Here is a 122,448-nt window from a genome sequence, read left to right as displayed (position 1 = left end):
GGGGGGGTCCCTCTTCCTGGGAGGCTCGGAATCAGTCTCCCCCACACCCCCATTGGGTCTCCCACGTTCCGCCAGAGCCAGGACCCAGGGGCCTCACCGCCTCACCTCGCAGCCGCGCTCTCAGGGCCAGAACTGATGCTGTCCGTCAGTCAGTCTCCGTCAGTCCATCAGGCCCGAACAGATGCTGTCCGTTGAGACACCGCTACTTCCTGGAGAGGATTTCTTTGAAAGGAAAATAAAAGATTAAGAGATCATTTAGGGAGCTGGCGCGAGTTCGATGTACTAGAAAGTCGGGAGGACCATTTACTGGCACTAAATAATAGATGGTGGCCCGAGAGCAAATGACACGGAGGAGGGGAGCGAAGGCGGAACCTGGTGGTTCCTAGGTGCCTCCCGGCAGAAGGGGAAGAAAAGCTCATCCCGCCCCCCCCCCCACCTCCTGCTCCTGACTCCTGGTGTGTGTGTGTGTGTGTGTGTGTGTGTGTGTGTGTGTGTGTGGTTTGGGGGTTACACCCACGGGTGTTCAGGGCTCTGCGCTCAGGGATCCCCCCCCGCCCCCAGCCAGGCGAGGGGCCCATCAGGGCGGCCTGGGATGGAACTTGGGTTGGTGTGTGCCAAGCCCGCACCCCCGTGCTCTGCCCTCGCTGGACGGGGGTCTTTCTCCCTTCTTTCCCCTTCCTACGTTCTTACGTCTCTTCTCTTGACCCTCCCTGTCGCCAGGCCCCCAGGGGTCAGCGTCTCCCCCATTTCCCTTGCAAGGAAAAATTAAGTACAGACACCCAGGGCCCACGCCAACGTCTCCAGGAAGGCAGAGCTTCCCAAAGCAGATGATGCAGGGCCGGAGTGGTAGTCCAGCGGGGAGGGCGTTTGCCTTGCATACAGCCGACCCAGGTTCGATCCCCGGCATTCCGTAGGGTCCCCCGAGCACTGCCAGGAGTGACTCCTGAGTGCAGAGCCAGGAGGAACCCCTGAGCATCGCCTGGTGTGACCCAAAAAGAAAAAAAAAGAGTGGGTGTTGCCTGGCACCCTGAGCTGGAACGATGGGGGAAGGGCTGCTGTCAGCGTGTTGGCTTAGCGAAGGAGGGCACAAAGCGCTGAGTTTCTTTCTGGAAGATGGTGGGGGGCGTCCTGACCAAGCTCCAGGGCCCCCAGGCTCACGGGCCCACACAGGGACGGGCCCCAGGCTGCGACTCCGCGAGCACCCCAGAAGTAGCCCTCCAGAGGCCGAGGGCAATCACCCCCAACTCCCCCAATTCGCAGATCGAGAAACTGAGGCTGGGCAGAGGAAGTGGCCGAGCACAGTTCCCAGTCCCCTGGGGCCAGGAGGCCCAGGCTGTGGGTGAGCCGAGAGGGGGGGACCGGGCGGCTGGGCCCAGCAGCTCCCCGGTCCCCACCTCCAGACTCTGTCACCATGGCAACGGGGCCTCCATTTCGGGTGTTTGCTGGAAATTTGCATTTTAATGGAGATGTAATTAGAATTAAAAAGCCGGCCCTGGAGGGGGACAGGAGCCCCCACCTCCATTTCTATAGGAATCAGAACCCGTCCCTGTCCCCGGCTGGACACCTCAACCCACCCCCAATCCTGACATCTCTAGGACCGCAGGGGGGGAAGGGGGGCTCCCAGATGGGCACCCTGGGGCCCAGAGCAGGACAAAAGCCTCAGGGCGACCAGGTTCTGACAGGTGGGGCTCGGATCCCCCACCCGAAGCAGCACGGGGGTTTCTGCGGTGGGCTGGGGTCGGGGGTCCTTCCCCACTGGCCCTTTCTTCTCCCTGTGGCTTCTCAGCTTCCCAGTGTCCCAGGGACATACCCGAGAGGGGACAGAGGGGCATGAGAGCCGAGTCAACACAAAGGACTCCTGGGACCTTCCCCCACACACACATCCATCACATCAGCATGGAACCTTCCAGAAGCTTCCCCCATGTCTCTGCTCAGCTATTCTTGGTTGTTTTTTTTGGGGGGGGTTGAAGGGACCACGCCCAGGCATGCTCAGGGGTCACTTCTGGCTCATGCACTCAGAAATCACTCCTGGTGGAGCTCAGGGAACCATGCGGGATGCTGGGGATCGAACCGGGGTCGGCCAAGTGCAAGGCAAATGCCCTCCCCGCTGTGCTGTCGCTGGGCCCTGCTTAGCTCTTAAAATCCACCCCAGTGGGCTGGAGAGAGCAGAAGTTGGAACTCAGGCTTTGTATGAGGAAGACCCTGTTTCCCCCACCCCTGCCCCACCCCCACACACCATCAGGAACTAGACAACCCCCCAGCACAAAACCCCGGGCAGCCTCTGACATGCCTGATCATGCCAAATGAGAACAAGCTGAGGGCCACCCTCAGACTCTTTCAGAGTGTGTGACCCCGACATGTGAGCACCTCGGCCCCTTGGTCACCCCCAGTCCCACGCCCATACGCTCTGATCCCCTGGACTCTGGTCAGCTGGTCACAGGGGACTGCAGGGGTGGGCTGGTCCCTTCCACGCATCTCCCCCAGCACCCTTCAAAGGACCCCCGGAGAGCACTGCCAACCCTCATCCACCCCCCCCCAGGATGCTCAGAAGAACAATGTGACACCCCCTCAGCGCCCCGCTGAGCCTGCCTCGGGCCCTCATGTGACCACCTGCACCACACAAGGACTGGGACGTGAGGGCGTGCAGGTGCTGAGGGCATGCAGATATGTCAGAGTGTGCAAGTATGTCAAGGCATGCAGATAGTACATGAGGGTGTGCAGGTACATGAGAGCATGCAGGTATGTCAGAGGGAGCAGGTTTGTGAGAGCGTGCAGTTACATGAGGGCATGCAGGTATGTTAAGGTATGAAGTTATTACGTGAGGGTGTGCAGGTATGGCAGAGGGGGCGGGTATGTGAGGGCATGCAGATGTGTGAGGACATGCAGGTACATGAGGCATGCAGTTACGTGAGGGCATGCAGGTACATGAAGGCATGCAGTTACGTGAGAGCATGCAGGTACATGAAGGCATGCAGTTACGTAAGGGCATGCAGGTACATGAGGGCATGCAGTTACGTAAGGGCATGCAGGTACATGAGGGCGTGCAGGTATGTGAGAGTGTGCAAGTATGTCAGGGCATGCAGGTAGTACCTGAGGGCATGCAGGTATGTGAGGGTGTGTAGGTACGCGAGGGTGTGCAACTATGGCAGAGGGAGAGGGTATGAGAGGGCGTGCAGATGCGTAAAGGCATGCAGGTACATGAGGGCATGCAGTTACATGAGGGGTGCAGGAATGTGAGGCATGCAGATACTAGAAGGTGCACAGTATGTGATGGCGTGCAGGTATGTAAGGGCGTGTGGGTACATGAGAAAGTGCAGGCATGTAAGGACACACAGACATGAGGGGCAAGGTGGGAGGGGAGCGCAGGTATCAGCCCGTGCCCAGGGCAGCCTTTGCCGCTGGGACAGGAGCCGTTCTGCTCCCACAGGACTCTGCACAGTCACTCTGTAACTGAGGGCCCCGAGACTAAGAGCAAGAGCCAAGATGGAAAGCGCCCAGCCTAGCTCAAGCTCCTCTCCAGACCAGACAAGGGGCCCTCAGACTCCGAGGAGCGTGTCTCCCCGTGTCTCCATACCACGGGAACCCACCACCACCCCGCAACCCGGGGAACCTGGATCCGAGGGCCCAGCCCGGTGACAGTGGCACGGAGGAAGGCCAGACTGACAGCCAGCCAAGAGCAGAGGCCGGAAAGAGCCACGCCCGGTGGTTCAGAAGCAGATGGTGCAGAAATGGAAAAGCACTTCAAAGCCACCAAGATGGCTGGGGTGCGGGGAGAGAGCCACAGGAGGGAGGGGGTGGCCACTCCCTCCCCTGCCAGCTCTGGAGCCCACTCCGAATTCCATTTGGGCTGTCAAAGGTGGGATGGCCGGAGGCCAGGGACCCAGGGAGCCGGGGTGCTAGCGACAGAGGAGAAAGGACTCAGAGACACGAAGGGAGAGGCCAAAGGCGCAGAGAAGAAGGCGGCAGACGCCAGGAGACATCGATGAGAGAGATGAGGGCAGAGAAGCAGAAGCAGCAAGCAGCTCCCGGGGCGCACCCAACACACGCTCACACACACACATACACACACAAGTACTCACACACCATGCACACAGGCGCACACACACTCACACAAGTATCCACACACCATGCGCACACACACTCACACAAGTACCCACACACCTTGCACAAACATGCATACGCACACACTCACACAAGCACTCACACATCATGCACACACACACACACACAAGTGCCCACACACCATGCACACACAGGCACTCTCACACACTCACACAAGTACTCACATGCCTTGCACACACATGCACACATATGCACATTCATACAAATACCCACACAGCATGCACACACAGCACAGTCTCACACATTCACAAGTACCCACAAACACCGCACACGCACACAACACGCACACACTCACACATGCACACACCCTCTCATACCCGCAGTTGAGGGCTACACAGGACGTGGGCAGGTGATCGGGGACCAGGACAGAGAAGTTCTGTGGACACTCCATGCGGGCGCTCAGGTACCCCCATCCACGGCGAGGCACAGAGCAGGGGTCACTGCCTGCTGAGCCTGTGTCCTTGGGGCCCAGGGCAGTCCTGGCACTTCTGAGATGCCCAACTGGGGGCCCCTGGTTCATGTCCAGACTGGGCCTGGCCTGTCCCCTGTCTCTGTGCCCTGACCCCCAGTGCCCCTGCTGGGCACCACGTGTCACCCACGGGGTCTGCTCTGTGCAGGAGCTATTCAGGGGGAGCACCCCACAGTTTCTGCACAGCTTTGGTTTGTTTTTGTTTTGTTTTGTTGTTTTGTTTTTCGGGTCACACCCGGCGACGCTCAGGGGTTACTCCTGGCTCTGCACTCAGGAATTACTCCTGGCGGTGCTCAGGGGGACCCTATGGGATGCTGGGAATCGAACCCGGGTCAGCCGCATGCAAGGCAAACGCCCTCCCCGCTGTCTGTACAGCTTTGGGGAGGCGGCTCATCTCGTCACTGGGCAGCCAGCTGACCCCGCTCAGCGTCCCCGCCCACTCCTGTCCAGGCCCAGGGGCACTCACGCCCAAATCCCTCTCACCTTCGCTGTGCCCAGAAGCCCCAGCCCCGGCACGAGGGAACGCTGTCCTGGGGCGCCACCTAGCGTCCATCGGGTGCAGAGTCCGGCTGCTTCCCGCCGCTGGGTGGTATCTGGAAGGTCATTTGCCCTCCCGAGGGGCAGACAGACATACCCCACGGCCTCATGGGCATCTCTACCCGGTTTCCCCCCGGCGCCCCCCATTCAACCTTCTTCCGTGGGCTCCGAGGAAGTCTTGCAGAGCCTTCCTGGGGATCAGCAAGCAGGAACAAGGAAAGACCCCCCACCACACACACACACACACGTACACACACTGACGACACACACACATACACACACTGACGACACACGGTGGGTACCGGGAAGAAGAAACAGCGAGTGAACATCACGCAGAAGAAAACAAGCTATTTTTTTTTTCGTGTTTTCTTGAATCCCTGTGAATTACAGTTACACCTGATTTTGTTCCAGCACCCATTCAAGTATCCACTTCCCTCCCTCCACCAATGGCCCCGGTTACACACACACACACACACACACACCACCAACCAGTTCTCTTGCTCTTCACTTCACTGCCTTTTGCATTCGTTATTCCCTCTGAAACCCAGCCACAGCCATGCTTAAGACCACTCTCCACACGCTTGGACGAGCCTCACGCATGAAGGAACCGGCAGAGGAACCCAGTAGCTAGGCGTTACACCCACCACCTGCCCCCGGCTGCCATGTAATCCCATCAACAGCCAAGACCCAGAAACTATAAAACCAAGCTCCCGGAAGAGAACAGCGCTGAGTCTCCTGCCCCCGCGGCTGGTTGTCCCCACCGGGGCCCCTGGGGGGGGGGGAGCAGGTTGAGTTTCCCTCCCTGCCCTGAGCAGAGCCCCGGCAGCTGAAGACCTCCGGAACCAGCCACAGCCAGGCTTAAGAACACTTTCCACATGCTCGGATGAGCCTCACGCATGAAGGAACCGGCAGAGGAACCCAGGTGTGCGGGACCCGGGGCTGAGATCTCCAAGGCTGCTCGGATCGGGACTGAGCCTCCTCCACCCAGACCCCCATCTTCCAGTATCCTGGCTCATTCCTGAGTGCATGAGCCAGGAGGAACCCCTGTGCATTGCCAGGTGTGACCCAAAAGCATAAAAAAAAAAGCCCGCCATTTCCCAGGTTGCTAGCAACTGAATAAAACTGATTTTCACACATCAACCCTATTTCTCTAGTAACTGGCCTTTCAGCTACCAACTCCCAACTTTATTACTGAATCCAGTAACAAAGAAACCTCTTTACACTGTTTTTAAAAATCCAGAATCAGGGGCCAAAGAAACAGTAAAAAGGGTAGCACTGTCCTACCGTTGTTCATTGATTTGCTTGAGTGGGCACCAGTAACATCTCCATTGTGAGACTTGTTGTTACTGTTTTTGGCATATTGAATACATCACGGGGAGCTTGCCAGGCTCTGCCGTGCGGGAGGGGTACTCTCGGTAGCTTGCCGGGCTCTCCGAGAGGGATGGAGGAATTGAACCCGGGTCAGCCGCATGCAAAGCAAATGCCCTATCCGTTGTGCTATCGCCCGAGTTGGATTCTTGACACTCCATATGGTCCTAGGAGCATAGTCCTAGGTCCCTGAGTGCGAAAGCAGAAGGAAGCCCTGAGCCTCACTGAGTGTGATCTGAAAACAACAAAAATTCCAAAATCAGTCCTGGGTTGTGGCCCAGCAGTAGAACACTGGCCTTAAATGTAGAAGGTTTTTGTTTCCCACAACCATTAAAATAATATATATATATTTATTTATAGGCAGGGTCCCAAACAGATTATTTGTGTGTATTTATCTCTATATATTTAACATGTCAGAAACTAAATTTTTTTAATTGAAATATTTTTAAGTTCACATATAACAACAAATCCAATGCAGGCTAACATAAATAACATCTCTTTACGTAAATAATTATATTGTCCCAAACTAAAGGAAATAATGGAAAAACAGTGAGAGTTTTTCTGCATTTTTGCAAATGTCTTTTAATGTTTTGTCCCAATGTCTTGCTGAACGGAAGACAGCTGCATTCTCCAGCCGCAAGCGCTCTAAGTGATTCGTTCGCTTCGGTTGAAGTATATGAACAAAGATCTAGCCTTAACATTTTCCTTAAAATCAAGAACACTGGGGGACTGGAGCAATAGCCCAGCGGGTAGGGCGTTTGCCTTGCACGCGGCTGACCCGGGTTCGATTCCCAGCGTCCCATATGGTCCCCCAAGCACCTCCAGGAGTAATTCCTGAGTGAAGAGCCAGAAGTAACTCCTGTACATCGCCGGGTGTGACCCAAAAAGCAAAAAAAAAAAAAGAAAGAAAAAAAACCAAGAACACGGGTAGAGCACTTGACTTGCACACAACCGACCCCGGTTCGATTCCCGGTACCCCACATGGTCCCCTAAGCCCCGCTGGGTGTGAGCCCCTCCCGCCCCCTGAAGAATAAATCAAAAATACTAAACGTTCAGGTTCAGCCGCAGCGGAGATGAAAGATGCTCATCTCAGGGGCTTAGCCTGGGCTAATTGCGGACGACTTCCGGGAGAAGGCGTGGCCAGACGCGCCCAGAAAACGTCCAATCGAGATTGGACCATCGAGGAGTCCTTCTGCTCCTTAACCCCGCCTCCATCCCCGCCCCCTCCCCCGAAAGGCGCATGCGCCCCACGCTGACGGCTTCTTCCGCCCTCGGGGGGGGGGGGCGGCCGAGGCGGAAGTGACGTGGGGCGTGGGGCGGTACCGAGCCCGGCCATGTCGGCGGCCTTGCTGCGGCGGGGTCTGGAGCTGCTGGGGGCGCCGGAGGGTGAGGGGGCGCGAGGGGGCGCGGGGTCGGGGTGGGCGGGCGGCGGGGAGCCCCGCGCGCGCGCCCCCGACCGGGTCGTGCTTCTCTTCCCCTTCCAGCCGCCCCGGCGGACCCGGCCCCGGCGAGCGCGGCCGCGGGGAAGCGCGCGAAGCGGAGAGCGAAGGCGGCGCAGGCGCAGAAGCTCCGGAACTCGGCCAAGGGGAAGGTGCCCAAGTCGGCGCTGGGTGAGCCGGGCGCCGGGGTGGCCCCCGGGCCTGCGGGCCTGCGGAGGAGCCTGCTGCGCAGAGGGCGGAGGCCCCCAGGCTGAGGGCGGTGCACGGAGCTCCGGGGTGCCAGGGCTCACCCCGCCATCCCCGCCTCCTCCTCCTCCCCCCTCCCCCTCCTCCTCCTCCTGCTACCGGGCCCGCGCCCGGGGGGGGTGGGCCACTGGCCAGACTCGGGTTTCCAGGGCGGCCGCCGAGCTCTAAGCTCTGAGCTGCTCCCGTTTTAGTGCTCCCTGAAAAAGCCTCTGGCCGGCACCGCCACCCTCCCCCGCCCCGGCCATCCAGCGAGGTGACAACTGTACCCATCATCAGCCTCAGCAGAAGCATCTGGTCCCGGGCTGGGGACGGAGACGGGGTCAGGGTCGAGGTCGGGTGGAGCGCGTGCCTGGCCAGCACGAGGCCCTGAGTTACCGTGACCTAGTGGAACGTGCGCAGAACACCCGGCTGCTTTGGCTTTATTTGGGGGGGGGCGGGGGGTGGGGTTTAGACCCGGCGATGCTCAGGGGTTCCTCCTGGCTCTGCACTCAGGAATCACTCCTGGCGGTGCTCAGGGGACCCTATGGGATGCTGGGAATCGAACCCGGGTTGGCCACGTGCAAGGCAAACGCTCTGCCCGCTGTGCTATCGCTCCAGCACCAAGCCCGGCTGCTTTGGGAACTTGGGGAACTTGGCACGGATGCTCCCCTCCATCTGCCGTGCCCCTGCAAAACTCCACTCATCCTGAGTCTGCAGGATCCCTCCCCACAGTGCTCTTTGCTCCGCTTATGCATCACAGGTCTCCCCTGCCCTGGAAGAGCCTGACACACACACACACACACACACACACACACACACACACACTCTGTTCCCGTGGTCTCCCCTGCCCTGGAAGAGCCTCACACACACACACACACACACACACAGTGTTCCCGTTACCCTCACACACACACACACACACACATATACACACAGTGTTCCCGTTACCCTGATGACTGAGCAGAAGGCGGTGGGGGGGGGGGGGAGGTGGGACGGGGGGCCCCCAAAAAGGAGTGGAGCTAGGGGAGCTTCAGTGGGGCGCGTGGCGGGCCTGGGGACGGGATCTGAAGGGCTGTCTCCTGCTTGTGCCCACAGCGGAGTTCCAGAAACGCCAGAGTCGGGGCCACCTCAGGGAGAACGTGAAACTCCTGATGGAGGCGCGAAGCCCCGTGGCTGAGGCTGTCACCCGGCAGGTGTGGGCACCGTGGGTCGGACCCAGGGGAGAGCTAAGAGGGGGGCAGAAGGACCTAGGGCAGTGGGGGGGGGGGGTGTCCCTGGACCCTGGTCACTGTCCACTCACACACCCCCTCCTCCCTCCCAGATCCTGCGGCAGAACCGTGGTCGCAAGGCTTGTGATCGGCCCGTGACCAAAACAAAGAAGAAGAAGGCGGAGGGCACTGTGTTCACAGAGGAGGACTTCCAGAAGTTCCAGCAGGAATATTTTGGCAGCTGAGGGTCCGGAGGGAAGGGGCCAGCCTGCCCTGTTACTGACCATGGGACGCGGGGAAGGGCACATGTGGGCCCCGAGGCCACCCCAGCCTGATGAAGAGGGTGGGCCTTGGGCCTAATAAAAAGCGGGCTCTGGCCCTGCCGTGTGCTGGCTCTGCCTTAAAGGGGGTCTTCTCCCCAAGATGCCCCGCCAGAGTGTGAAGCCAGTCGGCTGACAGGGAGGCCCTCACTCTCTCAACCCCCGCTGTGTCCTGGGGGAGGCTGAGGGCTTTTTCTCTTGACATGAATCTGCCTGGGCCCGTGTAGCTTTGTTTTATGTAACAGGAACTAGAAGCCTGACAGTGCCCAAATGGGACAAAGAGGCAAGTTAGAGGTGAGGTCTGGGGTACTTCTGTGGTGAGTTACGGATCCTGCGCTGGCATAATTGTGACTGTCACCCGATACACGATGCTGGTTTCATCTCCAGACCACATAGGGTTCCTGGAGCCCCCCAGAAGGGATCTGAGCTCAGACCAAGTCTGGTTTGACACTGGAACGGATTCAAGCCCAGGCCAGCTGGCAGTGGAAACAAACACCCAGTGGTTGGTGTGCCCCGGCATCTCCTGACCCTGGGCCTCAGCTAGGGGGCATCCTGCGGGGCCCTTTTTCCTTCCTTCTCTGCAGCAGGAAGACCCCCTGCGAGGGGGCAGGTACCAGGGGCAAGGCCTGCCTCCCAGATACAGACCTGCCAAGAGCATCCTGAGTCCACACTGATCACCACTGTAAAGGGTAGTGTGTTACCCAGGACAGTTCTAGGGACCAGCCCCAGGGCCATGACAGTTTAGTAAAGCTGCCACTTGCACTCGGGCCTCTCAGGAGTCTAGGAACTCAGGTTTCAGCCTGGTGGAGACACTGCCACAGGTCCCTCAGGATTCCAGAAACCTGAGCTCAGGCTCGTAGTGGGTGAGCAAATCCGCCCTCCCCATCTTCCTCCAGTTTGTCATCTGAGTCCTCATTGGGGAGCCCTAGCACGTAATCCCGAAGGATTAAGGCCCAGATCCTGAGCATTTGCAACCCTTCTCAACTTAGTTAATTCCAGAGACCCTGGGGGTAGGGAGATATTTCAGCCCACCTGCCAACCAGCTTAGTCCTGCAGCTGGCTTCTAGTAAATCAAGAGACCAATGGTGCTTATGCTACAAAATAATTTATTACAACACCAGCGCAAGCCTATGTACAAGCACACTCCAGTCTAGCTAGGGCACCCGCTTCTTGCCCCTGGCCCTGCGGACCTCCTCCATCAGGTCTTTCAGGTACTGGATCTCCTTGGCCAGGGAGTCGGCGCGCTCTTTCAGAGCCTCGTTCTTCTTCTCCAGCTCTCTGCACTCGCCCGTCAGGGCCTCCTGCTCCGCCCGCTTCTTCTGGCGGTACCTGGTGGCTGCCGTCTTGTTCTGCTCCATCTTCTTCAGCTTCTTGTCTAGCTTCTCGCCCTTGAGCTTTGCTGCCACCATCCTCTCCCCAGGAGGGTCGTAGGGCTTGGGGCGGGCAGGGCCACCACAGAGGGCACCTGGGGAGGAGAGCAGGCCCCTACTGGGCGAGCCCCTGGTGGCAGGGGGGCTATGCTGGGGGGAGCCCAGGTAGGAGTCGGGGCTCATGCAGACGCCGCTGTCGTTGTCTGAGGGGGCATCTTCCTCCTTTATGCACAGAGAGATGGCAGTGGCGGGGGCCGCGGCATCGGGCTTCCTGTCCCCGGCAGCGATCACCACCTCGCTGCCCAGCTCTAAGCTAAAGGCGTGGTCTGGAGTGGAGGGCAGCGGGCCGGGAGAGGGGGGCAGCGGCTGCAGGAAGGTGAAGGGGGCAACCTGGTCTGCTTTCGGGGAACTTTCTGGAAGATGGCCAATGGGGTTCTCGACCTGGGGGGGCTCCTTGTCACTCTCCTGGAGTGGGTCAAAGAGGCCGCCGGTGTCCAGCGTGGCTAAGAGCTCGTCGGGCATGTCCAGGTCGCCGAGATTCAGCAGGCTGTCGAAGTCAAACTCCTTCAGATCCATCTTCTCCACCATCCAGTCTGTGCCCGAGAAGGCATCTTCTAGAGGGGCGGGGGGAGGGGGCGCGGGTCAAGCACGCGGCACCGGGTCGCCGCCCCACCCCGCCCCCACCGCGGCCACGGGGCGCCGGCTCACCCTTGCCGCCGTCCACCGCCAGCCACTCGGAGCAGCCCGCCCTAGCCTTGTCGCCGGAGAGCCCATGGGGTCTGAAGTGCTTGGCCACCTCCAGGTAGTCGTCCAGGAGGCCGAGGCCCTCTTCAGCCCCCAAACCCGACGGGTCGAAGGGGGACATCAAGTCCCCCCCCAACACCTCGCTGCCCAGGAAGCTCATCTCGGCCATGCTGCGGGGCTCGGCTGCCGGACTCGGGGGACGTGCTCAGCTCGAAGGTGTCTTTGTCGGTGACAGCAACGCTGCTGCTCAAGGCCGTGAGAAGCCTGCGGGGGGGGGGGGCACCAAGACCCCGGCCCGTGAGTGGGGGGGGGGCCGCCGGGCGGGGGTCAGCCCCGCAGCAGCCGCCGCCGCGACCCGGCGCCCCCGCTCGCCCCGCCCACGTGGCCGTGACTCACGCGCCGCCGCCCTGCCCCGCCGCCATCTTGGCCCCTGCCACGTTTCCCGGGGGCGCCGGGGCCGCGCGTCCCCGAGGCTCGTAAAAGCCGCTTCCCTCCCCGCGACGCCCGAGCGCCGCGCCCCTGCAAGCCGGAAAGGCCCCGCCGCGCCCCGGCCCTGCTCCCCGGCCGCCCCCACCCCCACCCCCACCCCCGGGCACGCCTCGGTCCTTACGCCATGGCTTAAGCCGCTGGGGGGTGCCGCTGCAGAGCCTGGTGCTGCTGCCGCCGCTGCAAAGGCCGATGCTGCCGCAGGCACTGCTGCCTCTAATGCGCCATGGCGGCTGCGGACCCTGTGGGAGCGGAGGAGACAGGCGCGCGCTCACGACACCACAACCCACATCGGCGGACGGAGGAGAAATGGCCGCGCCTCGCCCGACGTGGGTCTATTTATAGACTTGGCGCCGGCCGGGACGCATCACTCCCCGCGCGGTCCTTCCGCCGCGGTCACGTGACCGGGTCTTTTCGGCCCTGCGTTTCCATCCCGCGCGTGCCCGCCCCGGCAGCCCACCCCCGCACCCCATGCAACAGTTTTTAATAGCCCAGGCGTAGCCGCGGAGACGAAACGAGGAACTTTCAGGGTTTCACGACGTTTTTAAAAAGGCGCACTACTTTGCAAGATGGAAACGTCGCCCTTCCCTCTGCCGCCAGGGGCGCGGAGGGATCTCAGACACCTTCATTTCCGGTGTCACCTCGAAGCCTTTCAAGGAAGGTTTTTTTCTTTTAATTGTGAAGCGCCAGGGGCGGCAGCCTCGTAATCGCGCGAGATGCTGTAGGAGAGCGCGCGTGGCGCTAATTGGCCAGGCACGATGAGTCATAGTTATCTCCCTCGGCTATTGGCCCGGGCTGAGCGGGTCGGCGCGAGAACGGGGCGGGGTCGCCGGTTCGGTTCCCGCCGCCGGGCTCGGGCGTCGGTCTCCTTGTCCGCGCCTTTCCAGACGCTTTGGCCGCTTCGGGCCGCGCTCGCGGAGGCGCCCCGAGGGTTGGAGCTGCGCCAGCGGACAGAGCGTGCCGAGGAGAGTCCGGCGCCCTCCACGGCCCGCCATTGTCGGGTCCTGTGGTGGCGGCGACCGCGAGCTCCTTTCACCTCCGTGATCCGCACAACTCCGATTTCTGTGAGAGCTGTGATGTGCTCCCCCCGCAGAGAAAGTTGTAGGAAAAAGCGACGTGGGAAACTGCGTATCCACCACAGAGTCGTCATTATCTTCATCCGACAAATTTTCAAGATTTAAAAAAAAAAAAGTGGGAAGGTCCCCGGGATGCCTCACACAGGCCCAAGCCTGCTCCCCGCGGACCCTTTTCTCGTCAGTGTCGGCGGGGACTAGTCAGATGCCAGGTGCAGTCCAGGGTCGGAAGGAGCTAGGTGGCAGGTTTCAGGACAAACCTGGCTCTGCCACTGCCTGGACGTGTGGAAAGCGACGGAGCCGTTTCCTCCTCGATGAAACATGGCTCACCATGTGCACCCTCAGCCGAGCACCCTCAGCCCCGGGCTGAAGTGATTATCGCCAGGATCAGGACTCGGGTGTGACTCGACCTCCAATTACAGTAACATCATCCTGCTTCCTTGGCTTTTGTCACGGAGATGAAACCAACTATAAACTGGCTATGCATACAGGCTCTGAGGGTTCTAGAATAATCTTTCTTGGCCAAGAATCCCTCCCTAGGCAGGGAGATAGTTTAAAGGGTTAGGCGCTGCTTTGCATGTGGGAGCCCCAGGTTGGATCCCCAGCACCTCATGGTCCCAGAGCACTGCCGGCAGTCTCTGAGCACGTCCCAAAAAATAAAATTCCTGCCTGAGCACACCTGTTCAAAGGCCTAACTTGGGCCACTCAGGACACGTGACCTTTTTGTGCCATCAAAGGGCAGCACCTCCAGGAGACAGAGAAAGCAAGACAATGCCCGTTTTGACGCTGCTGAGATCATGGAAGAATGACTCTGCAACGTTTCTGTCATCTCTGCTAAGGATGACACTGGAGAGCTGGTGGCATTCTTGTGTTTCAGGCCACACTCCAAAGCCAAAGCTTTTGCATGTCATGGAAGCACATCCCAGCTTCATTTCCTTCCTGCAGGAGAAAGAGTTGATGGTTGTCTCTGTTTTGGGGGCAAAACTGCTTCTCTGTGGACCTTGCCAAGGCAGGATAGATCAGTGACTGAATTCTTTTATTCTTTTTGCAGTGATGCACAGGGGTTACTCCTGGCGGTGCTCGGGGGACCATATAGGATGCTGGGAATCGAACTCAGGTTGGCCACGTGCAAGGCAAACGCCCTACTGCTGTGCTATTACTCCAGCCCCTGAATTCTTTACCTGTTAAACACAGCAGGCTCTGCCAGAGTGGCCAAGTGATTGGAGGGTAAGCTGCAGGATTAACCTCGGAGACCAAGACTTTACAGTGGGGTAGAGTGATAGTACAGCCAACAAGGCGCTTGTCTTGCACACAGCTGACCCAGGCTGGGTCCCCCGACACCCCATATGGTTCCCCAAGCCCATAAAGAGTGATCGTTGAGCATACAAGACCAGAACAAAACCAAAAAAATTGACTGAGATCATCAAAAAGAAAACACAAAACACAGCGGGTAGGGTATTTGCCTTGCATGTGGTCGACCCGAGTTCCATCTCCGGCATCCCATAGGATCCTCCAAGCACCACCAGGAGTAATTCCTGAATGCAGAGCTGGGAGTAACCCCTGAGCATCACTGGGTGTGACCCAAAGCAAACAAACAAACAAAAAAAGAATCAGCAGCTGAAGGCTCTGACCCAGCTCTGACCCTCGCAAGTGCCAGCTGGGCTCCCGCCCGAGTGTCCACTCCTTCCCCAGCTCCGCCTGAAGCTTTGGCAAGAAGGCTGGTGTTCTCACCAGGCGCACAGGGGCCCCTCCACGAAGTCTGGTCCTGAAGCTAATTCCTCTTCAGGAGCACTGGAGCTCTCAATATGAGTACTGGGAGCTCCCCAGGCAGCTCAGAAGCAGGAACAAAGGTCGCGAGCTGCAGCTAACAGGAGCCTCGCGCCTCTCCAAACCCACATGGAGTCTTCCTTTATTGGAAAAAAGTCACAACCAAGCATCTGAAGAAAAATAGTTTTCCTGGACTAGCGATCTTTTTCAAACAGAGCAGATCAACATACACTTTGGAATTGCTCTGGTTTTCAAGATGAGGCGGCTTTTTAAGCTTTAGGCGAACCTCTAGGATTCCCCCGAATGTTTAGACTGAGCACGAGCGGATGCTCTTACTCAAGACCACAGTTACTGAGAAGCAAGATGGGTGGAGTGGGGGTGAGAGGAGGAAGTTCCCCAACTTTCCCCAAAGATTATTTTAAAGTGACTGGGGGAGGGACATATTATCCTCTTCCATCCAAAGATCCGCCACGCATGTGGTGTGTGATGTGCCCAGTGGGTGAAGGGTTGGAACTGCTCTGCCTACGGCTTCCAGTGATGCGCTTTGGGGGTGGGGACAGCTGGAGTTGACCTGGGCCTCCTGTGTGAAAGGCATGCCACCAAAACCAAACTGCGCCTCCCCAAGAATGGCACGACCTCTGCTCTCCTGGCCTTGCCCCTCAGATCCCAGTGGGTTCCACACAACATCCCCTCTCCCCCTTGTCCTCTGTACTAGGGCTTCTCACCCCTGCCCACTTGCTTCCTTCCCATGGTCACCGAGTCTCCTCGTGCCCCCCATACCAGACCTTTCCCCTGTGGTCCCTTGAACTACCCAGGGGCCCCCAACAGAGAATCACTGCTCTACACCCATCACTCCGGGTGAAACTCGGCATAGAGATTTTCTAGCTCCAATTTGTTTGGGATCTTTGCCTTTTCTTCAGGGCCACCAGTGGTGTTCAGGGCGACTCCTAGAGGTGCCGGGGACCGAGCCCAGCCTTCAGCGAGCAAAGCATGCCTTCGCCTGGGGAGCCACTGCCCAGGCCCCTGAACTCCGCTTTGATTCTGACAGCCTCGGCAGAGCTCTCCCAGGCCTGAGTGCTGCGCTTCTCTGTGGGCCCACTGAGTCACCGGAGCGACTTCTGCGTGCATGTGAGAAGAGGCAGGAAGAGTCTCCCCACACAACCAAGGCTGGCCCAGTTCTCCACCCCACCCCAAGCCCACACCCAGACCGGCGCCCCTCCCTGAAGTTCCAAGGGTGGCCAAGGCCCCACTGCTCTTTGCCGTCACTCCGTGTCACGGCGCAGGAAGGGAACAGCTGCGGAGCTGCGGCGGGCTCACAGGGGGAGGCAGTGAGAACAGGAAGACAAGAACTGCCTAGTGGAGGCGCAGATGAGACACGGGTCACCAGCCACGGCAGAAAAGACGACACAGGACAGGCAGCTGCAGACACTGTGTATTCGCCACCCGTCCCTCGGCGCCGGCACACTGCGGGAACAGCGCGACTCTACGGCGGCCACGCAGGGGCCCCCACGGGCTCTCCCTAGCACCCGTCTCCCCCGGGGCCGCGGAGGACAGCCTCTGGAGGTGCCCAGACATGGTGGGGAAGGAGGGGCCGACGGGCCTCTCTGTGCTCTAAGGTGAGACCCATGCAGGCGGGGCCCGGGCACAAGGTCGCAGTCCAAACCAGAGCTGGGCTCCAGCGCCACCACCTGGGACCTGCATGGCTAAGGCCGTGTCCTCGAGGATCTCACCCGAGTTGGCGACAAGGCCAGGAAATGGGTGACCACATTCTCCCGCAGAGGAGTCCCTGGCCACCCCTCCCCTCCAGGGCTCGCCTGCCCGTGACTGTTCCCTGCTCTGCACTCTCCCGGCTGGCCACTAGGACACACCCTCCACATAACCAGGTGCCCACTGGATCCTGCACCTCACTGCACCCTGGGGGGGGGTGGGGGCGCGGCTGCAGGACCAGCCACTCTGCAACACAAGTGAAGTGACAGGACGGGGAGGGGAGGAGGGGAAGAGACTTCTTTTCCAGGGCCCCGGCTCAGAGACCTGCTCCTCCGCCGCTGCGACCCCGAAGCCTGAAGACCGTCAGGGTGGTCGCTCGGCTCAGCCCAGGCCGGCCTGGGAACTGCCGCCAGGACTCTGCGGGACCCTGCGCTAAAGGCAACATCCTGATCAGGCAGAGGTGACCCGTGGGAGAGAGCAGAGAGAAGGCACAAACGAGGGGGGGGGAAGACACGGAAAAGAGGGACAGAAGCAGACGCGGCCGACGACACCGAGTGGTCCCAGCTCGGGCCGGAGCCCACCTGCCCAGTTCATCCAGAGAGAGCCGGAGCCGCGGTGGGGGGCAAAGAGCACAGTGTTGTGTTTGGTAACAAAAATAGAAAGGGCTGCGTGAGAACAGAACGGAGGACGTGGATCTGATCCGCGGGGCGTGACAGGACGGGACGTGACAAGGGCCATGACCAGCAGACAGGAGGCCCCGGGGGAGCCTGGGAGGCACCAGCTTCACAGCCAAGGGTTTGGAACGGACCATCCGGGGCCCGCGCCCACCCCGCCCCTCCCCTGCCCTACGTCTGCAGCAGCACCTCTGGCTCGGACAGCGAGGAGTACAGGGTGTAGCCCAACTCGTCTATCTCTTCGGGGGTGAGCTCTGCGAACAGATTCACCTTGGGGTTCAGGGCGCTGGGCAGGACCCCAGCCTCCAAGTAGCTGATGAGCCCCCTGAGGGCCTGCAGGAAGCGGTCGGCCAGCATCTCCGCGGACCAGTCGGTCTCCTCCTGGGCCAAGTGGAGGATGACGTTGGTGAGCTGGCTGGCAGTGAGGTGGCCCAGGGCGGGGGTGGACTTGCAGATGGCCTTGAGGATCTTGAGGCACAGAGAGCGGCAGCCCAGGTCGGCCTGGTCCAAGGCCCGCAGGCGAGCCGTCTCGGCGGGACGCAGGCTCAGCCGCCACAGGTTGTCGTACTGGGCTAGTCGATGTGGCCTGGCCACCAGGACGGTGTCCCCAAGGGTCACCGACGGCAGAAAGTCAATGACGAGATGCTTGTCCCGCTCATACTGAACTTCCAGAGTCAGGGCCTCGGGGGGCGGGGCGGGCCGGATGATGTAGTCCAGGAGGGAGCCGATGGCCGGCCAGTTGATGGAGCCGGCCACGACCTTCTCAAAGGTGTCTGCCACGGTCTTGGGGGACAGGTAGCCCCCAACGACACAGCGGTCCCAGTAACTGCTCCCACGGGGAAAGTACTCGGGGTTCTCGCGGCGGACCAGGAAGAAGCCAGGGACGTTCATGATGGTGTCCTCGCCCGGGATGCACGACCAGAGGTTCTGCTCCAGCACGAGGGGCACGATGAGCTGGATGTGGTCAGCTGTCACCACCTGCGGGGACGGAGCGCAACAGTTGTGACGCGTTTCACCTGCTCTCGAGATGCTTCCCCAAATGCAAGTCCCACACTCTGGCCGCCCCAACAGTAACGGGGAATAAGAACTCCGCGACCCACGTCAACTCAGTGGTAGGGAAAGCTGGGTTCACGGGCGCCCCTACATCTCAGAGCATCAAGCGCACGCAAGAGCCCCGTGCCCTGGCAAGGAGGCCTGGCAAGGAGGGAACCAGAAAGCACGGATAAACAGGTTTCCCAGAGCTTCCTTCCGGGGCAGAGTTTGCTCCGGGGTCCAGGTCCCCCACCCTGGGGGTCCTCGGCAGCAGAGACCTCCCCCCAGATCTGCGGTGAGAAGCGTTACCTGCAGGTCGTCATAGAGGCTGCCGCTCAGGTACATGTCCCGGAGCGGCATGTCAGGCAGCTTGGCCCGCAGGAAGCTCCGCAGCTCGGCACATATGTCCACGGCAGCTTGCTTGGCCCGCGCCTGCTCGCCGGCGGGGATGGCCGCCCGGTCCCGGTAGTAAGTGAGCAGTTTCTCCTGCAGGGACATGCGGAGTCGTGACTTCTTCAAGTCTACCTGGCCCTTCCTGGCCAATGGCTTGGGCCGGGGCGGGCAGAACGTATCTGCCAAGGCAAGAGAGAGGCACGTGAGCTCTTCCCATCCTTGCTCGGATCTCGGCCCGAGTCCGAGAGTGGGGGGCAGGGGCGGAAGCCCCCAGGAGCATGGGTTTGCCGAACGCGGGCAGGGCGGGGCCTCACCGGTCTCGAAGGCGGAGGCGTCCGTGGGCAGCGCCTGCAGGGACCGGCTCATGCCCGTCTTCATGTCCTTGTTCAGCAGCCGCGGGGAGCCCATCCAGTTGGGCTCTTCCCAGCTCCTCTTCCCGGAATGGCCCAGGCGGGTGGGGCTGGTGGGGGCGCTGATGGCCCGGTCGTACATCTGGGAGCAGAGGGGACAGTGCTGAGCCATGGACCCGTGGTCCGGCCCCGCCCGCGACTGTCTGCCTCTAACTCTGCTCTGGGGACAACTGCATCGGAAATGATCTGGTGAGATTTACCCAAAATGCCACTGCCCGGCGATACCTTCACATCCAGATCTATTTTTTTCTCTTAGGGATGGGGGGTGGGGGGGCTTGGAGACCACTTCTGTCCTGTGTTTGGGGTGCTCCACATGCTGCCAGGGATCAAACTGGGGTCAGCTGCATGCAAGACGAGCGCCTTAACCCCTGCAGATCTCTCTGGCTCTGTCTGGAAAGACTTATGTAATGAGGATCTATAAATACCTCCAAACCTGATTTTTCTTTTTCACTGAAAACTCCTTTTTGTTTTTCCCCACACCACCTCAATGAATGCATGTAAACTTCCCATACAAAGATGCATTTGCTAACTACGGAACTCGGCATGGTACGAAAGGATCACAATGCAGAGTACCAAGTCACTGATTTCACACATATTACTCAGTGCGGTGACCATGCCAACCTGTCCCAGGCCCTTAGCAATCGGAACAGTGAGGGGACACACGAGGAGGAAAAACACGAAGACGGGAAGACAGCGAGAGTGACCAGGAGGTCACCGGCAATTTCTAATTCTGTATCTTTCCTGTGTTCTGGCCTGCACCAGGGAGTGCTCGGGGCTTCCTCCTGGCCCTGCACTCAGGGATTACTGGAGGCGAGCTCAGGGAACTTTCTGGGATGCTGGGGATCGAACCCACCGGTCACGTGCTTGGCAAATGCCCTCTGCACAATCCTGTCTCTCCGGCCCCTCTGCTTAGAGCTGTGATGTTTGCCACATAGTTCGTTAGCAGTGAGGCCACACTCTCTGTGTGTTCATCTCTCTGGGACCAGATGAACCGGCCTGAAGCCGGTTCTGAGCTGGCCAACACTGAGCCCGCCCCGCCTGCACTCCCATTTGCAGTGCTCTCACAAACACCAGGACGAGAAGCAGCTACAAGGTGCTCACAGCGTCAGGGTCACAAACGGCGTCTCAGGAAACTGGGACTGGGAACTCACGACCCTACCCCGCTAGGGCCGTCACTGCATCACCCCCCAGCCCACCCCCACAGCACTCTAGCCAGAAGCTCCGGGGCAGCCCTGGCGCCGACTCGCTAACCCCCAAGGCCAGGGCCCAGCCACGATGCCCCGCGCCCCGGGGTGCCCAGCCCTCCTGGGCTGCAGGCACTTACCCTCTTCACCGCCAGGGTGGCGATGCCCAGCATGGCGGCGCCGCCCACGCCCAGCACCAGCCGGGCATTGGAGAGCACAAAATCAATGGCCGTGCCGATGCCATTGTCATCCTTCTTGCCCTTGCGCTCGCCGGCGCCCGCCATGGCTCACCTGCGGAGGAAGCCAGACAGTCGTCAGCACCGGGACCGCCACGGCAGCCCTCCGCCTCGCACCCCCGCCAGTTAGAGCCCACGGCACGCTGGGGACCACCCTGGCAGGCACCGGAATACCCAATGCAAAGGCCTTAACCTCTGGTATATCTCTCTGGGGAGGACAAAGTCCCACGATCAGCGCCGACAATCAGTCTCACTCACTCGAGCCCCTTCCCAGCGTGACACTGGGACCACGGTGGATCTACTCTCTGAAGGGCCCGAACTAACAGATTCCCCAGGGCCCATGTAACCCCACCCATCAGTTCACACAGAGGCTTGCCAGAGTCCCAGAGAAAAGAACAGAAAAGCCCGGGCTCCCGACTCCTAGCAGGAGGCTTCTTTGCTTTCTTTTCTTTTTTTTTTTTTTTTTTGGTTTTTGGGCCACTTGTGGCTCTTCACTCAGGAACCACCACTCCTGGCATGCTCAGGGGACCCTATGGGATGCCGGGGATCGAACCCGAGTCAGCTGCTCTGTACAAGGCCAACGCCCTCCCGCTGTCCCATCTTTAGGAGAGGGAAGAAAACAGTCCCTGGAGGTAAGACAGCAGCAAAGGGTACAGCCCCATCAGAGCAGACGCCAGCAGGAGTCTCTCAGGCCGCTCCGAGTCCCCATGACCAAGGGTGGGGGCAGGCGGTGTGGGCAGCAGAGGGAGTGCCGGCCTCAGGAGCGGAACCTGACACCAAATGCGCCTGAGCCTCGCTTCAGGGCTGGCGACTGACCACAAATGAGCTCCTGCAGCACTCGGCCATGGAAACTGGAGAAACGGGCCGGAGCGATAGCGTCGCGGGGAGGGCGCTAGCCTTGCACACAGCCGGCCCAGGTTCTATCCCTGGCACCCGGAGCCCACTGGGGGATGACCCAGAGGTAGCCTGAGCATCACCGGGTGTGGACACTGCCCCCACTGCAGAAACAAAAGAGGGGCAGGGGGGAACATGCCTGGATCACAGGGCTGTCTCGAGCAAGACCCATCTGCCAAGACACGGTGGGTGACGCTGTACCTGCTGTCCAAGCCACCCCGTCATTTGCACCCATCATCTCCGCAGACCCCTCTGCCTCAGAGGGCAGCACGTCTAGACCATGTGCTGGCTCAGACAGCCCCTAGAGTCGCAGGCCGAGGCCTATGGAAACACTTTCCTGCACGAGTCTTTGTTGAACCACTTTAACATTGGTTTTTAAAAAAAGGTTTTTTGGTTTGTTTTTGTTTTTGTTTTTGTTTTTTTTGCTTTTTGGGTCACACCCAGCGACGCTTCAGGGTTCCTCCTGGCTCTGCACTCAGGAATTACTCTTGGGGTGCTTGGGGGACCCTATGGGTTGCCAGGGATTGATCCCGGGTTGGCCACGTGCAAGGAAAACGCCCTACCCACTGTACTACCGCTCCGGCCCCTAAATAAATGTTTTTAAATTTATTTGGGGGTGCCAAGTTATTGGGCCACATCCAGCAATGCTCAGGGGACTTATGCAGTGCCAGAAATTGAACCAGTGTCAACCGCAAGAAACACAAGAGCCTTAACCCTGGTATTCTGCCCCTCCTCAAAATTTTTTAAGGCAGCAGCGCAAGGAGCACTAAGCTGGTGGGCAGGGCTGCCACCCCTCAGGCGAATGAGTGACTCATGAAGAGGCCCAAGACAGACAGGGGGAGAGGTTGATCAGGATCCAGAGGGAGGTCAAGTCAGAGTCATGTCTGCATGTGGCTAGCATCAGAGGGTGCCCTGAGCACTGACAGGGCGTGTGTGTCCCTCCACTGCGGGGCCCTTCCAGTAGGACCCTCAGGCCTTCCCATTCAACTGCCAACTGTTGCCTGAAAACTGCCAGGGGCAGTCCCAGACCCCAGCTGGGAAGGCCTCCCCCCACCCCCAAGAAAGAATGCCTATCACCCCAACATTCAGGGGATGACAGGAAATGGAGGGCCTGCAACTTCCTGGGATGACAGTGCAGAACTATGGAAATTCCAACTTGTTCCACGGGCAAAGGGAAGGCGTTCTGGCTCGGATACACGTGAGGCAGCTGGCGCAGACCCAGCGTTGGACGCTCGAGCATGTGGGCATTCTCCACATTCATCCCCTCCATGCCAGCCTGCCTCACGGGCAGCTCCAACGCTCACACAGAAACAGGCAAAGGTTAGCACTGGCCTGCTGCCCGGGGCGGCCAAGTTCAGGCTGTGGGCCGGAGGGGGAGGGCAAAGGCTTACAGGGGTCCCACCAACCTCATCACGTCTCCCTGAACTATGACCAGAGCTTCCTGGAATTTTTTTTTTTTTTTTGCTTTTTGGGTCACACCCGGCGATGCACAGGGGTCACACCTGGTTCTGCACTCAGGAATCACCCCTGGCGGTGCTCAGGGGACAATATGGGATGCTGGGAATCGAACCCAGGTCGGCTGCGTGCAAGGCAAACGCCCTACCTGCTGTGCTATTACTCCAGCCCCAGCTTCCTGAATATTTTGATTCACTGGGGCAACATCCCAGAGCCAGCGAAATTCAAAAGAGCTACGAGCCCTTGAGGCCAAGAGAAAGTATGGGAGGCAGGCACGAAGCAGCAGACCCGGGTTCGATCCCCGGCACCCCATATGGTCCCCCGAGCCCCATCAGGAATGACCCTGAGCACAGTTTGGCCCCCCCAAAAATACAAAGTCAAACAAACAAGCAAAGAGCTACTGGCCTGGGGCCGGAGTAATAGTACAGTGGGGAGGGCGTTTGTCTTGCATGCTGCCGACCTGGGTTCAGCCCCCGGCATCCCATATAGTCCCCCAAACACCGCCAGGAGTAATTTCTGAGTGCATGGGCCAAGAGTAACCCCTGAGCCATCGCTGGGTGTGGCCCAAAAAAGCAAAAAAAAAAAAAAAAGAAAAGCTACTGTCCTGAGGGACTGGGGGCAGGGTGCTGAGGTGTTTAAGGAAAGACTAGTGCTCCCTGTCAGTGCTCTCTGCCAAGTGTGGAGGGGGGCCCCTGTGGGAAGAGCCTCTTAGCGGCCTGTTAGGGAGGTGGTCGGGCAACCTGTAACCCACTCAGTCGAAGGAGCCCAGGGCCACAGATATCTGCTCGGCCTGGCCCTGGCATGCTACAGGAGGCGCTCAGGAGAACGTCATCCCCAAGGATCCTCCACCAGCTCTCAGCCCCACCCCCCCCCTCCGCAGCCCACACACCCTCACACACGGACACCCCTGGGTGCCCCCCTTCTTGTCGGTCACATCTCTCAGCTTGTCCCCCATGTGGTCTCCACCCCAACCCCCCCTCCATGTCAGCCCCCCAATCACAAAAAGCCACGACAGGGGTGACAGCACAGCGGGCAGGGCGTTTGCCTTGCACACGGCTGACCTGGGTTCAATTCCCAGCATCCCATATGGTCCCCTGAGCACCGCCAGGGGTGATTCCTGAGTGTAGAGCCAGGAGTAACCATCACCAAGTGTGACCCAAAAAGCAAAAAAAAAAAAAAAAAAAAAAGCCACAACAGCTCCCCACTAGTGATCTCACAATCTCAAAGGGATTCGGGTCCTCGGGACCTGGTCCAGCCTCAGCTTAGACGACCTGTCCTCCTGGGGGCCACCAGCCATGCCAGGCGACCTGGTCTCCTGGGTTCCACCAGCCACGCCGGGCTTGATGCCCCAGATGGCCAAGCGTGGGTCCCACCTCCTCCCCGGGGCCTCTGGGTGCCTGCTCTTGCGCGATGCCCTCTTCCCTCCCGCCATCTGTGGGTGCCAGCCCCCAGGCCCAGCCCGAGCTGCCCTGAGTTCCCTAGGGCACTGATGGGCCTTTTTTCCTCTCTGCCAGCAGGAGACACGGCTGGCTTAAGCGCTACCTCTGACTCAGGGTGGGGCCACATTCCTTCCGGGACACTTCGGGGAGGGGGGCACAGGTTCGGACCCCAGCACCCCATATGGCCATCCAAACATGCCAGGAGTGAACCCTGAGCACCGCCAAGTGTGGTCCAGAAACCAAATCACCACCACAAAAAAACAGCGCTCACAGCCCCCTGCTGACCCCATGGGCTGGGGACCCGCCGCCTCTTCCTTTTTTTTTGGGGGGGGGGGTTTTGTTTCTTGCTTTTTGGGTCACACCTGGCAATGCACAGGGGTCACTCATGGCTCTGTACTCGGGAATCACTCCCGGCAGTGCTCAGGGGACCATATGGGATGCTGGGAATCGAACCCAGGTCGGCCGCATGCAAGACAAACGCCCTCCCCGCTGTGCTATCGCTCCAGCCCCCACCACCTCTTTCAAGCTTCAAAAGGGCCCCGAGAGCCAGGCATCTGGGTCCCCGTCGGACAGGAGGGTATGGGAAGCCTAGGAAGGTCTCAGGATCGGCCCGCAACCCAGGGCCATCTACACGCCGAGCAGCGAGGCCCGGGTGGGAGCTTCAGAGCATGTGGGGGCAGAACCCAGTTTCGAGTACGAAGTCATGATGTGCGCGCGGCCTAGGACAGCCAGCGAGCAGGGACAGAGTCGGGGCCACTCTCTGCCAGCGAGGTCACAGCTGGCCTGATCTCCGCCCAGCCCGGGGCCTCCCCGAGGTCTCTTACCACATCGGCGAGGCAGCGCCAGGGGCGGGCAGACGGCTGGGCACACGGCGTCTCCGCCCTCGTTCCCTGGGGCGCAGGGACAGGAGAGGGGCCTAGATGATCCCCCCCAGTTTGCTGTGAAGGAAGACCAGGCCCTTTTCCAGCTGCCTCTCCCGGGCCGCGGGGTCCTCGAGCTTCTGGTTCTTCCGGAACTCGCGGCGGATGGAGGCCAGGTAGAAGCCCCGGTCAGTGTAGCGCAGCGCCCGGCCCTGGCGCAGCAGAGCCCGGTAGAGACTCAGCACCGCCTCGCGGCTCCAGGGGGCCATGGGGGATGGGCGGGGGCTGGGCGTCGAGCTGCGGGAAGGGCAGACACCAGCATCAGGTGAGGTCCGGCATCAAGTGAGGTCTGGCAGCGACTCTCCACACCTTCCTCCCCAGGTCCCAGTGTGCTGGACCCTGTGACAGGCAGGGCTGCCCTCAGCCCTGACCCCACTCCCCAGCAGTGACAGGCTCTACTGAAAGGGCTTGGCGGCTGCCAAACCGGCCACTGACAGGCCATGTGACTTTGGACAGGGCTGCTACCCTGAGCCTCAAAGCAGACACATCCAGGGGGGTCTCAGCCACACAGGCCTCCCTACACCGCCCCCCTCCAGGGCTCATAACCCTTCACCTCTTTATCCTGCCTTGCCTAGAACTGAGGACCGGGCAGTACTTTGCCCACAGGACTGGGATGAGGACTCGGGGGATGGTGGGTGGAGTCGCACTCTTTCTCCTGGTTAGCAAGTGCTCAATAAACAGCAGATCTAGCAGCACACACAGGCTACTACGAACCCGGGGGTCAGGACTGGCGCTGTACCCAGCACAACCAATTGGAGGAAGTGAGGAGGGGTCCGGGAGATGGGGGGGGGGGGGGTGAGGGGGGCTAGCCGGGGCTGATGGATTCCAGGCACCACATGGTGCAGCCTTGGAGCCCCCAAGCACCCGGGAGGTGGCCTGAGTCAGCACTGCACCCTTGAACCCTTGCACCTGTGCATCCCTGAGCCTCCTGGGCACTGCCTGGGAGCCCCCCACCAAAAAAATTTTAAAAAAAAAAGGAAGCTGGTTCAGACCAGTTAACCCTCATTCTTCCTGCACCCCAGCCCGGCGCCTCCCTCTGACAGCACCTTCCTTCCACTAAGCGCCCCGGGACCCCTCACCCCGGAGGCAGCAGCTCCCCGAGGGGGCGTCACGCACGCACAACTGGCCCGGGGGATGGGGGGCGGCCCCGGACCCCGCACTCTGGGAAGCACCAACGCGGGACCAGCGCCCAGCGGGGCAATCCACACCCGAGCTCAGACCCCCAAGAGGAGGGCCAAGAGGGGGGGCTACCCCGCGCGGGCCCCCCCGTTCCGGAAGCGGGGACCAGGGGGGTCGGCCAGGCAACGGAGGCGCGGACTCGGGGTCCCGCCGGCCACCCCAGCCCCCGGCCCCACCCCCACGCCGAGTGCGGCACGCCCGGACCGGGCGGGGGGTGCGGGCCCGGCGAAGGGCGCTTTGTGAGGTCGGCGGCGCCGCCACGCCGGGCCCGGCCGCGACCCCCCCCACCGGCGCGTCCCCCCCCCGGGGAGCCCCGGAAAACTGGGCCGGGCGGAACCGGGGCGCCCCCGGGTGCGGGGCGGGGCCCGGCGCGGCCTCCCGGGACGGACGGAGCCCGGGGCCCCGGCGGCCGGGCCGCTCGCTCACCCGCGGACCGCGCGCGCCTCCTCGCCGCCTCGGGACTCGCCTGCCGCCGGCCACCGCTCCCGGGGTCACTCACCAACATGGCCCCTTCACTTCCGGGACGTGACCTTGCGCGCCGAGCCCAGGGGCGGGGCTGAACCCGGCCCGGAGGCGGGCCGAGGCGGGAGGACTTCCGGTCTGCGCGGCCAAGGCCTTCCTCCCGGGGGCGGGGCCGGCCCTGAGGCCCCGCCTCCTCCCCGATGGCACCGCCCATCGCCCCGAGCCCCGCCTCCAGCTGTCATCAGGCCCCGCCCCCTGAAGGGCGCGTGCGATGGTTTCCCGAGTGGGCGTGGCCTCTTGCCGGGTCCGGCCGGCCCACCCGCAGGAGACCCCCACCCCTCCCCGGAATCCAGTGGCATCTGCTGATCCCGTGCTGGGCCTTGAGGGTTCCCTGGAGGAAATCCGGCACACCTAATAACATGACTTTCTTTTTTTTTTTGCTTTTTTTTGGGGGGGGAGTCACACCCGGCGATGCACAGGGGTTACTCCTGGCTCTGCACTCAGGAATTACCCCTGGCAGTGCTCAGGGGACCATATGGGACGCTGGGAATCGAACCCGGGTCGGCTGTGTGCAAGGCAAACACCCTACCCGCTGTGCTATTGCTCCAGCCCCGACTTTCTTTTTTTTTTCTTTTTTTTCTTTTGCTTTTTGGGTCACACCCACCGTTGTTCAGGGGTTTCTACTGCCTCTGCACTCAGGAGTCTCTCCCAGCGGTGCTCAGGGGACCCTATGGGATGTCGGGGATCGAACCTGGGTCGGCTGCTTACAAGGCAAATGCCACCCTCCTTCTCCCCCCTCCCCCCGCCACATTGTACTATTGCTCTGGTCCAGCATGACTTCAAAAGCTCTTTCAAGCCTTAGAATGCTTCTTGCTTTTTGTGTCACACCTAAGGATGTTCCAGGGGTTACTCCTGGCTCTGCACTCAGGAATTACTCCTGGTAGTGCTGGGGGGACCCTATGGGATGCTGAAGATCGAACCCGGGTCGGCCGCGTGCCAGGCAAACGCCCTCCCCACTGTACTATGGCACTGGCCCCTAATGCTTGCTTTCCATCCTTCCCAGCCTTTTGAGCCATCTTGCCAGCCTCTGGGTACTGTCTTATTGTTCTTTGGTTTTATTTAGGGCTATATCTGATACTGCTGAGGGTCTGGCTTGGTCCCTGTTGGTGCTGGGGTACCAGTGAGTCCTGCGCTATTTTCTAGTTAATCCATTTCCGACGCTCATCGATACTCATGTGTGACCCCTGACAGTGCTGGTGGATCATATGGAGCCAGAGATCAAATCTCATCAGCCAGGCAGGCATCTTACCTTGTACTGTCTCACTGTCTCTCTGGTCCAGGAGTCTTCACAGAACCTGCCACCCCACCCTCCCTGTACCCACCCCTCCATCCCGCCAAGGAATGTTCATCTCTTTAAAAAGAGGAACTTGGGAAGTGACATCTGCACTTGTTTGTTCATTGCAGCACTCTTTACAATAGCCAGAAACTGGAAGAAACCTGAATGCCCAAGAACAGATGACTGGTTAAAGAAACTTTGGTACATCTACACAATGGAGTACTATGTAGCTCTTAGAAAAGATGAAGTCATGAAATTTACATACAAGTGGTACAATATGGAAAGTATCATGCTAAGCGAAATGAGTCAGAAAGAGAGGGATAGACATAGAAAGACTGCATTCATCTGGGGGATATAAAGTAACAAAGTATGAGATTAATACCCAAGAATAGCTGAGATCAGCACCAGGAGGATTACTCCATAACTTAGAGGCCAGCCGGGTATCCTAGAGGAAAGGGCAGTTCAGATAGAGAAGGGAGCACCAAATAAAGGATGTTTGGAGGATCCTCCCAGGAGGGGAGATGCATGTCGAAAGTAGACTATGAACTGAACATGTTTGCCACTCAATGCCTCTTTTGCAGACCACAGCACCCAGGGAGAGAGAGAGAACAGAAGGGAATGCCCTGCCACAGAGGCAGGGTGGGATGGGAGGGATGGGGGTGGGAGGGATATTATCCATGGTGGTGGAAAATGGGCACTGGTGGAGGGATGGGTATTTGATCATTGTATAACCAAAACCCAAGCACAAAAATGTGTAAACCTACAACTGTACCTCATGGTGTTTCACTGATAAAAATAAAAATTAAAAAATAAATGAGGAACTTGGGGCTGGAGTGATAGCAGAGCGGGTAGGGCGTTTGCCCTGCACGTGGCCGACCCAGGTTCGATTCCCAGCATCCCATATGGTCCCTTGAGCACCGCCAGCAGTAATTCCTGAGTGCAAATCCAGGAGTAACCCCTGAGCATCGCTGGGTGTGACCCAAAAAGCAAAAATAAAATAAATAAATAATAAAAAGAGGAACTTGAGGGGCTGGAGCAAGCCTTTTACGCAGTTGACCCAGATTGGATGCCTGGCATTCCATAGGTTTCCCTGAGCACCCCCAGGAGCAATTCCTGAGTGCAGAGCCAGGAGTAACCCCTAAGCATTGCCGGATGTGGTTCAGAAAAAAAAAAGAGGAACTTGACACTTAGGAATCAGGTCCAACTGGCTCTGGGTTGGTTGCAGCTGGCAGCGTGCCTAGCCTCAGTGTGGGCATGGTTAAAGGTGTCCAGCTTGAGGGGTGTGACCTTCCTCAACAATCTGGTCGTGGGTCCGTAAGGCTCTAAGGTGCAAAGCACTGCTTTGGGCATTGCAGAGGGTCCTCTGGGGTGGAGGGGGGTGGGGGAACCAGCTCCAGAAATCCTGGGTGAGAGGAAGGAAGAAATGGGAGCACCCGGGTTAAGGCAGTTAAGGTGCCCAGAGGGGCGTCGGGAGCAACCCTGAGTGTTGAATATTAACCCTAAGTGCTTTAGGCTTCATCAGTGAATTGCCCCCTTTCCTCCTCCCAGAGAAGCTTACGCTCTTGCTAGCATCCCTAATTTAGCTAAAGATTATCTTATCTTTAGGGGCTGAAGCGATAACATGCATCCCATATCATCCCCCCCACCCCAGCACCGCCAGGAGTAATTCCTGAGTGCATGAGCCAGGAGTAACCCCTGTGCATTGCCCGGTCATGGTCACGGTCCTCCCGTTGTTCATCGATTTGCTCGAGCGGGCCCAGTAACATCTCCATTGTGAGACTTGTTGTTACTGTGTTTGGCATTTCGAATACGTCACGGGTAGCTTGCCAGGCTCTGCTGTGCGGGCGAGATACTCTCGGTAGCTTGCCAGGCTCTCCAACAGGGGCAGAGGAATCGAACTCGGGTCGGCCAGGTTGGCTGCGTGCAAGGCAAATGCCCTACCGCTGGGCTGGAGCTCTAGCCCCATTGCCAGGTGTGACCCAAAAATAAAATAAAATAAAAAATAAAGATTATCTTTAACCTTTCCTTTGTGTTTTACCTCTCATTGTCACAGTTCCCCAAGTCAGTCTTGATTATTTATGAGTCAAAACTTTCTGGTAATTCTGAACTTTGTATTTGTACTGCTTTGTATTTGAAGTGCTGTATATTGGTACCCGCTTTTCTATTTAGCCTTTTATACTTTATTATAGCCTTTTTATACTTTACTACAGAGCAATGTTCTTTGGCTACACACAGAAAGACCATTAATGCTATGCTCCTGATATTTGGGAGTTGATTGACCTTGAAATATATCTACCCCTGGGCATTCGTCATGGTCACGGTCACGGTCCTCCCGTTACTCATCGATTTGCTCGAGCGGGCCCAGTAACATCTCCATCGTGAGACTTGTTGTTACTGTGTTTGGCATATCGAATACGTCACGGGGAGCTTGCCAGGCTTTGCCGTGCGGGCGAGATACTCTCGGTAGCTTGGCGGGCTCTCCGAGAGGGGTGAAGGAATCGAACTCGGGTCAGCCATATTGGCCGCTTGCAAGGCAAACGCCTTACCCGCTGTGCTATCGCTCCAGCCCCCATCATAATTACCCGACTCAGGCTTCAGTTGTTATTGTTCCTAATACCCCAAAAGAGAGGTCCTGCCATGGGACTGGAAAGGACCCAGGGCGAGTGGTGAAGCTCCCCTGGCATTGAAATGGAACAATCTAGAAAACATAAAGGCATGATCTTGATGCAAGCTGTTATGACTTAAGAGACAGCACCCCCAAGGGGAAGGACAGGCCTGAGGACTTAGTCTGGAATTTACGGTAAAAGCCTGGCTTGCTCTCAGAGCCCAGACAAGTAAGTGTTGGGATCTTTGTCTCTTACCGTGTTTATCCAAACAAGTATTGGTAACATATACAGCTAGAGGGAAAGATAAAAGCAGTGTAGATGTTCCTGGGAGACAGAGCATCCCCTTGAGTTACTCTCCCCAAGAGAATTTCCTCTGCCAAATGTTTATCTCCGTAAATGATCAATCACACCCATGTCCTTCCCTCAAGCCCCCTCAGATGTTCTATAAGTAAGCTAGCAGCTCTGCATTAGATGGGCCATTTTTACCATCAGGCTGTGGTCCTCTGTCTCCCGTCTGCCTGTCTCCCAGTTTGTCTCTCTGCTGGAGAGGCCTGGGGAGGCGGCTCTGGGCCACCGACCACGCAAGCATCATCGTCTCGGCACCGCGCCCACATTTTCTTTTGGGAACTCACACCTGAGCACCACCAGGTGTGGCCCCCTCCTCCACCAAATGGAAAAAGCAAGAAGGCAGGTGCCGGCGGACCATACAGGGCAGAGGGACGGGCGCCCCAGATGGGGGACAGGAGATTCCCCCAGTCCGAGGAGCGGGGAGCTGGATGAAGCAGGAAGTGGCATCCTCGTGGGGGCGCCAGGTGTAGGAAAGGAGCCTGCAGAGGTCTGGGGTGAAGGATGGGCACTGACTCCGCCCCCCACCGTTGCCCCCCTGACCCCGGTCTCTGCCCCCTCATGTCACACAGCAGCTCTCCCATGTGGCTGATGGCCAGGGCCTCCACTGTGAATGCAAGGATGGGTGTGGTGTCCCCTGGCTCCTCCTGGGGACTTAGTGGCCAGGCAAACAGGTGGCAGGGGTGCTATTCTGAAGACTTTGGGGTCACCTTCAGGGACAGTCTTGCATGACTGAAACACACGTGGTGGGGGCCGTCAGGGTGCCTCTCAGCCCTGCGCCAGCCTCAGCTTTGGACGGGCGGGACTTTCTTCTCTCTCCTCACTTGCAGAAGCGAGCCTTGACTTCTGCCACAGGTTAGACTTGAGAACAAGGCGGGGTTGGAGCAATAGCACAGCGGGTAGGGCGTTTGCCTTGCACGTGGCCGACCCGGGTTCAATTCCCAGCATCCCAGATGGTCCCCTGAGTACAGACAGGAGAAATTCCTGAGTGCAGAGAACAAGGCCTGAAGACCAGTTTAGACCAGTCCAGAGGCTGCAAAACTCCGGGGGAGGGGGAGGGTTGGAGTGATAGCACAGCAGGTAGGGCATTTGCCTTCCACGCAGCCAACATGGCCGACCCGGGTTCGATTCCCAGCATCCCATAGGGTACCCTGAGCACCGCCAAGAGTAATTCCTGAGTGCATGAGCCAGGAGCAACCCCTGAGCATCGCTGGGTGTGACCCAAAAAGCAAAAAGCAAAAAAAAAAAAACCTCCAGAGGGGCAGGGAGCTGGCGCCCACAGGGCTGGAGGATGCCAGTGCCACCACCTCTGCCTTCATGGGGTACCCCGAGCACTGCCAGGGAGAAGGTTTCCGACAGCTAGAGGTGCCTCGTCTGACACTCTGTCCTGCAATCCTGGGGCTGGCTTGGTGGGGCGGGGGGCTTGGGGACGTTCCCCAGCATCACCGTCATAGTTGCCTTTATTTGGGGGCTCTGGGAGTGTTCCTGGGGTGCTCAGGTGACCGTGCGGTGTTGGGTGTGAATCCAGGGCTCCTTCATGCAGAGCAGGTGCTCCAGCCCTCGGTGAAGTCTCCCTGGTCCCACAATGGCCATTATTGAGCACCACTGTGTGCCGTCCCTGGGCGGGGCAGATGTCACCGGCCCTGATCTATTTTGGAGCCCTGGAAGCCGGGGACAGGTCAGCTCAGTCCTCGGAGATCGAGGCTGGGCCCTGGAAGCTTGCCGTGGACGTCCGCCTGTCGGATTCGCCATGCGGCCTCTTCCAGGCTGCCCTAGTTTGCTCTGGAAAGAAATCTCTCTGTGACCCAAATAAATCTAATTAGTGGCACTTCCAGCTGGAAGACCAGGAGACCTTTTACTGCCTCTGGACTGCCCTGCCCTGGAGGAGGGAATGGGGGAGGGGCGGGAGGGCCGGTCTGTTCCCCTCCCCAAAGAGCTCCCCCCAGTTCCTGCTCAGGCTCTCCTCACCACAGCCAGTGCTCCTGGCACGGGGGGTCGTAAGCTTCTGGCCCCCACACGGACCTGTGATACTTTTAGTGTTGTTTCTGGGCTATACCCAGCTATGCTCAGAGCTTACTCCTGGCTCTGCACTCAGGGATCACTCCCGGTAGGCTCAGGAAAACATATGGGGTACTGTGGGGGTCAAACTTGGGTACACTGCATGCCAGGCAAATGCCCTTCCTGCTTTACTATCTCTCTGTTCCCCTCGTCCTTACCTTTTTGTCAAAGAACTCAGCCAGGGGGCCAGAGCGATAGCACAGTGGAGAGGGCATTTGCCTTGCATGCGACTCACCCGGGTTCGATCCCCGGCATCCCATAGGATCCCCCGAACACCACCAGGAGTAATTCCTGAGTACAGAGCCAGGAGGAACCCCTGAGCATCACTGGGTGTAAACCAAAAAGCCAAAAAAAAAAAAAAGAAAGAAAGAAAAAAACTCAGCCAAATCTCTGCCCTGCTGGGTACATTCCACCTAGCATGCTGAGATCTGCAAAGCTCAGGCCCCAACACGGGGTGTCATAGCTTACATCTGAGAAAACGGGATCTGGGAGGGCTGAAAGGGACCGGATAAGGATTGGTACAGGGGCCCAGCGCTTGAAACCACCCCCAGAAGGGAGATGAAGTCCTGGGGATGAGGGTGGAGGAAAGAGGACCGAGAGGGGCCCTGGGCACTGAGGAATAATGGGCTGTGGAGAGAAGCCTGGGGTGGGGGCCCCCAAGGTCCTCAGGGGCTCCATAGGGCAGGCAAGAGGCACCACAGGGTCCTCCGAGCACTATTGGGGGATGCCAAGCCTGAGCCAGGAGCAGCCCCCACAGAAGTCTGCCTGGGGGAGTCTGGGGGGGGAGTTCTGACAGAGGTCAGGGTGCTGGACATGGTCCAGGGGTGAGTGGGGTCAGGAAGGAGGCAGAATTCACTGGAGAGGGGCTGGAGCAATAGCATAGCAGGGAGGGCGTTTGCCTTGCACACGGCCGACCCTGGTTCGATTCCAAGCAACCCATATGGTCCCCTGAGCACCGCCAGGAGTAACTCCTGAGTGCAGAACCAGGAGTAACCCCTGTGCATTGCCAAGTATGACCCAAAAAGCAAAAAAAAAAATTCACTGGAGAGCTGTGTAAACTCACACAAAGTCGGGGGCACGGCACTCACAGCGGCGGTGGCTCTATCTCTCCTGCCGCCCGTGTTCGGTAGTCTCACCCTTCTGCCCCCCGGGGAGGTCGATGGTGATGGTCAGGCGGAGGAAGGAACGAGGGCCAGGCTGGTAGGTATTAGTCGTAGTTTATTCTGATTCCCTCTTCATCTGTCTCTCTCCCTTCTCTCTCTGTCTCTCCTCGTCTCTGCCCCCCATTCTTCCTCCCCCAGCTACTTCATTCTCCTTCTCCATCCTTCATCCTCCTCTTCCTTCTGATCCTCTCTGACCTCTCTTCTTCCTTCTGTCCCCAGCCCACTCCTACAGTACAGTTAAATCCTCTCTCCATGAGGAATTGGGGGAACAATTACATAGGTGCGGTCACAATCAATAGGGGTAGAGATCAACAGGGGTAGAAATCTTAGCCTCAGGGAAGACCGTTCCTAGGACAGATCCTTCCTCAGCAGGAGGACCCACCCTAGAGCATAATCCCATGGGCGTGCCTCTCCTCTCCTTGTCCGACAAGCATATAAGAATATAATATAAATCATTTTGTATGGATAGAGTAAGAAATATCTTAAACTCGGTTCCGGGGCCGAGACCTCCAAGCCTACTCGAATTGGAGTCGAGCATCTTCCACCCAGATCCTCCAAATTCCAGTAGGCGGGGGTCACACCCACCACCTGGCCCCCTGGCGCCGTGTAATCCCATCAGCGGCCAAGACTCAGAGACTATAAAATGCAGATCCCGGAACCAAAATGCGCCGCGCGACATCTTATCAAAACTTTTCTTTATGACATCTTATTATCTCATTCCTACTTTGGACAAACTTGCAGGCTATCAAATGTAGCCTGCCCACAGGGCAGAGTCTGGCAAACTCCCCGTGGCCTACCAAATATGCCAAATACCAGTAACAATGATGGGTCTCATTCTCCTAAAGAGCCGTGAATATAATCTCAGGGCTAGGATGAAAGAGACGTTACTGGGGCCTGCTCGAGGCAATCGACGATTAACAGGATGATGAAATGAAATGAAATGAAAATAGAATTGCTCTCCTAGGGCCATCTCGATCTCAGACTACGGTGCTCAGGCCAGATAGTCTTTCCCACCCCTAGCAGGATCCTAGTCTCGTCGTTACCTTTGGATCATGACAGCATTTGTCTATGATCAAACTCTTAACTTATAGTTAAGAATCGTGGCACTTTGGCCTGGCCCATTTCACTGCCAGGGTAGCTCTCTGCTTGCCCTGGGTCCATTCAGTCCCTCGTTGGGACCCTGCTTTTGGGGTGTTAGGAACCAAGGGCAACTGAGGCTTAAGTCGAGAAAGCAGATGCCCGGGAGTGAATAATATTCAAGGCCAATCAAATCCTAAATTACAAAGCATAATGTTAACGGTCTTCCTGTATCTATACAAAAAGGATATTACTTTAAGGTAAACTGTTCATAAGGCATAAGGAGAGGAGAAAGGCAATATTTCACTCATACATATAAAATCATAGATTTCTGGGAAACTGACCTTACAAATTAACAAAGTCTGATTAAGGGGAAAGCAGATTATCTGGGTGGGAGGGAGAGCATAGGGAAGACTGTTTACAGATAAACACAGTGGAAGTGGAAGTGCTTCAGGAGCACTGTGATGGGTGTAACCAGATTGATGGGTGTAACCAGATAAAACCTAAGCTTCTTGTAGAAGGACAAAGCAATTTTACCCAACAGAGAGCCGTCGGGGGTCTTGCCATGTGGTGGGCAGCTCTGGGCATGGCTGGGCCTTGCTCCAGCCTTAGGGAAGGGTGCCACCTGGCCCGCCATGTCCAGTAAGCCACTTGCAAGGGTTTTGATGAAGTGATGAAGTTCCTAGCAGTGCTTCCCGGGGGGCACAGGATTGCCCCCATGCAGCAAAGGGGGCAGGGCCGAAAGTGAGTGCCAGCTAAGTGACTGCCCTGGGTGGGCCTTGTGCAGGGGGCTCAGGGAGGCTGAGCGGGGATGTACCAGCAAGGCAGGGCTGACATCTGCTATGAACCGAGGCGAGAAGGGGGAGTTGGGCTGGAGCGATAGTCCAGCGGGCAGGGTATTTGCCTTGCACGCAGCCGACCCGGGTTCGATTCCCAGCATCCCATATGGTCTCCCGAGCACCGCCAGGAGTAATTCCTGAGTGCATGAGCCAGGAGGGCTGGAGTGATAGCATAGCTGTAGGGTGTTTGCCTTGCACGCAACCGGCCTGACCGAGCCGGGTTCGATTCCTCTGCCCCTCTCGAAGAGCCCGGCCAGCTACCGAGAGTATCTCGCCCGCACGGCCTGGCAAGCTCCCCATGATGTATTCAATATGCCAAACACAGTAACAACAAGTCTCATGATGGAGATTTACTGGGCCCGCTCGAGCAAATCGATGAATAACGGGAGCACCGTGACCGTGGTCCCCCCAAAGAATGAGCCAGGAGTAACTCCTGTACATTGCCGGGTGTGACCCAAAAAGAAAAAAAATGGGGGGGGGGCGGGGGTGAAGGAGATGCACCTCTATTCTCAGCACGCCTGCAGCCCCGGGGAACCCCCTAGCGTTTCCCTTTCTTGCCGCGTGTTATTTCCGAGGTTTGGCTCTCCTCCCGTCACTTCCCGGGCCTCCAGTGTTTCTCTGTTTTGGCATAAGCGGCCGGGATGCCCAGGAGCTGGCCCTGATCCTACGGGGCAGTGGAGAAAGAGAAAGATGCAATGTCCCACTTGCCCACTAGGAGGCAGTGCGGCACCGCGAGCAGAGGCAGAGACCCTGGTCCCGGGCGGGGCCGGGAGTCGACAGCGGTTTGAACACTGCGGCTCCCTGAGTCTTAGGCACCCACCTTCAATCTTGCAGGCTGGACAGCGACAGGAGGCCCCACCCCGCCCCGGACCATCCAGGTCCTCAAAAGGAAAGCAAATTTGCTCAGGGATTCCTCCTGGCTCTGCACTCAGGAATCACTCCTGGCCGTGGCTCAGCGGACCCTTGGGTCCACTGCGTGCCAGGCAAATGCCCTTCCTGCTTTACTATCTCTCTGTTCCCCTCACCCTTACCTTTTTGTCAAAGAACTCAGCCGTGTTGGCCGTGTGCAAGGCAAAAACCTTACCCACTCTGCTATCGCTCGGACCTCAAGATAAGATGATTTTCAGCCTCCTACCAACATTTTCCCCATGCAGAGGTTGGGTCCTACCACCAGCCCTGTCAGCCTGGGGTTTTCCAAGAACTAACGGTGAACTGCGGGCTGGAGCAACAGTAGAATGGATAGGGTGTTTCCCTTCCACGTGGCCAACCTGGTTTTGATTCCCAGCATCCCACAGGGCCCCCCGAGCACCGCCAGGAGTCATTCCTGAGTGCAGAAGCAGGAGGAACCCCTGAGCATCGCTGGGTGTAACCCAAAAAGCAAATAAATAGATAAAGGTGGACTGCAAAACCAAAACAACCTCCCACGTATGTCCTGAACAGACGTTTTCAAACGCCCAACATGGAGATAGGCCTTGAAGAGCATCAGACTTGGACCCCGCCCAACCCCACCTTCCAGGCGTCAGGCTGCCTGGGAAATGGGCACCGTGGTTAGGAGCCCCTGCATTGGGCTTGTCTCTGGTACCTCTTGGGAATGGCGTGTCTTCTTCCTCCGCCACTGCCAAGGCCCAGGGGCCCAGGTCTCAGGCAGTTTCGTTTCTCCGTTTCTGTTCTTTTTTAAATTTGGGTTTCTTTTTTCTTTTTCTGCTTTTTGGGTCACACCCGGCAATGCACAGGGGTTCCTCCTGGCTCTGCACTCAGGAATTACTCCTGGCGGTGCTCAGGGGACCATATGGGATGTTGGGAATCGAACCCGGGTTGGCCGCGTGCAAGGCAAACGCCCTAGCCGCTGAGCAATCGCTCCAGCCCTTTAATTTCTGGTTTTGGTCCACAGCTAGGAGTGCTCAAGGATCACTCCTGCTGGTGCTGAGGGAACCATAAGTGGTGCCAAAGGTCCAACCCAGGTTGGCCGTGTACATGGCAAGTGTCCCACCTGCTGTGCATCTCCTCAGTCCCCCAGTGTTTCGTTTTTTCTGTGCTTGGGGGTCATCCCCAGGGATGCTCAGGGCACCATGTGGTACCACAGATCAAACCCAGGCCACCCGCAGGATGTGGCGTTCTCAGCCCTTTGAGCCATCTCTGCCCCGCCAGCAATCACTGTTGTCCCCGTCCTCCCAGCCTGGTGGCACCTTACTGCAGAGCTCTCCTTTTGGGCTGGAGTGATAGCACAGTGGGGAGGGCACTTGCCTTGCACGTGGCCGACCCAGGTTTGATTCCCGGCATCCCATATGGTCCCCTGAGCACCACCAGGAGTGATTCCTGAATGCAGAGCCAGGAGGAACCCCTATGCACTGCCGGATGTGATGCAAAAATAAATACATAAATAAAGCTCTTCTCTTTATTGTGGTCATTTATTTTGCTTCAGGGCTCCACCCAACAGTGCTCAGGGCTACTTACTCCCAGCACAGTGCTTGGGGTTGCTCCCAGAGATGGTTGGGGGGGGGGCATGTGCTCCAGCCCCCTCAACCACCTCCCTTGTGTTTTGGGGGGGTTGGTTCACACCCTAACCCCTTGACTTTTGCCCTGCCCCCCATCACCTCTTATCCTTGGGGTGCAGTAAAGCTTGGATAGGTCACTGTGAAGACAGAGGCCAAGTTTGGGAGAGAATGGACATCCCCTCCTAGACCTGAGGGCGGGTTCTGGCCCCCTGGGGGACAGCCCCGCTGGGAGCGAGCCGAGCTCCTCGTGACCTGCTGCTGTCAGAACTTAAGCACAAGCACTGCCCCACACCAGTCACTAGGAGGGCAGCGTGGTGGTCAGGGGCTCCACCTCTGGGTCCAGAGGACCTCTCACCCCCGTGTGTGTGTGTGTGTGTGTGTGTGTGTGTGTGTGTGTGTTTTGGCTTTCTGGGTCATACCCAGCGATGCTCAGGGGTTTCTTCTGACTCTCCACTCAGGAATTACTCCTGGCAGTGCTAGGGGACCCTATGGTAGATGCCGGTGATCGAACCTGGGTCGGTTGCATGCAGGGCAAATGCTCTTCCCGCTATACTATCACTCCGGGCCCCCCTTCTCTGTTGAAGCCTCACTTCTCACATCTGTTAAATGGGAGTGATTTTTCCCAAGGAGGGCGCTTGTGAGCAGTGGCTGTACTGATGTCTCAACTCCACCTCTGGCCACACTGAGGACGCCTCCCCATGCTCCCCATGACTGAAGAATTCGGAGTCCTCACTGGAGACACTGGAGCCTTGAGCTGCATGTCAGGGGTCCCTGCCCAGCTGCGCCCACCCAAGCTCTTTTCTCCTTTTGCAGAGCTTCCTCCCATGTTGGGGGCGACTCAGCCCTGAGAAGGTGCTTCTCAGGATCACAGCCCCTCCCTGTCCCCCAGGTACCCCCAAACACACACACACACACACTTCAGACTCGGTGGCTGTTTTTATTATTAATATTATCTTCTCCTTTAAGCATCCCTTTAAGGGTGAAATGAAATCCAACCATTTACAGAGAAAATGATTTCCGAATGTACATATTGATTTTTCCCTTACAAAAAAAATAATACTATTATTATTGGTGTTCCGATATTATACATTTCCCGGGGGGCCCACCGTCTGCTGGGCCAACCCCGTTTCCCCAACCCATCACTTTCCACCTGCCCCCCCACCCGGTACCCCTCCATCACCCAGGGCTGGGCGGGCTCTCCAAGTCTGAGGTCAGGCCATCATAGTTCCAGGCTTCCCTGATCCGGGAGCCGGCCAGTGGGACTGGGGCGGCTGCATTCACATTGAGTTTGGCTTCCCTTTATATTGTGGGGGGACCCAGGGCCCCCTTCCCCTACAAATTCCCAGTGTATGATATGGTTGGACTTTCTTGAAACGCTGACGCCTCACCCTGGGCATCGGTGGAGGTGCCTGACAGCTGTCTCTTCCCCAGTGGCCAGGTCACTGTCGGTGGTAGCCCTGAACGCCCACTGCGTTACAGCAGCTGAGGGCGCCTGGCCTGGCAGGGGTGAGGAGGCTTCAAGAAGGGGGCTCAGGCCTGGGGTCCGGGCACAGACCAGAAGCCCCCAGAACTGCCTGGCCCTGGCTGAGGTGACTTTCCAGAGCCATAGGGACACCATGAGTTCATGGGTCCCTTTGAATCGTTCCCCCGCCCCCACAGGGACCTGAGGGGACATCCCCTGGGATGTGGGGGCAACAGAGTCCCCCATTAGCAGGCGTCCAACTAATGATGCATCTGAGGCTGCGGCTTGGCTCTTCCCCGGCCAGCTGAGGCAACGGGCACCCTTCCACCCCAGCCCCTCAGGAAAGTCCCAAGACAACGCCCAAGAAAGTCCCTGCAGGCAGGCAGGGGACAGGGGTGGGGGGCAGGGGCTGGGGAGGTAGTGAGCTCTCAGCTGGGCAGCCCTTAGGTCGGGAGGACTCGCATTCCTTGGACCGAAAGACACAGACAGACAGACAGACAGACAGACCGACCGACCCCGCGCCCCCTTCCGCCTCTGTGGCCGCAGAGCCCCGGGTCCAGCTCCCGCATCCACGCAAGCATCTATTTACAGGACACACAGACACGGACGAGGCCACAGCCAGCATGCACCCAAGCCCAGAAATACACGCGCGCTCCGAGCCCCGCCCCACCGCATCACGTGGCCAGGCCGCAGCCAATCAGCTGCGGGCAGAAGCGCCGGCCGCCCCGCCCCCTTCCAGGCCTTATCTACCCATTTTCCTGCCTCCACCGCCTTCCCCTAGTCCCGGACATCTGACCTAAGCTCGTGCCAGATCCTCTCTACTGGGGTGTCTTTTCTTTTTTTTTTTGCTTTTTTGGGGTCACACCCGGCCATGCACAGGGGTTTCTCCTAGCTCTGCACTCAGGATCACTCCTGGCGGTGCTCCGGGGCGACCCTATGGGATGCTGGGAATCGAACCCGGGTCGGCCGCGTGCCAGGCAAACGCCCTTCCCCGCTGTGCTATCGCTCCAGCCCCCATTGGGGTGTCTTAAATCACAGCAGCTCGGAATCTCCCCCTAACGACTGTGCCCCCAGCCCCGCCAGGCCTAGAGGAAGGAGGCGGCACTCAACTGGCTTTAATGTCCCTGGACGCACAGCAGCATGGTAACCCCTTCCTGGGCCCCCCACCCCGCGGGTCCCGAGGAGGGGGCCTCAGGGGGCTCTCCCTGAGCTGGAGAGCTCGGGCTGGGGGTCTGCAACAGGAAGAGAGGACCGGGAGTCTCCTACTTCCTCTCACCTGGCCTGTAGGAGGCGCTCTTCGGCCCGCAGGACAGAGCGGGCACCCCCAAGATAGCCATCGGGGGTGCCGTCGGGGCCAGGCTACGGCCTTGAGGGACTCAGGGACTCACTAGTCCCCAGGCTCAGGTCAGCTGGGGGTAAGCGACATCGCAGAGGCAGGGCTTGGCTTGGGGGTCCTGTGGGGGCTTCTCTGACGGCCCGAGGCTGTCCTCCGGCTTCCCCAGACCCCAGGCACCTATTTACAGAGTCCTGGGAGCGCAGGCACCCCCTTCCCCACTGCAGGCGCTGGGGGGCATCTCTGGCAGGAACCGCCTGACCTGGGGGGGCATGTGACCCAATTGCCATCATGCAGGTGGAAGGGGGGGTTGCGGGCCAGCTCCCACCCAGGCCTGAGCCAGACTGCCAGTGGCATGGGGGGGGGCACAAACTGCCCCCCCACCAATGCCTGGATTTTTTTTTTCTAGAACAGCGCAGAGGGCAGGAGGAGGAGGAGGCAGGAGGGGACCCAGGGGCACTGGTCCTGGCTTCCCTGGCTCTGACCACCACGCGGGCAGCCTCAGCCTTCCACCACGTCGGACTTCCCCCGGGCCGGGGCCCTGGGCTCGGAGCCCTTGTTCTGCCGCATCCCCTCGACGGCGGCGGCGGCAGCGTTGGCGGGGCCGCGGGGCTCCCGGTAGGGGTTGTCCAGCAGGTAGCGGAACCGGTCGTAGTTCTTGAGCAGGTACTTGGGTGCGTACATGTGCTCGCTGGGGTCGGCGGGCGGGTACTGCTGCTGGGTGCCGTCGAACCAGCCGCCGGTGCGGATCAGGCCGCGGATGTAGTTGAGGTCACGCTTGTCCTCGTAGTCGCCCCAGCGCGGGAAGTCGCCGTTCTGGGCCGACACGAGCTTGAAGTAGATGCCCTCGGGCGTGAAGCACCAGGAGCAGTGCCAGCCGGCGAAGTGCAGGGGGCTGCCCAGCGACCACTGCACCAGGATGTGGCCCGTGCGGTTCTCGTACTGGCGGAAGTTGGGCATGGTGTAGTACTGGCGGCGGCGCAGGCGGATGCCGTCCAGGCCGTACACGGCCTGCAGCATGTCCACGGTGCAGCCGGACACCACCTCGAGCGTGCCGGGCTGCTTCCAGAAGAAGCCGTAGAGCGACTTGCGCATGTGGAAGGCGAAGGGCTCGGTCCAGCCGTCGTAGAGCTTGAGGAAAAGCACGCCGTCGCGGGCGGGGATCTCGTCGGCGTCGTCGATGATGAAGACGTCGTCGGGCCGCAGGTTGCGCAGCCGGGACACGCCGTCCTGCGTGAGGAAGGTGCGCAGGTAGTCGTCGGCGATCCAGCCGTCCTGCCGGCCGCCCGGCGGGAAGTGGTCCAGGAAGACGTAGAGCACCTTGTGCCGGATGTACTCGAAGGTGCCGTTGGTCAGCAGCTCGCGGAACTTGAGCGGCCGCGGTTCGCCGTAGGCCGTGAAGTTGGACTCGCACACCACGAACGCGTCCACCACATCGCCCAGCTCGTGGAAGCGCACGTCCAGCAGGTCGAACTCGTGGTTGACGTTGATGGCGTTGATGACCCGCCGCGGGACGGCGCGCGGCACCAGCCGCTCCTTGGTGGGCAGGTTGGAGTACTGCACCACGGTGGGCACGCCGCAGCTGGGCCCGTGCCAGCCAGGCAGGCACACGCACTCCACCCACTTGCGCCGGGTGCCCCCTCGGGTGCCGCCGCGGGCCCCGGGGGGATCCTGGGCACTCAGCACGCGCCGCGTGGACGCCCCACGCGCGCCCGCCGCTGCGCCCTCACCGCCGCCGCCGCCGCCTCCCCCCTCCGCCTTCTCCTCGGGCCGCCCCGACGGGGGCTTCTCCAGCATCTTGGTGCCCGGCTTGAAGCAGACGCCCCCAGCCTTGGTGCGGACGAAGTACTCGGTGGTGTCCTCGGGCAGCACGAAGTCCATGCGATGCAGTTCCTCGGCCGCCCTGCTGGGAGGCAGCGGCTGCAACAGCGGCGAGTGGGAGTAGAGGGGGGTGCGCAGCACGTCGGGGCCCCCCGGCTCCGGGCTGGCCTGCGGCGTGACGGGGGCATTGTTCCAGAAGAAGCTGGACACCAGGTTGGGGCTGAGCGAGGCCAGTTCCCGCGGGAAGGTGACGTAGGACAGCGTCTTAAAGAAGTGCAGGAAGGAGATGAGGCACAGGCCGGCCATACAGAACACGAGGAAGAGCTTGTAGCGTCGCATCTTCATCCTGCGGAAGCCAGAGAGCACAGCGTCAGCCCGGGAAGAGGCCCGGGGGGTCTGGGCCGCCACCTTCCGCCCGGCCCCTCCGCGAAGCCACCTCCTGACAGCCCCCAACACGTGCGTGCACAAACACGCACGTTGGTGAAGCCAGTTAGCAGGATCCAGGAGCCCGCAACACACACACACACACACACACACACACACACTCACACACGGTGAAGCCAGTTGGCAGGACCCCAGAGCCCCCAACACATACATACACACACACGTTGATGAAGCCAGTTGGCAGGATCCAGGAGCCCGCAACACACACACACACACACACACACACACACACACACACACACGTTAGTGAAGCCAGTTGGCAGAACCCAGGAGCCCCCAACACACACACACACACACACACACACACACACACGGTGAAGCCAGTTGGCAGGACCCCAGAGCCCCCAACACACACATACACACACACACGTTGATGAAGCCAGTTGGCAGGAGCCCCCAACACACACACACACAGACACGTATGTTGGTGAAGCCAGTTGGCAGGACCCAGGACCCTCCAGAAAGCTCCCAACAACTAGGATATCTACTCCAGGCAGGGACGGAAGGGGGGGGGGGGGAACAGAGGGACAGAGGAGGGGGGAGACAGAGAGAGACAGGCTGGAGCAATAGCACAGCGGGTAGGGCGTTTGCCTTGCACACGGCCGACCCGGCTTAGATTCCCAGCATCCCATAGGGTCCCCCAAGCACCACCAGGAGTGATTCCTGAGTGCAGAGCCAGGAGGAATCCCTGAGCATCGCCTGCTGTGAGCCCCCCACCAAAAAAAAAGCAGAGAGAGGAAGAGAGAGAAAGAGAGCACTGCCGGTAGAGCACTCGCCTTGCCTGTGGCTAACCCAGCACAATCCCTGGCCTTACATAGTTCCCCCCAGCCCCTCCAGGAGTGATCCCTGAGCACAGAGCCAGGCAGAAGCCCCGTAAGCCCTGAGCACCACTGGGTGTGCCTCCAAAACCCACAGAAATGAATAAAAGGCAGAATTTTGCCCCACCCTAACCTCCCGGCTGCACTGCCACCTTTGGTCCACTCGCCGTCGTGGGAAATACACTGAGCAATGCAGAACCCGCCCTGAAGGGGGCCCGGGAGGGGGGTGTTTCCAGGCAGGGGAGAGAGATGGGCATTAGGGCCCTGGGGTCACCCAGAGGTGACCTGCACCGGCTTCCTGGCTGTGGTTCTGCCTTTTACAATAATAACGTTTCGCCGAGAACCTTCTCTTGCCTTGAGGGATCACACTTAATCCTAACGTCCTCCAAACCTGAAAGGCTTCATTCACGTCCTACCCCATGTCCTGTGGTGCCAGGCGTCTCTCCACGGAGGAACCTCAGAAGACACATCACCGGGGGTTTATTTGTTCGGGGGCTGAGCCGCGCTGGAGGAAGTGGTGCAGGGGGGGTCACGTGAGTTGGGTGCAAACCTGCAGCTCCCAAGCAGACAAGACGCTCGCTCACACCCTTTGCACCTCCTCTGCGGTCCCCGGCCCGTCTAGCTGGTTTAGATGCAGTTTCCCGGCAGTTGGTGTTAAGTCTTCACCGGTTTGACCTGGCTGACTCCAGAATGTTTACCTCCACGGAGGGGAGGTTCAAGACACTCCTGTGTCCATAGAACCAAGCCTACAGGCTCACGTCATGTTCCGCGGGCGCTTTCGCACGAAGCTGTCTACTTCCCTCTACTCGGGACTGACTCAACTGAGTATCACGAAGGACCATGGCTCAGCCTACCCGTGAGGTGTGAGGTGTGTCGGGGGTCCTGCAGAGGACACCTCCTCTCCTAACAAAGCCGATGGATCCTGGACTTCGGTGTCAGCTTACTTATCAGGAACCCACAGAGGGCACACTGCACCTAGTCCCCTGGGGTTGGTCCCATCCAACGGGACACACTTCTCACAACCAGGAAACAGACACCACGGTTGCACCCAGGCAGTACAGAGGCTTCAAAGGCTACGACAGGATGATACTACGGAGGCTAAACTCCATCCCGGACCACTCAGCTATCTTCTGGTCCCTAGGCTACTTTTATTTATTTATTTACTTACTTATTTAATTATTTATTTATTTTGCTTTTTGGGTCACACCCAGCAATGCACAGGGGTTACTCCTGGCTCTGTGCTCAGGAATCACCCCTGGCAGTGCTCAGGGGACCATATGGGATGCTGGGAATCAAACCCGGGTTGGCCATGTGCAAGGCTAACGCCCTACCCGCTGTGCTACTGCTCCAGCCCCTAGGCTACTTTTATTTTTATTTATTTATCTATTTTGCTTTTTGGGGTCACACCCTGGTGATGCACAGGGGTTTCTCCTGACTCTGCACTCGGGAATCACTTTTTTTCTTTTTTTTCTTTTTTTTTTTAAGTTTGCTTTTTGGGTCACACCCAGCGATGCTCAGGGGTTATTCCTGGCTCTGCACTCAGGAATCACTCCTGGCGGTGCCTGGGGGAATATATGGGATGCCGCAAATCGAACCCAGGTCTCCCGTGTGCAAGGCAAACGCCCTACCTGCTGTGCTATCGCTCCAGCCCCCACCCCCGTGCAACTTTTAAAGGAAACATTCCATCGGTATCACAATGCACTGTAAAACAAAAACAAAGAGACCCGGGGAGACACGGAGAGTGCCCAGTGTCCAGTGCCTTCCTCGGATGCACTTTTTACTCAACCAGGGAACCTGTGAGACGCAGTGGGACACCCTGCTCCCTGCTGCCCGTTCTTTTCGTCTCCAAGCCTGGAGAGGGGGTCCAGAGGCCTGGGGAATGACACAGGTGACACAAGGCGAGCGGTGACTTGCTTGGGGGTGACCAGTCATGGGAGGAACCAGGTGTGAATCCTGGCCTGAGGCCTCTGATATCATCCAGTGGGAGCCCACAGATGCCCACCATCAGGCACCCACCCACTAGAAGATTTTTTCCCTTAGAAGCTGCCTTTCTGGGCTGGAGTGATAGCACAGCGGGTAGGGCATTTGCCTAGCACGCGGCCAACCCGGGTTCGATTCCCAGCATCCCGTAGGGTCCCCAGAGCACTACCAGGAGTCATTCCTGAGTGCAGAGCCAGGAGGAACCCCTGAGCATCGCCAGGTGTGACCCAAATATCAAAAAAAAAAAAAGGCCAGCGGAGAGGCAGATGGGCACGGCGGGGGACGAGGCGTAAGGCAGTACTAGAGACTGGCGTCCGCACAAGGGAAGCTTCTAGAATGATCAGGCAGGGGCAACGGCCTCAGCAAAGCAGGCTGATCCCTCCGGAGATTCTGCTCTGGGGACCCAGCCCAGCAGGGAGTGGGAGGGCACAGCCACGTGGACCTGGGGTTCCAGCACAAAGGTTGGTCAGAGACACCCCAGAAACATTGTGCCCTGCCTGCTGGGTGCCGGGGACCAGGCCAGTGGGGTCACACTGACCCAATGGCCCGAAGCCCCACAGCCAGGCTGCCACAGGCTCTGGTGACACCCACGGCTGTGCCCTTGGACAGAGTCCAGCTGGGTCCGCTGCTATGGCACCTGGGCCAAGCCCGTCCCCACGGCTGCCCTGATGCTCACCAGCGAATCTGGCTGCAGCAGCACAGCGGGGAGGGCGCTTGCCTTGCACGAGGCCGACCCGGGTTCAATTCCCAGCATCTCATAGGGTCCCCCGAGCACCGCCAGGAGTCATTCCTGAGTGCAGAGCCAGGAGGAACCCCTGAGCATCGCCAGGTGTGACCCAAAAAAGATATTTTTTTGAGGTTTCACGGCTGCTCCAATTTGGGGGTGTCTGGGCCACACCCGGGGCATGCCCAGTGGCTGCTCCCGGCCGTGCCTGGGTGGTAGGTATCGAATCCAGGACCACCACAAACAAAACCTGTGCTCCAGCCCCTCATAAATATCCTCCATTCCTTGGGGGTATGGTGGGGCCAGCAGGTCAATCTGTACCTGTGAGGTGAGTGCATCAGCAGCCTGATGGCGCCTTCAGACTTCCAGATACCCCAAAATTGCTGCTGTAACTTTGGCCAGACCCCAAAAACCTGGGGCAAAGTTTACCAAGAAAGTAAACGGCCAAAAGGTAAGTATGTGGGAGACACACCCACAAACCACCTTGGGCTAAGCTATATAATTGGAGGCATGGCCTCTCTGGTTCCTGATTGAACTGCTTAACAGCCATGATCCCAGAGACTCAGAAACAAATCTCAAAACCCAATGGCCTTTGGCAGAAATGTGTCCAGTCCCTGCAGTAGGTTACAGGTGCCAGGCCACCCCAGGTGGGAATAGGTTTCATGACTTGGCCTGTTCTCCCTGAAGGCCCAGTGGCCGCCATCCTCCAGAAGCCACTGGACAGTCAGGTTTAGGCCCACAGTGATGAGACACGTGGGGCTTCACAGGATCGGGGTGGAGCCAGCCCTTTCCTCCCCCTCCCAATGAGATCCCGAGTTGCTGCCCACGAATGGCCTCTCTGGCTCCTGATCAAGCTGCTTAACGGCCATGATCCCAGAGACTCAGAAACAAATCTCGAAACCCAGCAGGTTTTGGCAGAAATCCCTCCAGATTTGATCACTTGATCACTTGACTTCCCGTTAATTGTCGATTTGCTCGAGCAGACGCCAGTAACGTCTCCATTTGTCCCTGTCGCGTGCTAGTGTAGCCCAATGGCGTCTGTTGGCTCGAGGAACATGAAGAGCCTCAAACCGATCGTTCATGATCTTGATGAAAAAGACTGACCATCTGGTAGGTGGGCGGCCACGCGGTCTTTTGACATCCCGTGGAATCCAGTCGGTAACAGCTCTAGTCCAGCGGTCGTCTTTAAATCTCATTACGTGACCAGCCCATCTGATTTTTGACACCTTGGCAAACGAGACAGCGTCCCTGATTCTTGATCGTCGACGGAGGTCGGAACTCTGGATTCTTTCTCTCATTTGAGTGAAACGTGATATTCCAAGCATAGCTCTTTCAGTTCCTCTTTGGGAGACCCGAATAGTGTTCTCATCCTGTTTGCATAGGGCCCAGGTCTCTGAGGCATATGTTAGTGCAGGAAGAACAGTGGAATCAAAGAGATGTGCCCGGAGCCGGAGGTTCTTCGTCCTCTTAGCTATTTCTTCGACGTTCTTGAAGGCGTTCCAAGCCGCTCTCTTCCTCCCGCGCAGCTCGGGTGCCAGGACATTTGTCATGTTGACCTAGGTACACATAGCTGTTGCATTCGGAGATGGTCGTTCCATTGAGAGTCAGTGGGGCGTCAGGAACGGGGCTGTTTCTCATAAACATTGTCTTCATAAGATTCAGCTGTAGACTGACCTTTCCACACTCACGGTCGAAGTTGGCCAGCATTTGTGCCACTTGGCTGATGTTTGGTGTTATTAAAACAATGTCATCAGCAAAGCAGAGGTGGTGTAGTTGCCGACCATCTATCTTCACTCCCATTCCTTCCCATTCCAGTCGCGAGGGTGGCACTGAAGAGTTTCTGTGAAATGGTATCACCCTGCCGAACCCTCTCTTGACATGGATGATCACTTCTTTGTAGAATGGTGAGATCCTGGTAGTGAATCCGCAATACAGCTCACGGAGGATCTTGATGTATTGAGCTTGAATGCCCTGATTGGCTAGGGCTTCAATGACCGCTTCCGTCTCAACAGAATCAAAGGCCTTCTTTAGATCAATGAACGTTAAGCAGAGCGGCATCTTGAACTCCCGAGAAACCTCAATGAGTTTGGTTATCGTGTGGATATGGTCGATGGTGCTGAATCCTTTGCGGAACCCTGCTTGCTCGCGTGGTTGTCCTTCATCTAGTGTTCTGCCAATCCTATTTAGGATGACTCGAGTGAACAACTTGTAGATGACAGACTATAGGCAGATCAGGTGAGGGTTGCCAATGTCATGGATGTCTCCCTTCTTGAACAGTAGTACAGTCCTGCTGGTTTTCCATTGGGACGGAACCTTGCATTCAGACAGGTAGCGTGTGAAGAGCCGAGCCAGTGTATTGATGAGTACTGACGGCAGGTTCTTCAGGTGTTCAGATCTGACCTTGTCTGGGCTGGGTGCTGTTCGTTTCTTTACTGACGAAATGGCGTGTCGGATTTCGGAAGGGAGAACATTGGGAATAACATATCCATCCTGTGGAATTTGGTATGTCGGCAAGTGAACATGGCTATCGAAGAGATTTGAGTAGAAGTCATGGATAATCTTCTCCATTGCCGTTCTGGAGGATGTGATAGATCCATCAGGACATCGGAGGGCAGAAGTTCTACATGGAGCTGGAGAAGTTCTATAAAGAAGACCACACCTTCTACAAGATAATTGTGGGTGATTTTAATGCCAAAATAGGACCGAGAAGATCAGCTGAAGAACTCCACATCGGGACCCATGGCCTAGAATGGAACGAACAGAGTGAGAGACTGTCTGAGTTCATCATGTCGACCAAGACCATCCATGGTAACTCATAGTTCCAGAAGGCTGAATCTAAACGTTGGACATGGGAGTCTCCCAGTGGACGATTCCACAACGAAATAGACCACATCATATTCAATCGATGGTTCTGCCTGACCGATGTCGCTGTTGTCCCAAAAGTCCAAACGGGATCAGACCACCGTCTCCTTCGTGCAAAATTCTACTTCACAGAGCGGGGAGAAAGGGCTGCAAAGTTCAAAAAGAGAACTCCCAGAACGACCACCAACTGGGAGCTCTTTGGCACTATTGCGGCAACATGGGAAGATGCCATTGTTGACAACATTGATGAGGAATACGATCGACTGGTTCAGCACCTCCATGAATGTGCGAGGAACGCCAAGAGAGAGATAGCCACAAAAAAACGCCTGTCTTCGAAAACTCTTGAGCTTATTCGCCAGCGTGGTTTAGCGCATGCCTCAGGCAACCGCAAGCGAACGTCCGAGCTTGCAAAGCAGTGCAGAGATGCGATCAAGGAAGACCTCAAAGAGAGAAGAGCAGAAGTGCTGGTAGATGCGGCGGAAGCCGGGAAAAGTATTCGTAACGCCCGCCTGTCCTTCGCCAACTACAAGACCAAGATGACTGCCCTCCTCCAGATTTAATCGTTAAAATTTCAGAATTTCAAAATCGCACGGCCACTGCTGCAGCCACACGACATCACATGTTATTCATAACCAGCAATAGAACACAAATTGTCTTTTGTTGCCTTTTCAGCAGATCTGAGTGTTGGGGTAAAATCCCAAATAATCGTGGTGGGTCTGGTGTCAAAATATTGAATGTAATCAAAGTAGAGAGAGAGTAATGTGGAAATCATCTGCCCCAGAGGTAGGGGGAGGGTGTGGGATGGGGGTATACTCGGGTTTTGGGAGGTGGAGAATGGGCACTGGTGAAGGTATGGGTGTTTCGTTATATGACCGAGACTTAGACCTGAAAGCTTTGTAACTGCTCTCACAGTGATTCAATAAATAAAATTATAAAAAAAGTAAGGTTGAGTTCATGCCCAATTCAATCAGCTAACCAGTGGCTGAATAAATAGCAGTACTCCTATATTTAAAAAAAAATCCTCCATTTTTATTCTTCTTCGCTTGATTCTGTAGATTTTCTTTCGATTTTGATGCCACAAGCAGCTATGCTTAAGGATCACTCCTGGTGGGGCTCAGGGGATCCTCCCCAATGCCGAAAAATCACACACACCTGGACAGGCAAGAGCCCTACCCACTGGATTATCTCTGCGGCCCTGATTTGTTTCTTATCTTCACTTAAAAAAAATAATTGGGGGCCAGGCTCAGTGGTGCCAGGGGGCCCAGAGTCCCTCCTGGTGAGGCCGGGGGACAGGCCTGGTGCGTCAGTGCTGGTCCAGGGCTGCAGTTCTTGGGGGCCACACCCGGGCAATGATCAGGGGTTGTGAGCTGACACGGGGCCCCTCCGGTTTGGCACGGTGAGGTCTGTGCACTGCGGCTGGGCAGATGGGGAATGAATGAATGAATGAACAGCATCGCACTGGGTCTCACTCAAGTCCCTCCCCAGCCTCAGGAAGTGGCTGGTGACTTCCTTTTTAAATTTTTTGTTTTGTTTTTTTTTTTTGCTTTTTGGGTCACACCTGGCGATGCATAGGGGTTACTCCTGGCTCTGCACTCAGGAGTTACTCCTGGCGGTGCTCAGGGGACCATATGGGATGCTGGGAATCGAACCCGGGTCGGCCACGTGCAGGGCAAACGCCCTACCTGCTGTGCTATCTCTCCAGCCTCTTTAATTTTTGTTGTTGTTGGGCCACACCTGGCTCTGCCCCTGGGACTCACTCTTGGTGGCCTTGGGGACCAGTCAGGGTATTGGAGCTCGAACCCAGGTGGGCTGCGTGCATGGCAAGAGCCCTACTGGCTGGACCCAACTGCTCTGGCCCCAACGGTCCCTTTTTCAAAGGGAGACTCGGGCAGCGAACTCCTCGGGGACACACAGCTGGAGGGATAAGGCTCAGCAGCAGTGCTCACACCTCACCTGAGCGTGGCCCCTGGTTCCACCCCCACCGGACACCCTCCCCCCAGCAAACATGACGACAACAGCAGAGTTTGTCCCAAGCCCCGGGGGGCCTCCCTGGTGACAACTGAGCCAGGACTGTCCCTGGCTGGGAACACACGACCCTGCTGCCAAGTCACCTGGCGAGGACTGTCCCCGCCCAGGACACGACACATGACCTCAGCCAAGCCAACCCCCATCCCCCAGCACAGAGAAGGCACCCACTGCACAGACGGGGTGGGGGGGAACTGAGGCCAGCAAGTGACACAGCGTGCCGGCTCCATCCATCCCCCACGGGCTTTCCTGCCACGAACCCGAGTCCTTCCATCCGCCAAGTGCAAGTCAAGTGGGGTGACCAGTGTGGACAGCCCCCATCACCATCAGCACCCCCAGCCACCCCTGCCCTTGTTGGGTGCCCGAGGGGGCAAGGCAGCAGGGACCGCCCGCAACTCCGGGGTCAAAGGCCATCGCCATGGTGCAGGGGGTCTAGGGAAGTAAGACACGCCCCCCCCCCACGGGGGCGTGGAGGAGGGGCGGCTGCCGTGAGATGAGGGTGTGAGGGGGAGACGGTTCCCTGCACATGCCCCAGCCCCACCCTCATGGGGCCTCCCAGATGGCGCAAGTGTCACTCTACTCCCCCTCAACCCCCTCTCCGTCCAGCCCCGGCCACTAAAATCACGACCCTCCAGCGATCTCACTGAGTGTGGCCAGACCAACAAACTCTTCCGGATGCGAGGGGGGGCGGACACGGCCGCGCCACCACCGTTGCGGTCACCCAGACACGGTCGGCTGTGATCACACTCCTGGTCAACACCCGTCCCACCCCTGGCAGGGTGTTTTCCAGCAGGAAGGAGCAGAGTCTGGGTGGACGCGGGAGGCGAGGGGCGGGCAGGGAGGGACACTCACCCACCTCGCAGGCACTGCAGGGGCCTGCCCGGGATGACACTCCCAGACCAGGGGCCTATGACGGCTCCTGACTGTGACTCACTCACAGCCTCGTCCAGCCTTAAGGTGGCCACACCCGGGGCCTCTCGCCTGCTGCTGGCTGATGGGGACGGGATGGGGCAGTGGGAGGGGGTGCCAGGCTGCAGGGAAGACCCGGGGGGGGGGGGGGGCCGAGGGCAGGCACAACCATCACCAGGATGGCTGTCCCCCGCGCCCCCCACCCCCCCGGGGCGACAGGGAGCTCTCCGTGGTCCTGGCCAGAACCCCCTCAGCCCCGGGACATCCCAGCGACTGCGGCTACATACCCTGCCCAGCGGCCTGGAGACACCCGATCCCAGCATCGCCAAGGCCAGGATGGTGCTGGGCACTTAGCTCCCACATGTAATGTCCTTTGCCCAGCTCTGAGGAGCAAGTACACCTTTGCCACAGACTGTGTTGTGTGTGCCCAGGGCTCCAGAGGCACAGGTATGGTCAGGGGTGAGGGCTGACCACACCTACCTGAGGACGAGTCTCTGACTTGGCCAGGGACATCCCACTCTGTAAACAGCGGCGGCAGCTCCAGAGCCCAAGGGGAGCCAGGAGGGAACAGCTCTGGGTCTGGCTACGGAATCCCAGCACCGGGAGTCACCGGCTGTGTGTCCTGAAGCAACAGACCGAGCCTTTCTGAGCCGCAGGGGTCAGTGATGGAAGGAAGATGCCGTCCTGTCGGCCCAGGCTTCCCAAGCCGGCCCTGCCCGGCTCCCACCCACCTCTGCAGGTCCAGCTGTCGGTGCTGATCGTCCTGAACCCAGAACCTGGACCTTCTCAGGTCTCAGTTGGCCTCTTTGGAGACGGGTTCTAGATCCTTCTGTAGAGTTAGGCAAGGCCAGTCAGTATGTATCTGACCAAAGCCTTAGGGTGACAACAGGATTCTGGGGGTGGGTCTGGGTGCACTGGGCTCAGGAATTCCACACGGGGGGGGGGGAACAACCCCTCCCTGCAAGGAGCCCCCTGGACCAGTCGGTGCAAGGGCTTAAAGTCGGGAGGAGGGGAAGGAGTCGGAACCAGGAGCCCTGCTCCCACAAACAGCCGCGCAAGGGCTGCTGGCTCAGCTCTGCAGCCCTGCAAACGGAATTCCAATAAGCAGCATTTGCACAAAAACGTCCACGGGGGCACGCTGGGAGAAGCCGCTGAAGCCGGCACTGTGAGAAACGGGAAGAAATCCGGAGTCCCGCCTACCCGAGGCCGAAACCCCACCAGGGTTCGGCCCCGGTACCTCCTCTGGTCCCCTGAGCCCTGCCAGGAGTGAGCCCTGAGCACAGAGCCAGGAGTCAGCCCCGAGCACTGCGAGGTGTGGCCCCCCTCTCCCCTCAGGGCTGGAGAGCTGACTCAGGGGTCTGCAGGGGGCTCGGTGTGGGTCCCTGGCACAGCCTCACTCCCCTGAGCACCACCAGGAGTACTTCTAGGCCCGGAGCACCGTGGGGCCTGGCCTCAAACCACCCCCAGCCACGCTTCAGTGGATGAAGTGAACAATGGCTTTGTGTCTTGAAAACTGTGCACACGGCATGTGACTTTATTCTGGAGAATGCTGACCAGCCCGAAGCTTCAGAAGGTCAGGCCCAGTGTGTGTGTGTGTGTGTGTGTGTGTGTGTGTGTGTGTGTGTGTGTGACTTTATTTTGGAGAATGTGTGTGTGACTTTATTCTGGAGAATGCTGACCAGCCCGAGGCTTCAGAAGGCCAGGCCCAGTGTGTGTGTGTGTGTGTGTGTGTGTGTGTGTGTGTGACTTTATTTTGGAGAATGTGTGTGTGTGTGTGTGTGTGTGTGTGTGACTTTATTCTGGAGAATGCTGACCAGCCCGAGGCTTCAGAAGGCCAGGCCCAGTGTGTGTGTGTGAGACTTTATTTTGGAGAATGTGTGTGTGTGTGTGTGTGTGAATTTATTCTGGAGAATGCTGACCAGCCCGAGGCTTCAGAAGGTCAGGCCCAGTGTGTGTGTGTGTGTGTGTGTGTGTGTGTGTGTGTGACTTTATTTTGGAGAATGCCGACCAGCCCCTGAGGTTTCAGAAGGTCATGCTCAGTGTGTGTGTATGGGGGGGGGGGGGGGTGGTGGTGGGTGGTGGTGGTCCATGTCTGGCTTTTCAGTTTTTATGCTGGTTTTTTTTTTTTTTTGCCTTTTGGTTCACACCCGGTGATGCACAGGGGTTCCTCCTGGCTCTAACTTAGAAATTACCCCTGGTGGTGCTCGGGGAACCATACGGGATGCTGGGACTCGAACCCTGGTCGGCCACATGCAAGACAAACACCCTCCCCGCTGTGCTATCGCTCCAGCCCCCCTCTTTTCAGCTTTCCATCTGTTTCTGTGCCGCTCCTGGCTCTGCACTCAGGAATCATTCCTGCCGGTGCTCAGGAAGGGAAGTATGCCCTGTGAGATGCAGGGGATGGAACCAGGATCGGCTGCATGCAAGGCAGACGCCCTCCCCACTGAACTATCTCTCTGGCCCCTGGCTGTGTCTGACACGTGTCTCCCAGGTCTGGGCGGTGCCCCTCTGGGCTGGCCATGTCCAGTCCTGAAACGACAGCTCAGAGGGCTGGTGGCACAGGCGGTGTGTTTGCGCCTGGGTTTCAAGTCCTGGCACTTCAGTCAAGCGTTCAGAAACCGAAAGGAGAAAAGACGGCTGGAACGTCGACAGCTGTTGACTGCGCGAGGGTCTGCTCTGTCACACGCTGTCATCCCACCCGCCAACTTTCTATACTCTCAGCCTCGTGTCATTCAACAACGTCCGGGCCTTCTAGATGCTTCCCCAGAAGCCCCTCGGCGCCTCTCAGCCCCCACGGCCGTCACCTCCTCCATGCAGCCCTCTCCTTCCAGGTCTCCGTTCCCACCGCACCTCGACTCACTTCTCCACCGGCTCGCGACCCTCCCAAAGCCATCCGTGAACTTCCTTCAGAACTGTTTCATGGCTCACACCGGGCGATGCTCAGGGGTTCCTCCCGGCTCTGCACTCAGGAATCACTCCTGGAGGTGCTCAGGGGACTCTATGGGATGCCGGGGATTGAACCCGGGTCGGCCGCATGCCAGGCAAACGCCCTCCCCGCTGTGCTATCGCTCCCCTCTCCATGACGTTCTTCCAAACTCACGGACCTCCTTCACCTCCACCCGCGTATCACAAAGATCATTCTTTTTTTTTGTTCACACCCAGCAATGCACAGGCTCAGCTCCTGGCTCTGCTCGGGGGACCCTATGGGATGCTGGGAATCGAACCCAGGTTGGCTGAGTGCAAGGCAAACACACTCCCCGCCGTGCTATCGTTTCAGCCCTACGAACCATCTTAACGGCAGTTCGACTCCATTCAGAAGGTTTTAACCTGCCCAGAGAAGCCTCAAGGACCCGAAACCCCGTGGACGGCAGCTGTGACCTCAGAAAGACGCTTCGTAAACAGTGAGCCCTGCACGCAGCTGCGACTCCTTCTCCCACAGGCCGAGGATGGGATGGCGGTTGTGTTAAGACGCATGTAAGCGACCTTTGCCCCCTTCTGCCTTCTCCCTCCACCGCCAGCCCGCTCATATGTCACCAACTTGCACACGAAAGGAAGCTTTTGTCTGAGCAGCAGTTCTCGGTGGTGGGTTTAAAGCTGCATTCAGGGGCTGGAGCGATGGATGGTCCCATGGGGAGGGTGTTTTGGGTTTTTGGTTTCTTTTTTTTTTTTTTTTTTTTTTTTTTTTTTTGCTTTTGGGTCACACCCGTCAATGCACAGGGGTTCCTCCTGGCTCTGCACTCAGGAATTACCCAGTGCCAATAGCTGCGTAGTGGACAGTCCTCCCAGCTAGGACTAGCACAGGGCGTGGGGAGACGCCCAGGTCGACTCTGTCTCTTGCTGCTGCAGCTGTTTTTGTGGATTAGTTAAAAAACAAACAAACAAACAAAAAAAATCGAAGGGCTTGGGGGCCCTGAGCACTAGCACAGCTGGAAGGGCATTTGCATTACACGTGGCCGACCCGGGTTCGATCCCCAGCATCCCATATGGTCCCCTGAGCACCGCCAGGAGCAAGCCCTGAGCATCGCTGGGTGTGACCCCAAAATGCTAATAAATTAAAGAATAAATAAAGTCGGGGGGGGCTGGAGGGAGGTTGCGTGCTGCATGAGACACCCCAAGCCTGAGCGCCAGAATCACAGGACCCTCCAAACACCACCAAGGCCGACTGCTGAGCACAGAGCTGGGAGCAGACCTGAGCACTGGCGGATGTGGCCCAAACAAGACCACTGAGAGCTCGGGATGCTTCCTGTCACCTGGACATGGGGATTGGGGGGTGGTGGTGGGGGAACAGGACTGGGTTTTGGTGGTGCGCTAGGGAGACTGGGGGGGGGGGGTTGGGGGGGCAGAAGGCAGGGATTCCAGAACACATACCCCATGCTATCCAGGAAGCACAGTGCTCCAAGGCTGGGCTTGGTGGAGCCACCCAGGGGGGTGCAACGTCACAGGTCACAGTGACCGCACTCGAGAACAGAAGCCTGACGTCTGGGGAGACTGACCCCGCAGGGCAGGGGCCAGAGAGAGTCCAGGGGAGACGCCGGCCTTGCACGTAGCCGACCCCGGCTCCATCCCCAACACCACCACGAACAACCAACGTTCAAGCACCCCCACAGGAAAATACAAGGGGGACAGCCAAAGGGTCCCCAAGCCCCCCGAGAACAGAAGTCGCAGCCTCGGCCCAGGGTCAGGCTCCCCGCCGATGGGGTCCCCCACCGGGGCCTGCAGAGAAGGGACCCACCACACCACACAGACCCGGCCCGGCCCCCCGTACCTAGCCTCGGTGCTCCGTGCCAGCTGCTCCCCACAACCCGGGCCTGCCGTGCGCCCTGGTGGTTGCTGGTTCCTCCTGGACACCAGCACAGGTGGTGAATCAAAGGCAGGAGGGGCAGGAGCTTAGCCTGGCCGGGTGCTGTGCCCGTGGGGCCTTCCTCCTTCCCCGCCCTGCCTGGCTGCAGTGACCTCCGCTGCAGGAGGAAACTGTCACAGTGACAGGTGTGCCCTGCCCAGCCGGCTCCCGGACCCCAGACACGGTGGCACGGAGGCTGCTTTCAGGGCGGTCCTACGGGGAGGGGGGACTGGGGGAGGTCCCCGCGCGCGCACGCGCACACACACACGGGTCCCTGCATAAGGGGGTTTCTAGGGACCCAGGGTAAGAGGAGTGGACACGTTCGCCCCCTCAAGCAGGGGTCACATGAGCGAGGGTCCCCGTTTGTGAAAGGCGGCAGAAGCAGGAAGCAGGACCCTGACTGGCCACAGCAGGCAGCGGAGGGGGCAGCTGTCGGGGGTCTACACGCAGGGGCCAGGGGCTCTTTCTCCCCTCTGCCCCGGCTCCTCCCTCATCCCCTCCTTGGCCTGCTCAGGAGCCCCCCATGAGCCTGGAGTGACGTTTCCTTGGGGGAGGGGGGGCTCCTCTCCTGACTCAGTTTCCCCATCTGTCACACTACGGAAAGGCCCAACGAGGAGAAGCGCGAGGCCCAGGTGCGTGTTACTCTGTGTCTGCAGGGGCACACGCAGGGGGCTGGGAGGGAAGGGGATGGGGAGGGGAGGCTGCTCCTCTGGGTGGACTCAGGGTAGCAGGGCGGGACGCCCTCGGGGAGGCTCCAGGGCAGACGCCACAGGCTGTGGGTGTCCCCAGCCCTGTGGGGGCTCTCGCCTGAGGATTAATCATTGGCAGAGCCTCCAGCAGAGCCGGTTCCGCCCAACGCCCCCAACGCACCTGCCCCCCCCTCCGCCCCTGTGGGCTCAGGGGCTCCCTCTAGGGGCTCCGCGAGCCAACGAGCGACTCTCCCAGCCCTGACCCCACCAGGCATCCCCCAGGTCACCCGCCCCGCAGAGCCGGGTCCCCACCCTCTAGACTGGTCTGCTAAAGACCCGGCCTCCAGCCTGCCCCCACCCACCCTGGGCGGGGCCCTCCCAGCACGTGGGGTGACCCTGGGAGGCGTCCACCCCCCTTGCCTCTCCTCTCTCCTTTCTGGCCGTCGTCGCTAAGTTTATCTGCGATTCTTGTCACTGGAAGGAACCCACAGACTCGACCTGAAGACCTCCATGTCCCGAGACCCTCAGGAGGCGCCACACTGCCCCTGGCTGTCCTCTGGCCAGCAGGCGCCCACAGACGCTTCCTGAGTGGGTGGACTGCCCCCCCAGGCCCCCACGGGAGCATCTGTGTCCCTGTGCATGTCCGGTCAGCAGGGTCCTGGGCTCCCCACTGCTCTGAGCACCCCTACCCCACTGCCTGCACCTGGCTGGTGCCGGCCATAACTGGGGTCCTGGGGTGCTCCGGCCACCCAGCCAAGCCCCCCGCAGGGCCCAGCGAGGCCCGCTCGTGCCATCACCGGGCCGTGCAGCCCCGTCCACCCGGACAATGTACAAAGGGTCACTTCAGGGCCAGGCCTCGGTGCCAGCCCCAGCTCGAGGGCGTGGGGGTGGCCGGGAGGGGGGACCCTGTCCCCTGTCCTCAGAGCTGTCTCCCGCAGGGGCGGGGGCCTGGCACAGTGACCCTGTCCCAGGCACAGGCGGGGCGGATGGCAGCCTGGACCTCCGGGCACCTGGGCCGTAAGAGGGTCCGCGCCCTGGAGCCTGCGCAGGGCACCACAGGGATGGGGGTTGACCCCGTGGCGCAGGGTGGCTGGGGCCAGCTCCCAGGATGCCTGGAACATTCTTGGCAACAGCTGAACGGGGCGGGCCCGGGTACACGGGGGACACACGCTCAGGCCCTCCGGTCGCCCCCTCACCCAAACCCCACGCCCTGCTAGCTCCCCTCCCCGCCCCCCGCCACTGTCCCCTAGCTCACCTGCACAATCCGGCCATCCCGGGGGCCTTGAGGAGCCCAGGCAGGCCCCCACCTGCCGCCCCGCCCCTGGCTTGCAGCCTCTGTCCTCGGGGGCCAAGTCCAGCCTGAAGCTCAGGGTCTCCCCCACCACTCCCAGACCCGCCCTCCCGCCCTCCCGCACCCCTGCAGACAGGGGTGGCCCTCACGCTCACCCTCAAGGCGTCAGATTTGGCTCCGGGGATTCAGAGTCGGACCTCCCCCGACTTCCTCAGCACCCCGGGGGGAGCAGCGGCCCCTCAGTGCGAGACTCAGAGGCCCCCATGACAGCACTGCCAGGAGCTTGGGGGGCCCCAGGCCTCTGCCCTCTGGGACCCCCGGACACTGAGTGCACAGCGGCTCCGGAACCCAAGCCCCTGGGGGTCCCCGTGGAAAGAGGACAGCCCCGTTCTCCCCCCACACCCCCTGCTCAGGGTTCTGACGACGCCTGCACAGTCCCAGGGGCAGGACCTGGCCACAGCAGGACACACGGCTCACCCTCCCAGAGGCCCGGGGACAGCTGGCAGAGGACGAGCCCCCTGCCCGCCTCCCCCCACCCCGCCCCAGGCCCACTGTGCCTCTGGGGAGGACTCAGCCCTCCCAGCCCGGCTCGGGCACCCAGGCTTGTGGGGAACCCCTGTGGACCCCAATTTCCCCTCGTCCCGGGGACCAAGGCGGCCCTCCCGACCCCCCGGCCGGGCAGCCCGGGCTGCACCCAAGCCAAGTCCCTCCTTCTTTCTCCCGGGCTGACCTGAGTTCACACACGGTGGGGGTCAGGGCCTGGACAAAGGCCAGCTCATCGTCCAGGTATGCCCAGGGCGGGGTCAGCACAGGGCCCAGGCGAAGGAACAAGCAGGGACAAGGGCCAGAACCGCTGCAGACGGGCGCAGAGCTGACTCGCCCGCCAGCCCGTCCGTCCATCCGTCCGTCTGTCTTTTCTCTGCCAGCCCACACAGATGTCCCGGGCACGCGGCTGGAACTGAAAGTGACCACACAGGGGCTCGGGGCCCGGGAGACGGAGGGTGAGTCCCAACTGGACCGTGGGTGAGCAGGGCTGAGCGCTGGCAGCCCGGGGGGCCTGGACTCTCGCTGACCCCGTTTCCAGGAATGGGAGAAGCACCCGCGGTTTACACTGTCGCCTGACCACGGCGTTGGCACCCATGGGCAGGGCCCTGGGTGTGCCGCGGGCATTCCGCCTCCCACGTTGGGGGCCATGACACGCGTCCAGCTGAACGGAACATTCCAGATCAGAGCTGAAGGGACAGGGAGGGCCACCCGAGCCCTCCATCAGGGCTTCCGGGTCCACGCCAGACCCGTCGCCAATCCCGGCTGAAGGGCTCCCGCTGGACACGGGACACGGGGTTCAGCCCCAGCTCTGGGGTCTGTCCCGAAGGCGGGCCCCCACCCCATTCTCTCACTGCGATGCCCCGCGGCCTCCAGGCGTGGGTGTAGCCCAGCGGGGTCCCCCCCACAACCCGGTTCCCAATGCCCACCCCCTCATCCTCACACCTCCACCCCTCCACAGACGGGGCTCGGCCCGGACCCATGGGGGACCTACCGGGAGGGAAGGGGCATTCCAACATGGAGGGGTTACAGCAAGGCCTGAGGCGCCGTGACCACCTTACATTGGTGCTGGGGGGCTCAGGAGTCCCCCATGCCTGACAGAGGTGACCCGCCCAGGGTCCAAGACCAGGGGCCCTGGGCCTGAGCGACAGCACAATGGGGAGGGTGCTGGCTTTGCTCTCCAGCAGGGCTCCTGGGGCCCCCCTATGCCCCCCCCAAAGCCCACCAGGAGTAAGCCTGAGCCTTCAGCGCCCCCAGGCGGGCCCTCAAAGCAAAGACAAGGGCCGGAGCGATAGTACAGCCGGTAGAGCGTCTGCCTTGCACACGGCCGACTCAGTTTCGATGCCCGGCATCCCACAGGGTCCCCCGAGCACCACCAGGCACCAGGAGTGATTCCTGAGTGCAGAGCCAGGAGGAACCCCGAGCATCACTGGGTGTGACCCCCCCCAAAAATAGCAAAAACAAAAACAGAAAACCCAGCCCAGAGCTGGGGGGGGGAGGGGCAGGGGCCCGGGTGCCCTTTGGGGCACATCCTCCGGGACGCATATGCTACCAGGACCCACCCTGCCAGGGTCCCAACCTTCCCAGCCAGGGCACGGCCACCCTCCCGCTCTCGGCCAGGGTCACAACAGCTGGGGCAGCCCCGTCCCAGGCCTCTGTTTCCAGCACGAGGCCCAAGCCAGGCTGCTCCCGGGACCCTCAAGAGCTAAGCCCAGGGCAGGGGGCCCCCCACACTTGAGCTCAACCAGACCAGGCTGTGCCAGCCACGACCCATGGGCACCCCGAACCCCACAAAGCCCCCTGGGGCCGCGTCCCTGCTGTTGGCCGAGCGAGGACATGGGTTCAGAGGGAGAAGGGCTCTGGGGTCTGGGGTGCCCCGCCAGGCCCCGGGGACCTCCTCCCACCGTGCGGCCTCAGTTCCCCAGGGGGGGGCAGGACACCCCTCAGCCCAGGCAGAATGAATCCACAGCCCGTGCCCCTCCGTGCCAGCCCCGCGCAGACCCTACAGCTGCACCCCGCCCGCACAAGTATTCCAGATATTTCCCTCAAACGCCTTCTCGTGCCAGGCACAGTGCCAGCCTGCCCCGGACACTGGCAGCGAGATCTCCCCAGACCCCTCCCCGCAGCCACCACCAGGACCCCCTCCCCCGGGTTCCCCTCGCAGGAGGGCACCCACAGGGGTCAGGTCAGAGTATTAAAGAAGCGGAGTGGGGGGCTGGGGGATTGTCCTCGGTCACCCCAAGGCGGGGAGGCTGGTGCCAGGAAGAAGCGATTGGGGCGGGAAAGAGACCAGCCCAGGGCACGGAGTGCAGAGCTGAGAGCAGGGGTCAGCGTTCAGGGGGGTCTCAGGAGGCGCCCTGCCCTCCCTCCGCGGGGCCGGCCGTGGTTGGGGGGTCTCACAATTCCTGGAGTGTCATTTTGACCCGGGGCAGGGGGTCGGCCTGAAGGGACAGGCAACCTGGTGAAGAGCTGGCCCTCGGCATGGCCCCATCCCGCCCCAGGGTCCCACAGGCTGGCGACAAAGTCCAGCCCCGCCCCAAGCCCCCCAAACTGCCAGAAAGGCAAAGAAGCCCCGACTTCCTGGGAATCGGGTTGGCGTCAGGAGGCTGAGGTTGGCTGAGTGTCTGGCCCCACGCCCAGCACATAGTAAGTGCTTGATAAACAGCCGAATAAACAGCGGCAAAGTGCACGGCTGGGAGGGGCAGGGAGGGGAAGAAGGTTCTGGAAAACCATATGTCAGGCCCCGACAAACAGACCCCTGGAGACAGACCCCAGTCTGAGAACTTTCCGGCCGACCCTTTCCCTGGGGGTGTGGGCGGGATTTCGACTTGGGGGGGGGCACAGTTTTGAGCCAAATAAACTCTAAATTCTTAAAACAAGGAGGAATTAGGTAAGCGACTAATTCCTATTCCCGGACTTTTATTTTTATAGGAGGGATGAAAATAACGGCCCCAGCGGGGAAGTTTCTGCATCATGCCTGGAGGTCTGGGGCACCCTGCTAACAGGCCGGGCCATGGGCAAAGTCCTGGTGCTGCCCCCACACCCCTCGTACCCCCCCAGACCATTCTAGACTCTTCCACACGGCTCGTTTCCAGCCAGAAACATCCCTGCCCTCCCGCAGACTTGGGGACCTGTGACCAGCTGGTCCAGCTGGCCTGTGGGGCTCACGGTCACCCTCACACGGGCCGGAACCAGCTCCAAGGGCCGAGCACATGCACTGCTCCCGGCAGACCCGGGTCCGAGCCCTAGCACCCAAACACAACCAAAGCGATCAACAGGTCCAACACCGAGTCCCCGCCCGGGCAGTCGACCCCGACAAGGTCCCACACAACGTCCAGCAGACGCGGGTCCCCCCCCCACACACACACCCAGAGCCAGGTGCCACCTCCATCGGACTCGGGAGGAAAAGGCTTGTGAGCACTGTCTGCCTCAACTTCCCTGGCTGGTGGGATCCGGGTATGGGACTCCTGGTCTAGGGCAGGTGGTACCCTTCTGGGGAGACAGCAAAAAGGGGGCCCCCTTGGGGCTGGAGCGATAGCACAGCGGGTAGGGCGTTTGCCTTGCACACAGCCGACCCAGGTTCGATCCCCAGCATCCCACAAGGTCCCCCAGGAGCACTGCAGAGCCAGGAGGAAGCCCTGAGCATCGCCCGGTACGGCCCCAAAAGCCCCCCCTAAAAAGGGGGGACCCAAAGTAAGTGGTGGGGAGGAGGGGGAGAGCGGGAGCAGTTTCAGGGGTCCAGCGTGGACCAGGCATCGGCAGTGCTGGGTTCGGGGTCCACCTGGGTCATCAGCAGAACCCCACGGTGAAGCCCGGCTGCAGGGCAGGGTTTGCGCAGGCGTGAGGGAGGGTCAGCGATGTGGACACCAGCCCCACCCCCGTGCCCCCCTCACCTCCCTGTCCAGCACCTACTAGACCCTCTGGGCCCCACGTCCATCGGAGTCTCCGGCCTGTCCTCCACCCACAGCATTTATTAGGCGCCTGCTGAATGCAAGGGTGGTGACGTTCTGTGTGGGGCCTTAAAGCGGCCCCACAGGCAAGATTTACACGACGACGTGGGCTTGGTGCCAGCACCCCTGCCCCAGCCCGGGCACTGTTCCCTGAAGACTCACACCTGTGAGGGAAGACGCGGGGACCAGGACACAGGGTGTGGGGAAGGGGCCGTACAGAGCCAGGATGTGCTCCCACTTTTAGAGGCAGGGAACGCGGGGCTGGAGCGACAGCACAGCGGGGAGGGCGTTTGCCTTGCACGCGGCCCACCCGGGTTCAATCCCCGGCATCCCATAGGGTCCCCCAGCACCACCAGCAGTGATTCCTGAGTGCAGAGCCAGGAGGAACCTCTGAACATTGCCAAAGAGCCAAAGAAAATAAGAATAATAGAGGCGGGGAAACTGAGGCACAGGGAGGCGGAGCTGCCCATGTGCTGGGGGTCCCTGGCTCTGGGAGTGCCCCATCACTGGTTCTCTCTGCTGCCCGAGGAGGCTGTAGATGCCACGGGGAGAGTCCTGCGGCATGGCCACCTGGCAACCGGGCACAGAGCCCCTCACAGCAGGTCTTCCTGGGCACTGGCCCGGATGCCCGCAGAAAGTTCTGGAAGGCAGCCCTGGTCCCCGTGTGGCAGGGAGCAGGGGAGTATCCGTGCAAGCAAGGAGCCCTGGGGTGGCAGGGCGACCACCTGTCCCCAGCATGCCTCTCTACTCCTCTGTCCTCCTGGAGGACCCAACCTTGGGGTGCACCCACCCCTCACCCCGGCCCCCCTGTGCCCTCAGTCCTGACGGGGACATCTCCCCATTCCACAGGCTCCGACTGAGGCTCAACCCACATGCCGGGACAGTCAACATCACAGCGAGAGAATCGGTGAAGCGGCTGCATCCGGGTGTGTGTGGTGGGGGGGGCAGGCCTGCTGGACCACAGGGGGCTCGGACCCTGGGGGGTCCTGACTCCCGCCCCGCAGGCTGCAGAGACCCTCCCACTTCCTGTTATTCGCAGTTACCCCTCATCCTAACTTTCCCCAGACCGGGTCACCTCCCCACTAACCCCAGGGAGTGTGAAGAGCTGGGAGGGGGCTGCTCACCCTGAGACCACCCCCCCTTTAGCGACCGGACTTCCCTGTGGTCCCTGAGCAGGGCAGGGGGTGCCCGATCTGGGGGACCGACAGGGAGGGGGGGTCTCAGGGCTTCCCCCCGCGGCCGGGAGTCACCCCCCGACCCTCCCACCACCACCACCACCACCGGGACCCGCTGAGACCCCGGTGCGGCGTCCCCCCCACACACACCCCTGCACCCCGGCAAGAACTCACAATCTGCAGGTATTCGCAGCGCGCCCCCTCCCGCCCCCGCCAGCCGGGCTCCTTCCTCCCCCGCCCTGGGCAGTGCAGCAGAGAAAGCGGGAGCCCCCTCTCCCCTCTCCCCTCCCCCAGGCCAGGGTCGCGGGCTCTCCTCGCCCTCGCCCGCTACAGCCCGGGTGGGGGGCCCCAGCCCCGCACCCCGACCGCGCCTGGGCCTCCAACGCCGCCGCCGCCGCCGCCGCAGCCCGGGGTCGGGCGGGGAAGGCGGGCGCCGAGGCCTCCCACCCGCAGCCCCGCGCCGCGCCGGAGGTCTGGGGGCGGGGGGCGCAGCCGCGCACAAAGCCCGGCCGCAGCCCCCAGCGCGGGCCGGAGGTCGGGAGGGGGCCGGCGCGGCCCGGCGGGGCCCCGGGAGCTCCGCGCGGGGGAGGGGGCGCCGGGCCCGTCGCGCGGGCGGGGGCGGGGAGGGGGCGCGCGGGGCCCGGACGCCGGGGTCGACTCACCCATCGCCCGCCGGGTCTCAGCGGCGGCGGCAGCAGCGGCGGCGGCGGCTCCGCGGCCCCCGGGGCCCCCGGCGGGGAGATGCTGGCGGCCGCCGCAGCCTCTCGCCCCATCCCGGGCTCCGGCGGCGGCTGCGGCGGGCGCCCGGCATCGCGGGCGGCCCCGGTCCCGCCCCCGCCCCCACCGCCCGCGCCCAGGCCGCCGCACCCCGGGGCCGCGGCGGGGGGCCCGGCCGGCGGTGCCCGCGACGCCCCGCCCCGCCCCCGCCGGAGCCCCCTCCCCGCGGCCGCCCGCCCGCCCGCCCGCCGGGCTGCGCCTCCCGCGGGTGCGATGCAGCGCGCGAGCGCGCGCGCGGGGGTGTGCGTGCGTGTGTGTCTGTGTGTGCGCGCGTGTGTGCGCTTGCGTCTGTGTGTGTGTGTGTGTGTGTGCGCGCGCGCGCGCCCCTGCCCACGGCCCGCTGCGCGCCGTGCCAGCCGTGTGTGCTGCCGGGGAGGCGGGTCGGGCCGGAGCGCGTGTGCGTGTGTGTGTGTGCGCGCGTGTGCGCTCGCCTGGGCGTGTGGGCGCGCGTCTGTGCGTGTTCGCGTGTGTGCGTGTCTGCGCGTGTGTGTGCGCGCCTCTGCTGTGTGCGTGTCTGCGCGCGTCTGTGCGTGTGTGTGCGTGTGCGCATGTGTGTGCGTGTCTGTGCGTGTGTGCGCATCTGTGCACGCGTGTGTGCGTGTCTGTGCGTGTGTGTGCATCTGTGCACGCGTGTGTGCGTGTCTGTGCGTGTGTGTGCGCGTCTGTGCATGTCTGTGTGCTTCTGTGCGTGTGCGCATGTGTGTTCGCGTGTGAGTTTGCGCGTGCTTGTGCGTGTGTGCGCATCTGTGCACGCGTGTGTGCGTGTGTGTGCGCATCTGTGCACGTGTCTGTGCGTCAGTGCTTGTGTGTGCGCATCTGTGCATGTCTGTGCTTGTGTGTGTGCGTCTGTGCGTGCGTGTGCGCGCATCTGTGCATGTGTGTCTCTGGCGTATGCCTGCGTCTGCATGGCCGCGTGTGACGGGGCCGCAGTGTGGGTGGCAGGGGGTCCTGCAGGAGCCACAGCGCGTTGGGGGGGGGTGCCCGTGCATGCACAGGAGAGCCGGTGCACACTCAGCTGGCCACGTGCGCAGACCTTGTGACTGGCCCTGGGAGCGCGCGTGCCCGGGGATCACGTGACCACACCCGTGGCCCGTGGCCGGGGCCAATGATGCCCCAGTGTCTGGACTTGCTGGTGGGGGTCCTGCCCCCGGGGTCCACACGACTCCAGTGGGCTCCCTCTGCGCCCTCCCCACCTGGATCCTGGCCAGGGCCCCATCTCAGAGCATGTGACTCGCGGGGGAAAAGCGACATGCACGCCCCACCTCTTGACATCCCCCAAGATTGCTCACCTCGGAGCCCCTCTCTTGGTGGGCTCTGGGGGTCTTGGCGCGGCTACGTCACACCTGGCGCCCGGTGCTCTCCTTGCGCCATGCGCAGGCGCACCCAGCGGCACCTTCCGCCCGCGGCCCATCTCGGGAACTAGCGGGCACCCCCGGCCATCGGCGCATCCTGGGTACTAATGGGCACGTCCTGGCATCGGCAAAGGCGGGTGGCACCAAGGGACGATTTGAGGACTACTTCTTAGGTACATATCCGCTCTGGTTGCCTGGTGTCCCCTGGTGACCTGCTGCTCCCTGCCCTCTTCCTCCCCAAGCTGCCCCAACCCTTGCCAAACCCGAGGAGGGGGGCTGGGGGGTGCTTCTGGAAGCTTCCTAGGTGCCAGTCACTCTCCTCCCTGAACTCTCTTTTTTTTTTTTTGGCTTTTTGGGTCACACCCGGCAATGCACAGGGGTTACTCCTGGTTCTGCACTCAGGAATCACTCCTGGTTCTGCACTCAGGAATCACCCCTGGCCGTGCTCAGGGCACCATATGGGATGCTGGGAATCGAACCCGGGTCGGCCTCTTGTGCAAAGCAAACACCCTACGCGCTGTGCTGTTCCTCCAGCCCCGCCTCCCTGAACTCTTACATGGTTCCCACTTGCAGTCTGCGCCCGCTCGGGGCCTGGACAGGGCGGGCAGAGGTTCTAGGGATCTGGTCCTTCCCTTTCACCACCTGAGCCTGGCTGGGGTGGGGACTCCCAAAGGAACAGAAACAGGAACCCTGAAAGGTGACATCACAGCCTCTTCCCCTTCTGGGAAACAATCTCCTTTGGACATTGTCACAACCGTCGGAGACCAGGAGACCCAGCTCCATTCAGCGTCCACCCTTGAGCACCCTTGGCCGGGTCCGACGGCCACCAGTCACCCCCGTCTCACCTAGCCTGCCCCCACGCTGCACCCACTCTTTTCGCCCTGCCCTGGAAGCTCTCAGCATTGCTCTTGCTGGCTCTCACCCCTCTCCCGCACCCCTGCTGGGTCCCCCGCTTTCCGGAGAGGACCAGCTTAGGGTGCCATTTGCCCCCAGACCCCCTGGTATCCTCCCCACAGCCCTCCGGGGCAACCTTGACCCTTCTTGACCTGCCCTGTTTCAGGGTGGGCATCCCCATTGGTCCTCATCTCAGACTGGCCTCCGAAGGTCGTCACCCCCACCCCACTCCCCGTCCCCCAATGCTGAGACAAATCAAAGGGCTGGGCAGGGTCCCCGAGAGCACCATGCAGGGACACACCTCCGGGCAGGCAGCACCAGGTGTGACCCAGAAACCAAACCCAAATCAAATGAAGTCACCTCCATTTGTCACAGCGCTGAGGAACTACAGGGATGGTGCAGGGGTGGGGGGTGGGGGGAACGAGGCCCGGCAGCCCGGGGCCAGGGCTCAGAGCCAGCTCCCTGCCCGGTCCCTTCTCCAGGGCCAGGATGCCCGAGAACCCTGTGTCAGCCCATTCCCCCCCTCACCTCCTTGCAAGCCTTGTCCCTACAAAGCCTGTCCCACACACTCGCCACTTTGTCCTCTGCACGGGGAGTCAGTTCGGGTGAGTAGCTGCAGGTGTAGACACTGCCCGGGACTCAGGCTTTGCTGCTGGCCCCTGCTAGAACCCCAGTGACCCCCGGGATGTGTCCTGCTAGAACCCCTTTTTGTGCTGACCTCCTGTACTTTTACCCAGAAGGCTGGCAGCGTTACACCCATTGGCTTATTTGATTTTCTTATTTTGTCCACTGGGGGACGGGGGGTGGGTGCGGGGGGCTCCCAAGCCAGGCTCAGGGACCCCAAGGTGAGAGACGTCATTGTAGCGACCCAGCTCTGCCCTTCTGCTGGAGTCCAGCAGGGCCGGGGCCCCGCCAGGGTCACCCCGGCCGTGCTCAGGTGACCACGCAGTGCCAGGGATGGGACACAGGGTGTCACTCACGCCAGGTCCCGCTGAGTTGTCGCCTTGGCTTCCGTCCAGGCTCCCGGGCAAGCGGCCGAGCCCACAGTTTTCTCACCCGGGCGGAACGGGAGAGGAATCCTTTCTCGGAAGCTGTTCTGTGCGACCTGGGCCGTTGTCCTTGGCCGCCTGACACCTTGGTCAGCACTGTCAGTGTGCACCCCCCTCCTGCCCCCCATCGGTGCCTCTGCAGAGTACACGGGAGGTGTCAGGAAAATGAACACCTTCAGGCCCGGAGAGCTGGTACCGGGCTCAGGCCCTCTGCTGGCTTGTGGCTGATTCTGGTTCAAACCCCAGCCCCGGAGATGGTCCCCCAGAGCACTGCCAGAGGTCACTTGCTAGCGGAGCCGGGAATAGCCCCTGAGCACCGTCAGGTGTGGCCCCCAGACCAAAGCAGGGCTGGCCTGGGAGCTTGCCTTGCAAGTGGCCAAGCCGGCTCTGATCCCCAGGACATTGGCAAGGGTGAGCCCTGAGCAAAGAGCCCTTGAGCACCGCAAGGTGTGGCCACGAAAGAAAGAAGGAAGAAAGGAGGGAAGGGAGGGAGGGAGAGAGGGAGGAAGGCAGGGAAGGAAGGAAGGAAGGAAGGAAGGAAGGAAGGAAGGAAGGAAGGAAGGCAGGCAGGCAGGCAGGCAGGCCAGAGCAATGGGACATCAGGGAGGGCATTTGCCTTGCATGCAGCCAACCCAGGTTCAATCACCAACACTCCACAGGGTCTCCCCAGAACTGCCAGTAGTTCCTGAGTGCAGAGCCAGGAGTCACCCCTGAGCATTGCCGGGCATGGCCCCCCCCCCAAAAAAAAAGGAGGGAGAGAAAGAAAGGAAGAAAGGGAAAGGGAGAGAGAGAGCAAAGAGAGAGGGAAGGAGAGAGGGAGAGAGAGGGAGGAAGAGAGAGGGAAGGAGACAGAGGGAGGCGGCTGGCTGCCTCCCCGCACCCCTGCTGCACCCTGTGGGACCAGCAGAGCCCCAGCGGATGTCCTTCCCGCCAGCCCCTGCCCCTCTCTGCCCAGGTGGCCTGCCCAGGTGGCGGTGCCCCGTGCTCAGACAAGGCCAGATACAAGATTAGCCGGGCGGGCGGGTGGTATCCGCTTACAGCCCCGCTGTCCCCTTTCACCTGGGCCCCTGGAGTCTGGGAACAGTGGCTGAGCCTGTTCTCCCGTCCGCAGCTGCGTCCGGCCCCGCGTGCGCCCCAGGTCACCTCTCGACCCGAGCCCCGGTGGCCCCCGGGAGCCCCTCTGGAGTGAGTGGGCTGAGGGCTTCCCCTCCCCCCCCCGCCCCCACCGGGTGAGGCTCCCTCCCCTCCCCCCACATTCCCTCCATTCATTCCCGTCACCCCCACCCGAGCCCTTCCCGCCCCCTGCTGCAGGGACCTCAGACACTTGCCTTTGGGTGGAGAGACAGCCCAGCGTGGAGGGCTCCTGCTTGGCACGTGGCTGACCCGGGTTCGAGTGCAGAGCCCAGAGTAAACCCTGAGCACGCCGGGCGGGGCTCAAGAACTGCAAACCAAACCGACTTGCCTTTTCTTTGTGTTTGTTTTTGTTTATAGCTCACACCCCTTCGATGCTGTGCAGTTCCTCCTGGCTGGGCACCCGGGGATCACTCCCGGCACCGCTTGAGGGACCCGATGGGATGCCGGGGAATAAACCTGGCTGGGCTGGCCATAGGCAAAGCAAACGCCCTCCCCGCTGGACCTCCAGACCCCCAGAAACCTACTTGCCTTTTCTTCACCTTCTTCAGCTCTGCTCCTTGGCAGAGATTGGGGCTTCCACTCGAAAAGTACTTCTGGGAAAACATCTACTCATCATTCAATACCCATCCCAGGTGCTCCCCCGGAAGGTCACCCTGACCTCTCGCTGGAGCCCAAGGCCGTCGTTGGGGCAGGGGAGTCCTCTCAGCTGGTAGAGCACTTGCCTTCGGGTGAGGCCCTGGGTGAGCACTAGCCTTCGGGGATGAAGCCCTGGGTCACCCTAGCACCACAGAAGGGGCAGTGGCCTGGGGGCTAGGCCATTGTTTCCGGGCTCCTGGCCTGCCCACGTCCAGGGCACAGCCCCGAGCCACGTCTCCAGCCAACGATGGTGTCCTGCCCAGTCCACCTTTGGGGCCACCAAGTTCTCCAGCCTGAATGGGGCAGCAGCGCCTCACTGGGCAGTGTGCAGTCATCTGGAGACACTGCATTCAGTCCAGGCTGTGCCCAGGGCGGGGGGGGGGTGTTCTGCAGGGACCCCCCCTCACGGGTCACGTCTGCACCCAGAGGAGGCCCCCAGTCCCCAGCCCCAGTCTGAGGCCAGTGTCCTCCTGGGCTTCCCTGGGAATGGCCACAGCCTGCCCCGGCCTCTCCTGTCCCCTCCACCCTATGCCCGCAGGTCCCCTAGAGTCTCTCCGAGACTTCCTGGGGGCCACAGGACCCAGAGACAGGCACCCCCTTGCACCCCCTCACACCCTTTCTGCCTCCACCACTTCTTTGGGGTTCAGAGGGAAGGGGACTTCATTTCTTGACTTTTGCTTTTTTTTGGCTTTTTGGGTCACACCCGGCGATGCACAGGGGTTGCTCCTGGCTCTGCACTCAAGAGTTACTCCTGGCGGTGCTCAGGGGACCATATGGGATGCTGGGAATTGAACCCGGGTCAGATGCGTGCAGGCAAACGCCCTCCCTGCTGGACTATGGCTCTGGCCAATGGGATCCCATTTCTGCATGGGGGTCCCCAGGAAGGGATGGATCTGGGGGTTGAGAGCTGACAGAGATGGGGGGCCCGGGCCCCCTAACACCACCTTGGTGCCACTGGGGGTGTCTGTGACCCATGTCCACCCCTCCTTCCTGTGGGCCTCCTCGAACCCACTCAAGCCTGTTGCCTGCCCCCAGGGGACCCAGGGACACACACACAGACACACAGACACCATCTCCTGGGCATCTCCGGGCATCTCTGCACAGGAGCCAGTCCCCACCTGCCCAGCAGGACCAATCAGCAGCTCCGGGCATGTAAAGTGCTCTGGCTTGCTCCGGAGGGGAAGGGGACAGACAGCCCAGGCGGACCGAGGACAGACAGAGCAGCAGGGAGCCCACTCCCACTTCCTGGGCACATCCCCAGTGTGCCCAGAGAACTTGTCCACCCCCGCCCCCGCTGCAGGGCTGACTCCCCCCTCGCTGCTCCCCACATTGGGAGCCCTGAGAGGACATCGGCTCTGGCTGTCAAGGGTCCCGCCCTCCCACTGACAGCTGTGGAAACTGAGGCCTGGGGGAGGTGTAAGAGTCCCAGAGTGAGCAGAGGCGGGCCTAGCCCTGAACTCGGGGGGGCCCAGGGTCCCCTAAAGCGGCTCTCCTGCTGCTCCTCTGGCATCTGCTCCCGGGCACCGCCAGCCAGCTGGACCCAGGCGGGAGCCACCTGGAACAATCCATGTACTGGGGGCACAGTGCCCAGGAGTCTCCCCTTGGTGCTCCTGGAACATTCTAGATGCCAGTGGCTGCAGCTGCTCCCAGAGCAGGAGATGCTGCTTCCCAGTGTGGGGAGAGGGGACAGTCACCCCGGGGGCGACCGCCCCAGAGGGGGTGGGGGGGCTGGCTGATGGCCGCCCTGTTCCCCTCCGACCCTGTGCCTGTCCTCCAGATGGGGAAACTGAGGCTCGCACGGCTGCCCTGTGTGAAGTCATGGGCGCTGAGCCCTGTGGCCCAGAGGGCCAGTGTTACCGGGAGAGGCCCTGGGCCCTGAGACCCCAACCCCCGCCCCCCCAATAAAATAACCAAGTGGCGCCCGAGACCAGTCCCCCACCCTGAGAGCCCTGACCCCCAAATCAGGCCAGTCCTGGTCCCCGGGTGTCCATGGCAGCACGGGGCCGAGCTGCCCCCAGTGACCCTGACTATGGCAGAGCGTGGCTACCCCTGCACCCCCCCATGGCCACAGCTCCCGAACCCCCGGGGTGTCCCCCCATCCGTTCCCGTCAGCCGCCAGGGGCCGGGATTCTGCTCGGCGCCGACTGCACGTGTTGGTGGTTGACGGAGCTGACCCTGGTTCCGTCTCATCTGAGCCCCATCAGGAGTGATCCCTGAGCACGGAGCCAGGAGTCCGCCCTGAGCACCGCCGAGTGTGTCCCCAAAATAAAAACAACACAATAAATACAATGAACGTGGGGTCTGGCTGCAGCGTTTCCCTAAGACTCAAAGCGCACGGAAGGCGCATCTCACTTCTTCCAAACCGCAGCTCTAGTAGTGCTGCTTCCTGGGACACAGGCAGGCGGGGGTGGGGGGTAGGGACCTGGCTCGGAGCTTGTGCACTCGCCTTGTACGTGAGAGGCCCTGGGTTCTGTCCCCCGCACCAGAGAACACAGATAGAAACGTTCCAGGCCATGGACCAGAGCGATAGCACAGCGGGTAGGGCGTTTGCCTTGCACGCGGCCAACCCATGTTCAATTCCCAGCATCCCGTATGGTCCCCCAAGCATCGCCAGGAGTAATTCCTGAGTGCAGAGCCAGGAGTAACCCCTGAGCATCACGGGGTGTGACCCAAAAAGCATTTTAAAAAAAAAGAAAGAAAAAGAAACATTCTGGACCACAGCGATGCTACAGCAGGTAGGGGGTCTGCCTTTATGCAGCAGACCTGAGTTCAAGTGCCCATTGCCGGCGTCCTGTATGTCCCCCGAGCACTGTCCCCGAGGAGTGATTCCTAAGAGTCTGGAGTGTCCCCTGAGCATTACTGGGTGTGACCCAAAAAGCGATAGCAGAAGAAAAAAAAAGGAGCGACTTCGGAGTGCAGAGTCAGAAGGATCTGAGCATGGCTAGGTGAGGCCCCCAAAACAAACAAACAAAAGAAAAAACAAACATTCGAGCAGCTTGCCTGGGCTTCAGGTTGGGGGCCATTTCTTAGACCCCACAGGGCTGGACTGGGGGTGGGGGGCTCCCAGGGCGGGCATGGGACATGCAGGCACACATTAACACAGACGGAGCTAGAAGACAGGCAGGGATGGAGGTTTCGAGCTAAAGCACCAACCAGCGCCCAGGTTGCAAGTACTCAGCCGTGGGGCTGTCGGTGTGGAGGCAACGGGTGGGATTCTGGGGCCCCTGGAGCCCCCAGGGCCCCTTCTCTCTCCCAGAAGGGCCAGGTCTGGGCTAGAGTTTCTTGGCTTTCTAGGGCACCAGCTGGCAGTGCCCAGGGATCACTCCTGGCAGGGGCGCCGGGGATGGGACTTGGGTCGCTCCCTCTGCTGTCTCATTGCTCTGACGTTGACCCCAGCGGGCATACCAAGGAAGACGTTGACAGATAAGAAACCAGAATTTATTTCAAAACACACTGTGAGCCCGTGGCGGTGACGAGGCCCACCCAGGACCGCTCCCCTGGCCCAAGTAGTCAGGGGCTTGACCCAAGCACGCAGTCTGGGGGGATCCCTGAGGCCGGAACCGGGTGTCAGAGGCCGACGTTCAGGCATGTGGAGATGCCTGTTGCCCGCCTGGCTCCGTGCTGACCCGGCTACGGCCGGGTGGGGGTCACAGCAGCTCCTGGGGTGCAGGACCAGCTCCCCACCGAACCCTGAGGGGGCGTGGCTGGCCCTTGGGCAGGCCCCACAGAGCAGGAGGCGTCCTCCCCCCGAGTTCCGCTGCCTCTGCAGACCGCACCACGTGGGGGGGGGGGGGGCACCGTGGCCGGCTACCCCTGGGGCCCAGCGGCCAAGAGTGCAACAGGACGAGCAAGAAACACCAGCTGCAGAGTTCGGGGAGGCCGAGTCTGCGAGGGGGTGCAGGGGGGGGCGTGCCACAGACTCAGAATCCTGAGTGCAGGGAACGAGGGGGCTCCCCGGGCGGCAACGGGCAAGATCCCCAGCCCCGTCTGCTCCCCAGCGGGCGCAGACGGCAGACAGGGACAGTGGGGGGGGTCTGTGCCCATGCCGGGGGCTCTCCCGGGCCCCCATCCTGCAACTGAGACCCCGAGTCCCTCCTCTGCTCCACACAGAGGGGTCCCCGGGTTAAAGCTTGGCCCCAGAGACATGGGGCAATTAGGAGGGTCCCGGCCAGCTGCCGTCCCCCCACGCCGTGCCCCCCAGACGGGCGCTGCTGCGGGCGGAGCCCCCTTGCCCGGACCCCCTACTATGGCAGGTGGGTGTGGGGGGGCACTGGACCTGCCAGTTGGCCCGTCGGCAGCCTGGACCTTCCAGGGCAGTGGTGGCCGCCTGCTGTGTGGATTTAGGTCGGAGAAGAGTGTCCACCCCCAAACCCAGGCAAGAAGCTACCTATCCGCTAACAGTGAGCCCCCCGCCACCCCTGCTGTCCAGTGACCAGTACGGAGGGTTCACCTCCTGGGATGTGCTCGGAGGGAGGAGGAAGAGGAGGTCAGAGGGAGGATGAAGAGGCAGAGGGAGGAGGAAGAGCTGGTCAGAGGGAGGAGGAGGAGGAGCTGGTCAGAGGGTAGAGGAAGAGCCAGTCAGAGGGAGGAGGAAGAGGCAGAGAGAGGAGGAAGAGCGGGTCAGAGGGAGGAAGAAGAACCCTTCAGAGGGAGGAGGGGGAGCTGGTCAGAGGGAGGAGGAAGCAGCGGCGCGGACTCTCCCCCTGGGCTTCCTCCCTGCAGAGGCTCTATTTCGTGAGCCCAGGCAGGTCCCCCGACCCGGGCAGCCTGAACCCGCTCACCAGCACAGGCGGGACGGGGTGTGGGGGGCCACTGCCTCCCAGAGCCCAAAGACCGGCCCCCGAGGTCGGGCATCAGGGCGCAGCGGGCAGTGGCTTGGTGGGGGGGGGGGGGGCACCGCGCGACCAGCAGTTTGTCCCTGGCTCCCCCCGAGGCCGCCGGGCGCTGTCCCTGCCGCCCGCCCCCGCCCACGGGAAGGCCGAGCCCAGGGGAGTGGGTGGGCGGGGCGGTCCCTGGGCTGGAACATGGACATCAGCCCCCGGGACCCTCAGCTTGCTGTCACGTTGCTGTCCCTGTCGGTGGCCGCTGCTGACCTCAGGGTCTCCACAAGAGTGGAAGCACCGGGCAGCGTCCACTCACCCCGTTCCCTGCCCCCTCCTCGACGGCCCGAGAAGGGCAAGGCTCCCCGGCCGCACGCCCCCTCTGCGCCCCACTCCGGGGAGCCCCCTCCCTGCAGCCACACACCCCTGACCCTCCCACGCTGACCACTCGGTGTGGAGAAGCTCGGGTGGGGCTGTCCAGAGTGTGGGGGGCCCCCGGGGACCGAGGGCCTGGACCCGGCCGCGGGATCCTCTGGCCTGACCTCACGTGTCCCGGGCGAGGCGGGGGGGTCCGGGCGGGGCCGGTCGGAGCATCTCTGGGCGCGTCGCTGCAGCCCTGAGCTGGGAGGGGGGGCTGAGGCTGGGGTCCCCACCGGTGCTTGAGGCAGGAGCCAGCACCTGGGCCGCACCCCGCAGGCTACGGGGCGGCCGCCCCGCTCTGCTCGCCATGGTCCACGCTCCAGAGGCGGTAGAACTCCGCGAAGTCCACGTAGGCGTCCACGCGACCGCCCTCCCCGGGGGGCAGCGGGTGGGCTGGCCGGGAGCGGAAGAGGCCCCCGTCGGAGCTGGAGCCGCTGCTCTGCGTGTGCGTGCTGGTGGACTGCAGTGTCAGCGTGGGGCTCTGGCTGTGGGGACACGGGGACGCTCAGGGCACGGTCCCCTGCCTAGCCCCCTCCCGCAAGCCAAGACACCACAGCCGGGGGCCAGGGGCTGGAGGCACCGGGGCGGGGTGGGCTTGGGACCCCCCTGCAGCGAGGTCACCGTGCTCAGGGGTCACCTGGGCTGCTCTGGTGGCCACTGGTCCGGGCCCACACCCCAGTGAGCTCCCCCCACTGAGCCATGATCCCAGCCCCAGTTATTCTGTTTATGTGACTGTTTCTGCGCCCCGGTTGGGGTGCTCGTGGCTGTCACTCTTGGCTGTGCCCGGGGGTGCCCTGCGCGAGATATGGAGGACCACGAGGTGCCAGGGATGGCACAGAGCATGTGCACAGCCGCTGAGACAGCTCCTGGGGCCCCCAACGGGCGGTTTTAGGGGCTCACTCCTGGCTCTGTGCTCAGGGATCACTCCTGGCACGACTGAGGGGCCATGTGGGGAGCTGGGAATCGAACCCGGGGTGGACCATGTGCATGCGAAGGGCAGTCGCACCGCCCCCTCCCCCAAACACCCCCACCAACTCTTTTTTTTCCCCTTCTTTTTGGGTCACACCCAGCGGTGCTCTGGGATTACTCCTGGCCGGTGCTCGGGGGACCCTAAGGGATGCTGGGAATCGACCCCGGGTTGGCCGGTTTGCCTTACCGGCTGTGCTAGCGCTCCACCCCTCCCCCACCAGCTCTTCAGTGAGAAAGCCTTCCTTGTTCCCTCCCCTTGCTCTAGGGGACAGACACCCCCAGCGCAGGAACTGCCCTGCAGACAGGCCAGCGAACAGCCAGCCCAGCCTCTGCCGAGGACTCTGCCTCTGTGGACACAGCTGGCGGCCCTGTGGGGGGGCGACCTCCAGCCCAGCTGGCCCCTCCCCCAGGGGCTGGGTGTGGCCACCCCATTATTCCCTGCAGGGCTGGAATGTGGAAACCAGACAGCCGCTGATCCCGGGTTGGGGGGCGCATTCCACAGCGGGGAGGGGGCTGCCTCGCACCCCCCTCTCCCAGCTCAGACCTCCCCAGCCTCCATCCAGTGAGCTGCAGGGAGGTGGGACACTCGCACCCACCCCAGAGGAGGGGGGCGGAGCAGCCGGGTCGGACAAGGGCCCCAGCAGGGCAGCTGGGGGTCGAGGCTCCAAGCTGGGATGAGAGAAAAGCCCCGGAGAACCTTCCAGATGCAGGAAACCGGCCTGTGTGGACACAGCCGGCCTGAGAGCAGATGGCCTGCAGTCCAGCACGCCACCCCACCCCCCTGCACCCACGACCCCAACCCCAACCCCAACCCAGGGCTGGGGGCAGCCTCCTCCCTCAGGAGCAAGAGGAGAACCTGAGCACTGGCTGGGGAGCACCGGCCGGGGGAGCCGCTTACTTGGTGAGGGTGGGCGTGGCCTCATCCAGGGTGGAGGCGCTGAGCGTCCCGTTCACCAGCTGGCCCTGGGAGGGCATGACGAGCGACAGCGTGACGCTGGTCTTGCTGGTGCTCTGGGCGCTGGAGTAGGGCACGGAGACGGGGTACACGCGCCCCCCGGCGGCTGGGGGGGGCGGAGAGGGCAGTGGGCACCATGCATGGCTGGCCAGCGGTTACCCCCGCATCCAGGAGACGGCAACCCCAAGTGACAGGACAGGACACGAGGCCACCTGGGGGGGCAGCCTGGGCAGCCTGGTTTGGGGGGCTAAAGTCGGAGCCAGCTGCAGATCCCCCCCAACCCAAGAGGGGGTTCAGGGGTAGGGCGGGGGGTCGCCTGTGCAGGGCGGGGGGGGAGGGTCCCACGCACCTGGGGCAGGGCTGGGTGCAGGCTGGCTCATCTCGCCCAGTGGGTACCCAAAGTTCCGCACCAGCAGCGTCATGTCCTCGTGCCGCGGACAGAACTTGGCGCGCTCCCCGCCGCTGGCGAAGGTGTCACCGTGGATCCGCCGCACCCGGTCCACCACGGCCTGCGCCACGGCGTCCAGCGAGGTCTGCTTGGCGAACTCGGTGTCGATCATGGCCGCGATCTCCTGGGCACGGGGCGTGACACCGGCTGAGGACGGGACCCCGGGGCGGGGGACCCTCGCCGACACACCGCCCGCCACCCCGGCGCCCCGCCAGGCCACCGGGGACGCGCCTTCTGGAACTTTCCCAGAGGCCACGGCGCAACCGCGTGCACATTCTCAGACCGTCGGGGACCTGAGCCTGGCCAGGCCGTGCTAGGCGGGTCCCCGCACTCAGGAGCCCCCAGGCCAGCACTCGAGAACACTGGAGAATTCAGCGTGAACATTTATTTATTTATTTATTGCTTTTTGGGTCACACCCGGCGATGCACAGGAGTTACTGTGCGCTCAGGAATGACTCCTGGTGGTGCTCGGGGGACCATATGGGATGCTGGGAATCGAACCTAGGTCGGCCACGTGCAAGGCGAACACTCTACCCGCTGTGCTATCTCTCCAGCCCCTCAGTGTGAACATTTCGAACAAAAAACAAACAAAAATATGGTGTGAGCCGGAGCGACAGGACAGCGGTGAGGGCACCTGGCTCATCGCAGAGCCGACCGGGGTTCAAGCCCAGCACCGGGGGATCCCCAGGCCTCTCCTAAGCATCAGTGGGTGCGACCCGCGCCCCCCCACCCCTAAAAACAAAATAAAAAGGCTGAGAGCCGGAGCAGAAAGACCAACTCCTGAGGGCAGGAAGGGGCTTCCAGAACACACGGCTACGTCACCCCCAGTAGGACCCCGAGTCGGGGCAGCGGCAAATGACCCACAGCGAGTTGTCTGGGGTTCCGGGGCCCAGGGGGAGGGCACGGGGGACGCGGCGCCCGCCCGCCCGCCCGCCCGCCAGGCTCACCTGATTGGCCTGGCCGGGCCCGTGCGCGGCCTCCAGCGCCTTGTACAGCCCCTCGGACATGAGCACCAGGAAGCCCGTGACCCCGTCCAGGGGCTGCGCACCGTGGATCTCGGGCTCCGCGATGATGGGCTTAGACTTGGCGGCGCTGGGGAGAGAGTGACTGGGCTGTGCTGGGTGGCTGGGGGACGGGGTCAGTGCTGAAACGGGGGAGTCAGTGCTGGGACTGGGGGGTCAGTGCTGGGATGGGGGGGTCAGTGCAGGGACGGGGGGTCAGGGATCAGTCCTGGGATGGGGGGTCAGTGCTGGGACGGGGGGGTCAGTGCTGGGATGGGGGTTGAGTGCAGGGACGGGGGGTCAGGGGTCAGTGCTGGGATGGGGGGGTCAGTGCTGGGACGGGGGTTGAGTGCAGGGACGGGGGGTCAGGGGTCAGTGCTGGGACGGGGGGGGTCAGTGCTGGGATGGGGGGTCAGTGCAGGGACGGGGGGTCAGTGCTAGGACCGCAATGCAGGCCGCGGCGCACCTGAGGAGCTCGATGTCCGAGTAGCCGTACTTGACCCTGTAGTCCCCGATGCGCCGGGTGCTCTCCTGCCCGCAGATGACCCCCACCTGCTTGATCCGCGCCGCGTCCAGACCTGCGGACAGAGCGTGCCGGGGTCGGGCCTGGCCCCCGCGGGACACAGACACCGCCCCAGGAACTGGGTGAGGATTCGGCCGCCAGCAAACTCTGCACCCAGGGCCGCCTGGGGACAGCAGCGTCTCCGAGGGCAGCACAAGGCTGTGGGGACTCGGGGGTACCAGGACCTCCGAGTCGTCTGCGCACGGCACCCCCGGGTCCCCACTAGCCCCACGGGGAAACTGAGGAACAGACGGGCCGAAGTGGAGGAGCTCAACTAGCCTGCTACTTACATACCCCCCAAAAGAAGGTGGGCTGGGGGGCCCTGCACCACCCCCCCGACTCACCCAGCTGCGAGAGGCGGAAGAGCTCGTCCTCGTTCTCCGTGGTGTGGTCCACGTTCAGCTGCGTGACCTGCAGCCCGTCCACCGTGGACTTGCACAGGAGAGCGCGGTTCGTCCCTGCGACAGGACAGAGGGGACAGAGGGGGCGGCTGAGCGGGGCTGGGGCAGGCGGGGGGCAGGGAGCAGGGAGAGAGGGGAGGGGAGGGAGGGGGAGGGTGGGAGGGGAGGGGACGGGGTGGAGAGGGACGCGCATGCTGTTCTCGGGAATGGCCGGAAGGGGCGTGGGAGCGGGTGTCTCGGCGGGTGACCGTGACTCCCAGGGGACCCGCTCGGCAGAGTTCCGGTCCCTGCGGCCTTCCCTGAGGTGGCCTCACTGTCCCCGCAGGCAGCCCACCCCCCGCAGAGGCCTGGGGTGACCCCTCCCGGGTCTGTGAGGGGCAGCAGCGAAAGCAGCTGGGCCTCCTCCGAGCAGCCCCCCGGGCGGCAGCGGGGACAGGTGGGCGGGCGGGGCGGCGGGTGCGGCTCACCCACGTTGGCCACGTAGAGCTTGTCGCTGAGGAGCACGGCCACCACGGCCATGGCGCCGCCCGACGTCTCCCGCTCCAACACCTTCAGCCTCTCCAGGATCTTCTGGTACTGCGGCGGCAGCTGGTGCTGGGGGACGCCCTGGGGGCAGGGGCTTGGCTCAGACCTCAGACGGGGCGGCCCGGGGCAGGGGTGGCAGGCGGTGGGCGCGGGCTTACCTCGGGCAGCTGGGACTGCAGACTGGCCTTCTCGGCCAGCGCGTCATCGATGGACTCCAGGAAGCTCCTCTCCACCACGTCGAAGGCCTGGGGGCAGGACGGGCTCGGGTCAGCGGCTTCGGACGCCTGGGGCAGCCGCAGGAGAACGGGCTCCCCCCGCCCTAAACGTCGCCAACACCGCAGGGACTGTCCACGCAGCATGACAGGGCCTCAGCCCAGAGGTGTGCTCAGGGGTGTGTGAAGAGTGTCACAGGAGTGTGTGAACTGTTTCCCGTGCCGTGTGTGTGTGTGTGTGTGTGTGTGTATGAGTGTGTGTGTGAGTGCATGTATGTGTATGTGAATGTGTGTGTGAGTATGGATGTGTGAGAGTGTGTATATGTGTGAGTATATGTGTGAGAATGTGTATGAGTGTGTGTATGTGTGTGAGTACATGGGTGTGAGTGTGTGTGTGTGTTTGTGTACACATATTCCAGCTCTGCCCCCTGCTGGCTGGGCGATGGGACCTCAGGCTTGTCACCTGGGAGGTGAGACCAGCACTGGGAGAAGGTGCGTGAGACAGGCACCAGAGAAAGTTCTAGAACAACTGGGCCCTTACCACAGCCCACGGGCTGGATCCAGGAGGTCCACGCTGCCCCCACCCCATCCCTCAATGAGCCCCAGGCGGGGGCCAGCAGAAGCCGGACAGGCAAGGCCGTGGGGGCCCCAAACCCCCGCGACCGGCTCGCACCTGCTGGAGCACCCGCCGCACGTCGGCCTCGGTGCGCTCGGCACTGAGCTGGCCCAGAAGCAGCTCCGCCGACAGCCGCTGGGCCACGAAGTTGGTGACTCGGGTGCCCTCGTAGCCATTGAAGACCCCGTACAGGAAGCAGTTGTTGTCGCTCCTGCAGAAAGGGGAGGTTGGGTACAGCCGCCGGCCCCCGCAGCCCCCCGCCCTAGGCCAGTGTGGGGGGGGGGCGCAACCCTCACCTGAACTTGAGCCAGCTGTCCTCGGGTGGGTGGCTCTCCACGGCCTTGCCGTCCGCCGCGTAGGTCCGGTTGGGCGCCGAGCCCACCCCGGACAAGTGGCACAGCGGGAGGTCGTCTGTCCAGCTGGGCTGCTGCTCCTGCCAGGCCATTGGGAACCAGTGTCACCTCCGGGCCTGCTGCCCACGCACGTTCCTCAGAACACGCTGGGGGGGTCCCCGACGCAGGACACCGGGGGTGGGGACACTCAGCCCCACCCACTAGGCTATCTCTCCGGCCCCCATGGTGCCAGTTTGGGACTCTGTTGTTTGGGATTCTGTTCTCGTTGTCTCTCTCTCTCTCTGTCCGTGTCTCCTCTTCTCTGTCTGTCTCTCTTCCTCTCTCTCTGTCTCTCTGGGTCTCCTCTTCTCTCTGTCTCTCTCTGTCTCTCTCTCACATCCGGCGGTGCTCAGGGGCTGTCCCTACCTCTACACAGGAGTGATTCTGCTGGTGCTGGGGTTTGAACCCAGTCAGTTCCTACCCGCTGTACTCTGCACACACCACCCCCCCACACCAAGACTCTTTTTTTGTTCGTTCGTCTGTTTGGGGCCACACCTGGCTGTGCTCAGGGCTTACCCCTGGCTCTGTGCTCGGGGATCCATGGCTGGTGGAGCTCGGCAAGCCTAGGATGGCCGTGTGCAAAGCAAGCACCCGCCCCGCTGGACTCGGACCCCAGACAGGGGCATTCTGGTTTGGATTTTTGCCTTGGGGTCCACACCTGGGGATGCTCAGGGTTCACTCCTGGCAGGATATGGGGGACCATATGGGGTGCTGGGCATCAAACCCGGGTTGGCCACGCAAGGCAAACACCCTCCCTGCTGACCTATATCACTCCCCAGTCCCCCAGGAAGACTTTTTTTTTCTTTTTGGGTCACACCCAGCGATGCTCAGGGGTTACTCCTAGCTCATGCACTCACAAATTATTCCTGGCAGTGCTGGGGGACCATATGGGATGCCGGGAATCGAACCCGAGTGGGCTGCGTGCAAGGCAAACGCCCTCCCCGCTGTGCTATCGCTCCAGCCCCTCCCTGGGAAGACTCTTCACACCAAAATTCACACCCATCTTCCTGGCCTGTGCGGCCCCTCGCCTGCTGACAACCCTCCAAGCTCCCCCTCCCAGGGCCCCACAGACCCTTTCTGCAAATGAGACTTCCCCGACGAACCCCACACCACCGCGGGAAGTTCACCCACCTCTGACGGGAGAGGTGTCCCCCCCCCCCACAGACAGGACGAGGCTGGCGCCAGTGGGGAGACCTTGCCGGGATGGGGGCACCTCCCAGGAGGCGCTCTTGACCCTCAGGGCCAGCACCGCGGGGCCAGCCGCAGGGACCCCACCGGCCTCGAGGCGCTCGATCCCACCCTTGAAACCTCCGCTCCCAGCCACTGGCCTGACTTGAAGCAATGAAAGTGGGGGGGGGGGGGGCGGAGAGATACAACAGTGGGGAGGGCGCTTGCCTTGCACGCAGCCGACCCAGGTTCTATCCCCAGCATCCACCCCACGTCTGGAGTGACCCGAGCACAGACCTAGGAGTAACCCCCTGAGCGTCGTCCGGAGTAAGTCCTGAGCACCACCAGGTGTGGCCAAAAAAGGGGAAAAATAAGGAAAATAAGCCAGTGAAGTCAAAGAAAGTGGATGGGGCACTAGCCTGGCATGCTACCGACCCCGGTGTGATCCCTGGCACTGCACAGGGTCCCCCCCACCCTCACCAGGAGTGGTCCCTGAGCACGGCCAGGTGTGGCCCCGAACCGACAAAAACCAACAAATACAAAGTAGGACCCAAAGCACGTACATAGCAACAAGCATCCCATGGAACCCTGTCTGTCGGCCCAGGCCCTGAGCACCCAGATCCCGCCCAGATGCAGCCGGGGCCAGAGCCCCCCTTCCCAGACCCTTCCCAGACACCTTCACTCTCGGTCTAACCTGCCGCTTGGACTCCCACTGAGGGGGGATTCCAGTCTTGGGACCCGATCCCAAGAAACCCAAAGGAAACAGGGTTACTAAACTGACTCACGCTGCAGTCTGAGAGGGCGCCTGGCCTCTGTTTTTTATAAAGAAGCAAGCAAAGGAGAGGAGGAAGCGGGCCGGAGCGATAGTACAGCGGGGAGGGCGTTGGCCTGGCATGCGGCCGACCTGGGTTCAATGCCTGGAATCCCATAGGGTCCCCCGAGCACCGCCAGGAGTGATTCCTGAGTGCAGAGCCAGGAGGGACCCCTGAGCATCGCTGGGAGTCCCTCAAAAAGAAAAAAAAAGAGAGGGAGGAGGAGGAGGAGGAGAATGAGGAGGAGGAGGAGGAGGAGGAGGAGGGGGAAGAGGAGGAGGAAGAGGAGGAGGAGGAGGAGGAGGAGGAGGAGGAGGAGGAGGAGGAAGAGGAGGAGGAAGAGGAGGAGGAGGAGGAGGAGGAGGAGGAGGAGGAGGAAGAGGAGGAGGAGGAGGAGGAGGAGGAGGAGGGGGAAGAGGAGGAGGAGGAGGAGGAGGAGGAGGAGGAGGAGGAGGAGGAGGAGGGTTAGTGAGCATCAGCTAAAAGGCACCGAGGCTGTGAGAGGCTCACACCACACCCTGCCCAAGGATGTGTGTGTGTGTGTGTGTGTGTGTGTGTGTTGCACACCCCCCCAGGCTAGGAGCCGTGTGGCCCCAGGGCCACTGTCCGGCTGCAGCCTGGAACCATGAACTGGCCACTGGGTTTATTATCTAGTCTGTCTCTCCCCTCCTCACCTCCCCTTGCCTTCGAGGGGGTCCCCGTGGCTGCAGTGGGGGTGGGGTGGGGGGTCTGTGCCTCAGGGTGCGGGGCTGCCCACACTTGCCCTTAGGGCTCACACACCCTGGGCCAAAGTGGCCAGAATTCTTTGCGGGTCCAGGAGCGGCAGCCAGCTCGGCCAGACTCAAACAGAAACAGAAGCAGAGCTCGGAGCTGTTGGGCCGCTAATCTGGCCCGGGGTGGCGGGGCGGGGTGGGGGGCGGTGGTGGTGGGACCTCCCCCACCCAAAGGCCCATCTGCTAGTTGTCGTCTTGGGGTCACACCTGGTGGCGATCAGACTTCACTGGTGGCAGGACCCTGAGGCACCGGGGATAAAGGCCCATCTCAGCCTGCCCTTCCGGCTGGTCGCAGTGACTGGGTCTCTGGGCCGCTCTCGAGACTGAGCTCAAACCACAGCCCGGGCCTGCTGAGCCTCAGACACACCCATGGGCCCCCCATGGGCAGTGCCGGCACCACCCTGACTCTTACCACAAGGGGTGGGGCAGCACAGTGGTTAGGGAACAGGTCCAACCTGGGCTGATCCCAGCACCACGTGGGCCCTGAGCACGACCGGGACGGCCCTGGGCCCCCCCCCCCACAGCACCTCCAAACCGCGGGGCCTGGGCAGCACCAGCCCAGCTGGCCAAGACCAGTGCAGACCGCCAGACTTCTGAGCACTGCCCGGGAGCACCGTCTGCTATCCGCCTCTCCGCCCGCCTCCCCTACCACCACCAAAATGAACAAGTGCTTGGGGCCGGAACAATAGCACAGTGGGTAGGGCGTTTGCCTTGCATGCGGCCCACCCGGGTTCGATTCCCAGCATCCCATATGGTTCCCCGAGCACCGCCAGGAGTGATTCCTGAGTGCAGAGCCAGGAGTAAGCCCTGAGCATTGCCAGGTGTGACCCAAAAAGGAAAAAAAAAAAAAAGAAGCAACAGGGTGGCAGAAAAATCCCGGGGGTGGGAGTACGGGGCTCTGGGTGCTGACTCCAGCAGGAGCCCCCCCAGATCCCTCCCTCAGCCACGGCCGCTCTGGGCTGGCTCCCACACTTCAGAGAATTCCGGGGAAGGCCACATCTCCGGGATGTACCAGGCCCCACCCACCCCAGCGCACACGGATGCTCGAACTTTCTCCCACGCCCATACATGCCGGCACCAAGGGGGGGGGTGGGGCGACTCCCAAAAGGGAGTGACTGAGAAAAGGAGAATCCCCCAAGTCTCATCCGAGGGCACCGTAAATACAGCCCCAACCCCACCACAATCCGGCTGCCTTGAGCCCGGGTAGGACCGGGCAGTGGGTCAAGCCCGAGCGAGGGCCCCACACCGACACGTGACCCGGTCCCACAAACACAGCCCAGGAAAGTCCCCACAGGGACCAGGCCCGGTCTGGGCAGGAGGGACAAAGCCCGGGCTCGGGTCACAGCTTGAATATCGAATTCTCGCATGAAAAGGCATGAAAAGGCCGAGTGTTCCCGGCGAAAGCACCCAGATTCCAGCGAGGGGCAAAGGAAGCTCCGAGAAAGACAGAGGCCGGCCGTGGGGGTGTCCCCAGTGGGGAGTGGAGGTCCTGGCCCCCCACCCCCGCGGGAGTGACCCAGTTTCCCTGAGGCTTCTCTGGGCCCACCGCCTCCCCCCCGCCCCCGGGGGCCCCGCATCAAAGCGGCTCTGTCTCCGACCCACACAGAGCCTGATTCATTCCCAGGAGCTGCGCGAGGGGTGTCGGCGGGCACCGTGCCCCCCGCCCAGGATGTCCCGGATGCCTTTGTGCTAAGGGGTGCCTGATCTGATGCACACTCGAGAAAAATGCTCAGCGAGCACCTGGAGCTTCAGCTACGTCAGGACATAGCACGTAGCACTGTCTTCCCGTCCTTCAACGATTTGCTTGGGCAGGCACCAGTAACGTCTCCATTGTGAGACTTATTGTTACTGTTTTTTGGCATATCGAATACGCCACGGGGAGCTTGCCAGGCTCTGCCATGCGGGCGGGGATACTCTCAGTCGCTTGCCAGGCTCCCCGAGAGGGGCGGAGGAATCGAACCCGGGTCGGCCGCATGCAAGGCAAACGCCCTCCCTGCTGTGCTATTGCTGTCACTGAAACAGCTCAGTTGGGAGAGTTAGACTGAAGATCTAAAGGTCCCTGGTTTGGGGCTGGAGTGATAGCACAGTGGGTAGGGCATTTGCCTTGCACGCGGCCCGACCCGGATTCGATCCTCAGTTTCCCATATGGTCCCCCGAGCACATTCAGGAGTAATTCCTGAGTGCATGAATCAGGAGTAACCCCTCAGCATCGCTGGGTGTGACCCAAAAAGCAAAAAACAAACAAACAAACAAATAAATAAATAAAGGTCCCTGGTTCAATGTCAGGACATATGTAAATTAAACCCCAAACCCAAACAGACCACAGGGCCGGAGCCAGGGGACACAGGGGAAGGCACTTTGCCTTGCATGGGGCAGATTCGGGTTTGATCCTGGGATCACCCATGGTCCCTCGAGCCCAGCCCGGCCAGGAGTGATCCCTGAGCATAGAGCCCTGAGCATTTGCTGGGTGTGGCACACCCCACCTCCCTCAAAAAAAAAAAAAAGTAAAAAAAAAAAAAGACACAGGTTGATTTTTTTCCTCATAAATAATGCATAGTCCAGGCAAAAATCAAAAAAAAATTTTTCTGTCTTTGGGACCACAGCCCATGGCGCTCAGGGGCTATTCCTGATGGCTCTCAGGGGGACGAAACTTAGGGGTCCTGCATGCAGAGCCTGAGTTCTCTGCCCACTGGGTCCTCCTGGGCCCTTCCAGGGGACATCTGCATAGCACCCGTGGGGGTGAAGCTCAGGAAGAGGGAAGCCCTGGAGGCTGTGAACCCCAAGTTTGCTTCCTCCCTGTTTTGCATGTATATCCCCTGGTGGGTGGTCCTGGTGGAAGGGTTCAATCACAGCACCACCACCCCCCCCCCCCCCAGCAAAAAGGCAGGAGTTTCCATAACCTGGAGGCCCAGGGCCAACAACCACAACCCAGGAGGGTAGCGGGTGGTCGGGAGGAGCCTCCAAGCTTGTGCTCTCCCCTATGGGAAACTGAGGCAGGACGAGGCTCAGTAAGCACCAGACAGGCTGCACCTGCTCCGGCGGCCATTTCTTCCCCTCAGCTAGAGGTGAAGGGGGTCGGGTGCTGGAGTGAGAGCAACAAGCCAGTAGGTAGGGGGTTTGATCCCCCGAACCCCGGCATCCTGTGGCACCGCCAGGAGTAAATCCTGAGCACTGCCGGGTATGGCCCAAGAAGACACAAAAAGGAAAAAAGAGGTGAGAGTGAGAGACCCCCAGCGCTGGCTTTACACCCAGGAGCCAGGAGGGACTGGCAGGGCATCGTGGGAACCGCCCAGAGGGCACCTGGAGTTCAGAGATGAAAGCAGGAAGCAGCCACTTGAAATAACACCTCGTTGCCAAACACCAAAATCTCACACGCGCACACACACACACATACACACACGCACACACACACACACACACACGCACAGCGGGTTTCATATCATCAAACTAATTTTATTTTATTTTGCTTTTGGGGGGAGGGTCACACCCAGCGATGCACAAGGGTCCCTCCTGGCTCTGCACTCAGAACTTACTCCTGTCAGTCCTCGGGGGTCCCTATGGGATGCTGGGAATCGAACCCGGGTCGACCGCGTGCAAGGGAAACTCCCTCCCGGCTGGACCATCGCTCCGGGGCCCCCAGACTAATTGTAATGCCGCAGCTGCGTGGCCTCGGGGCCTCGCTGGGCCTGTTTCCTCATCTGTCACCGCACGGGACGGCCGGCGGGGGGCAGTCGCGAGACTCAGCCGGCCCGGGAGAAGCTTCGGCTCCGAGACGGGAGCGGCCGAGCGGACTCGGCAGCTTCCGCCTCGGGCCGCCGCGGCGCACGCGCATACACGCCCCGACGCGCCGTCGCTGCCGCGCACGCGCACACACGCCCCGCCCCGCCGCCGCCGCGCACGCGCACACCCGCTCGGGCCTCCGCGCTCCGGGGTCCTCCCGGTCCTCCAGGGCTGCGCGCGGCCACTCCCGCCACGGACACGCGCGCGGCCCGGCCGCCACTCGAGCACCCGGCAGCCTCCCCGCCGCCCTCCACCCCGGGCTCCCAGCCTCGCAGTCCGAAAAGCGGGGCGTGGGGGGGGGTCCTCACACTCTGTAGCAGGCTCCTCCTCTGCGCCGCCATCTTGGAGGGACCCCCGCGGCGCTGCCGGCCCCCGGCGGAGCAGCCGAAAAGGGCGCGGCTAGAGCGGCCTCAAGGCGGCTTTCCCCCCCACCGCGGCCAAGGTCCGCGCCGCCGGCGAGTGTGCGCTCAGCGCCCCCCAGCGGCCGCCGCGGGACGGGACGGGACGGGGCGGGGCGGGGCGTGCGCGCAAGGCCCGCCCCCGCCTTGTCGCTCTCCCCCGGGAGCCGCCGCCCGGCTAGTTGCTGCCTGGGCGCGGGAGGGGTGGGTGCAGCTTTCTAAACTGCGCACTCTCTCCAGGATGACGTCCCGTGGTCTGCAGTCACCCATTCCCCTTTGTTGTTTGATGGTCGCGGCGCTCCCTGGGGAGGGGCGGGGATCGCCACCGAGCCCCCCCCTCGCTCTCCCGGTTACGGTGCTCACATCTTTTCCAGTTGCAAGTGCAAAGTCCCAGACTGCAGAGGCACCGAGACCTTTGGCGCAGGGCGGGGTCGGGGAGCCTGGGAGGCAGCATCTTCTAGTCGGCGAGCCAAACCCCCACCCCCAACCCCCCGCCTCATTTTCCCGGCCCCCCCATTAGGGGTCTTTAAGACGGGGATGGGGGTCGGAAGGGCGAGGAAGCAAATGCCCATTGCAAGACTGTCCCAGGCCCGCAAAACGCTTCATCCGTGGGTGGAGAGCGATAGGATAGTGGGTGGGGTGTTTTGCCTTGCGCGCGGCCGACCCGCGACTACGCGTCTGTCCCGGCGGGTCACAGATACCACCTGACCCATCCCCAAGACTGTTCCAACCGCGGCCTTATCAGGGGTAACCAGAGGGGTGGAGACCGCGGGGTGCCAGGCACCACCAAGGGCATGGCCCCAAATCAGGGGACAGACCATACTACAGCACAGAGGGCGCTTGCCTTGCATGCAGCTAACCCGGGTTTGATCCTCAGCACCCCAGAAGGTCTCCCAAGCCCCACCAGGAGTCAGCTCTGAGCACAGCCAGGTGTGGCCAAAACCAAAAATGCAGCAAAACAACACACACACACACATCCCAGCCAGCACTCCCCCAGAGGAGCCAACCTGGGGACTCTAGTCTGCCACTGGTTTGCAGATAGCGGCTCAGACAGTGATGTCAAGGACACCGAAGAGCAAGCAACAGTGATGCGTCCTCCCCCCCCCCCATACACACACACATCCCCTTACCTTCTGCCTCAGCTTCCTCATTTTGTCTTTTGGGATTTCTTTTTTGGCCTCCCCAGCACCGTGTGAAGCCTGCGTCCAGCCCTTTGGCCAGTCTTTTTTTTTTTTCCTTTTTGGGGTCACACCCGGTGATGCACAGGGGTTACTCCTGGCTCTGCACTCAGGAGTTACTCCTGGCAGTGCTCAGGGGACTATATGGGATGCTGGGAATCAAACCCCACGTGCAAGGCAAATGCCCTACCTGCTGTGCTAAAAAATAATAATAATAATAATAATAATAATAAGGCCAAAACATTAGGCCAGGGGACTGGAGCAATAGCACAGTGGGTAGGGCGTTTGCCTTGCACGCAGCCTAACCGGGTTCGGTTCCCAGCATCCCGTATGGTCCTCCGAGCACCGCCAGGAGTGATTCCTGAGTGCTGAGCCAGGAGTAACCCCTGAGCATCGCCGGATGGGAACCCCCCAAAAAAAATTAGGCCAGATGTTTTGGCCTTATTTTTTTTGTTTTTGGATTTGGGGGCTTACTCCTGGCTCATCATAAGTGATGCTGGGGATTGAACTCAGCCGCACGCAAAGTAAACATCCTCCATGCTCTGGCCTCTTTCTCATGGGGCTCAGAGAACACTTCGGAGCGGTCTTCTCTCTCTGGGTCACAAGCCTTCTGCCCTGCGGCTGTGGTCTGCGGCTCTGGCTCTCTGGAGGTTTAAAGGGCCGCATCATCTCTTCCCTTACTCCTTAGCTTGTTTCCAGCGGTTCCAAACGGTTCCTCAGCAGTCATACATTTGCAAAGGAATTACGTAGGGAGGATGGCACAGGCCTTGCACACATGTGACAGTCCCTAACTTAGCACCCAAGCACTGCCAGGAGTGAGCCCTGAGTCTGCCGGATATGGCCTGACACCCTGCCCCCCCCCCCCCCACACACACACATGCACCTCAGTTTCTTTCATTGGTTTTGAGGCTGCTCCCAGCGGTGCGCATGTGACAGTCACATGAATGTTGGCTGACTCCGGAGGTTTAGTAGAAGGGACCCGACCTGACTGTACCCAGGGGGAATAGATGGGAATATGACTCCACAGCCTTCCCCGCTGTGGAATAGACCCCACCCCCCACCCCCCTGCGCTCTGAAGGGTGCTTGGAATAGCCTAAGTTTGTGTCTCAGTTTGTGTTTGTTTTGCTTCTTGGGCTGAGTACCTGGGTACTTAACCTACGCAGGGCTGACTCCAGACTCCTGCTCAGAAATCAAGTTGGGGAACTCCTGCCCGGTGCTGGGGATCGAACCTGGGTCGGCTGCATGCAAGGCCAGTGCTCTAACCCCTGCTCTATCTCTCCAGCTTGTTTCTTGCCATCCCTGGGCCTTGATGTTGATCCACGAATTAACATCTCTACAGCCTGCTGACGAGGGTGAGGGTCTTCTCCCTCCTCCCAGCTCTGAACCCGTTTTCCCCTCCTCAGGCCTCATGCTTCTGCCATTTGATTTTGAGATATTGGCAACAGTCCCAGACCCACAGGAGGTGCTGACTAAGACTTCCCCTGCCTCCTGGAAACTGTGTTCTGGTCTGTTAGGGCCTCGGCCAAGGTCACCTTGCTCCGAAGGGGTGCTTATGGCGGATAGTTACACCAGAACTGAGTGTGGGGGACCAGGGGGCAATCCAGGAAGACTTTCAGGGGAGGTGTCCTTCCTGCTGAGTCTGAGAGGGGAGGCAATGGGCAGACAGGCAAGGGGAAAGGCCTGATCTCAGATGGGAGAGGAGGCCTGCTCGCGCGTGTTTGGGGGGAACAGTACTAAGGCTGCCACTGTGACCTAGTTAAAAAAGGATGATGGTCCCAGCTCGGTGGAGGCTGGGAGAGTGAAAGGAAGAAGGCATTTATCAAAACTATCCAAACTGGGGGCTGGAGCCACAGTACAGAGAGGGCGGGCGTTTGCCTGGCACATGGCCAAGCTGGGGTTATTTCTCCGGCACCAATATGGTCCCCTGAGCACTGCCAGGAGAAAACCCTGAGCACAGCTGGGTATGAACCAAAATTTTTTTACAATTAAGGGGTTGTTGCAATAGTACAGTGGGTATATTTGCCTTGCATACAGCCAACCTGGGTTTGATCCCCAATATCCCATAGGGTCCCCCAAGCCCTGCCAGGAGTAATTACTGAGTGCAGAGCCAGTAGAAACCCGTGAGTACATGGGTGTGGTCTCAAAGTCAAAAAAAAAAAAAAGGAAATTTAGTGTCAGAGTGACAATACAACGAGAAAGGCATTTGCCTTGCACGCAGGCAACCTGGGCTCGATCCCCAGCATCCCATAGGGTTCCCTGAGCACTGCCAGGGGTAATTCCTGAGTGTAAAGCTAGGAGTCACCCCTGAACACATGGATGTGCCCCCGAAACAAAAAAAAAGATTTACAAAAAAGGGGCGGCTAGAGAAATAGCAAGCGGAGAAGGCGTTTGCCTTGCACACGGCTGACCCAGGTTCGATTCCCAGTATCCCATATGGTCCCCTGAGCACCGCCAGGAGTCGTTCCTTAGTGCAGAGCCAGGAGTAACCCCTGTGCATCGCCGGGTGTGACCCAAAAAGAAAAAGGAAAGAAAGAAAGAAAGAAAGAAAGAAAGAAAGAAAGAAAGAAAGAAAGAAATTGGCACAACAGACTGGCAGAGGGTAGGAGTGGAGGGGAGGGAAACTGAGGATAATCCGGGAGTCTCTGGTCTCAGACTGGTGGCAGTGGAGTCCCTGAGCCAGGAGCACCAAGGAGGAGTCCACTGGGAGCAGCAGCCTGGGAGGCCCTGGGCCAAGGCTGGCAAGGAGCCTGGAGCTCAGAGTGCAGCCTCCGCATGAGGTGGGGTCTGCGCCAGGCCCCCCCCCCCCAGACACAGCCCCGCCCCACCCATGGGTGGAGCTGCTGACGCAGTGCTCGGGCTGTGTGTGTGAGGTTCCGGGTTCCATCCTCAGCCCCAGGAAGAAGCAACAGGAGCCCAAAACACAGAAACAGGGCTGGAGCAGTAGCACAGCGGGGCAGGCGTTTGCCTTGCATGCGGCCAACCTGGGTTCGATTCCCACCCCCCACCCCCCACAGTGATACAGTGATACCGTATAGTATGTATATATGTGTTTATACATACACATACACATATATAGTAGGGGACTAATATCCACGGTCAGGTTAAACAGGGGCTGGTGAATGGTTGGAATCAACCACAAGTGTGCCTGGGGCAGAGGGCAGGTAAGACAGAGAAGGGGGGCTGGAGCGATAGCACAGCGGGTAGGGCGTTTGCCTTGCACGCAGCCGACCCGGGTTCAATTCCCAGCATCCCATAGGGTCCCCCAAGCCAGGAGTAATTCCTGAGTATAGGATATTAAAGATGAGATATAAAGACAAGTAAGAAGAGGCTGCTAGGGGCTGGAGCGATAGCACAGCAGGGAGGGCGTTTGCCTTGCACGCAGCCGACCCGGGTTCAATTCCCAGCATCCCATAGGGTCCCCTGAGCACCACCAGGAGTGACTCCTGAGTGCAGAGCCAGGAGTAACCCCTGTGCATCGCCGGGTGTGACCCAAAAAGAAAAAAAAAAGATAGAGAAGGGATCAGGATGACAATAAGAGCTGGGAAGGATCACGCTGGGTAAGAACCGAGTGTTGAAAGTAGATAAAGGGATATACCTGATAACCTTTCAGTATCTGTATTACAAACAACAATGCCTCAAAGGGGGGAGAGAGAGGGAGGGGGGGAGAGAGAGAAAGAGAGAGAGAGAGAGAGAGAGAGAGAAGTTTCTGCTATAGAAGCAGGCAGGGGGTGGGGGTGAGGGGTGATGGGAGGGAACCTGGGGACCCTGGTGCTGGGAAACGTGCACTGGTTAAGGGACGGGTGTTGGAACACTGTAAGACTGAAACCTGGTCATCAATAGCTTTGAAAGCGTTGTGATTTTTTAAATTTTTTTTTTTTTTTTGCTTTTGGGTCACACCCGGCGATGCACAGGAGTTACTCCTGGTTCATGCACTCAGGAATTACTCCTGGCAGTGCTCGGGGGACCATATGGGATGCTGGGAATCGAACCCGGGTTGGCTGCGTGCAAGGTAAACGCCTTACCCGCTGTGCTATTGCTCCAGCCCCTCTCATGGTGATTTAATAAAAAAAAAAAAATTTACTTTTTTTTTTCCTTTTTGGGTCACACCTGGAGATGCACAGGGGTTACTCCTGGCTCTGCACTCAGGAATTACCCCTGACAGTGCTCAGGGCACCCTATGGGATGCTGGGAATCGAAGCCGGGTCTGCTGCATGCAAGGCAAACGCCCTCCCCACTGTGCTATTGCTCCAGCCCCTAAAAAATTTTTTTTAAATGGCGCAGGGCATGTGGTTCAGGGGTCCAGCGCTGTCTCGGGTGAGTAGGCTCTGGGGTCCACCCCCAGCAATACATGCCAGAGAGAGAACCTGGGGGGCTGCAGGGGGCTGGGGCCAGGGTTGTTCTCGGGCACGCGAGGGGGGCTCCGCTTTCAGAACCCACCGGGGTGGCCTGACTGCCTTGAATCCCTGCTCAGCTCCGGGGGAACCACGAGCAGGACTCGGGTGGCACTGGGCAGCGGGACGCAGAGATGCCAGGCAGTTGGCCTAGCTACCTGGTCTGTGCTCACATCCTGCCAGTCTGGGGCTGCCAGGAGCTGAACCAGGAGCTCTGCCCAGTCTGGCAGCGGAAGCTGGTGGCAGACGTAGAGACAGAAGGGACGCTGCGAGACAGGGCCAGTCATCACTACATCTTCACTGAGCTGATCAAAGCCATGCCACTGAGGACTCGGTTGGAACTCAACGCAGAAAAAGCGGCACGTTATTACAACCCAACCAGACATTAACGCAGGTTTATTTATTTATTTTATTTTTTTGGTCACACCCGGCGATGCACAGGGGTTACTCCTGGGTTACTCCTGGCTCTGCACTCAGGAGTCACTCCTGGCGGTGCTCAGGGGACCCTATGGGATGCTGGGAATCGAACCCAGGTCGGTCGCGTGCAAGGCAAAAACGCCCTACCCGCTGTGCTCTCTCTCCAGCCCCAATAACGCGGGTTTAAAGACTGCTACAGGGGGCTGGAGCTATTGCACAACGAGGAGGGCGTTTGCCTGGCACGCGGCCGACCCGGGTTCGATTCCCAGCATCCCACAGGGTGCCCTGAGCAACGCCAGGAGTGATTCCTGAGTGCATGAGCCAGGAGGAACCCCTGTGCGTCGCCAGGTGTGACCCAAAAACCAAAAAAATAAAATAAAATAAAAATAAAAAAAGAGATCGGAGTGACAGTACAGGGATTTGGGCGCTGGCCTTGCACGCGGCTGGCCCTGAGCACAACAGGGAGTGACCCCCCAAACACAGAGAATGCAGGGATGAGCCCTGCTCCTCCTCCCACCCACCTCACCCCTTTGTGCCCCGTCTGCTGCTCAGCGCCTTATCTTGCGGCAAAACAGAGCAGCCATCTCGCGTACCCCAAAATGACGACCCCCTCCAGTGCCTTAACACGTCACTTAGTACCAACACCCCAAGGGGGCCCCCGGGCTCTGCACATGCCACCGACCTGACCTTTTTGGGTTTTTTTTTTGCTTTGCTTTTTTTGGGGGAGTCACATCCGGCGATGCACAGGGGTTCCTCCTGGCTCTGTACTCAGGAATTACCCTTGGCAGTGCTCAGGGGATCATATGGGATGCTGGGGATCGAACCCAGATTGAGTTTTTTTTGTTGTTGCTTTTTCTTTGATTTGGGACTGGCGATGCTCAGGGCTTACTCCTGGCTCTGCACTCAGGAATCACTCCTGGCAGTGCTCAGGGGACCGTCTGGGATGCCGGGGATTGAACCCGGTCAGCTGTGTGCAAGGCAAATGCCCTCCCTGCTGGACTATTTATTGCTCCAGCCCCGGATGTTAACTTTTCACACGAGTCTACTCAGAGGTACAGCGTGTGACTGAAACGGAACTAAGCATCCCGAGTAAGGCACGTCCCGGGCCGAGGGGAGGACCGCGGGGTGCGCGCAAGGGCCAAGAAACACATTCCACACCAGAGTCTGCCGCGGGGTTAGTCGTCACTTTATTACGCGTCACCAGGAGTCACCACCTTCACTTTGGTTCACCACAAATGGACGGATGTCGTACGGGGGGGTTGCCACGGGGCCACTGGGTTCCCTCTTGAGAAACTCGCCCGGGGTTCGGGGGGGGTCCCGAGTGGGGCCTGGGCCGGGGCCCGCCATTCACCGCACACACACACACATACACACACACACAGATATATTTATGGAGCTTCATATTATACATCTTATATATAGAAAATATATATATTTATACTATACACAGGCAGTAACGCTGCGGGGCGGGGCACCTGGGCCAGGGGAACGGGGTGACGTCTTGTCAATGCAGGGCGGGGCCGGGGCCGGACCCCCTGTCCGCCCAAAGGGGGGGGGTTGTTGTCCCTTTGACAATCTAAAGGGGAGGTGGGCCCAAGAGGGGCTGGGGGGGCCCTGAGGGGACCAACTGGGGTTCTTGGTTACATGGAGGAAGCCTGGGACCCCCAGAATTGTGGAAAATCAAGAATCACTGGGGGGGGAGGGGAGAGCAGCCGTCACACGTGTCACCGGACCCCGGTTCGTGGGGGGTCCCTACTCCCCGGCTTGCCGCTCGGTCCCATGGACCCTGCAACTTGGGCCCTGCACGGACCCCGACTCTCCGGGACCCCTCTGTGCTTGGGGGGGAGGGGGGAGCCCGGGTTCTGCAGGAGGGGAGCACAGGGCCTTGTCTTAGGACAGGCTTGGGGTGAGGGAGGGGCGGAGCCGGGGGTGGGGGGACCCCACCCACCTCTGGGGGAGGGCAGCATCAGATCAGAAACAAGGGGAGGGGGGGGCTCGTCCAGATCAGCCCCCCCGACCAGACCTCGACCCCACCCTGTGGGGGTCTGGGCCCAGGACACCTTCCCAGCCCGGGGTGCTGGAGCAACAGCTCAAGTCCTAGGCCCGGTGGGCAGCGGCTGGGCACTCCACTCTGCCCTCTGGGCGCACCTGGAACCCCCTGCGTTCCCGCCCCACACCACCCCCTGGGACACCCCGTGTCCCTCCTCTCGCCCCCCCATCTGAGAGCACCCCACAGTGAGCAGCCATGACCGCCCCCCCATAGGGTGCAGCGGGGCCCGACTGGCCTGCCCCTCCGTGGCCCCAGCGCACGTGGCTCCTGACTGCGGACCCCCTCGGACCCTCCTTCCCGGCACTCGAGGTGCTGGTGGGGGGGATCCCACATCTGCTCCTCGTCCTGACGGCGCAGGACAAGGCCCAACCCTGCGGCCTTCACAGCCCTCCTACACCTGAGGGGGGCCCAGTTGTACCCCCCAGAGACACCCGGGGGGACACTGAGTCAATCACACAGCTCATGGGGGTGGGGAGGCTTGTCAGATGCAGAGTCTCTGCCCCAGCTCTCTGCTCTGCCCTCGGAGGGTCTCAGGGGCCCTGCCCTGCCCCCGGCCGTGGGCGCCTGGACAGCAGGCCTGGGCCTGCCCCTGCTCCCCAGAACTGGGGGTCCCCCTCCCGAGGCCAGGTGGGACAGGGACCACAAGCAGTAGGAAAGGGAGCAAAGGGGGTATGGAAATGGGGGGTCCGGGCCGACAGGTTTGCAGCAGAGTCCGGGGGTCCTGTGGGCTGAACCCCCCCAGCCCGGCCTCCCAGAGCGATGGACACGAAGGGTCAGGGGAGCAAGGGGGCACATGAGGACAGGACAGCAAACGGGACCAGCGTCACCGACAGCCAGAAGGGGGACGGGGGAGCTAGGCCCACCGCCTGTCCCTGGCCCCTCAGCCACCGTCGGGGGGCCCTGGAGGGCCGCAGTGAGTCCAGCAGGAGGGCGCCCCTGTGCCCGCAGTCGCCACGTCTGGGGCTCCCTCACCCCTCCTGGCTTGGGGACCCCAAGGCAACAGCTGCCCTGCCCCCCATTTTGCTCTCAGCCCCGGGGTCCCCCAGGACAGCCCAAACACCGAGTGGACGCACGCGCCCCAGGCCCTGCCGGACACACTTGCGCACACACACACACCCAGGGAGATGCCCCCCTCCCTCTCTTGGCCCCCCTCCAGCACCACAGGGGACTGCCTGGAGGCGCTGGCGGGGCGGTGGGGGCCGGCCCGGCGCTCAGTAGCCCTGGGACTGGTAGCCCTGCGGCTCGGCGTCGAAGGCCGGCTGCTGGTAGGTGCCGCCCATGCCGGCGGGCTCCGGCCCCGCGCTGGGCTCCACGTAGGGCGCGTAAGGCATGCTGGGGTCCTGGCTCGGGTCCATGTAGTCCTGGGAGAAGAGGGCCGAGTCGGCGCCGATCTGGTACCGCTGGAAGGCCAGCACGGCCTGGCCCGCCTGGACGGCCGGGGGCGAGGGGGCGAGGGGGCGGTTAGGGGGAGAGACAGACAAGAAGGCGGGTTAGTGGTGGTTAGTGAAGCAACAGAGGGGTCCCGAGCCCCGGCGGGTGGGGGTGGGGGTGACCCGAGCCGGGCCGGGGAGGACACCCCACCTCCAGGGACCAGGAATCACAAGACCACCGACACGAGAGGTCACACTCAGCTCCCACGGGGCCCAGACATCCTTTTCAAGTCTACGCCAGGATGCATATGCAAAGGTTCTCAGCAGCACTTCCTGAAACCTGACTCACAGCCGTCTAACTACATTCAGGCCAACGAGTCGCCCAAAGTTCTTGGGGCGGGTGCACAGGACCTCATGTCTGGATGCAGGTGTGACTGCTGGTGCTTCAGCTGCCACTATTGCGCCAAGAGGTACAAGAGTCAAGTGGTGACGATGGATAAGGCCCAGACCACCAGTGATTTCTGGAGCCCCTTGGCTCGCCCCACCAGACGACAACCATGCTGGGGAGTCTGCATAACCCCCGCGACTAAAAATCCAAACAAAACCCTACTATCTGGGGTTTCTGTCCTGAGCAGCTGAAACCTAATTCTGACCGGGACCCTCGGTCGGGCTGGGGTCCTCAAAGGGGAAGCAGAGACCAGCCACAGGGCTCAGCCAACGTGGAGCGCGGACCCGTTCGCGGGAGCCAGGAGACAGAGCGAGCACGCATGTGCCCTGTTTGTGCGTGTGCGTGTGCGTGTGTGTGTCTCGGGGTCCTTTCACAGCTGACCCTGACAAACGCCGGGAGTCTTGGCGCCATCCACCCAGCCCCAACCCAGCCTGGACTTTTTCTTTCTGATCTGGGAAGTCTCGTGATTTTACACATCACCTTGCAAAGGGGCCGCTCCCCTGCGGTGTCTTGCCTCCGTTTTACTCTGTAATGCTTCTCGGTTTGGGGCCACACCCAGGGTGCTTAGAAGCTATTTCTGGCCGCGCAGTCCCTGGGGATGAACAGGGATCCCAGGAAGGGCCTTGGTCCCCGTGCTCCCTCTCCAGCCCCTGCGGTGCTCCAAGTGACCGCCTGTTGCCAAGTCATCTGCCCTCAACTTTCCCCCAAAGCTTAAACACGGGGAGGGGGGAGGGGGGCAGGGGGACAGCTGACGGGGCAGGTGAGAGGACAAGCCTGACAGGGAGACCAATCTGGTCCCCAGCACCCCGGGGTCCTCAGTGCCAGCGCCCACAGGCATGAGAACTGTCGGCATGACGCTGCCCCACCAACACACACACACACACACACACGCACACACACACACACACGTACCTACACACAACCTGAAACATCCCAGCGGCCATGCTCTCCGTGGGGGGCTGTTTTCAGGACTCCTCCCCTAACTCACATCTATAGAGGTTCCATCTGAGGCTGGGGCTGTGCCCCCGGGAAGCTGGGGGGACCCAGAGGCCAAGTGAACCCGCAGAATCTCACTTGAATCATCTGGGCCCCCTTGCTTTTTTGTTTTGTTGTTTTAAACCCACAACCAGCCATGCTCAGGGCTTACTCCTGGCTCTGTGCTCGGGGATCACTCCTGGCAGTGCTCAGGGGACCATAAGGGATGCCGGGGATCAAACCTGGGTCCACCATATGCAAGGCAAGCCCCCTCCCCGCTATGCTACGGCTCTGGTCCCAGTCCTGTCTTCTTCTTAAGGGTGCCTATAAGGGACTCAGCCGTGCACGAACCCCGTCACCCAGGGAACGCTGGGCTTCTAGGCCATGAGGACCTCCTCCTGCCTGGGTTCCAGCCTATGAAGGAGAGTCAAACTCTCCAGAGCCCCTTACTTGGAGAAAGGTAGGCCCGAGGTATGGAGAAGTGAGGCCTGGGGCAGGTAAGGGCCAGTACGGAGACCTGAACCCCTCCAAGTGTGCGTGCGTGTGTGGGGGGGATAGGGGGCAGCTTGGACCCTGCTAGGCAGCGGGGAACAAAGAGTGCTGGGCATTTTTCTTCCTAGAAAGCTCCAGAAGGGGGCCAGAGCGGTAGCACAGTGGGTAGGGCATTTGCCTTGCACGCAGTCGACCCAGGTTCGATCCCTGGCATCCCATAGAGTCCCTTGGTATCACCAGGAGTAATTCCTGAGTGCAGAGCCAGGAGTAACTCCTGTGCATCCTTAGGTGTGACCCAAAAAGAATAAATAAATAAATAAATAAATAAAGAGAAAGTTCTGGAAGCCCAGAGGCTGGCTTTGCTTTGGACTCCTGGGCATGAAGCAGCTCTAGGGGAAGCCCATCTGGGCAGTGGCTGGCAGACGCTGAGGGCCTGGGGGGCCGTGACGTCCCCATGGGGGGGTGACTCCATGGAGCTGGCTCTGACCTGGGAAGGGGCCTTGAGCTCCAGGCCCTGGCGCCCTTTCTGGGCTCACTCCGGCTCCCCCACACTCCGACCCCCTGAGCCACCCAGCTGCCCGGTGTCCGGGAGCAGGGGAGGCTAGGCGTCCTGCTCGAGGTCAGGAACCCGCCGTCTCTCGGGCGCTCCTGACCCACAGCAGGTCGCTCCCGGCAGCCCCTCCCCGGGGTGGGAGCATCTCGCCTCTGTCTGCTCCGCTTACACTGTGCTCACCAGCCCCCAGCAGGGCGTGGCTCCAGGGGCCTGAGGTGGGCACCGTCCCCTCCTCCGCCCTGCAGAGCCCTGGACAGGGAAGTGGGCTTCAGGACGGGACACGTGAAAATCTTCCCCCCCAGAGCAGAGCCCCTCGGCCCCACCCTGAGAATGAATGAATGAATGAAGCAATGAGTCAATGAGTGAATGAACAAAGGCGCTCACATTTATTGAGCGAGTCTGTGCCAAGCACTGTCCCCTGAGCACAGCAGCCCGCAAGGGGCCGGGCTAGCAGCATTCCCCAGGCCTGAGGCCGCTGGGCACTCCACTGGGGCTGTGATCACCTTGTGTCTCTGGCGAGGACCCCCGCAGACCCACTGCGAGCCGCCAGGCTTTGCCCCCCGCACCCCCAACCTCATTCGTCACTGGGCACAGAGCAGCTGCTCAATAAATGTTTACTGTACAGTCAGACACCAGACACGGGGTGAATGGAGCAGGGGGGCAATGGGAGGGTGCGCGGCTCGGCCGCGGGTGCAGGCAGCAGCTAGGGCTGCGCGGAGGCGGGGAACAGCGTGTTGTACTCCTCCTGGAAGGCAAGGTCCTTGTATCTGCGCACGGCCAGGGCCGCGGTCAGGCTCTGCCGGGAGAGAGCAGGGGTGAAGCCAGCCCGCGGCGGGGCAGAGCGGCAGAGAGGCCGGCCTCCGGTGATTGGCTCAGGCACCTGTCAGTTGGGTCCTTCGGCCCCGCCCCTGGAGTCCAGGCGTCCAATCATCCATCAGAGAACCACGCAAGCCCCACCCCATTGGTCACTAAGCTCCTCCCTCTAGGGCTGGCGGGGCTGGAACTTATTTGGGGGGGTACTTTTCCCTGGGCTGCAGCAATAGCACAACGGGTAAGGTGTTTGCCTTGCATACCGAACCCGGCCAGCCAACCTGGGTTCGATTCCTCCGCCCCTCTTGGAGAGCCCAGCAAGCCACCGAATGCAAGTGTCACACTGGAGATGTTATTGGGCCTGCTTGAGAAAATCGATGAACAACGGGAGGGCAGTGACAGTGACGGTGACAGTGACCTTTCCCTACCAGGGTCTGAGGTCCCCTGAGGTCACCTGGTGGGCGTTGGGGGTGGGGCCTGGCCAAGGGGGGGACCACACCTGCTCTTGGATCCCATCTCCTGCGACACCTGAGCCCCAATACTGCTGGGTGTGGCTCTGATCAAAAGAATTCTTATATATTCTTTTCCTTTTTTTTTTTCTTTTTTTGGGTCACACCAGGCGATGCACAGGGCTTACTCCTGGCTCATGCACTCAGGAATCACTCCTGGCAGTGCTCGGGGGACCATATGGGATGCTAGGAATTGAACCTGGGTCGACCATGTGCAAGGCAAATGCCCTACCGGCTGTGCTATCGCTCCAGCCCAAGGGTTCTTATATTTTAAATTTTCATTCCCGTCTTGGGGCCACACCCGGCGGTGCGCAGGGCTTACTCCTGGCTCTGTGCTCAGGAATCAGTGGGGTGGCGTTCAGAGGACCATAAGGAGTACCAGGGATCAAATCGGGGTTGGCCACATGCAAGACAAGTGCATTACCCCCTGGACTACCTCAGCGGCTCCTGGACTGATAAGTCACCCAGGGCAGATGTCAGAGCTGAAGGTGAGGGAGAGCTGGATGCCTTCATGAAGCTTCAGGGACCCCAATTTGCTGGGCAAGGAGTAGTCTACGGCCCAGCAGAGGGAAGAGCCAAGGGCGAGCTGGGAACCAGGGGGACGGGACTAGCACAGTGCCCCCATCCTGCCCACAAAGGGTTCCCCAGACACTTCTCTCTCTCTCTCTCTCTCTCTCTCTCTCTCTCCCCCTCTCTCTCTGTCTCAGCTCAGGGCTTCAGGGAAACGAACAACACTGGCTTCATGGGAACATGGAAGCCTCATCTGGGAGGGCCCCCTCATCCCGCCCTTGTGGTGGGGTGCACATACCCCCTCCTCCCTGCCTGTACCCCTCAACCCAGGCCCTGGGCCCCACGGTCTGTCTGCGCTCCCTGGACATTGAGGCCTGGGCGCCTTCCAGCCTCGAAAACCTAGGCCCGACCTTCCCGCCTGGGGCTCAGGGAGCTCGTCTGAGCAAGGGGTGGGGGTATGTGTGTCTCTGTGGACGTCTGGGTGTGTATGTGCACACATGTGTGTGTCCATAAAGGTGGGAGAGGGTGTGTGGCTGTAATTTTGCGACAGGCATGAGTGTCTCTGTGTTCATGACTGCGGGAAGTTGGGTGTATGTGCGTGCCCATGGGGGATGCATGTGTGTGCATGTGAGACAGTGCAGGGTGCCTCTGTGTGTGTGTGTGTCTGTGTATGTTTACATGTGGCCGTGGGGTTTGCACATATGTGCATGTGACCGTGGGGGATGTATGTGTGTGTGCATGTGACTATGGGCGATGCACATGTTTGCGTGTGACCGTGAGGGATGCATTTGTGTGAGGATGCATGTATATGTGCACATGTGTGTGTCCATAACTGTGAGAGGGGGTATGTATGTTAACTGGAAGAATGTGTGTGTGTGTGTGTGTGTGTGTGACAGTGGAGGGTGCACGTGTGTATGTGTGACTGTGGGGAGATGAATGTCGTGTGCGTGATCATGGGGCTGCATGTGTGTGTGTGTGTGTGTGTGACTGTGGGGAGTTGCATGTGTGTGAGACCATGGGGATACATGCGTGCGTGTGCAGGACTCTCTGAGGTGCCGTGCCCACGGGCGCTACTCACCCAGGTGAAGATGGAGAAGAAGGAGAAGGTGATGGCAGCCCGGGCGGCGTCGGTGCCTTCGTTGAGCGGGTTGTCCTCGGGCTTGGAGACCTGCCACTGGTTGGCCAGGAAGCAGAAGCCCACGAACCAGAAGAAGGCCCAGAAGGCTGGAATCCCGGGACGGGAGAGAGGTGGGGTCACAGGGCGTTCCCACGCTCCCACCCCAGAGAGGGGGTCTGAGGCGGCCTCCCGGACTAGGAGTGGGGTCTGGGGGCGTGCAGAGGCAGGGCCGGAGGCTCCCATGGGAAAGATCTCCAGGGTGCAGGGGCCGGATGGAGGGAGAGAGGCCTCAGCCAAAGAGCCAAACACCTGGGGGCCTCAGGGATGCCCCCCCCCAGCCTCTGACTGCAGCCCCCAGAGGCCTGGGCAGCAGTGGGAAGAAGGCAGTTCTAACGTAGGGGTTCCAGTCTGGACTCTTAATGCACTTCCAGCCAGCACCCTGGGGCCAGCAGAGTCCTTTGAGAACCCTGTGCTACAGTGCAGCGGGTGCCCGGGGCCAGGCAGAGGAGCAGCTCTGCAGAGGGTGTGCAGGGTGCAGAGGGTCTCCTGGACACTGTCGGAGGAACCCAGGGTCCCAGGGAACCCTGACTGAGAACCACAGATCTGGGACCCTTCACTGCTTGGGGCCTGGGGCCGTGGCAGACCTGCACCCAACCAATCCCACTTGAGGGCATAAGTCAGCAGGGGCAGCTGGCCGTACCCCAGGCCCAAGCCCCGTCTTGCCTGTCCCACGAGGCTTGAGGCCCCGCGGTGGGGCTGCGGCTGCCTGCGACCACCCCCTCCCAGCTGGCCGGGGGCTCACCCGAGACGCCGATGTCCGACAGGACAGCCTTCTTGCGGTCCTTGACGCTGCTGATCTGCGGGAAGTAGACGTCCAGCGCCAGGTAGAGCAGGCAGGTGAGGAAGGCCAGCACGCCCACCGTCACGCCGTAGCTGCAGGCGCTGGGGTTGCGGTTGTAGATGCAGAACTCCTCGCCCTCCTGGTTGCTGTTGAGGTAACCCTCGTTCACGATGGAGCCGAACACCACGATGGCAAAAACCTGCAAGGGCGGGCGGGGGCAGGGCTGAGTGTGGGGCGGGGCCAAGAGGAGGGGGCGGGGCCGAAGGCAGAGCAAGCGGAGGGGTCGAGGCCAAAACGGGAAGGCAGGCTGAGCAGAGGGGACGGGGCTGAGCAAGGAGGCGGGTCCTACGGCAGGGCTGAGTGTGGGGAGGGGCCAATCCTAAGGGCGGGGATGAACTGAGGGGCGGGGCCAAGAGGATGGCGTGGCCTATCCCGAGGGTGGGGACAAAGGCAGAGTAAGCTGAGGGGGCGGGGCCGATCAAGGAGGCGGATCTTAGGGCGGGACTGAGTGTGGGGAGGGGCCAATACTGGGGCGGGCTCTATCTGAGGGGCGGGGCCAAGAGGAGGAGCGGGGCCTATCCTGAGGGTGGGGGCAAAGGCAGCACAAGCAGACGGGGCGGGGCTGAGCAAGGAGGCAGGCCCTAGGGCAGGCTGAGTGTGGAGGCCAATCCTGAGGGCGGGAATGAACAGAGGCGGGGCCAATCCGAGGGGTGTGGCCTATCCCAAGGGTGGGGCCAAAGGCCGAGCAAGCGGAGGGGGCGGGGCTGATCAAGGAGGCGGGTCCTAGGGCGGGGCTGAGTGGGAAGGGGCCAATTCTGGGGCGGGGTTCATCTGAGGGGCGGGGCCAAGAGGAGGGGCGGGGCTATCCTGAGGGAGGGCAAAGGCAGAGCAAGCAGAGGGGGCGGGGCTGAGCAAGGAGGCAGGTCCTAGGGCCGGGCTGAGTGTGGGGAGGGGCCAATCCTAAGGACGGGGATGAACTGAGGGGCGGGGCCAAGAGGATGGCGTGGCCTATCCCGAGGGTGGGGACAAAGGCAGAGTAAGCTGAGGGGGCGGGGCCGATCAAGGAGGGCGGGACTGAGTGTGGGGAGGGGCCAATACTGGGGCGGGCTCTATCTGAGGGGCGGGGCCAAGAGGAGGAGCGGGGCCTATCCTGAGGGTGGGGGCAAAGGCAGCACAAGCAGACGGGGCGGGGCTGAGCAAGGAGGCAGGTCCTAGGGCAGGCTGAGTGTGGAGGCCAATCCTGAGGGCGGGAATGAACAGAGGCGGGGCCAATCTGAGGGGTGTGGCCTATCCCAAGGGTGGGGCCAAAGGCAGAGCAAGCTGAGGGGGCGGGGCTGATCAAGGAGGCGGGTCCTAGGGCGGGGCTGAGCAAGGAGCCCCGCCCCCGACCGGCTGGGGCGGGGCCAAGCTCACAAATGCGTACATACGCATATACACAAACCACAAACGCACATATACACACCACGAAATACACACACACATACAGGTACTGACACACCACAAAACAGACATACACACACCAAAAAACACAAAAACACAGACACACCACAAAAAACACAGATATACGCATACATCACACACATGCACATATATACACTCACATATACCGCACACACAGACACACCTACAGCCCCCTCCCCTGGCGGCTGCTCCTCCGGGACCCCTCATGCCCACAGCCTGCAGAGAGGGCAACTCCCACACAGCCACACAGCACAGAGCAGGGGGAGGGCGGCTCGTCTGGGGTCTGCCCAGGCCTGACCAGATGTCGCCCCTCCACCCCAGCCAGGTCCCTGTAGACCAGACCTGCGCCCCCGGAGGCGCCTTCTCAGGCCTGCCCACCCCGTCTGTGAGCCCCGGGCTGTCCTGGGGTCCTGGCCTGGCAGGTGGCGTTGTCCCAACGGGCCCAGTACAGGTTGCTCAGGTGCCAGGGCAGGCAGGGGCATCCGTGGCTGCAGCTGGTGCTGGGGACCCCCTGGTGCTGGGCCACCCTGAGGCCACGACTGGCTTCTGTGACCCCCCCCAAAGGCTCTTGGGGAGGGGCTGCGGGGGAGGTGGGACTGCGCCCCTCTACTGGGCAGACTCCTGGTCCCCAGCTGGGGAGAGCCAACGCCCACACTGGGGGCCGCAGCAGGGACCCCCGCACCCCAGAGTCCCGCTTCCCTCCACCCGATTCCCTGAAACAGAGCAGCACCCCCCCAGCTCTGCTCCTCAGCTCCCCCTCCTCCCCCTGCAGGCGCTGAGAGCGGAAATGACGCAGAGCCAGTGACATCACTCAGCCCAGCGTGGGGCCGGAGCTGCTGCCCTGGCAGAGGCGTGCGGTGACAGGTGCGACATCACTCCTCCCTGCACGGGCGAGCATGGAGCACCCAAAGAGTCTTCTGTCTGGGGTGTGTGTGGGACCATGTGGTGCCGGGGGCGGAACCCGGAGCGGTCCTTGAGAGCACTCCATGGCCCAGATCTGCCAGGCCCCGATCACACGCCTCCCATTCTGCTGTGTGGCCTGGGGCCTGTGACTTGCCATCTCTGAGCCCACGTGCAGGCGGGTCTCACCTTAAGCGCTCAGGAGCGGAGCACTTTCCTCTCCAGGGGTGCCGGCGTTGGGGAGCACCCCCGCCAAAGCAGGCAGGAGGGAGCAGGAGGAGAGGAGGGGGAGCAAGTGGGCAGGCATCAGCCAGGCGGTCTTGGCGGAGAGGCGGGAGCACGGAGATGGGAGGGAAGTGCCGAGAGGAGGGGAGGGGGAGACGTAGGAGGCCGCCTCCCCCACCCCAGCAGTCTTGGGGTGACTTGCGAAGGCCAGGCCTGCGGGGACTCCAGGGGCCGGCAGAGACGCTACCACCAGGGGCCCCTGGGCAACCGGAACCAGACAAACAAGATTCTGGGCCGGGCTGGGTCACACAGGCCTGGGGAGGCCCGGGAGGCCGGGAGGGGCAGAACCCCAACGTCACCCCAGAGAAGACGCAGACCCAAGTCAGTAGCCGCCAGTGGCCGCCCAAGCCAGCACACCCCTCCCAGACCTCCTGCGTCCCCTCCATGGCCCTTCAAGGAACAGTTCCGGGGTCCCAAGTGTCAGGACGGCAGGAAGAACGCTGGCCCTGCACCGGCCGACCCAGGCTCGATCCCCGGCACCCCAGACGGTCCCCTGCCCAAAATGATCCCTGAGCACAGAGCCAGGAGTAACCCTGAGCACTGCCAGGCGAGGCCCCAAATCAACCAAGAAAAGGTTCCGGAACTCCAAGCCCCACACATAGGGGAGGGGGCAGGGGTGGGGGGGTTGGTCAGTCCCAGAAAAGGGCCTCCCATGGTGTGGCACCCCCTCAGGGCTCAGCTGCCCGAATCCCCACTCATCCGGGAGGGAGTCACACGGCCCAGGGCTGAGTCAGGCCGGAGCCCACCCCCACCTCTTGACACACGGTCACGTGAGGACACGTGACGGACACGGGCAGCGGCTGCTGGGTTTCCTGAGGAGCCTCAGCTGGGCAGGGCTGCGGTGGGGGGGGGCTCCCCGTGTGTGTCTCTTGCCCACCGTCCCGAACCCCGTTCTGCTGCCTTGGACGAGCCTGCCAGGGAGGACAGTGAGCGGGGGAGGACCAGCTTCCCAGGAGCAGAAAGGGGACACTGAGGCCACAACCCAGTCACCCCTTAACTCTCGAAGTGCCAGGACCCTGGATTGAGTCATTTGGGGACTCGGCTTTGCTGGGGGTCCCTGGAGCAACCCTGAGTGGCCCCTTGGCCCCAGGGCCCTTCCCACGACGAGGGAGGGGGTGGTGGGGGCCGTGCGGTGTCCACTGAACTGCTCTACCACATTCAAGACCTACGAGGGGGGATCTGGACTCGCTCTCCCGAGGGAGAAACCGAGGCACGGTGCCCGCAGCACCCGGCTGGCGCCGGAACGTGAGGGCGCAGCCGCCAACCCACCACTCCTCCCCGCGGCCGGTTCTTCCGCTCCGGGTGCCAAGCTCGGCTCCCTCGCGGCGCTGCCATCTGCCCTGGCCGCCCCCTCGCGCCCGCCCCCCTCCCCGGCCGCCCGGGGCCTTCGCCCGTCTGGGCTCGGCTCGGAGAAAACGCCCAGGAGAGCATCTGAGCTCCTCCCTGCAGGCCGGACCCCCATCCTAGGCTCGCCGTGGTCTGGACGAGGGGCCCGAGAGTTTCAGGTGGCTGGGCCGATGCCAAAGACAGAAAGGCCAGAGCGATAGTACAGTGGGGAGGGCGTTGGCCTTGCACGCGGCCGACCCAGGTTCGATCCCCGGCATCCCCTAAGGTCGCCTGAGCACCGCCAGGAGTCATTCCTCAGTGCAGAGCCAGGAGGAAGCCCTGAGCATTGCCGGGTGTGACGCAAAAAGAAAAAAAAAAAAACACCTAGAAACCTAAAAAACAAAGATGGGCTGATTTCTGGCTGCAAATAAACACAAGTGGAAAAGCCCCAAAGACACCTCGGCCTGGCCAGTGCAGGAGGGGGTGCACGGGCCTTCTGCTATCAGGATCACCCCAGGACTGCGCCCAGGAACCCTCCTCACGTGCCTTGCAGTTAAGGCGACACCCTGGGTCACCCGGGTGACTCCGGAGAGATACTGGATGTGACCCAACCCCCCCAAGAGCAAACATATGGGCTTCCCCTGCCCTGAGTAACGCTCAGCTGGGGTGCGGGTCCCCACGGCCCCAAGGCTGGCCCCCTCCCCCCAGCCTCACTCCCACCAGCCCCCCAGAAGCCCACCTTCATTTCTTTTGGCTTGGGGGCCACACCCGGCGGTGCTCAGGGCTTGCTCCTAGCTCTGTGCTCAGGGATCACTCCTGATGGGGGTTCAGCAGCCCATAGAGGGTGCCGAGGATTGAACCTGGGTCGGCTGCACGCAGGGCAAACGCCCTCCGCGCTGTGCAATCACTCTGCCCGCCAGCCTGAACCCTCGGCACTCCAGAGTGGATGCCCGTCCGTTCAGGGAGGGACCCCACATGGTAGACTCCCCTCCCTGTGCTCACGGCCAGCCGCTCTCCAGGTGGGGCCAGAAATGCAACAAGAAGCGGGTCCTGGATCCCTGCAGGGCTGGGGGACCACGGGTGGGCACCAGGCAGCCTCCTCCATCAGATGGGGACACTGAGGCACAGGTGCCCACAGGGAGGGCGCAGTGGTCCTGAGCAGATCTCCGACCCCCTGCACAGCCCCCTCTCCCTGTCCACGCCAAGAGCTTTTTTTTTTCTTTTTGGGTCACACCCGCCAGCAGTGCTCAGGGGTTCCTCCTGGCTCTGCACTCAGGAATTACTCCTGGCGGGGCTCAGGGGACCTTATGGGATGCTGGGAATCGAACCCGCGTTGGCTGCGTGCAAGGCAAACGTCCTACCCTGCTGTGCTATGGCTCCAGCCCCAAAAAGCATCTTTGTTGGTCCAAATATCCCCCAGAAGAGACCACCTTGCCAGAGGATTAACCCTTTGCAGCAGCAAAGGGTTACAGTATTTCAAAAATAGGAGATAATACTTTATGATTCCAAGCAAAACAAAACACACATTTATTATTATTACTTTTTTTGGGGGGAGGGAGGCCATACCCAGCAGTGCTCAGGGTTTACTCCTGGCTCTGTGCTCTGGGGTCACTCCTGGTGGGGCCTTAGGGGACTCTGTGGGGTGCTGGGGGGTGGAACACGATAAGTCACGTGCAAGACAAGCACTTTTCCCCATTGTACTCTCGCTCCAGGCCCCAAACTCACTTTCTTGAAGGCTCTTATCAGGTAGGGGTGGGGGGGTGCAGGGAGGGGAGCCGGAAGCCGGATTCCAGCCTTAATAACAACCTCTGAACAGGAGCCGGAGCGATAGCACAGCGGGGAGGGCGTTTGCCTGGCACCTGGCCAACCCGGGTTCGATCCCGGCATCCTGTAGGGTCCCCCTGAGCACCGTGAGGAGTAATTCCTGAGTGCAGAGCCAGGAATAACCCCTGAGCATTGCTGGGTGTGACCCCAAAAAGCAAAATAATAATAATAATAATAATAATAATCTCTGAACAATAAACCTAAGTTGGAAAGGGGGGGTCCCTCACCCAGGAGCTCACACACAGCACTGTCAGGGCTCAGGGGGCCACATTTGGGAGATTTGGGGCAGCAAGTGGAGAGAAACCCCCCAAGATGACCCTGAACCTCCGCAATCAATCCGGAAGTACCGGGATTTCAAATTCTTCCTGCACTGGGGCAGAGCACGGGGGGCATGAAGCCGCAACAGGGCCCCCTGGACTCCAGGGGACCCTCCTGCTCCGCCCCAGTTAGTGAGCCCACTTCACCTTCCTGGCACCTCCTCCAGGAAGCCCTGATTCCCACAGAGAGGAGGGCCCCCTTCATACCCGTCCCCCCACCCCCGACACAGCCCCGGGGACGCGTCTCATCCGTCCGTGGGCTAAGGACGGGCCAGGGCACTACGTCACGCTCTCTGGGGGCAGCTGCCCGGAGCAGATGAAGGAAGCACCCCACAAACGCCAGCTCCCCGCCCAGGGGCCACCGGCCACCCCAAGGTGCCCCCCCCGGAGCCCCACCCCCCCAGTGGCCACAGGAAGAGTCTCTAAGGAGCTGGAACCTGCTGAGAACTATGGCTTTGGGGTGTCCCTGGAAGGGCCAGGCCATTGCCACCCTAGGGACCCGTGTGCTAAAGGGGCATCTCAGAGCCTCCCCATCTCCACTTGCGGGGGGCACTCAAGAAAGGGGCTCAAACTGGCCTCTTCTAGACAAAAGGAAGGGAGGCCCAGAGGAATAGCCGGGCTCCCCGCAGCAACCCCTAAAATGACCCCGAACCCCAACAGACACGGGGCAGGGGGCCCCCTCCAGGTCCCAGGCAGCCCTAGGCTAGCTCGGGGTGCCCACCAGTGCCCCCCCTCCCGCTGCTCCCCAATCCAGGCCCTGGGAGTGAGCCAGCACAGGCCCAAAACCACACAACTAGAAACCCCCACCTCGGGGGGCCCCAGGCGCCCCTCACCCTGGGCTCTGTTCCCGGGGTGCTGCCCACCGCCTTGCACCCCTGGGTCGGGTCCTCACCCCACCTATCCCCTCCGCAGCCGGGCCCGGCGCCCCGCGGCTCCTCCCCGCCCCCCCAAGCGTCCAGGTGTGGGGGGTGGTCACGACGCAGGCTCGCGCGGGGCCCACCCACGGCGGCGGCGCCTCCCGGGGCCCTCTGCGTGGGGAAACTGAGGCACAGGCGCGGAGACACCCCCACCCCCACCCCGGGCACCTCCCCGGGGATGACTCGGGGCGGCTCCCGGCCCAAGGTCACGCGTCTCGGGGCCGCCAGGTAACCGGCTCGGCGCATCCTCCCGCCGGCCCCGCGCGGCCAGGACCGGCCGGACCCCCCGGCCCGATACACACCCCGGCCCGCCCCCCGCGCCCCGCACCCCGTGGGCGGCCGGTGGGGGGGCTTCGGCGCCCCCCTGCCCGGAGGCCGCGCGCCGGGGCTGCGTCCCCGCGGCGTCGAGGTCACGGGACGGGGGGGAGGGAGGGAGGGAGGGCGCGGCGACCCCGGGTGTGCCGAGGGCTCCGGGGGTCGCGGCCGGGGTGCGGGGCGGGGGGCGCGCCCCGGGGTGCGGGGGGCGCGGGCGGGGGGCTCCGCGCGCGCGCCCGCCGCGCCCGCTGGCTTACCCAGGACACGAAGCGCAGGATGGTGTGCGGCTGCCGGAGCAGCGCGTGGGGGTCGAAGGCGCCCCCGGCTTTGCCGGCTCCGTACGCACCCCCTTCCATCGTGCTGCACCCGCGCGGCGCCCCCCGCTCGGCGCGCGCCCCGGCCCCTGCGCGTGCGCGGCGCCCCCGCCCCCTCCCGCGGCGCCGCTCCCCGGCCGGCCGCCAGGGGGCGCGCGCGGGTGCGGCCGGCTCGGAGCCGCGGGGGGCGCGGGGGCTCGGAGCTGGGGGTTTTTTTTGGTGGGGGGGAGCTCGGCACGCACTAGGGTGGGGGTCCCAGGGAACGTTCTCGGGAGTGAGGGAAGGAATGGACCGGCCCCCACCCCGGAAAGCTCACCCCAGCGCAGACACACACCCCCCACCCACCCAAAGACTGCCCACCGCGCGCTGACGCTAACGTCATAGGAGTTTTTAAAATCGCGTTTATTGGGGTGCGGCGGGCAGGGCGCTTGCCTTGGGTATAGCTACACCCCAGGCACCCCTTGCGGTACCCCGAGAGCCCTGAGCTCGGAGGAAGACCTGAGCACCGCAGGGGTTTAGCCCAGGAACCAAAATAGTAATAATAATCTGTCACTGTCACTGTCCTAGTTGTCCATCAATTTGCTCGGCACCAGTAACATCTCACAACACATTGTGAGACTTTGTTGTTACTGTGTTTGGCATATCGAATACGTCATGGGGAGCTTGCCAGGCTTTGCCAGGCGGCGGGCGAGATACTCTGGGTAGCTTGCAGGGCTCTCCGAAGGGGGTGGAGGAATCGAACCCCGGTCGGCAGCATGCAAGGGAAATGCCTTACCCGCTGTGCTATCGCTCCAGCCCAATAATAGTAACAATAATAGTAGTAGTAATAAATTAAAAATGTAAATTAATTAATCGTATTATTATTGAGATAACATGATTTGCAATTGTGCTTTCCTGTTTGGGGGCTACACACGGAGGTGCTCAGGGCTTTCCATCTGATTCTGTACTCAGGGGTCACCCTTGGCCCTGTCCCCAGGAATCCCCATACGAAACCCAACTTATGTGGGATAGGCCCCTTTTTTCCTCCCTGAACTGTCTCATAGGCCTATTGGGCTGGTTTTTATTTATGAAACTTCCTTCTTTTTATTTTATTTTAGTTTAGTTTGCTTTTTGGGTCACACCCGGCAACGCACAGGGGTTACTCCTGGCTCATGAATTTAGGAGTTACTCCTGGCGGTGCTCGGGGGACCCTATGGGATGCTGGGAATCGAACCGGGTTGGCCGCGTGCAAGGCAAACGCCCTCCCCGCTGTGCTATCGCTCCAGCTCCTGAAACTTCCTTCTTAACCTTCGACCCCATCTTATCACTGTCTTTCCCTTTTCCTGATTCACTCGGGAAGTGATGAATTGTTTATTGTTCTTCTCCCCAGAGTTTTGGGGTGATCATTTTTGTTTAGGGGCCTGAGCTCAGGGATCACTCCTGGTGGCGGTTGGGGGACCCTCCGGGTGCCAGGGATAGAACCAGGCTTGGCCGGGTACAAGGCAAGCGACTTACTCACTGCACTATCTCTCCCCCCCAATTTTTTTGTTCCTTGTATAAGCAGGCCTGGAGTGAGACAACTCTTAGTTGATGCCCACCTTGAGTTCCATTTCAGTTGCTTCATTTTCCCTTTTGATTTTTTTTTTTTTTTGCTTTTTGGGTCACACCCGGCGATGCACAGGGATTACTCCTGGCTCTGCACTCAGGAATTACCCCTGGCAGTGCTCAGGGGACCATATATGATGCTGGGAATTGAACCCGGGTCTGTCGCGTGCAAGGAAAACGCCCTACCCGCTGTGCTATCGCTCCAGCTCCTTCATTTTCCCTTTTGGGTCATGCCGGCAGTGCTCAGGGGTCCCTCCTGGGGCGATCTAGAGATCTGGGATCTGCAGGGATCTGCGTGCAAGGCCGACACCTTACACCATTGTACTACCACTCAGACCCTTGAGTTTTATTGGTTATTTTGTTTATTTTGGATATACCCAACTGTGTTCAAGGTCTACTCCTGGCTCTGTGCTCAGACCTTACTCTTGACAGTGCTCAGGAGAACCACGTGTGGTCCCAGGGACTGAACCCAGGTGCCTGCATGGAAGGCAAGAGTCTCACCAGTTGTGCGCTCTTTGGTCCTTGAGCTTCATTTATTTTTAATCTTTTCACTTGTTTTTGTTTTGGGACCACACCTGACGGTGCTCAGGGCTTACTCCTGGCTCTGCATTCAGGAATCACTCCTGGCAGTGCTCGAGGGGACCATATGGGGCGCCAGGGATCGAACCTGGGTTGTCCGTGTGCAGGGCAAACACTCCACCCACTGTACTCTCTCTCCGGCCCCTGAGCTTCATTTTTGAGTGATAATTCTGGCTAGAGGCTCTATAGGTGTCACCCCCGACTTGAAACAGCATCCTGGTATGGCCACATTCGTGGCTTCACATCTCATTCTCTGAGCCACTGATGTACCAGGAGTAGCACACCATATTTGATGCAGTGTAAAGTAGAAGGCAACCGATCTTGATAAAAATGTGTATATGTATATTGTATTATGTATATATATAGTATTATATATTGCTTTTTGGGTCACACCCGGAAATGCACAGGGGTTACTCCTGGCTCATGAACTCAGGAATTTTAATTTATTACTACTACTATACATATATATATATATATATAATGGACTGGACCTATAGTACAGCAGGTAGGGCATTTGCCTTGCATGCAGCCGACCCAGGTTCAATTCCCAGCATCCCATATGGTCCCCTGAGCACTGCCAGGAGTAATTCCTAAGTGCAGAGCCAGGAGTAAGTAAACCCTGTGCATCGCCGGGTGTGACCCAAAAAGATATATATATATATATATATATATATATATATATAAGCACACAAGGCTCAACCTGTAACGACATATTAGTAACTTCTTTTTTTTGGGGGGGGTCACACCCGGCGATGCACAAAGGTTACTCCTGGCTCTGCACTCAGGAATTACCCTTGGCAGTGCTCTGGGGACCCTATGGGATGCTTGGACTCGAACCCGGGTCAGCCGCGTGCAAGGCAAACACTCTACCCGCAGTGCTATTGCTCCAGCCCCAGTAATTTTCTTTTTTTTTTTTTTTTGCTTTTTGGGTCACACCCGGCGATGCTCAGGGGTTACTCCTGGCTCTGCACTCAGGAATTACGCCTGGCGTTGCTCAGGGGACCATATGGGATGCTGGGAATCGAACCCGGGTCAGCCGCATGCAAGGCAAACGCCCCACCCGCTGTGCTATTGCTCCAGCCCCAGCCCCAGTAATTTCTTATATAAGAGCTTAATGTCTCCAGGGTGAGATACAATAATCTTCGCATACTTTCCTCTGAGTAAACTCTTTTGGATCATATTTATTGGATTATTCATAACAAGCACTGTAGCACTGTCTTCCCGTTGTTCATTGATTTGCTCGAGCGGGCCCAGTAACGTCTCCATTGTGAGACTTGTTACTGTGTTTTGGCATATCGAATACGTCACGGGGACCTTGCCAGGCTTTGCTCTCCGGGCGAGATACTCTCGGTAGCTTGCCAGGCTCTCCGAGAGGGGCAGAGAACGGCTTTGGGCAAGGCAAATGCCCTACCGCTGTGCTATCGTTCCAGCCAATAACAAGCAATACAAAATAAATTATTTAGGATCTGCCTTTGGGGCAGGATCGGGTTGGTGGTGAGGGAAAAAAAAAATAAGGGTGGTGGCAAGGTGTAATGTTGGTGTTGGAATATTGAATAATAAATTATTGCGAACAACTCTATAAAGATTAAAATTAGCATTACAAAATTTGTCATTGTTGTAATGACAAAAGGAACAGCATCCTGGAGGCCAGAAAGTTATTCACTAGCAAGCACATAAGGTCCAGCTCGGTCCCCAATGGACATACACTTCACCAAGGAAAATCCTACGTGTGTGATGTTTAGAATCGTTAGCCACTAGGAAAATGCACATTAAAATCAGGGGCGATAGTACAGTGGGTAGGGCGTTTGCCTTGCACGCAGCCAACATGGCCAACACAGGTTCGATTCCCAGCATCCCATATGGTCCCCCGAGCATCGCCAGGAGTAATTCCTGAGTGCACGAGCCAGGAGTAACCCCTGAGCATCACCGGGTGTGACCCAAAAAGCAAAAAAATAAAATAAAATCAGAATAAAGGACTCCCACACACCTATTAAAATAGCTAAATTCTTTTGTTTTTACTTTGACAATGTCAAGTGTTAATGAGAATTTAGAACAACTTGCAGGGGGGAGTACAAAGTGGTCTGGCCACTTGGCAGAACGGGTAAGCAGCTCTTCGTAATGTTTGCTCACACATTTCTTTTCAAACCCAGCAAGCCCTAGAGGCAGGTAAAGTTTGTTCACACACACACACACACACACACACACACACACACACACACACACAAAACAGTCCAGAGATGTTTCTTGCTGTTTGATTTGGAACAGCAAATCTTTGAAACAAGCCAAACGCTCCTAGGGGCTGGAACAATAGCACAGCAGGGAGGGCGTTTGCCTTGCACGTGCCCCGGGCCGACCTAGGTTCGAGTCCCAGCATCCCATAAGGTCCCCCGAGCACTGCCAGGTGTAATTCCTGAGTGCATGAGCCAGGAGTAACCCCTGAGCATCACCGGGTGTGACCCAAAAAGCCAAAAAAAAAAAAAAAAGCATTCCTGAGCTGGGGGCGGTGTGGATACACACAGGGTGCCCCCCCCCCAGGGGTGACTCCTGAGTCCAGACTGGGTGCAGCTGCCCTGTACTGCTGGGTGTGACCCAAAAACTAAAATAATAAAAAAGATAAGACGAAACCAAATAAATCCTTGTGAGAACTATTGCAAAAGGGGATTTTCCATGTTGCATCAATTATACATATTTTTGGCTGCTTATGGCTTTGGGGAAATACCTACTAGTTAGTGCTCAGGGACCACTCCTGTCTCTGTACTCAGGGATCACTCCTAACTCTGTGCTCGGGGGTTGCACCTGGCACTGCTTAGGGGACCATGTGGTGCCAGGGACTGAAGCCAGGCCTCCCATGCCCGGCCTTTGAGCCATCTGCCCTCATAGAATCATTTTTACTTCTCCCTCTCCTTTTCTTTTTAAGGTGGTGACTGGCAGTTTTTCATAAGCCTCGATGTGATGTTTGCATAGTGGGGTGGGGTGGGGAGGGCAGTTGGACCGCACCTAGAGGTGCTGGACAAGTCCCCTATGCTCTGTACTATCGCTCCGGTCCTGATATATATATATGTATATATATATATATTTTCTTTTGGGGTCGCACCCGGCGATGCACAGGGGTTACTCCTGGTTCATGCACTCAGGAATTACTCCTGGCGGTGCTCGGGGAACCATATGGGATGCTGGGAATCGAACCCGGGTTGGCTGCATGCAAGACAAACACCCTACCCGCTGTGCTATCGCTCCAGCCCCTATTTTTATGGAGAAAAAAGTTTGCAAGTATAAGGGACCACAGACAAGTGAATAGCATTTATTAATTCAGTGACTATCTAATTGAAGACCACCAGGCATGAGGCTTTGTGCTAAGCCCGGAGCCTAAGGTATAAAGAATTTACAAACTGCCTCTAACCTTCTAATTACCAAAGTTAGATTGTAGTAATAAGTGTCAGAAAGACTGGTGGTGAGGCATATATTTTTCAGACGTGAACTTCTAATTTTTCTTTTTTTTTTGGCTTTTTGGGTCAAACCCAGCGATGCTCAGGGGTTCCTCCTGGCTCATGCAACTCAGGACTCACTCCTAGTAGTGCTAAGGGACCCTATGGGGTGCCAGGGATCGAACCAGATGTGGACTTTTGGGGGTCCTCCCTTACCTGTCACTGTGAGACCTTTGGTCTTACCCTCACAGCCAGCTTCCTCAGCTGAAACCTGGACTGATGGGTATGTGGGCTTGAGGATTATTGTCGGGATTAGACAGAGAACTCAGGAAGCCGGCTTAGAATAGCACCCGCTGTGAATGGGTTTAGTAAATGTCTCAGCTGCCCATCCTGGTGGCTCTCAGGCAGGGAGAGTTTTTTTTTTTTCTAGAAACACTGGCTACAAATGATATTGAGAGCTAGAGACAGCACCGGATTTAAGTCACTTCCTAGCAAGGAGCAAACCCTGATTCAATTCCCAGCCCCACACCATCCAGCATGTGGCCCCAAATCTTCCCCCCTGAAATGCAAATGGTGAGTGGGGGTCCCCCGCTTCCCACAAACCTCTCCTTAGGGGCTGGAGCGATAGCACAGCGGGGAGGGCGTTTAACGCCTTACAAGTGGCCAATGCGGGTTCGATTACCAGCATCCCATAGGGTCCCCCAAGCACCGCCAGGAGTAATTCCTGAGTGCATGAGCCAGGAGTAACCCCAGTGCATCGCTGGGTGTGGCCCAAAAAGCCAAAAAAAAAAAAAAAAGAAAAAGAAAAACCAAATTAAAAAATCCTCTTCTGGGGCTGGAGAGATAGCACAGTGGGTAAGGCGTTTGCCTTGCACGTGGCCGACCCGGGTTCGATTTCCAGCATCCTATATGGTCCCTTGAGCACCGCCAGGAGTAACTCCTGAGTGCAGAGCCAGGAGTAACCCCTGTGCATTGACAGATGTGACCCAAAAAGCAAAAAAAAAAAAACCTCTTCTTTATTCCATTCCTACCCAGTGATGGCAACATTCTCCTACCTCTGAGTTTGCATCTGCTTCGGCTGCATGCAAGCTGGGAGCTCTCTGGCCGGGTTCCCAGGACACCCTCCTCCCTGTGGCGGCTCCTCTGTCGCCCCCTAGAGGCCGCTTTGGATTCAAGGCGAGGTCGTTTCTCGCCCAATGTGCGCTTGCAGCGGGCGGGACTCAGGGGTGGGGTGTGGAGGTAAGGTGGGGGATGCCCTGGGGTGTCAGGTGCATGCATTTTACCCGAGCAGCTTCAGAAACAAGACTCTTGGAGTGCAACCACCGGAACATAGCGTCGGCTATATTCAGCGACGCGTCACTGACCCTGCAGCCCAGTTTCACTAAGGGTAGGCAGCTCTGCAGGGCTGGTAGGGAAGGAACTGCAGAAGGAGTCAGGCTGCAGGGAGGAGATGCAGGCAAGGTCACCTTCCTTTGGGGCGGGACTCTGAGGCGCTAAGATCAGTAGGGAAATTCCAGACGGACCGGTTTAAGATTCCATCCCCAGAGGCGGGCACACCTATGCTCATTGCAGTTCTGTGGAAGAGAGAGGCGGGAAGTGGGAGCAATTAAAACTCCAGCGATGGACTGGATGAGGGAGAAGGCGAGAAGGCGGTGCATGTTCCGAACTGGCCCGTGATTGATTCCTGGCACCACCAGGATTGATCCCTGAGCTCAGAGCCAGGAGGAAGCCCTGAGCACCGCCAAATATCGGCCCCGAATCCAACACTCAGATAAATAAAAACTCAAGCTTTCATAGTGCAATACTACTCATGTATAAGATTTTTCTTTTTTTTTTTCCTTTTTGGGTCACACCTGGCGATGCCCAGGGTTTACTCCTGGCTCTGCACTCAGGAATTACTCCTGGCCGTGTTCAGGGGACAATATGGGATGCTGGGAATCGAACCCGGTTCGCCACGTGCAAGGCAAACGCCCTATCCACTGTGCTATCATTCCAGCCCCTACTCAAGTAGAAGAAAAGAGGAAATTGGACCAGAAAGAGAGAGTATGCGGGGTTTCAGGCTCTTGTATGGCATGTGGTCAACCCGGGCTTAATTCTGAGCACTAACTACATACAGTTACCTGAGCACTGCTGGGAGTGAGCCTTGAGCACTGCCAGGTGTGGTCCCAAACCCAACACACACACCGGCCAAAAAAAAAAAAGATTTCCTTCCTGGGCAAGGCAGAAACAACACAGTGAGGTTGAGAGACTTAGCCTCAACACAAATGTGCCCCATCGTGCACTTAGCAAGGAGCCCTAAAGTGTCCAGTTAAGATCCGATTCCGGTTTGTGGGCCTGGATGCTGACACACAGGACTATGAGCAACAGGGAAAAGGAAAGAGGGAAAAACAGAACCTCCCCGGGTCAGAGTGATAGCACAGCAGGAAAGGCGTTTGCCTTGCATGCAGCCGCCCCGGGTTCAATTCCCAGCATCCCATAGGGTTCCCTGAGCATCACCAGGAGTAATTCCTGAGTGCGGAGGCAGGAGGAACCCCTGAGCATCGCCGGGTGTGACCCAAAAAGCAAAACAAAAAGAACCTCCCCATCCCCAACACTGCCACAAACCCAGGCCTCCCAGTACCCCGCTGAAATTTCTCATGGGGCAGATCACCCCCACACAGCTGGAACCGGGTCACGACAGATGAGGTGGCACGAGGTGGCTCTTTAGACAAGCTGTTTTTTTTTTTTTTCTCTGATTTTATTTAATGGTTTCGAGGCCGTAGCTCAGTGCTCAGACACTGCTTCTGGTGGTGCCGAGCATCAAAGCCTGGGCTCTGCCCTGCAGAGCTCTTGTTTGTTTGTTTGTTTGTTTGTTTTTCTTTTTGGGTCACACCTGGTGATGCTCAGGGGTTACTCCTGGCTCTGCATTCAGGAATCACTCCTGGCGGTGCTTGGGGGACCCTAAGGGATGCTGGGAATCGAACGCGGGTCGGCCACATGCAAGGAAAATGCCCTACCCGCTGTGCTATCACTCCAGCCCCGGCTCTTGGTAATTTTATTTTATTTTATTTATTTATTTATTTATTTGCTATTTTGGGCAATGCTCAGGGTTTACTCCTGGCTCTGCCTCAGGAATTACTCCCAGCAGTGCTCAGGGGACCTGATGAGATGCTGGGAATTGAACCCAGGTCAGCCATGTGCAAGGCAAACGCCCTCCCTGCTGACCTATTGCTCTGGCCCCAGAGCTCTGGGTCTTAATGAAGCCCGGTTGCTGGCGACTTCTCCATTTGTCAGTCACGTTTCTCTGACAGAAACAGGTGGAGTGGGAGAAGCGGGGGCTGTGGGGGTCCCCTGGACTGCTGGGCGGAGGAGGGATGAGGGAGGCTTGATGGAGATTGAGCGCCAAGTGCAGAGTGCCCTGGCGTGGCGGCCCAACTGTGGAAGCTCACCTTCCTCTGAGGCATCAGTTACCTATACCCAGTACCCTGCTTCTGCTTCCCAATCCATTCCTCTTTCTGACTTTAGTGCCCAGGAAATCCTGGCGTGTTTCGTTAGAAAGTACTGAGGAGG

At 60.4% G+C, this 122,448-nt stretch overlaps 7 protein-coding genes across 9 annotated transcripts; 1 reads left to right on the top strand and 6 right to left on the bottom strand.

The window, feature by feature from the left end:
- The first annotated feature begins 7,782 nt into the window (after positions 1-7,782).
- RPS19BP1 (ribosomal protein S19 binding protein 1) lies at positions 7,783-9,751 on the top strand. Its single transcript, XM_056137572.1, has 4 exons — positions 7,783-7,882; positions 7,981-8,106; positions 9,256-9,353; positions 9,482-9,751. The coding sequence occupies exons 1-4, from the start codon at positions 7,831-7,833 to the stop codon at positions 9,611-9,613; spliced, it is 408 nt and encodes a 135-aa protein (XP_055993547.1). The 5' UTR covers positions 7,783-7,830; the 3' UTR covers positions 9,614-9,751.
- A 1,026-nt stretch (positions 9,752-10,777) lies between these two features.
- On the bottom strand, positions 10,778-12,580 carry ATF4 (activating transcription factor 4). The gene is made up of 3 exons (XM_056137503.1): positions 12,413-12,580; positions 11,767-12,066; positions 10,778-11,672 (listed from the first exon to the last, which is right to left on the bottom strand). The coding sequence occupies exons 2-3, from the start codon at positions 11,969-11,971 to the stop codon at positions 10,843-10,845; spliced, it is 1,035 nt and encodes a 344-aa protein (XP_055993478.1). The 5' UTR covers positions 11,972-12,066; positions 12,413-12,580; the 3' UTR covers positions 10,778-10,842.
- A 4,873-nt stretch (positions 12,581-17,453) lies between these two features.
- Positions 17,454-25,397, bottom strand: MIEF1 (mitochondrial elongation factor 1). Its single transcript, XM_056137454.1, has 5 exons — positions 25,377-25,397; positions 20,669-20,819; positions 19,249-19,426; positions 18,851-19,113; positions 17,454-18,487 (listed from the first exon to the last, which is right to left on the bottom strand). The coding sequence occupies exons 2-5, from the start codon at positions 20,810-20,812 to the stop codon at positions 17,681-17,683; spliced, it is 1,392 nt and encodes a 463-aa protein (XP_055993429.1). The 5' UTR covers positions 20,813-20,819; positions 25,377-25,397; the 3' UTR covers positions 17,454-17,680.
- LOC130044806 (mitochondrial ribosome and complex I assembly factor AltMIEF1) lies at positions 20,729-27,171 on the bottom strand. 2 transcript variants are annotated; one of them, XM_056137456.1, is made up of 3 exons: positions 27,078-27,171; positions 25,377-25,709; positions 20,729-20,819 (listed from the first exon to the last, which is right to left on the bottom strand). In XM_056137456.1, exon 2 carries the CDS (start codon positions 25,679-25,681, stop codon positions 25,469-25,471), a length of 213 nt encoding a protein of 70 aa, XP_055993431.1. In that variant the 5' UTR covers positions 25,682-25,709; positions 27,078-27,171; the 3' UTR covers positions 20,729-20,819; positions 25,377-25,468. The 2 variants fall into 2 exon arrangements, with proteins under 2 accessions (XP_055993431.1, XP_055993430.1); XM_056137455.1 differs by lacking the exon at positions 27,078-27,171 and having other exon boundaries at positions 25,377-25,710.
- Positions 27,172-42,328: 15,157 nt separating this feature from the next.
- On the bottom strand, positions 42,329-66,742 carry MGAT3 (beta-1,4-mannosyl-glycoprotein 4-beta-N-acetylglucosaminyltransferase). Its single transcript, XM_056137453.1, has 2 exons — positions 66,561-66,742; positions 42,329-43,994 (listed from the first exon to the last, which is right to left on the bottom strand). The coding sequence occupies exon 2, from the start codon at positions 43,991-43,993 to the stop codon at positions 42,329-42,331; it is 1,665 nt and encodes a 554-aa protein (XP_055993428.1). The 5' UTR covers position 43,994; positions 66,561-66,742.
- Positions 66,743-77,213: 10,471 nt separating this feature from the next.
- TAB1 (TGF-beta activated kinase 1 (MAP3K7) binding protein 1) lies at positions 77,214-90,049 on the bottom strand. Its single transcript, XM_056137440.1, has 11 exons — positions 89,902-90,049; positions 82,966-83,102; positions 82,727-82,880; positions 82,000-82,086; positions 81,784-81,922; positions 81,260-81,373; positions 80,820-80,931; positions 80,300-80,444; positions 79,254-79,476; positions 78,848-79,010; positions 77,214-77,465 (listed from the first exon to the last, which is right to left on the bottom strand). The coding sequence occupies exons 1-11, from the start codon at positions 89,932-89,934 to the stop codon at positions 77,258-77,260; spliced, it is 1,515 nt and encodes a 504-aa protein (XP_055993415.1). The 5' UTR covers positions 89,935-90,049; the 3' UTR covers positions 77,214-77,257.
- A 9,167-nt stretch (positions 90,050-99,216) lies between these two features.
- Positions 99,217-113,411, bottom strand: SYNGR1 (synaptogyrin 1). Of its 2 annotated transcripts, none has more exons than XM_056137441.1 (4): positions 113,255-113,411; positions 105,614-105,851; positions 104,773-104,918; positions 99,217-99,454 (listed from the first exon to the last, which is right to left on the bottom strand). In XM_056137441.1, the coding sequence occupies exons 1-4, from the start codon at positions 113,351-113,353 to the stop codon at positions 99,239-99,241; spliced, it is 699 nt and encodes a 232-aa protein (XP_055993416.1). In that variant the 5' UTR covers positions 113,354-113,411; the 3' UTR covers positions 99,217-99,238. The 2 variants fall into 2 exon arrangements, with proteins under 2 accessions (XP_055993416.1, XP_055993417.1); XM_056137442.1 differs by lacking the exon at positions 99,217-99,454 and adding an exon at positions 102,534-102,661.
- Positions 113,412-122,448: the final 9,037 nt, after the last annotated feature.

The sequence above is a fragment of the Sorex fumeus genome, unplaced genomic scaffold (assembly GCF_029834395.1).
Source record: "Sorex fumeus unplaced genomic scaffold, SorFum_2.1 ptg000125l, whole genome shotgun sequence".
NCBI lineage: Eukaryota > Metazoa > Chordata > Mammalia > Eulipotyphla > Soricidae > Sorex > Sorex fumeus.
This window is presented reverse-complemented; position numbering and strand designations above follow the sequence as displayed.

Coding starts and splice junctions, on each gene's coding strand:
- RPS19BP1 (XM_056137572.1), top strand. CDS start 7,831: ATGTCGGCGGCCTTGCTGCGGCGGGGTCTGGAGCTGCTGGGGGCGCCG. Junction 7,883..7,980: donor GCTGCTGGGGGCGCCGGAGG/GTGAGGGGGCGC, acceptor TTCCCCTTCCAG/CCGCCCCGGCGGACCCGGCC. Junction 9,354..9,481: donor CTGAGGCTGTCACCCGGCAG/GTGTGGGCACCG, acceptor CCTCCCTCCCAG/ATCCTGCGGCAGAACCGTGG.
- ATF4 (XM_056137503.1), bottom strand. CDS start 11,971: ATGGCCGAGATGAGCTTCCTGGGCAGCGAGGTGTTGGGGGGGGACTTG. Junction 11,673..11,766: donor GGCGGTGGACGGCGGCAAGG/GTGAGCCGGCGC, acceptor CCGCCCCTCTAG/AAGATGCCTTCTCGGGCACA.
- MIEF1 (XM_056137454.1), bottom strand. CDS start 20,812: ATGGCGGGCGCCGGCGAGCGCAAGGGCAAGAAGGATGACAATGGCATC. Junction 19,427..20,668: donor CCACCCTGGCGGTGAAGAGG/GTAAGTGCCTGC, acceptor CTCTGCTCCCAG/ATGTACGACCGGGCCATCAG. Junction 18,488..18,850: donor GCCTCTATGACGACCTGCAG/GTAACGCTTCTC, acceptor CCGTCCCCGCAG/GTGGTGACAGCTGACCACAT.
- LOC130044806 (XM_056137456.1), bottom strand. CDS start 25,681: ATGGCCCCCTGGAGCCGCGAGGCGGTGCTGAGTCTCTACCGGGCTCTG.
- MGAT3 (XM_056137453.1), bottom strand. CDS start 43,993: ATGAAGATGCGACGCTACAAGCTCTTCCTCGTGTTCTGTATGGCCGGC.
- TAB1 (XM_056137440.1), bottom strand. CDS start 89,934: ATGGCGGCGCAGAGGAGGAGCCTGCTACAGAGT. Junction 82,087..82,726: donor TGCGGCGGGTGCTCCAGCAG/GTGCGAGCCGGT, acceptor TCCTGCCCCCAG/GCCTTCGACGTGGTGGAGAG. Junction 80,932..81,259: donor CTTCCGCCTCTCGCAGCTGG/GTGAGTCGGGGG, acceptor CTCTGTCCGCAG/GTCTGGACGCGGCGCGGATC.
- SYNGR1 (XM_056137441.1), bottom strand. CDS start 113,353: ATGGAAGGGGGTGCGTACGGAGCCGGCAAAGCCGGGGGCGCCTTCGAC. Junction 104,919..105,613: donor GTCGGACATCGGCGTCTCGG/GTGAGCCCCCGG, acceptor CCGGGATTCCAG/CCTTCTGGGCCTTCTTCTGG. Junction 99,455..104,772: donor TCTTCTCCATCTTCACCTGG/GTGAGTAGCGCC, acceptor CCGGCCGTCCAG/GCGGGCCAGGCCGTGCTGGC.